General features: G+C 41.1%; 4 protein-coding genes across 5 annotated transcripts in view; 3 read left to right on the forward strand and 1 right to left on the reverse strand.

Annotated features, from left to right (window-relative positions):
- ypel2a (yippee-like 2a) overlaps positions 1–24,904 on the forward strand; it is a 32,741-nt gene extending 7,837 nt beyond the window's left edge. The window contains exons 2-5 of the mRNA XM_036595731.1: positions 8,014–8,252; positions 14,050–14,093; positions 15,047–15,155; positions 23,694–24,904. Of these exons, the coding sequence (XP_036451624.1) occupies positions 8,145–8,252; positions 14,050–14,093; positions 15,047–15,155; positions 23,694–23,783 (351 nt within the window). The 5' untranslated portion in view covers positions 8,014–8,144 and the 3' untranslated portion in view covers positions 23,784–24,904. The remainder of the gene's footprint in view (positions 1–8,013; positions 8,253–14,049; positions 14,094–15,046; positions 15,156–23,693) is intronic.
- Positions 24,905–52,162: 27,258 nt separating this feature from the next.
- On the forward strand, positions 52,163–70,651 carry pom121 (POM121 transmembrane nucleoporin). Of its 2 annotated transcripts, none has more exons than XM_036595323.1 (13): positions 52,163–52,733; positions 54,743–54,952; positions 56,572–56,736; positions 58,402–58,482; positions 58,659–58,833; positions 60,533–60,624; positions 60,751–60,830; positions 62,186–62,307; positions 62,486–62,585; positions 63,880–64,275; positions 65,605–67,014; positions 67,224–67,316; positions 70,109–70,651. In XM_036595323.1, the coding sequence occupies exons 1-13, from the start codon at positions 52,177–52,179 to the stop codon at positions 70,204–70,206; spliced, it is 3,579 nt and encodes a 1,192-aa protein (XP_036451216.1). In that variant the 5' UTR covers positions 52,163–52,176; the 3' UTR covers positions 70,207–70,651. The 2 variants fall into 2 exon arrangements, with proteins under 2 accessions (XP_036451216.1, XP_036451217.1); XM_036595324.1 differs by having other exon boundaries at positions 65,608–67,014.
- A 4,032-nt stretch (positions 70,652–74,683) lies between these two features.
- Positions 74,684–85,730, reverse strand: nsun5 (NOP2/Sun RNA methyltransferase 5). Its single transcript, XM_036595846.1, has 10 exons — positions 85,470–85,730; positions 83,708–83,827; positions 81,334–81,505; positions 80,773–80,881; positions 79,352–79,490; positions 79,129–79,244; positions 78,842–79,020; positions 77,119–77,320; positions 75,027–75,182; positions 74,684–74,917 (listed from the first exon to the last, which is right to left on the reverse strand). The coding sequence occupies exons 1-10, from the start codon at positions 85,560–85,562 to the stop codon at positions 74,761–74,763; spliced, it is 1,443 nt and encodes a 480-aa protein (XP_036451739.1). The 5' UTR covers positions 85,563–85,730; the 3' UTR covers positions 74,684–74,760.
- A 5,510-nt stretch (positions 85,731–91,240) lies between these two features.
- ripk4 (receptor-interacting serine-threonine kinase 4) lies at positions 91,241–112,195 on the forward strand. The gene is given in 9 exon segments (XM_036595183.1): positions 91,241–91,558; positions 100,251–100,296; positions 100,298–100,543; positions 104,146–104,294; positions 104,522–104,571; positions 105,474–105,632; positions 106,779–106,885; positions 107,815–108,058; positions 109,229–112,195. Coding segments are annotated over 9 exon segments (2,430 nt in total). The 5' UTR covers positions 91,241–91,376; the 3' UTR covers positions 110,476–112,195.
- Positions 112,196–121,896: the final 9,701 nt, after the last annotated feature.

Genomic DNA, 121,896 nt, shown 5'->3' on the forward strand with positions numbered 1-121,896 from the left:
AATAGCTTTGTCTGGGCTTTGATCAGATGCCCATGGCTGGTTACTGAAAGCCGGCCTATTTGAAAGGACAGCAGGAAAGAGGCTGTATTAGGTGAGCACTTCGCGGTCTGCATGACATGAATGGATAAGGGGATAGACGAGGTGCAGCAGATGCTCATGGCTGTTCTGTTTGGGTGGACTGTTACCGCATGAGCAGCATTACAGCTTCCTTATCCCCTCATGTCCAAACAAAATTAAGCCACTTACAAAAAGTGGCTTTTTATGCTGAAGCACTTTATTTGAAGACTATTTAACGATTTTGTCATTTTATGCTGAAGGTGTTTCTGTTTGTTTGGATAGATACAGATTTATGGTTGAACTACATTGTCAGGTGTTGGTTGGAGGAACAGTCCAGCGTTTTCCAACATAATCTCCATCTGCCACACCTGTAGCTTATGGTCGATTACCACACAGTAATTTCGACTTGCCTCCCTGTATTTAGTGCAAGAACTGAAAACCCTTTGCCTTAAAACGGCCTTATAATAGAAACCAATGGGCAGGTGCTTCAGCACTTATAAGCATGTTTTGAGTCACTGAATATTACTACTAATATTACTACTACTACTACTAATAATAATAATGATAATAACAACAATAATAATAATAATGATAATAATAATAATAATAAATAATCTTTATTTATGTAGCACTTTTCATTTTAGTTACAAAATCTCAAAGTTGTTCACAAAGAAATCTAAATGAAACAAAAAGATAAAAATGCTATGATCTAAAAAAAAATAACAGCACAATTACAAATCGAGCCACACTGAGCAAAAAATGTTCTTTGATTTTAACAATAGTGGAACCCTGTTTGGTACTATAAAGAACCATTTTTTAAAGGGTTTCTTAAAGAACCATATACAACTGCTTTTATATCGTAGAGAAGATCTATTTGACCATGCGCAGAACCATTAATGCATTCATGGTTCTATATAGGACCCTTTACTAAAGAACCCCACAACAACCATTTTAAGCGTGCACAACAGGCATATGCTAGCCTAAAATTTGGATTATACATACATATTGGATATATATATATATAATGTGCAGCACGGTGGCGCAGTGGGTAGCGCTGTTGCCTCACAGTGAGAATGGCCTGGGTTCGATTCCCGGCGGGGCGGCCAGGGTCCTTTCTGTGTGGAGTTTGCCTGTTCTGCGTGTGTGATTGTATGTGTATGTCTGCCCTGCGATGGACTGGCGACCTGTCCTGCCTTCCGCCCAATGACAGCTGGGATAGGCTCCAGCACCTCACCGCGATATACATATATATATATATCGCTGTTGTTGGAAAAAGACCTTGTATCTCCAAAATGGTAACTTTACAGGAGAAGGACAAAACCTCCTTTACTTTTAATGTAAGTCAGTGGAACCAGACCTTTTTCCAAGTCATTTTGGGTCGTTTCTTTTGGTCCATTCATCATGACATTTACACACAATCTAAAGAGCAACAGGCATTTTCAAATGATGCCATAAACCGAATGTGGCATGCGCCCGTTCCCCAGGCCCTGATGACAGCTGCGAGAGCCTGCAGGAAGACAGGGCCCGAACATCGAGCAGTGACGAAGCCCCGCGAGGATGGTGGGGGGAGAACTGCGAGTGAGTGGTGGAACGAGAGCTTGTTGCTCCGTCTCCTCATCACTGCCCCCACGCTGCAGCTCAATTACCTGGATCAAACATGATGCAGGGTGGAGCGGCCTCGCTGCGGAACAGGGGCCGGGGCCCGGGAGGCGTAACGCGGGACTCACCTCCCGCTTTCGTGCCTCTCTTGGCCGCCATCGTCAACGTCGTTCTCTCTCGCGCGGCTGACGTCCTCCTATATACATATATACAGATGAGATATGTATCAGACTGGGACTAATTTGGAAAGGTAAACATACTAACCAGACAGAGACAGACGTAGTGGGGGTGTTGAGACAGTTATGTCTCTGATCTGCTGATTATATTCCCTACTGCCTTATATCTTGCCCCTCAGCACACCCTCTCTACGGACCCTCAAACTGTTCACCATTCAGTTTCCACCCACAGCAGCCGCCTCATTGTTAGAGTCAAACAAAAGCAAGATGGCCTACATGTAAAAATAAGGAAATGCGATTTGAAAATGAGCCTAATCTTATGAAAGAGTGCAGCTGTATCAATTAGCTGAGCTCTTAAGGAGCAAATGGACACAATGATAGTTAATTATGCTCAAGAGCCCAATTTCAGGCAGCTGCTCGGCCAAATCGAACGACACACGCTGCCGTCTGGAACGTCTCAGTGCCAGCCTCCTCATAAAGCCTCTGTGGTTCTACTCTGAGCCAGGGCCAAATTCACGTCATGAAAAGCAAAGCTGTTTTGCCATAGCAACCGTGTTGACGTGATGTCATGCCGTGCTGTAGTGTTATGAGCTAGTCCTGTCTGTACTGTGCTCTGATTGAATTAATGACGTCAGCAGCGCCGTGTTGATGGTGCTGATAGTGCCGACTCACGTTGGGACACATGAATGTTTTGTTTGTGCAATAATGCTCAAGTTAGAAGGAGATATTTTAGAAACCAGGTCAATCTGTTGGTCTCACGTGACACACTGAGATCTCAGCACAGCGTTCTGGTCTTTTTGACTGACGTGGTTTTGTTGATTTTTAGCTCTGACCAGAACAAAGGCTTCAGCTTTCGTCCACACTCCAGAATGAAACGGTGATATTCAACTGAATTCAGTGCAGCTGTTGTCATTATGTATACATAAATATCTAGTATAAGGAAAAGCTGATATAAAAGCGTCTTCTGGTGACAAACCTTTAGTCATGGTAATGTAGGTTTGAATTTCAACATACATTAATTAGATTTACCTAATTACCCAGAAATGCTCACATGTTTCATGGTATTAGACTAATATAGTTCACCGTTAGAGCCGAATAGAGAGTTGTAAGGAAAATCTTTTGTCATGTCCCGTTTTGCATTTCGCTTCTGTCGCAAGAAAACCTCGTATCTCCATTTTTGACGTATTTCGGTTTTTGACATAATTTGAAAATACCTGTCGCCCTTTAGATTGTGTGTAAATTTTATGGTGAATGGGGACCAAAAGAAACGACCCAAAATGACTTAGAAAAAGTTCTGGTTCCATTGACTTACATTAAAAGTAAAGTATGTTTTTTCCTTCTCCTGTAAAGTTATCATTTTTTGAGGTTTTGTTCCGACAACAGTGACATACTGCTGTTATGGTATGTGTACCAAGCAGCTCCATTCATTAGTCTGTTCTTGAACAGAATCCTTGCAAATTTGCAACGATTACAGTCTCATCCCACCGTGACATATTTTATGGCTAAATATTTTAATTCCTAATGAGCATTTTAGTCAGCGAGCAGTTTACCATGTTTGTGTATCTGGGTCATTCTACAGAAACGTCCACTTTACTATCTGTCCATAGGAGTCACTGGTGTTACTGATCCTCATTGGTGTTACACATAATAAAGGAACCCCAGAGACATTTTTAATGAACAATGCATTTTACTAAATAACTGCTATAGAGCATCAAACCACATGTTGTCAATCATGGAATATCCACTAAAATATGGAATTTAATCCATTTGTGTATTTTTTCACAATTACCTCAGAATAAAGTCGGTCACACCAGTGACTTCAGCTAAAAGCTTCATATGAAATCATGAGCTAAATGAGAAAATCTCTGATAACTGAAAGACACAGTGGACTCACCATGTGCTTTTCTTCATAGATCCTCAGAAAACAGGTAAAAGGAAGTCGAGTGATGTCATCAGTGTGACTTTTATTTCAAAATAAGAGATTTCATGTTACGCAGTAACACCAGTGACACGACTCCTGGGGACAACAACTTTCATTATATATTTTATAATATTTATTTGTTTTCTTTATGTCATTTAAATGTCATGTATAGATTATTGCAGTTAAAATTGCAGAAAAATGGCCTCAGCCTTTAAACGTCACTGTGAGGTCGAGCTCTTCTGTGGTGCTTGGAATTCTATATGATTGATTTAAAAACCAATATTGATAAATTGAGGCTAAAGAAGGTGTAATTGTTAAAATAACTGATTGTTTTATTTTCAAATATAAATAAATTGTAACCCTAACATGTTTTTTGAATATAGTATATCTGTAAATGCTAGGGACACAAAAATGGACGTTTCTGTAGAATGACCCTATTATAACACGTTAATATCACACGAAAAGCTCATCTTTCATTGTCCACGGTGAACTGACTATCTGTTCATTAACTCTCAAAGACACTTCATTATCTGAATTGGTCAGAATGTGCGTCCATACAGCCTCAGTACTCGGTCAGTATGAACATGCAGTTCTGCGTGTGCCTCCTCTGGACTGCTCACCCTGTGCCAAGGCCCACATTACTGGCTGAGCTCCAGCTCCTTCTAGACAAGGCTGTGTTTTATACCGGCCTGCCCCACTGCCCCCATGTCTGTCTCAGCTTACTGTCTGTCTTACTGCCCCCATGTCTGTTAGACCACACTGACTTTATCACGTCTCTATAATAGCGCTCTGCGTCTCTCATTGCCTCTGCGTGTTGTGCACTCGGCCTCAATGCCACCCACTGTCCCTGCTGTACCATTTAGCACAAGACCTGACATTGAGAGTTAGCGCCACATAAACGTTTTCCTTTGTGTGTGAGTTTGTGTTTGTTTATATAAGAGCAGGGTTTCAGGTCCAAAGCGAAAAATGCAATTACTCTGCCTGTGTGTGTCCAGTTCAGCTGTATTGTTATTATGTATTAGTCCTCCTGAAAGACCCTCATAATAGTTGTCTGTATGCTTTTTTCCTTTTGTTTTGGCCTTTATTTTGTATTGAAAAGGATTAGTCTCTGCCCAGGAGTTCAAAACCTCATATTTTTACATATTAGGAACATATCATGTTACAATGGTATGATATGATATGATATTGTCACTGGTTCGATCCCCTGAGCCGACAGTACGTGACTGAGGTGCCCTTGAGCAAGACACCTAACCCCCAACTGCCCCCCCGGGCGCTGTGGATAGGGCTGCCCACCACTCCAGGCAAATGTGCTCACTGCCCCCTAGTGTGTGTGTTCACTAGTGTGTATGTGGTGTTTCACTGCACAGGTGGGTTAAAATGCGGAGGTGAAATCCCCCCATTGTGGGACTAATAAGGGTCACTTAACTCATATAAAAGCGTCTTCTGGTGACAAACCTTTTAGTCATGGTAATGTAAGTTTGAATTGCAACATACATTAATTAGATTTGCCTAATTACCCGGAAATGGTCACGTGTGTTTCATGGTATTAGTCTAACTAGCCTTTTTCATGTCCCATTTTGCATATCGCTGGAAGAAAACCTCGTATCTCCAAAATGGTAACTTTACAGGAAAAGGAAACAACCTGCTTTACTTTTAATGTAAGTCAATGGAACCAGACTTTTTTCCAAGTCATTTTCTCCAGTTTCTTTTGGTCCATTCCTCATGGAATTTACACACATTGTAAAGAGCAACAGGTGTTTTCCGATTATGTCAAAAACTGAAAAACAACAAAAATGGAGATACGAGGTTTTCCCCCGACAGCGTTGATATATTGCTGTTATGGGATGTGTATCCTTTAGTCTATTCTTAAACAGAATCCTTGAACATTCACAACCATTACAGTCTCACTGTAACATATTTTACACTTTCTCATGAATGGGTGAAGCCTCGTCTTAGACTAAAGAGCAGTGCTAGTGGTGGACTGCCTTTTAGCCTAGGCTTAGGCTTAATCTGGGTCAGGAAAACTGGCCCATATTGTTGTGATATGATCTTGGTATCAAAATAATGATAAGCTATTCTGGGTATTGTAGGTACTTAAATTCAATCTGACATCAAAACTGATCTTGTTTACATCGTTGGTTCATGTGCCTGGTCAGGTTAAGCACAAGTTGTCATATATCATTTAAAAGGCAAGATTTCTGGGGGGCAGGGGGGGTGGGAAAATATTAACCAATAATATCATGTTTCACCTCCCGTTCCAACCCTCCGCACCTGTCATCGAACATAAATGGTCAGCTAGCTCAAAGACCCTTCTGATGCTGGGTTTCACTCTGAAACATTCACGGTGCAGAAGGACGCGCTGACCGGCTGCTTGTTTCATGAAAACCAGGTTTCAAAGACGTTCCGAACAGCTGTAGCTGTTCAAAGTTTCACACTATCTTTGGGATATTTCGAGGTTGAATATTGTTGGGAGAATTCAAGTTTGAAACCCAAACCATTGAGCATAATTGGCCTGGTTTAACTGGATGTAAATATGTGAAATGTTGAATAAAAATTTATTGTACAAACCCAATTCCAATAAAGTGGGACAGGAGCACGTTTACCATGGAGTTACATCACTTTTCCTTTTACCAGCATTTATTAATCGTTTGGGGTCTTTACACCAATTGAGGCCAGTCTAGAACCTGCACTGTCTGATTATGCAGCCATGCCGTTAAAACACTAAAAAGATGGCAACTAAAAGGCGACATACGTTGCTTCTTCACCTATGCAAGTTACCACTAATACCCCCCCCCATACCATAACAGTCTGGACAGTCCTTTATTTCTTTGGCCAAAAGAAGCCAACATCCATTATATCCATAAACAATCTGAAAGGCGGACTCATCAGACCACGATTTATGTTTCCACTATGCGTCTATTTCAGATGAGCTCAAGCCCAGAGAAGTCAGCGGTGTTTCTGGATTCCATTGTGCATAGTACGTTCTTAACCTGCGTTTGTGAAGGCAGCGACAAACTGTGTTTATTGACAGTGGTTTGTCAAAGTATTCCCAAGCAGTGATATTCATCGCAGAAGCCAGGTTTCAGTGCCATCTGAGGGATTGAAGGTCACGGGCATCAGTCGTGGTTTTTGGCCTTGCTTTTTACGCACAGAGAATTTGCCAGATTCCCTGAATCTTTTGACGTGCACTGTTGAGGGTGAAATACCTAAAATCCTTGCACATTTGCTGATTTTTCTGCTCAGTGGCGAGCCTCCTAAAGGACTAGGCCTTTCCATGAGTTCAAAACTTCATATTTTTACATATTAGGAACATATCACGTTATGATGATGTGATATGTGTAACCCCTCTGTATCGGTCTGTGACCGCTTCTTCACCAAAGCTTTGGGTTCGGGCATAGTGCCGAGTTTATTAGCTGACAAACACAAGACCAAAACGTTGGGGTCATAAAAAGGCACAAACTTCAGCTCTCAGCCCCGTCTCGCCTTACACAGAACACAGTGACCGTTAAAAGAGTGATCGTCTAGATTAGACACCATAAGAATGTGAAATTAAATCAGTTTGTTTTGATTTGATATGATTTGCTCTGCCGCTGACTGACAAGAACCCGTTTTCTGTTATGTTACTACGGCAACAATAATAGACCGTTACATCCAGAAACAAAGCTTACTAAAACAACAGAAATACATAGAAGGATATTAATAAAGTGGTGGTGGTTTGATATTCATCACAGAAGCCGGGTTTCAGCGCCGTCTGAGGGATTGAAGGTCACGGGCGTTCAGTCGTGGTTTTTGGCCTTGCCTTTTACGCACAGAGATGGTGAGCCTCTTAAAAGATTCGACTGGGCCTTTCCAGGATGCCACTTTTATACCTAAGCATATCTGAGATTACATCACCTCTTTTAAAACGTTTTCTGAACATTTCACAACGTTCCTGGTCCTAAATTGCCTCTGTGACAACTTATTTGGAACGTGTTGCAGGCATCAATTTCAGCATGACTGTAGATTTACACAAACAATGAGGTTTATGATAAATAAAACGTTACATATCTTGTCTTTGTACTGATTTCTTTTTAACACAGGTCACAGTGAATTCACGAATCCCCACTCCGAATAAAGAATACAAAATATTACGTTTGGTCATTAGACGGTGTGTCATTATAACTAACATCTTTTAAGTGTAGTGCTTTCATGCCAGCCCAACCCACCGCCTAAAAGGAAATTTCCACATTAACGGTCTGTCCGTATCTGTGGCCTGCACAGGTGTGCTCCCTCCTCTCTAGAGCTCCACCACGGCCCTCACCTGCGTGCTCCACTGTTTCCCCTGCGAGCCGTCCTGGGCTGACCGGCCCTTCCTCCTGCGCTCCCGTGCTGTCTCTCCTGCCACTGCCACCATGACACGCTCCAAAACCTTCCAGGCCTACCTGCCCAACTGCCATCGCACCTACAGCTGCATCCACTGCAGGGCCCACCTGGCCAACCACGACGAGCTCATCTCCAAGGTCAGCACTGACCATTTAACGTGCCTACATCTGTGAACATGTTTTGCTTGTTTGCTTCTTTAGTTTTGCACCGGAGCTGCATGCTGAAGCGCTACACTGTCTGTAAATCAGGCCTCACAACGGCTAAAATCTATTGTTTTTAGCTATGTGATATATTTTTGTTCTTTTTCATACACAACAATATCATAGAGTGCTGTGCAAAAGTCAGACACCACCCTTCATTTATTTAATTCAGAGCCAAAATGGCCTTTAAGCATGAAGGTTATTCATACTTCAAGAAGTATTTCTGAAGAGATCAGAGATAAGAGATAAGATTAACCACATTAATCACATTAATCACATTAAAAGATAAACACCACGAGACGTGTTTTACTGAAGCGCTGAGTTAAAGAGCTGCGTTTTCAGATGTTTATTAAAAGTGAGCTCTGAGCTTCACTGTCTAATAAAAGGTGAACTGAGCTCCACAGTTTAGAAGCAGAATAACTGAAAGAGTCTCTCCACGTTTTCTGTGTTTTACTGAAGGAGTTCAGAAGGTCAGAATCTGCAGATCTAAGATCATAAACAGACACTCTGTGATGTCAGTGGCGCTTTAAGGTCATTTAGTGCTTTAAAAACTAGTAGCAGAGCTCTAAACTCTATCCTGAGTGATCCAGACAGCCAGTGCAGCTCTTTTAAAGCAGGACTGATTTGATCTCTCTGTGTTGTTTTTTGTTAGGATGCTGCTGCGTTTTGTACGAGTTGTAAAGGATGTATAGTTTTCTTAGGAAGTTCAGTAAGAAGACCATTACAGTGATCAACTCTGCTGGAACAAATGCATCAACAAGTTTCTCTGCGTCGCTCTGAGAGAGTGTTTGAGATTATTTGGATCCTGTGAAGCAGAAAATGCAACCAACTTTTAAACCTCACAGATTTTTAAAAAAAAACTGAAAGCAGATCTCCTGAAAATTGTGGAAGCTGTAATAAAGGCAAAGCGTGGACTAAAAAAGAAATACTAAAAAAGAATTATATTTAGTGGTTGAGCTTAATTTTGAATTGATGTTTTTCTGATGCTGTACGTAACTAGCTTGTACGTAATGGCCTTTTTTATTGGAAATTAAATAAACAAAAGAGTCTCTGAAGAGAGAGTACAGTACAGGGTCAGAAACCACATAAACTAGTCTGTTTGTCTACTAAGTCGACACAGTTTGGGGCAGGGGTGTAACAGGTTAGACATGCAGTTTGCGTCCTGCTAACTGTGGGTAAAAGCTTATAAACGCTTTTATTACTTAGGCTTTGTTCACACAGCAGGTAAAAGTGGCCCAAATCTGATTTTTTCTTCATATGTAACACACATGTGTGTCTGTGTGTCAGTGTGAACAGATAAACACATTGAATCTGACATTTTCAATTCCGATTTGAGACACTTTCATATGTGGTACTGAAATCCGATACGTATCCGATATGAGGCAATCAGTCTGAACAGCCGGATCAGAATTCATGTGATTTTTACGTCAATCCAACTCGAAATTCGTCATAGTTTCACGCTGCTGAGACTCATAAATATTTGGGGTGATGTTTCTGTACAAAAAATTATTAGAGGCTCATCCAAAACCCATTTGAAGAGATTTCTACAGAAATGTCCGAACGCGGCTGCAGGAGAACGAGGCTGCAGCGTCAAAGAACAGTTAAAAGACTTAAAGCAAAGTTTAAAGAATCCGAGGACGCGAACCAAAGAAGTGACCGAGCCCTTTTTACGGCTCAAACACATTTTGGGTGATGAGCCCAGCTGTCAGTCAGTGAAGCTTCATGATGGCTCCTGTGATGCTGGTGAAGATGAAGCTGATCCTCCGGGAGCGACTGGCGTTCGCTGGCGGTCGTGATTGTTTACCTCTGGATGAGCCGTGAAGCAGCGTGACGCTCTGTTCTTTAGTGGGTCAGTTTAGGAGCTGATCTGTTCAGACTGATGTTTCACACAGATCACATTTAAAAGATAATCTGATCAGATTTGGGCCACTTTTACCTGCTGTGTGAACGCAGCCTTAGATACAGATACAAACATCTTGGCCGAAGGTAAAGGGAGAAACCATGCAAATGAATGTTTTTGACAAACTGTTCCATCATTGATAACTTAGGCATGGGAGAATTAACCTGTTTAAAAACTAATGCTGTGTTTATTACTGTGTCTGGTATCAGAGCAGGTCTTATTATCCTGTACTCAACATCACACATGGGCTGTCAGTACAGGTTTTACCATTGCATTGGGCCTTATTTACATGGCCTGCTTGTTCTGTTTAGGTTTATTGCTTCCATGTCCAAAATATTACGTTTCGCAAATCACTTGTAATGTCCTGTGATCTCAGAGCGTGTTGGCGTATGTAGGCTGAGCTGATCCCTCAAAATCATCTGCCTATGTCTGTCTGATGTCGTGTGTGTGAGTGTGTGTGAGTGTGTGTGTGTGTGAGTGTGTGTGTGTGTGTGAGTGTGTGAGTGTGTGTGAGTGTGTGTGTGTGTGTGTGTGTGTGTGTGTGTGTGAGTGTGTGTGTGTGTGTGTGTGTGTGTGTGAGTGTGTGTGTGTGTGTGAGTGTTGGCACGTCTGCTTGTGTCTGCTCATCTGAGCGTGTGGGTGTCGAGCTCAATGTGGGTCAGTATGACACTCTGGTTTTCTCTGACGTTTGTGACACACATGCAGGGATCAGAGGAAGCAGAGTTGTTTGGATTTTTGTGGGTCGCAACAGCAGCAGTAATCAGCCGTCGATGTATGTCAGAGCAGAGTGAGCCACAACACCAGAACCAAACAGGGCTTCGGCTGTCAGTAATCCGGATTTTTTTAGAAAGGGTTTTTTTTTGTTTGTTTTTTTTTGATATGATTCTAAATCAATACTTATAATTTCTTGTGTTACTGCCAAACTTTATCACCTGTCTGTAAAGCACTTTGAGCCGTCACTGGCATGAAAAGTGCCATATAAATAAAAAATATTTTGAAAATTATTATTATTATCCAAATGAGTTCCTGTCAGTGTTTCATTGAATCAAGAAATTCACACAAACAAACATGCAACAAACATACATTGCTTGAAATAATACAGGCCAATCTTACATCAAGGCGTTTTTCATAAATTGCAAGGCAAATATATAATAATAATAATATATAAAGGGTAATATAACGATGTGTTGTCATTATTCTGATAAATTACAGTCATATGCAAATATTGGCTCAAATTACATGTTTTACTGATTTTCTAATTTAAAACAAGTTAACACATCCTACATTTACAGAGACACACTTCTGTACATTTTAATGCACAATTACTGTTTATTTGCCAAATTTAAAGCTACACTGTGTAAGATTTGGGGACCTCTCTGGTGGAAATGTGTAATTGCAAGCAACATGCACAACATACTTCAGACAAAAACTAGCGGATATTTCTGGGGATTGAGAGTGCGTTGAAAAAACATTCAAAGAGAACTCAGTTAAACTTGGTGAAGGAGCGTCTTCTGAGGATGTGAGTGAATTATCTACTATTGTCATCATATCTTCATCATTATAACGTTGATTTTGCTTTGGAGAATTAAACATAGGGCCAGACTGTCTTTTTCAGCCTGTGCATATGTTGTTATTACATAAAGATGCAGATGTTATCACATTTTATATATTATACATATATGTCCAATCTGTTAAACTCAGCAAATAAATAGAAATTGTGCATTAAATTTAGCAGAAAAATGCCAGATTTAGATTTGTTTCCTTATTTTAAACTATTTTCGCTCAATAATCAACAAAAATATGTAAGTTGAACAGGGATATTTAAGCATTTGTACATGACTTTAAATCACCACACACTTTTCTCACTAAGCCTATATCAGGATTCAAACTGGCATTTTACATTCATAAATGAAAAATCAGTGTCCTATTAATAAAACATGAAATAATGAGTGAAATAATGTGCTACAAGTATGAGGTGACTGGCTGTTTAGCACAATGAGTCATGCATAATTATGCTGTGATATTTCTGTGTTCAGAGTGGTTTGCTGTGATTTCAGTGGTTATGGGAACCAGGGCTTTTAATGTCTACAGCACGACTGTAGTCATTTTATGTACTATCCCAGGGGTCGGCAACCCAAATGTTTAGAAGATCCATTTTGTCAAGTTTCAACATAAATGAAAGCACCTTGGGAGCCACAACATTTTATGTCCATTTTATTGAAGTGACGTTTCACCATCTTGGCTGTAAATATGTCTCAGTATGTGCTGAAGTCCTAGTGTAGTGAAGTCCAGACTGACTTTGCTCTGCTTTAAGCTTTAGCTCAGCTATAGCCGCTTTTCTCGCATCTCCAGCAGGAAACTTTTGCTCAAAAGTAGAACAGTAAAATGTCTCTTAATGTTCGACTTTTTACGAGGCTGAAGTCGCTTCTCATTCGCCAGCTTCTCATTTGAATTTTCCCGTTCCACCTTAAATGGAGCCTGAGGCACCAGAATGTATTTAACTATATAGAGAACTGCTGCACCATTTAAGGTGGAACGGGACAATTTGAACGAAAAACTGACTTCAGTTTCGCAACTTTTTAGTGTTCGACAGTTTCTCGTTGCAGATTAAATAGTAAACGTGAATCAGCAGTTCTACATTAACTCCAGCGTTTAAGACCATTTACTGTTAAACTGTGTTGAACGATCAGCAGAGCTTTATTTTACTGTAAAGGAGGATTATTTTATTTTTACCTACAAATCTGATTCAGCTGTGGAGCCACAACAGGACAGTAAAAGAACCGCGTGTTGCCGACCCCTGGACTATCCAAATGATCAGTGAATCTACACACTGCGTTTATTAATTATGTTCATAATGGTAAGAAGGTAATAAATGTGAAAAAATACGGGAACTGCTCTTCTTTAAATTAAAATTATGTCTTGGGCATCAGGTCGTGTATTCGTAACAGCTTTGGGTAGTAAGTTTCTGTGATGTAGCTTTCAGAGCTATTAGACACTTCAGACGTCTGGTTCCTATCAACACCACTGAGAACAATTGTGGTTTCTCCAGAATGGCTTAGAATGACTTTGTTGATAAACAAGGAAACGAAAGATGGACGATACACGAGGCCCAACCAAAAACCTTCATGCACTCCCGGCTGATTAAAGCATCGAAGCCAAGCTTGTCGACTCATAACAGGGGAAAGAGTAAACAAAAGTAAAACGGAAACAACGTGTGTGTTTGTGTGCTTTGCAGGTGTGAAAAGTACAGTTGGATCTGATCTAAACATAATCCAGCCAAAGTTTATCTAGGTCCGTCCATAATTTGTGAGGTTGCAAATGAGATGTGAGGTGACTGCATTCATTGGCCGCTTCGCCACTGACAACTGAAAAGACATTTGAATGTGTGCTTACTGACCCTGAAGCGACTGCAGGTGCTCTAGGATATAATATGCATTTTAAAGAATAGCTCCCGGCTCCCTAACACAGCGTTCAGCTGAGCCCAGCCAATAAAGAGCCACCCCGGGGATCCGTTGATCCGGGCCCATATGGCCAGGCAGCTATTGCGGCCACCATAATCACCGGCTTGCCTTTAGTTCACATCCTCTCTGGGAAACCCCATCTGCCCAAGCCTTCAAAGGAGCCATAAAGACAATGTTTGCTCTTCATTAAGGGGTGTTTGTACACCGTGCACATTTACCACACTGACAAAGCACCGTTTTACTAAACCGGAGTATTATTTTACAACGTATTTGAGCTCATTTGCTTCTGGCTTTGTCATTGACTTTACTGTGAAGCCTGCAGACTAGACAAAAGACAACCGAATCAATGTGTTTTTCTCTTTTACCTTTGCAGTCTTTTCAAGGGAGTCAAGGCAGAGCGTACCTATTCAACTCAGTGTAAGTGTCATGCACTGTGTGATTTTTTGTAATTTGTATGTACACCAATCAGGCACAACATTCTGACCACCTCCTTTCTAAGCTCATTGTCCATTTTATCAGCTCCACTTACTATATAGGTGCACTTTGTAGTTCTACAGTTACAGACTGTAGTCCATCTGTTTCTCTGATACTTTGTTAGCCCCCTTTTACCCTGTTCTTCAGTGGTCAGGACCCCCATGGACCCTCACAGAGCAGGTACTATTTGGGTGGTGGATCTGCTGGAGTTTTTAAACACCTCCGTGTCACTGCTGGACTGAGAATAGTCCACCAACCAAAAATATCCAGTCAACAGCGTCCTGTGGGCAGCGTCCTGTGACCACTGATGAAGGACTAGAGGATGACCAACACAAACTGTGCAGCAGCAGATGAGCTATCATCTCTGACTTTACATCTACAAGGTGGACCGACTAGGTAGGAGTGTCTAATAGAGTGGACAGTGAGTGGACACAGTGTTTAAAAACTCCAGCAGCACTGCTGTGTCTGATCCACTCGTACCAGCACAACACACACTAACACACCACCACCACGTCAGTGTTACCGCAGTGCTGAGAACGATCCACCACCCAAATAGTACCTGCTCTGTGAGGGTCCATGGGGGTCCTGACCACTGAAGAACAGGGTAAAAGGGGGCTAACAAAGTATCAGAGAAACAGATGGACTACAGTCTGTAACTGTAGAACTACAAAGTGCACCTATATAGTAAGTGGAGCTGATAAAATGGACGATGAGCGTAGAAACAAGTGTAAATGCAATTAGAGCATTTGTACCATTTAAACAAAAAGCCGACGCTTGTAATCTAATCACCCTCTTGACGTGATGTATTGTGTTTTGTCTATTTATCTACTCCCTATCATCTACCCCCTTCTCTCTCTCTCTCTCTCTCTCTCTCTCTCTCTCTCTCTCTCTCTCAGGGTAAACGTTGGCTGTGGGCCGGCAGAGGAGAGAGTGCTGCTGACAGGTCTTCATGCTGTGGCTGACATCTACTGTGAAAACTGCAAAACCACATTGGGCTGGAAATATGTAAGTGCCAGATCACACCAGGTCCACACACTCGCATTTAGCTCATCAAAGTATCCACACGTGCCATACACCTCACCTCACGAAGACCAGAAGCACACGCTTCTTTGTCGTCTTGCTTACCGAAGTAGGTCTGCACTGGAGCAGATCTAACGTGAAGCGCAGTGCTTGTGAGGTTTGGTAACAATAAGTGGTGTCAAACACATTAATGAATGCGATTGTGACGTATGAGGCGTAGATGCAGGACGAATGTGCTGAGCTCCTTTTATCATCTCAAAAGTCATTGCTCTTTACCCTTAGCAGGGGTACACGATGAGTGTGTGCAACACACATAACCACAGATATACATACCTAGATGCCGCGTTGGGTCCAGCCAAGCACGTCAACGGCGCCGCCATTTTGGGGAGGTCAACATCGCTGCTGGACTGCATTCAGTACCATTACAGAACGGCAGTTTAAGAAAGATACTGTCCAAAATTACACTATTTCAGGAATATTACACTCAGAAAGTGGGATAGGATTATATAACGGAGGGAACGCAGTGATCCACACTCATGTCTGTGTGATGTGTATTGTCTGTGTGGTGTTTATGTAGATATGGCCGTGTGGTTAATGAAGCACAGAGAACCTGTTGATGTGATTGTTTTTCCGCTGGTTTTATATTAAGCTTATTTCATTTAATAGTCTATTCAAGGAATGTTAATGTTATTAGTATTAGTATTTAGAAGTTATTTATTTACAGTGATGACCTGTCCAGGGTGTATCCTGCCTTCCGCCCAATGACAGCTGGGATAGGCTACAGCACCCCACCGCAACCCAGAAGGATAAGCGGTTTAGATGATGTGTGTGTGTGTGTGTGTGTATTTATAGTGATGGTTAAAGCTTTGTAGCTGGGTAAGTTATAGCCTTCCTTAATCCGTGTAGATATTCATAACAGATTAATGTTAGAACCTTCTTACACAAAGCTGAAGTCAGATTCTTATTCGCCAGCTTCTTGTTTGAATTTTCCCGTTCCACGTTAAATGGTGCAGCTTCAGGCACCAGAAAGTGACAGCTGCACCATTTAAGGTGGAACGGGAAAATTCGAACAAGAAGATGGCGAATAGGAAGCCGACTTCAGCTTCGTCCTTCTTACTGTGTTTTGGGGTTTTATTTTATCTTTATGTGTATTAAGATTAGAAGTGATTCACACACTGATGGATTTGCTGATGTGTCTGATTGTGTTTCTCGCGCTAAACTCGGTTTTTATCGTCAGGTACAGACTGAATACTTTCCTGCTGGTCCGGACGGCTAATTATCACAATCAGTTATTACAGTAATAAAAGCTACTGAGAGCAGATCCGAGCAGCCTGGATTAATCTGTGTCTGAGGATTATAACTAAACAGATTTGGTGAAAATCGGTTGAGTAGTAAGGAAGTTGAGGCTGATTTAATCCTGAGACTCTTCGTCTCTCAATACAAGTGAATTTGTTCACAAGCGGATCTTGACCTCTCCAACATGGCGGACGTGCAGACGTATCGCCTCACATAGAGAACAGCAGATAGCGCGGCATCTCGGTATGGATATGTATGCTCATACCTACCATTCCACCACCTACTAAACACAAGAGGAACTACAACACAGTCAGCCAACACAGGTGAACACAGTCCATTAATTTCAAATGATGATGTAGGAGCAGAGCTGGTCCAGGTTTGAGCAGCATGACTTGGGGCTGACTTGGAGTGGAGCCATAACGAGGCAAACGTGACAGTGATAAATTATTAACACCACTGTTTTTTTTAACGCCTTGGATTGTTCTAGTTTGGTCCTTCGAACCATCCATAGATCCAGCCTGAAGCCCAGCAGCTCATGCAATATTGCTATAGTCCACCGCTGTAGTCCTCTGGTTCTAATACAGTTTAAATGGAAAATTCTGTTGATGGCTCTCTTGATAAAACCAGGTGTTTCCAGCTGATACCGTGCAGTGAATTTGTCTATCAACAAAGAACATCAAGTCTGAAATATCATTTACAAGCGAAATGATGCTGCACAGATGACTGTCATCAGTAATATCAGCAACATCAGTAACATCAGAACCGGAGGACGCCTTCGGCAAATTACGCTGCACAGTGATCACGAAAGAACTACAGTCGTATACAAAGGTTCACCTCTGATTAAATTACGTTTTGTTGATTTTCTAAGTGAAAATAAGTTAACACTCTCAACTTTTACTGTATAAATGCACACTTACTGTTTAGCTGCTGTATTTGCACTTACTAGGAAAAAATAAATAAAAACAAAAATGTGGCCTGTTTGCAGCACATTTTATATTTTGTTTTTTATTTTTTTACCCAATATGTTAAACTCAGCAAGTAAATAGAAATTGTGCAGAAGCAATTGCATATTTAATTTTTTTTACTTAGAAAATCAACATAATGTGTAATTTCATTATGTGTGACTGTATGAACACATCAGCAACCTGCAAACGAACAAAAGCAACAGCAAAGTGAAGAGTCTATATATATAGATATATATATATATACACATGCACAAAACCTTGTATTTCAATTTTTGTCGTTTTTCAGTTTTTGACATCATTTAAAAATGCCTGTTGTGTAAATTTCATGATAATTGGACTAAAAGAAACTTACTTGGAAAAAATGTCTGGTTCCATTGACTTACATTAAAAGTGCAGTGAGTTTTTTCCTTTTCCTATAAAGTTACCATTTTGGAGATACAATGTTTTGTTCTGACAACAGCGACATATAGATTTGACATGTAGATTTATTGGTTGGAAAGTGCGACCACTGTTGCTGTCACTGTATGTCGGTCATGAAAATTGGAAACTGCGTTCACCTCATTTTCATGTTCAGGTTCCAGTTGAATTACTGAATTTTGTCCACTGATATGGCTGTAGCAAAGTGCAAAAAGAAAAAAATCTTTCTTTAGGGTTAAATTCGATCAAATAATATAAATCTGAAAAAAAACTAATATGATTAATCACAATTAACTATTTAACTCGTTTGCGATAATAGGGCTGCTGAATCTGCATCACTGTAGAACACCTCCAGATGTGTAAGTGAATTTTTAACTGGTAAAAGGAAAAATTCTGTTATTGTTTTTACCAAAACTTTGTTGTGCATCTTCAAACAAGCTGCACAGAGAACATTTTAGAGTGTATTTCCATTAGGTTGTGTTATCAGACACGCTGATAAGCTGCGATGCTGAATCCCTTGAATGCTCCTAGCAACCTTTCTCTATCTTTTGTTTGCCTAAACCACAGCAGCATCTTCTCCTTCATGTTGTTTCATCCCGTCAGCTTCTCTCTAACAGTTTGCAGAACCCACATCAGCTACTTATCTCTAAAGAGGGTCGATAGATCTGTTTGAATGATGGCTCACATTAGGGTGGGTAAGTGACTCAGATATGTCATTAATGTGAACGAAGCCTGTCCTGAAATGACTCACATGCACACATCCTGATCAGTAACGTCACGAGAATGAACCACGTGCGTCATGAACAACAAACCAGCAGAACAAACCTTCATCGCCAAGATAATTTGCTCTGAACAGCCCTCAGCTGTTCACTGTTAGAGCGAGATGATGGTGAAAAAGAGTCAGTCGCATTGCTTTCACACCGCTTACGGGCGCGAACTTCAGGCTCAGTGCTGCTGCCAGTGCTGTTCATCTCAAATAGACTTGCTTATGTAGTTGAATGCAAATCAAAACTATTGTAAAGTCCATATGTTTTGCTGTACATGCATTTCTCCCCCAAATGTTGCCAGATATTCTGAATTACAAGGTCATTAAGAAGCCAAAAATAGGAATATTCTTACATGCGAGCTAACTGTGTGTTTACGTAAGCAGACAAGTTTGCCTGTTGTGGGTGTGTTCGAAGCTATTGTTGCATGTGGGCGTGTACACTGTTGAGCTTCAGATGAGCAATTGGAAAAAATATGTGGTATGTATCGCTGTTGTCGGATAAAAAACGTCATATATCCAAAATGGTGACTTTACAGGAGAAGGAAAAAACCTACTTTACTTTTAATGTAAGTCAATGGAACCAGACTTTTTACCAAGTCAGTTTGGGCCGTTTCTTTTGGGTCCATTATTCATGAAATTTACACACAAAGTAAAGGGGAACAGGCATTTTTAAATTATGTCAAAAACTGAAAAACGTCAAAAATGGAGATGCGAGGTTTTCGTCCAATTTGCATCTCTGTTTGTTTAAAATACGAACTCCAGCTATAAGTTTACAAGTTTCTCTTCCATTTTTTGCTCTAAACTATTGGGAAAATGAAAAAACAAAATTTTCATCTGCATTTCCAGGCAGGTTGATGCTAATATCAAAATAATAAATACTAAAAAAAATAATAAATAAAAATAATGCTTCTCACGTAGGTGACAGTAAAAATCGCAGGGCAACATTAAGTTTAACATTAAGTGCTTAGTTACAAAACACACTGATCTAAACACGTAAAAACACAAACTCACACAAAACAAATAAACAACAAATTTACAAAGACACAAAACGTGTAAGTAATCAATAAGTCGACAGATTTTAGTATCCAGTAACGATTTTTTAAATTGTTTTAAAAATAGATCGGTGGTTATTAAAGTACTTAGAACTGGTCTGAGAAATGTGTTTGAACCAGTTGTTTTGATGTCGCTCCACTAGCCACGTTTACATGCAGCATGATAATCCGTTAATAATCCGACTAATAGCTCAATCGGAATAGAATATGTTCATGTAAACACGTCAGTTGGAAGAGACTAGTCTGATTGAGGCCATTTGGAATACAGTTTCTAGCCGACTGATCGAGGTGGGTAATCCTGTAAATAATCCATTAAATAGAAGAATAATATCTGTGTAAACGCCTGTATCTGATTACATTCCCTATCGGAAAGTTTAAGTCCGTTCTGATCATGTTCGTCGTGTCATAGTGAAAGTTTATACCGTTCAACATGGCGGAGCAGAAACTGGTCTGCAGAGGAGACGAAGTTTCTGCTCTGATCTTTAAAAGACGGCGGTGGGACGGACGTCCAGCTTATGTGTCTCAGAACACGACGTCTTCCTCTCGGCCTTCTTTAATAAGGACATCTGAAGGACGTTTTCCTGAGTCTGACATCATTTTTAAGTCATTAAAAACACAAGCGCTGCTCACTGCTGCCCGTCTCACTCTGACTGGACTCACGTGATGCTGGTTGTCATGGGAACGTGTACACTAAGCGGTTCTCTATGCATGCAGGTAATTTTGGATCGGATTACTTGTAGTGAGCATCTAAATAGAGATTTTCATCAGATTGTTGAGTAGAGTGAGAATAAACACCTCAGTCTGAATCTGTAATCGGAATGTATTTAATCAGGTCGGCAAAAATCTTTACATATAAACACAGACACAGTTTATTTGCATGAAGTTTGACTCATTGCTTGTCTTCCTGCGCCGTGTTGCTTAGTTAGTTAATTAAGTGACCCTTATTAGTCCCACAACGGGGAAATTTCGCCTCCGCATTCATGCAGTGAAACACCACATACACACTAGTGAACACACACACTAGGGGGCAGTGAGCACACTTGCCCAGAGCGGTGGGTAGCCTTATCCACGGTGCCTTGGGAGCAGTTGGGGGTTAGGTGTCTTGCTCAAGGGTACTTCAGTCACATACTGTCGGCTCAGGGGATCAAACCAGCGACCTTCCTGTCACAAGGCTGGTTCCCTAACCTCCAGCCCACAACTGCCTCTTGTGGTTTGCTGCTTGTCATTAAATCGTGGCTACAAATCACATACTCCCATTGGAAATGACTGGTGGACTCCTGCTCTGTCACCTGCTAACGTTACTGTACAGTAACTCTGCTGTGCGTTGCACTGTAGAGGTCAATCTCGAGTGGACTTCCTTATGTGGTTTCTGACACTGTATGACTTTCATTTACTCAAACCACTGTTTTTAGCTGTGGAATGTGCTTCTCTTGTTTTGTCTTGTTCTTTTATAGATAGCTAGCAGTAGTAAAGTGGCTACAGTAACTTTGTAGCTCCATTTCTTACTTCGAAATGTGGATGAGAAGACTTTAATCCCCTGTGTTTACACTTAGAGACAGACGTTCTCAGATGGTGAAGTTAGATGCATTTCAAACGACAAGAAGTGAGCAGCCCTTAGCGTCGTGGTGTGGGTGTCAGAATCAGGCCGATCCGCTGCTGTGCTGCCCTGTCCGGCTCTGTAAGCTCAACTGCTGTGAGCCGAGGTCAGACACATAGTGTGGTTCGCTTGTCATCCATGGAGTGGTAAGGATGCCGTTTTTCCCCATTGGTGCCATCTGTGGGGAGATATTAATAGCCTCCCAGAGCCTGATTCTCTGTCATTGTCGCTATGTGAAAGGTGATGACCCGCTGTGGTCAGCTACCGAGAAACAGCACCATGACATTCAGAGATGGCCAGCGTTTAATCATAGCATCAGTCTAACACTGAGAACCATTCATGCGGCTCTATGATATATGATCTCTGACATGCTCATAACATAGTTAACCACTGGTTTGTGTGGTTTGGCTGGGGATCGTGTATTCTAAGAACTATAAGCTGTTAAATTACGAGAAGTGGTCCACTAACATACACCAATCAGGCATAACATTCTGACCGCCTCCTTGTTTCTACCCTCATTGTCCATTTTATCAGCTCCACTTACTATATAGGTGCACTTTGTAGTTCTACAGTTACAGACTGTAGTCCATCTGTTTCTCTGATACTTTGTTAGCCCCCTTTTACCCTGTTCTTCAGTGGTCAGGACCCCCATGGACCCCCACAGAGCAGGTACTATTTCATTCTCAGCACTGCAGTAACACTGACGTGGTGGTGGTGTGTTAGTGTGTGTTGTGCTGGTCTGAGTGGATCAGACACAGCAGTGCTGCTGGAGTTTTTAAACACCTCAGTGTCACTGCTGGACTGAGAATAGTCCACCAAACAAAAATATCCATGGGAAAAACTATTTTTTTTATTCATGCCGTACTGTTTGGCAGTTTTCTTTATGTAATTTTGCTAATATGTTTTATGAAAAATTCACGTAGAAAATTCTCAACATTATTTTGACTCTCATCACCTGTTTCAGTCCACTGTCACTATCAAACAATTCGCCATATCCCCATGATTTTTAAGTGCGTAGCTGTGTGTTTTTCAGTTAATGACATTGACACAAAACAGTTATCACTGAAAAGAGTTCAGTAACACTGAGATCAATAACTGGCTCAGTACGTTGATTTATCAGTCTACTCAGGCTTCAGTGTTAGTAAAGATGCTGTTTCTGAGTTCTTCTTTAGAGTATGTCAATACATGGCGTGCACTTATTTTCATACAATAAATAAACAAGAATTTATGTTATTCTATTACAACCCCGTTTCCAAAAAAGTTGGGACGCTGTGCAGAACGTAAATTAAACTACAATGCAATGATGTACAAATCATTTAAACCATATTTTTAAAGGAAAGCACTACAAAGACAACATAGCAGATGTCGAAATTGAGAAAGTTTTTTGGTTTTGGAAAAATATTTGCCCATTTTGAATTTGATGCCAACAACATATTCCAAAAAAGTTGGGACTGGGGCCTGTTTCACCACTGTGTTTCACCACCTCTTCTTTAACAGCACTCTGTAAGCGTTTGGGAACTGAGGAGACACTGCTGCAGTTTAGAAAGTGAAATGTTTTCCTGTTCTTGTTTGATACAGGATTTCAGCTGCAGTCATGTTACTGACCTGTTGCCAATTAACCACCAGGTGTTTTTTTTAGCATTACTCAACTTTGCCAGCCTTTTGTTGCCCCCGTCCCAACTTTTTTGGAACGTGTCGTTGGCATCAAGTTCAAAATGGGCAAATATTTTTCAATACACAGTAAAATTTCTCAGTTTCAACATTTGCTATGTTGTCTTTGTAGTATTTTCAGTGTAATATAGGGTTTAAATGATTTGCACATCATTTCATTTTGTTTTCATTTACATTTTGCATCCCAACTTTTTTGGAAATGGGGTTGTAGTTCTATTGGTCCATTCATCATGAAATGTTCTCCCAACACTCTCTTTTTTATTTTATTTTTGAGATGTCTTCCTTTGCACTAAATCTTACTTAGTAAATAGTATAAAGTATGTACGGGAAATAGGGATGGATGGACCAGTGGGAGGGGGAGGGATGGGGTGGTAAGGGGGATGTTTTTTTTTGTTTGTTTGTTTGTTTTGATTTCCTGCAGTTCTGTAATGTTGTGATAAAATGCTGCTTGATTAACAGGAAACAAATATTGATCACAAAAAAAAATGAAATGTTCTCCCAACATAAAAGAGAAGCTGGCATGTTCAAATGATGGAAATACATGATGCAGTGACCGCAGCAGCATACTCCTCCGGTGCAGTTTAAAGGTGATTTCTTTGATTGACAAGTACAGGGTGAAGTAGGCTAACAGCTGTCCATTATTTTTGGATCAGCAATGTTGGGTCATGACATAATTCCTCTAGATATTAGCATGACTGAGGATGACTAACTCTCTCTCTCTCTCTCTCTCTCTCTCTCTCTCTCTCTCTCTCTCTTTAGGAACATGCCTTCGAGAGCAGTCAAAAGTACAAGGAGGGCAAGTTCATCATTGAACTGGCACACATGATCAAGGACAACGGCTGGGACTGACGCGCTCCGGCCTGCTGCAGAGAGTCTACTGGAAAGGGACGGCATATGAGTAACTTTCTGCATCTGCCAGTAGCTTTTCCCTGGAAAACCCACCCAACCTGACACACACCTAGACCCTCGAGGGTGTGAGATTTATAGCGTCAGTGCCGTCTCTCTTGTGTACGTGTGAGTGTGTGAGCGCGCGAGTGTGAGCGTGCATGCGGCCGTCAGCGTGGCGTCGAGAGCATCGCTGTAACAGAGCAAGGCAGTTTCCACTCTATACGCGTCTATGTATGTGCATCCATGAGCAAATCCAGTGCAGTCAGATACGTTCATGCTTGCATAAAGACAATGAAACCGAACACTCGGACCAGCCGAGGCTTCGACTGACCCCGTCTTCTGACCCGCTCGCAGGTTTCCCCAATGGCTGGACCCATGGAGAACAGAGGTGAAAACGAAAAATATAAAAATATACTTTAGTGCAGCACCTTACAGCTCGAGTGATTGATGACCATTTTAAAGGCCGGTGCACGTCAGAACTGCTGGCTTGTCCATCAAAGTAATTGTCATGTCTTTTTCTTTTTTTTCTTTTCCCTTATCTTTTATTGTTTGCACATGATTTATTTATACATGTATTTATTGACCGTGGGTTTGATTTGTCGTTTGGTTTGGTTGGGGGGGGGGGGCGTCGACCCTGTGTTTGAACTGTAGCAAACTGCATTGGTTCAGAACCTGACCGCTTTCTGTTGTAGAGGTCTTTGATGAGGATCCTTTGTTTTCTATTCAGAATGTGCTGTGTTTTTTGAATGTGTCTAGCGATTGTTATGTGTTGGTCAGTCGAGTTATACTTTGGGACTGGTTCACTTTCCCTTTTGTGGATCTCTGGTTAGTGCTGGTGAGAGCATCTCTGTTTATGTAGTCACCTCTAAAGGAATACTTCACGGTTTTTCAACCCAGTCTCTGTCTGCTGCATCAGTAGTTTATGGTCGGTTACCATGGACATTATTTTTAGTGAAGGTGTTTAGTAAAAAAGCAGAAAACCCACTGATTCAAAAGACACTTATAATAGAAACCAGTGGGCAGTGGCTGAAACATCCTCCCATTGTCTGCCTTCAGAAGTACGGCGGCGTTTTAGGGCCACTGTTAATAAAAATAAAAATAGTAGACTTTGAGAATAAAGTCGTAATATTTCAAGAAAAAAGTCGTAATATTTGGAGGATAAAGTGGGCTAACTGTAGGGGGGCTAACTGTAGGGGGGCTGCCATAACGCGTTGGGGTCTTGGTTGCTGTACTGGAGCTCCACTCACTCCTGTCTCTCTGTGGATCATTCTGATCATCATTCTCACTGTCTGTGAAACTTCATGCCCTCTTTGAATGGGGGGAGATGGAGCCCCGATAGCCGTGTAGACGACCCTGCCTGAGATTCTCCTTCAACAACACAGACAGACAGTTTCCTCCGAGTCCATCTGGCTCTTTATTCTAGATAAACACAGTTTCCTGCTCAGCCGTTTCAGCCGGTTCTTATACTAATAACAGGCTGGTGCCGATGTGCAGGAGAGACAGGGAGACTGAGTGTTTCTTTATGGGTGAATCGATATGAAAGTAGAACTCCACCAACTCACCGCCCCTCATTTAACACAAGGAGGGGCTGCCTTCACTTTGCAAAGCCTTTAGCCACAATATTGACCTTTCCTGGTATTAATGCCACTTTGTCGTAATTTTACAACTTTTTTCTCGAAATATTATGACTTTATTCTCAAAGTCTGCTATCTTTATTTGTATTAACAGTGGCCCTAAAACGCCGTTGTACATGAGTGATGGGGTTCCAGGTTTTATGTTCTTTTTGAAGTAACTGATCACAGGTAAAAAAAAACACTGGAGTACTCTTTAAATTTGGACAGGTGTCCGTTTCTGTTTAATATGGATTGAGGCTTTTCCACAGCCTGTGATGTCCTGCAGATCAAACCAGTACGACGTACAATGGAATCTCCCACCAAGACATCAGAGAACGTAATTTACACTCAGCTGCGAAAGGTGGCAAATTGGATGAGATAAACAAGCTGAGACTGGAGGCAGAAAACCCCTCAGCACAACCAAAGACTTCTCAACACTACGCTGACCAAACTGTGATTTCTTCGTCCGGCTTCAGTTGCGATGTTGTGCGTAAAGTCCTACATTCAATTATACGGTTATTGTTTCTTTGTGTCAATCAAAGTCGGTTTACTTTCAAGTAGTTGCTTTGAACGTACGCATCGCTCGATTATGTATTAGTGCATTCAGTGTGTATTTATTATTTGGTTATTATTAATTGTTGATTCTTTTAGCACACAATCTCGTTATGTCCGTGAGCTGATCCACTGTGGGGGCTGTTATAATTCCAACTTTTTTACTATTTGAAAATGATTACTTTGGCATCTTTTCTTAAGAAGGAAAGTGTGCAGGAGACTGAATCAGTATGTTTTATTCTGATATCAATAAAGCTCATTTTAAGAACGTGTCGGTGTGTGCATGTTTTCTGTAATTCTTCAAAAAGCATCTGTTAGAAAAAACAGAACAGCACAGCTGAAGGCTTATAATAGCAAAGGTGCTGCAATGAAATCAGATGTTTATATTGTTTTTATTACAACCCCATTTCCAAAAAAGTTGGGACGCTGTGCAGAATATAAATAAAAGTAGAATGCAATGATGTGCAAATCATGTAAACCATATTTTAAAGAAAAATAGTAGAAAGACAACACATCAAATGTTGCAGCTGAGAATTTTTTTTTGTTTTTTGAAAAATATATGCCCATTTTGAATTTGATGCCAACAACATATTCCAAAAAAGTTGGGACGGGGGCCTGTTTACCACTGTGACACATCACTTCTTCTTTTAACACTCTGTAAGCGTTAGTGAACTGAGGAGACACTGCTGTAGTTCTGAAAGTGAAATGTTTTCCTGTTCTTGTTTGATACAGAATTTCAGCTGATCATCAGTTCAGGGGCTCATTTGTCATATTTTTCATTTCATAATGCGCCAAATGTTCTCAGTGGTGACAGGTCTGGACTGCAAGCAGGTCAGTTTAGCACCCAGACTCTTTTAATATGGAGCATTGCTGTTGTAATATATGCAGAATGTGGTTTGACATTGTCTTTTGTTGGACCACAGGACACTTTTCCACTTCCCCTCAGTCCATTTTAAATGAGCTCAGGCCCAGAGAAGGGGACAGCATTTCTGGATCCTGTTTATATGTGATTTCTTCTTTGCGTTTTAGAGTTTTAACTTGCATTTGTGGATGCAGTGATGAACTGTGTTCACAGACAGTGGTTTTCAGAAGTGTTTCTGAGCCCATGCAGTGATTTCCACTACAGAATCATGTCTGTTTTTTATGCAGTGCTGCCTGAGGGCCCAAACATCATGGCCACATTTTTGGCCTTGTCCCTTACATACAGAGATTTCTCCAGATTCTCTGAATCTTTTAATGATATTATGTACCGTAGATGAAGAAAAGCAAAAGAAAGCAAAAAAAAAAATGTATTCTTGAATTGTTGCACTATTTGATGGTGCAGTCTTTCACAGAGTGGTGAACCCCTCCTCATCTTTACTTCTGAAAGACTCCGCCTCTCTCAGATGTTCTTTTATACCCAATCATGTTACTGACCTGTTACCAATCAACCACCAGGTGTTTTTTTTTAGCATTACACACCTTGCCCAGCCTTTTGTTGCCCCTGTCCCAACTTTTTTGGAATGTGTTTTTGGTATCAAATTCAAAATGGGCACAAATTTAAAAAGGAAAAACAATAAAATTTCTTAGTTTCAACATTTGATTTGTTGTCTTTGTACTATTTTCAATTAAATGTAGGCTTTAAATGATTTGCACATCAATGCATTTAGTTTTTATCCACATTTTGCAGAGCGTCCCAACTTTTTTGGAAATAGGTTGTATTTTAGAGTTACAGTACTGTGCAAAAGTCAAAAAACATCCTTCCTTTACTCATTAAGTACAGTAAATTACTAAGAAATGTCAACAACTAAATGTAATATTAAAGTTTTCAGTATTTCATGTGTCCACCCTTCGCCTTTATTACAGCTTCCATTGTTTTCAGGAGACTTGCTTTCAGTTTTTCAAAGAAATCTGCAGGGAAATTTTTCCACACCTTCGAAGTTCAGTCTTAGAAGTTGGTTGCATTTTCTGTTTCTCACAATCCAAGTAATCCCAAACACATTCAGTGATGTTGGGGTCTGGACTCTGGGGTGGTCTGTTCATTGTTCTCCTACTTTATTTGTCAGTAATGGCTTCTTCACAGCTACATCCAGAAACACCTGTTGATTTTTTTTAGATCTGAAGCAGGTGGAGCTGTATCTTCTCCTGTCTGTCAAAGATGAAAGCCTCAAGTATTGTTTATGTGATGGTGACCGTTTTGGTGTCTACCAGGTCTTGCATGGTTGTTAAGAGTCCCATTTTCTCTGGATCTTTTCACCCCTTAAATGGCCAGGACCTGCCGGCAGGCCCAAAGTTTTATTACACACCTCTATAATCTAAGAATAGCTCAGCCAGTTTGCACTGAAGTCCCTGTAGTTACTGAATAATAAGCTTTAGTATGTAATAATCCTGAGATCTCAGGCGGTTAATCATTTTACTTACTGTCATCTTTTTACTGTACTTGCTTTTTTATAGTAATAATAATAATAACAATAATACTTTTTTATTTATACAGCACTTTCATGCCGGTGGCAGCTTAAAGTGCTTTACAGACAGGTGATAAAGCTTAAGAGTAATACAAGAAATTATAAGTATTAATTAAGAATCATAAGAAAATGACATGGATCACGTTAAAAAATAAACACCACAAGATGTAGAGTTTCAATTAAATGCTGAGTTAAAGAGCTGCGTTTTCAGGTGTTTATTAAAAGTGAGCTCTGAGCTTCACTGTCTACTAAACGGTGAACTGAGCTCCACAGTTTAGAAGCAGAATAACTGAAAGAGTCCACATTTTCTGTGTTTTACTGAAGGTGTTTGTAGGTCAGTATCTGCAGAACTAAGATCATAAACAGACAGACACTCTGTGATGTCAGTGGCGCTTTAAAATCTATCCTGAATGATTCAGGCAGCCAGTGCAGCTCTTTAAAGCGGGACTGATCTGATCTCTCCATGTTGTTTTTGTTAGGATGCTGCTGTATTTTGTATGAGTTGTAAAGGATGTATAGTTTTCTGAGGAAGTTCAGTAAGAAGATCATTACAGTGATCAACTCTGCTGTAAAAAATGCATCAACAAGCTTCTCTGCGTCGCTCTGAGAGAGAAAAGGCTCACACCCAGGTTTCATACTTCAGGTTTGTTATATGAAGCTAAAGAACCAAGTTTCTCATAAAGCATTTCTCTCTGAGCTTCTGTACCAACGATCAGTAATTATTTAGTCCAGTTTTAATGCAAGTCAATGATCTTATTCTGATCTTCACAATATCACCTGAACAATTAATGAATTAATGGCCGCTTTGACTGGATATTATATAAATAAGGGGTGGTCTCTGACTTTTGCACTGTACTGTACATCTATTTAAGCCTCTTGTCTATGACTGTATGTCTATGGTAAGCTTGCAGCAAACCAAGAGGGTGTGTTCTAGTTGTGTAACAAAGCACAGCACACATAGTCCTCAGGGCCTTGCTGTATAATAGCAGAGCTGGAGACCTTTTTGTTGGTACGAGGGAGCGTGTCTGTGTTTGTGGAACAAGTGGGGGCAGTGGAACTAGGCAGCACTGTTTACAGAAGCAGATGGTAGGCAGGCTCTCCTAGCCACTATGCCAGAGGCGACCATGTGAATGACTAACATTGCTGTTTTTTCCTGGCGGAGCTGATACCATGGCACTGTTGTCTCATTCACTTTCCAACAGGGAATAGAATCAAGTGCTCAAAGCTGTTTTTGAAGCCTAAAGCTTTACATCTGTCTTTACAGTCTATTGGACGCACAACGTTCATGTAGCAAATACACATTCATCTTCATAACTGTGGTTGTCTATGTTTATAAAGCAGATTAAACAGGATTAGGCCTAGATATGAAATATCATTAAAAATAATATAATAATAAGAGCTACAGAAGCTACAGAATTGATTTGGATGGTTTTCCAAGGCCCAGTCCCATTTCTTCTTTTTACCCCTACCCTTTGTTTTCGAGTGTTGCCCCTTGGAACTGAGTTACAGGGTAGTGGTTCAAATCTTCCCTCTGAAATGGGACCCTCAAATAAAAAGAGCATCACTTTATTAACAGCTCAGCGCTGCTCTGTAGGCGACCCTGCCAGTCTGCAGTGACAGCAGAGGAGGGTAAAGTTCAGCTCCTCACTGCTGGGCTTTAGTTACATTTAGGGACTCATATGCCTTCAAAGAGGGGGGCAATTATTTATTATCACCCACCCCTAATTCTTCAGTGATATGAAGCTGAAGTCAGATATTCACCAGATTCTTGTTCAAATTTTCCTGTTCCACCTTAAATGGTGCAGCAGTCACATTCTGGCACTTCAGGCGTCAGAACTGCTGGACTATTTAAGGTGGAACGGGAAAGTTAGCTAGCTAGCTACCGAGACGTTAGCATACTATTAGTGATTTTTTATGCTTGTTATGAAGAAAACGACCAAAATACACTGAAACGACATTAAACTAAGATAATACAGTGGTTATCGTCATTTTTAAAGGAGAAAATTCTCACATTTGTGGGTTTCTTTGGTCTCTTGTTCTCCATCTCGCCGTTTTTTCTTTTTTTCTCATATCACTCTGTTTGGAGTCTCTGAAAAACCTCCGTTTGGAGGGTCATGTAGCCCCAACACTTCACCCTACCCCTCTATCTCAACAAGAATCGGGACACCTACCCCTAGACATGAACACACAAAACAGAGGGCTAAGGGCTCAGTGGTAGGGGCGAGGGGTGAAATGGGACTGGGCCTAAGTCTGCATTATAGAACGTTGTAATGGTGAATCAGCAGTTGTATATGTAGATAGTCTAATTTACATGTAATCTGTAGAGCTGCTATGAAATGCAAATATTAACCACTGTTAGCTCGATGCTAACATGACATTGAAATCCCCACTACTTGGCCAGCAGAAATGAGCAGTGGAAAAACAAAGTACTTACTAAGCTTTAAACCTTGGTGTATCACAGCGTGCCTATTTAGGACATGCTCATGATTTGACTGAATCTGCCTCTCGGCGTAAGAAAGATTTAAAAATCAAACGCACAGCCTCGTTACGCTGCACTGCAGTCGTTTTTTAGCTCTCCACCACCTCACAGTGACCACATCCCTTACCCCACACCCTGTAGTGAAACAGCCAATGAGAACAGGGGTTATTTGCATACCAAATCACCACCCAGAAAGTGACCTTTTCTTTACGCAGAATCAAATGACAGGATAAAACACATCATACAAAGACTGAATTACGGTGTTATTTGTTTTAAGCTCATCACAGCTGCCTTTCGGGGAGCTCTCTCTCTCTCTCTCTCTCTCTCTCTCTCTCTCTCTCTCTCTCTCTCTCTCTCTCTCTCAGTGGTAGGACAGTTGCCTGGAGCAGCACTCAACCACATGATGTATGCTAAGCTTCTTGCCAGCCAAACCTGCAGTTTCTAAAAATAATACAGACGTCCATCCCAGACAGGGAGAGGGACACCGAGCTTTTCAGTGTAGAAGGGTGGAAATACGATCCATAGGGAAGTAATATAGCTCAATATGTCATTTAGCGAGAAACACTTACACTATTTTCCTTCTTTACACCAAATGGACTAAACCTGTCATAGATAACCGAACGTTATAGGTAACAGTACGTTATCTAAATGTTATCAGAAATCATAAGCAAGTCTATTTTAGATTACTTAAGAACCTAAATGGTCTGAGGCGAGTGCGTGACAAAGTTAGCACAATGCTAATTGCTGAACATAAGCCTCCATTACTTGTTAGTCTTGTAGCTCCATGTGTTGGCTAATCGACTACAACTGGTGTACAGAGGAAACTGTATATTTGATCTCTGATCTCATGTTTTGATGAATACGCTGCTTGGGCCTAAACTAAGTGTGCAGAGCTCAAAGTTGATCTAACTGATCTGGCTGCGTTTACCTACAGATCCCAGCATGTTAAATATGTCTGCACCTTATTCCAAAACCCTACCTCACACTCAGAGATGAGTGCTGTGTCAGCGCTGCACTGTCCTGTCTGTTTACTGTGTCTAATGTCTGGTTTATTTAGCGTATTTATTGCATTGTCTCCAGTTTAATGTTTGCACACGTACATCTGCACGTTCGCACTTTGTCTGTACTGTCTGTTTTATTCCATGTTGGTCCTGGAGGATCGTAATTTCGCTCCGCTGTGTACTTGTACACAGATCAGAATGACAATAAAAGCCTCTTGACTCTTGACTTGACTTTTGAGTTACATTACAAACTGTTTGTGTTGTTTTTGTCAGATTTTACCAGCAATTTCAAATATGTCTGAAACGTTAATATGGCTCTTAATTTCGGTTTTGTAGGTCTGTCCCAATTCAGAATGAGAGCAGCCTAAGGACTTTTGCCTGGTCTTGTAGCTATGACTGGAAATAACTGCCCGGGCCATTACCAAGATAGCCGAAGAGTGGACATACTTTCCTATAAGGACTTTATTTTATCTTCATACAGTAGTAGCACCACATAAAAGTTGTGAATTTTATGCATAAAACTAGGCAAACAAGGTAGCCTGAGTTACCATATTCTTATGATATTTAAGGCTTTATATGTCAGCAAAAACAAACGTTTACACTGTGCCAAAACCTCATAATAAATGGACCAATAGAAATGGTCCAAAATGACTTAGAATAAAATCTTGTTACCTTAACTTGCATTGAAATTTAAGAGTGTTTATTCCTTGTCCTACATTTTTAGGGATATGAGGTTTTGTTCCTGACGGCAAAAATATTTTCAATAATATAAGCTATGCATGTTTTTGACAACCATCCTTTCTATCCCACAGAAATGATCTTGTAAAGTAAGCACCTATGGATTAAACCTGAAGGTCTGTGAGCACACCTTTCATTATGAATACAGAATGATTCCAATAAAGCCTTCAGAATTCTCTTAAACATGATATTTCCCGGCGCTTTCTGCATCCTCATATATACGTTTGCTAGCAGGCAGACTGCAATCACATACTTGGCATTGTTTTTGCTTCTGGATTAGAGGTTCTGTAATCTCTGCATTGGTTTCAGATTATACAGATTCATTCACTCAGCGCTTTCATCCCAATCTGTAGGCTATGCGTGTGTGTGTGTGCGTGTGTGTGTGTGTGTGTGTGTGTGTGTGCGCATGTGCTCCACCCCCCCGCCAACGTGTGTGTGTGTGATTATGAGAAAGAGCAGGATTATTCTGGCTTGTGTACAAACACAGTCTAAATACAGAGTCCCAGAATCTCTGTGTCTCTGTGCCGCAGATGTTGAGTAGCCTGTGTGAAATAGAGAAGAAAAGAAAATGACTGGGAATAGATACACGGTCAAAAGTTTGGGGACACCTTGCTGTTTTTTCAAATTTGAGTTTACTCAGTTACTTTTCAATTAAAAAATTTGGGACAGTTTTCTTAAGATGAAACAGGTATTTATTCATTTTTTTGACATCATGCCTACGCAGGCCTAAAGGTGATGCACTGAATTTACGGTAACGCTTTATTTGGATAGCCCACTGTAGATGCTTTGTAGACGCTAAGTCTGTCTTTAACTAACATTAAACTAAATATCTATTAAATGTGACTTATTACATCTGACCCTAACACTAACTTTAACTTAAACACAAAACCTACACCTGCTCTTAACCCTGGTGGGGTGTTGGTGTGTTTGTTACTCAGTGGTCTGCTGGACCCACCACATTATTGTTTTTAAATCAATACAGACATAACAATTAATGTAAAAATACCAGATGTTTAAAATACCACAAGTGTCCAGCGTAGGGTTCTCCTTTAGCAGCTGTAGCCAGTCAGCAGCCTGTCCATGTTATCCACCCTCACACACACACACACACACACACACACATATACAAACACAGATACACACACACATATACAAACACATACACACAGACACACACACACACTAACAGCAGGCCATGTAGGAGGAGAACAGAGTGAAGGACACAGCACCTCCACACTTTTACTCCCTGCAGGTTCACCCAACACCACATGTGTAATATAAATGTGTGGGGGGTGAACAGAGTGAAGACACTGAAAATGGGTTATTTTATATGTTCTTCACAGAAAATGAGCAAAGGCCAAGAATCTGAGGCTGAAATAATAATAAATCACATCATTTTTTCTCTTGGTAACCATTGAAAATGGGTCCCACAGACCTGAACACCACACAAGGGCTAAAAATAACACTTACCATAATGTTGTTGATAATCAACCATCACCAGAACGTTTGTTAATAATTTTTAGTATCTGTGGATCATTTATAGGGGACTTTCGAAACAAACTGTGACCGAATTTACCTGATTCAAATGTGTACATCATTTCCACGTGAATAATATATACTACTTCAACTCAAATCTTGCCAAAAAGAAATTAATTTAAAGACAAAACTCTGCTAATGTGATATAATTCAACATTTATACTATAATATGTAATAACATTTAGGGGGAATTATGCACGTACTGTCATATGCAAATTGTTTTGTTGGTTTTCTAAGTGAAAATAAGTGAATACATCCTCTACAGAGAGCACACATCTGCACATTTTAATACAAAATTACTGTTCATTACTTGAATTTAACATACTGGGGGCGGAATGAAACATAATATGTGGTCTGTGAAAAAGTTAAGGCACATTTTGTATTTAAATGTTATTTTTTTTTCACTAAAATTTACAGAAAACCATATTTAAGTTTGCTCTCTGTAGAGGATTTCATTTAGAATATCAACAAAACAATGTTAAAAGAATGTTGAAGCGTTTACATACAGCTGTACTCAAATACTCAACAGTGGCAGCTTTTATTAAAAGTGCCTATTGAAACTCTTTTGGCCCAAAGGTGGTTTAAACAGCTGAAAGGTCTGGGTGCTGATGAGTGCTGACATCACAACCAGAGGAAAAAAGTAAGGGGTTTGTCATTATTCCCAAAGTAGCACAGTCACTAATATTATCACTAATATGTACACCGGTCAGGCATAACATTCTGACCACCTCCTTGTTTCTACGCTCATTGTCCATTTTATCAGCTCCACTTACTATATAGGTGCACTTTGTAGTTCTACAGTTACAGACTGTAGTCCATCTGTTTCTCTGCATACTTTGTTTGCCCCCTTTTACCCTGTTCTTCAGTGGTCAGGACCCCCATGGACCCTCACAGAGCAGGTACTATTTGGGTGGTGGATCATTCTCAGCACTGCAGTAACACTGACGTGGTGGTGGTGTGTTAGTGTGTGTTGTGCTGGTCTGAGTGGATCAGACACAGCAGTGCTGCTGGAGTTTTAACATTTATGTAGGGTTATGTGAGTTGTCATGACAAGTTAATGTAGGTGTCATGTAGCCTTATGAACTGTCTACAAAACCTACAGTAAAGTGAAGTCTTATTCATTCATCCATAATCTAACCTGCTCATCCTCCCGGGTTAAGGGCATGCTGGAGCCTATCCCAGCACTCATTGTCCGGAAGGCAGGAAACACCCTAGACAGGTCGCTGATCTATCACAGGGCATCAGACATCACACAAACACCTAGGGGGCAATTTAACATTGGCCTGTGGGAGAACACAGGGAGAACGTGTAAGCTCCACACAGAAAGGACCCTGGTTGCCTGGCCGGGGAACTGAACCCAGGCCCTTCTTGCTGTGAGGTGACAGCGCTACCCACTGCACAATGAATCATTTCAAACCACTCTGAATGACTTTGTTTACATCCCAATGCAGAAATATCTGAAACTCTGTGTAATTCCCTTTAAAAGATGACTCAGTTACGTTAGGAGTCATTCCAACAGTAGCCTGCTACACCAACGGGTCTGTTAGTGTACAAGCTGGACCTGCAGTTGTGCTGTTCCAGTGGGCAGACGACTGTTGTAATCACAGAGGCATGTAGGCAGGATGCAAATGTGAGTTTCTTTTGTTAAAATCCAGGTTATTTGTGTCAAACATAGCTGACATATCTGAACAAAAACAAGAAATAAAAGCAAAGATAAAAAACTAGAAAAGTAGCGGCTGGAAAAACTGAGAAACCAACTCTAGAAACTAAACTGGTGGAACAACAAAGTAAAGTAACTTCTTCAGGAAAGTCATGAAACAATGACACCCATAATGACCGGGGGGTTGAAACACACCGAACAGAACAAGACAGACCTGGGGCTAATGTGTACAGGTGAGGGGCGTAACAAAAGGGTGGAGCAGCAAAACAAAAACAGAAGCACATGGCCAAACACATGAGGGAAGGTAAACAAAGGCAAACACAGACAGAAACAGAGCAAGGATGTTGCAACTGTATTTCGGTGAATTCAAAAGTAGAAACTGTTTCATCTTTTATCTACAGCCGTGTTATAATAAAAGTTTCTTAACTGCATTTCAGTGTAGGTTCATCTGCCACTCTTGAATATTTGAGTATAGCTGTATGGCAAAGTTTGAACAGCCCTGGTCAAATTCCTCTACAAGAACAACCTTAAACAGGGTGGCTTTTTGCACATTTTAGTGCACAATTTCCATTTAATATTTCTATTTATTATTTAATTCAGCAAATAAGCAGTAACTGTGCTTTAAAGTGTGCAGTAGAGGACGTATTTTCACAGGTCATTTGACTGGGGGTCAATTCAGGTATTCAGGTTAAAGGCGTCTGGAGTATCATGTGAGCAGTTTCGTTGCAGCTTTGCATCAAAAATGTCTTAGTAGACTTCATGAGTTCATGAACCTATCAACAAATACAAGCTCACCATCAACCACTGGCCCACTATGGACCACCTGTTTCTCCTCTGTATAGGCACCTAGAGCACCAGAGGGTGCTTAGCATCCTACCTTGTGGTCGGTGGCCCAGTACTTGAGAAAACCTGCTTTTCAATACTCTTAGTGCAGACTAGTAAGAATCCTTTTCCGGTCTTTCCCCATACAAAGAGTCTACCATCAGTCTTTTTTGTCATTTTGTTTAGCATTTTATGACATAACCCAGCTTCATTAAAGCTCACCTACAGACAAAGTGTCCAAATACTTTTGGGGCCACTGTATTTCACCAGTAGAATCAGTATGAACCGACTGACACACCTGTTTTTTGTAGAAGAGACCAAAAAAGGCTAAAAGCTTAACCTTTTTGCCTCTGAGCTCGGCTGGTTGTGCTTTGCCCAGAGCTAATCAGCAGCAGAAAGGTTCCTATCCAAACCTACGCAGTTAAGTCCTCATTTTCTCTCTGTATACGCAGCCGGTCCAAGAGGAATTAGCCACAGGCCCGCCATCATCTGACCAGCCTTATCCAAGCACACTCGCAGCGGGCAGGGAGGGAACTTCAGATGCAGCTCCTCTTTCAGTAACAAAAGCCTTCGTATTTGAGAGTGAAAGCAGATTTTACTGCCTGCACTGAAAATAATGCATTGAATCTACTTACTTCATTCAAGTGCTCACATTATTTCCACATGGATAAAACACATTACATCAACACAAGTATTGCCAAAAGGACATAAAAAGAAAGGCAATACTGTGCTGATGTAATGTAATTAACTCAAGTGGAAATTATATACATACAGGCATTTGCACAAGTTTGGGTGCCCTGGTCAGTTTACGTTTTGTTGATGTTCTGAGTGAAATAAGTTAACACATCATCTACAGAGAGCACACTTCTACACATTTTAATGCACAGTTACCACACTGAGGACAAAAACAAAACCTAAAATGTGGCCTGCGCAAAGGCCATGGCATGGTTTTTTCCCAGTTTGTTCCTGTAGAGCAGAGGTCACTAATAGGCGGACCGTGGTCCGAGTCCGGACCCAGACCTGGACCTATAACCGATAAACTATGGGGAATTATTTAATTTCGAAAGGGTGGTCTTATTTTAATCAGCGTAGCTTTTCTAGCCTTTATGGTGCCGCTTTAGTGGCCCGGGAGACTCACAGACCAATCGCATGCGTTGTAAATATCACATGTGAAGCTACTCAGCCAATCAGATCTGTGCATTACAATGCGCACCGAGACTCAGCAGTGAGAGAAGAAAGTGAGTCAGAGGGAGGTTATTTCACAGGGCGTGATCTAAAAAGAGAAAACTGATGAGAAATATTGTTGAAATATGACTGAACTGTACTTTATTTGATTTGACATTCAGTTGTTGACTGTATAAGATGTTGATATATCTACTAGGCTACTTCAGTAAACAGTATACGGCACTGAATCATGATGTAGTTAGACATTATGATGTTCTGGACGTTTGCTTGAGGATATTTTCTCTAACTGGACCTTATTGAATTTTATTTAAAGACCCCTGCTGTAGAGGATGTGGTAACTTATTTTCTTTTTCTATCCCAATTCCAGAAAAGTTGGGACAATATTTGAAACATTAATATGAATAGAAAGCGGTGATCAGTAAATTCTGTTTGACCTGTATTAACCCCTTAAAATCCCAGGCTTATTACATACTAAGGCTTATTATTCAGTAACCACAGTTCTACCAGAAAGACTCCAGAGACAAACGTGAAGGAAGGAAAATAGTTTAATCTCAATAATGTTTAACAATTCGATAGATAACAATTTTTGTAAGTTAAAGTCTTTGGCGCGGGTCCCGTCATCAGCCCAGGTCTTCAAACATGTAGAGTGTCGCAGATCCTGCCGTATAGGGACAGCAGGGGGCGGAGCCTACCCTCTGGGCAACCGGGCAGGGACCAATTGGTGGTGGCGGGGAGGAAGGATGGAAACGATGAAACGTCAGCATCTGAAAGCAGCAAAGCAGGTGTGTAAGCTGAGTCATTTTAATGACAGGTGGAAGCAGCGATTGGTCAGAGTAATGAGTGACGTAGCATTGGAGTCTCCCTGGCAGAACCTGCTAAAGCTTTCATGGACTTCACTGCAAAATGGCTGAGCTATTCCTACATTATAGAAGTGTGTAATAAAACTTTGGGCCCACCAGTGGACCCTGGCCAGGTGTTAAACTGAAAACAGTACAAAAACACAATATTTAATTATTTACCTCATGAACTTTATTATTTTTGGTAAATAAATGTTTACTACAAATACGATGCCTGCAATGGGAGCATGTTTACCACTATGTTACATCACAGTTTGGGGACTGAGGACACAAACTGATCCAGCTTTTAAAGTGGAATTTGTTTCAGTTATGCCAGTCTTCAGCTGTGCAACCATAAGGGGCCTTTGTTTTTATATTTTGCACTTCATAATGAGCCACACATTATGTGTGTTGTCAACAGGAGACATGCAGGCCAGTCTAGCACCTGCACTCTCTGATTACGCAGCTGTGCTGTTGTAACATGTGCAGAATATTTCTTGTCGTTATCAAGTTGAAATATGAACGTCCCTGAAAAAGATGGCTTTTAAAAGGCAGCGCATGTTCCTCCAAAATATGTATATATTTTTCTGTGTTGATCAGTGGTGGACAGTAATGAAGTAAACGTAATTCATTGCTGTACTTAAGTAGTTTTTTGTGTATCTGTACTTTACTGAAGTTTTTCCATTTTGGGTGACTTTTTACTTTCACTCCACTACATTTCAACAGTCTAATATCTCACTTTTTACTCCACTACATTATGAGAAATCTGTCGTTCCTTTTGGTTTATGTGTGAATAAAAACGTAACATGTCAAAATGAAAGAAGCGCAAAGCAAGAACACCAATCAGGGCACAGCGGACACTTTGTTTTGAGCTTGTTTTGACCTGTTGGTCATACCGACCCAGTGCAGCACACGGGTGAACATCAGTGCAGCAGCGTAAAATTTTGGGAGAGTCTATTCAACATAAATGATGAACTAACCTAACTTTGTGTAAACAGACCACAATATAGAAATATGTACTCATATGCAGTTGTGACTGACGTGTCTTTTTTCTGAATTTATACAAACACTATTTCATTTTATAGTAAATTAGTTTAGGCTAGTTTATGTTTATGAACAGAGACCTACAGATGCAGTTTAGTAATGGAAATTATTAAACTTGTTTAAATTTAAACAAATTTTTATTTAAACTAAGTTGCAAATAATTCTTAAACTGAAACTTTGCTTGTTTGTAAAAAGTGATTTCAGAGCCACTCAGTTCTACCTGATGTTTGCCTTCAGTGTTTTGTGCTTATGATAATTTTAATAGACATCAGCGTCACTAATTAATGACCTTCTATTAAAAGACTGGTTTACCAAGAGAGACACTGGAGTATTTTCACCTAAAATGAGTTAATGAAGCGAGTCTTGTTACAAAAATGATAATAGGACATCAGAGCCATAATTAATCTTTCAGTACTTTTACTTTCTATACTTTTGTACTTTTACTCAAGTGGAGGTCTAAAGGGAGGAACTTATACTTTTACTGGAGTAATATTTTACCTTGGGTGTCTCTACTTTAACTCAAGTACATGGTTTGTGTACTTCGTCCACCACCGATGTTGATGCTTTCACAGATGTGCAAGTTACCAATGCCATGGGCTCTAATACGCCCCCTACCATGACAGTTGCCGGCTTGTAATCTTTATGCTGGTAACAGTTTGGATGGTCTCATAAAGGCCTTTCCTGGATGCTCCTTTTATACACAAACATGGTTACATCACCTCTGTTAGAATGTTTTCGGAACATTTAACATCGCTCCTAGTCTTACGTTGCTCTTGTCCAAGCTTTTTTGGAATGTGCTACAGACTTCAGTTTCAGAATGAGTGTGTACTTATATAAAAAAACAAAGTTGATAAGATAGATCTTGTTATTAGACTGCCTCCATTTAAATACAGGTCAAAGTGGATTTACAAATCACTGCCTTCTGTTTCTATTTGTACTTCACACCCTGCCCCATACTGTTTTTGTAAACAGGGTTTGTAGAAAACCAACAGAACAAGTCATTTGTCTGGAAAGTGTAACAACTGTGTTTAAATCAAGTAAATCACGTAGCATTTCTCCCTACGTGAAGCACTCTTTCCCCCCGAATACAGCACGCCAGTTCAGTTTGGATCTTCTGAGGTCTCTTGAATTTGTATCTGTGAGGGTGAGCCAGGGGTTGAGGCTGGTGGGGTCAGCCTAATCAGGCAGGCCAGACCCACAAGGCTGGGAGAGGGGGGGCTTGTTTGGGGTAATTACTCTATCCTTTCAGCGACAGATGGAGGAAGGGAGATGGGGGGAGGCAGTAATGCATGTAGCATTGGCACAGCTGGCCCGGTAAGGCAGAAAAACAGCCACAAGACTATCCATTAACCGCTTTTCCAAGCTTTCAGTGACTCTGCATGTTGCGTGCAGCAAAACCAGTCAAAAGTGGTTGCGCAATCACTTTGGCTGGGAAGCAACAGAAGTTCCCTCCAAGTGAATTTTAAAGGGGCCACCATTTAGCAAAAGAAGCTTGAGGCAAAACAAGTTGATTAGTTGACTGAATGGAAACATTTTGGGGATATTTTTGACAAATTAAATGTATTTCATTTGGCTTTAAGAACAAGTATCAGTGGTGGTTGAATGAACAGTCCTGGTCTGGCTGTATGTGATTAAATAAGATTTCCACATTGGCAAGTAAAGCGTCTGAAACGTAGATAGTACGTCTAATATTCTTTGTTAGTCGGCTACTGTAAGTATATTTTTTAATCAATCCATTTCATCACATTTTACTTATTTAAAGGGGAATTCTAACATTTTTTTTTACCATTTTTGGTTTCAGTAGCAGAGACAGAGTCACAGTGGTGGTGATAGGAACCAGACGTCCAAAGCATTTAACACCTCTATACATGCATTGTGGCAAGGCATTATATGGCAAAATAAAACCCAAATAGAACTTATTTTTTCAGACCAACTAATAAACTTACCTACTATTTACTATAAAATCATTGAAGACACATGTAGGCTCACTGGTGGTTTTAGATAGTAAATAAAATGGCAAAATTTGCGTTATAGATATTGTGTTCCTACCACCACCACTGTAAAGAACTCTTTCTCTACAGTGAACCATGTGAACCATCTCATATCAAACTACACTGAATGACTCTGATTACATCTTAATCTTTGAATTATGCAGAAATTTGAAAAAATCGATGGAATTCCCCTTTAAATTATTTAATGAAATTTTTTTGTTCTGGCAGATCATTTACTTGTTTTAAAGGGCCCAAATCCTACACTTTCTCTGTATTTTATTATTGCCCCTATTTTTATATGACCATGTTCCAACTCTTGTGTTGAGTGATTTACCACAGAATGATTAAAATAAAAATAAAAAAAATAAAAACATATGAAAAACATAAATTTATAATAATAATAATAAAAATAATAATAATAATAATTCTGTGATGTGATGTACCTAAAAACTGAAAAGACAAGAGCAAACAATGAATTTCAAAAGTCAAAGCTAAAATTCTAAGTGTCGAGAGAGAGAGAGAGAGAGAGAGAGAGAGAGAGAGAGAGAGAGATACAGAGAGAGAGAGAGAGAGAGAGAAAGACAGAGAGAGAGAGAAAGAGAGACAGAGAGAAAGAGAGAGAGAGAGAGAGAGAGAGAGTTTTGGGGGAGAGAGCACCTGCAGGTATCTTACCCATCCAACACAGACTTGGTCAAAGCAGTTATACCTTTATGCAAATAATATGTAAATTAGACAACCTACATACACAATTCCTTATTCATCATTACAAATCAAAACATTTGCTATGCAGAGTCGTATGGGCTTAGAAACAAACTGAACACAGTGTCTCTGGTGATATTCAGTCAACAAAGATAGTGTCCATCATGTGCATTTAACAGACGTCAACAAGTCCCTCTCAGTCTGGCCCAAGGCCTTGAAGGTTCCTGATCGGTCACCTTTAACCCAGTTATATGATGATGTTTCATCCCTCAGTTTCAGCTCCTGAACCACAGACCGCCATCATGTTGGTAGGACAGATTGGAGATGAGCATCAACAAGTCCTTATCTCACTTCACAGCGTCCTTCTCAAAGAACATAACAACAAACCTCACTGAGACACAAAAACGAAATAACGACTGTTCCTAGGTGTAAAAAATACTCTTAATCTAAATAATCTTTATTAAAAAGATTCAAATTTAACTACAGGGAGGTCTACATCCCTTCACCTGCTTATCATTTTGAATTAAAGAACCTATTTTTGTTACTATGCCTTTAAGACTCGTATATGTAAATAACCTCTGCTATGCCTTTTCCAAAAAGCAGTCCAGGTAGAAACACTCCTGAATAACTTCAGCGTGAATGGGCGGGGCTAAACAGCTGCAGGATGAGTCGGTGGAAATGTGCAAATACATTTGACATCACAAAGACAAAGAGTTCAAAATGACCTATTTTGCAGCTTAGTTGTCATGTATGGACGGTATGGACTGAGGGGTGAATGGTAGATTTTGAAATTTTAACAATGTTTTTTACATATAAATTTTTTTGATTTAACAAGTGAGGTGAATTCAGTTTTCCATTATATGAGCCCTTTAGGAAACACTTGAAGGAAGTAAATATATATGTCTAGTGTTAATTTGACCATGATCAGGTAGTCAAATTATATAAGCACAAATGTCTAGAAATAGGGGGAAAAATCTCATCATGCGAAATGTGAAATATGTTGGCTACATTTAAGACGTAGCCAAAATGTAGCCCCCCTCCCTTTCCCTCCCCCTCTCAAAATCCTCATGCAGATTTGCAGAGCATGTCTTTTTTGTGTCTGTGGTGGTAGAGGAAGGGAAGGAGGGAGGGGGGGAGGGAAGGAGGGAGGGAGGGTGGTTTATGGTAAATTGGCCGGTGGCCTGTCCTGATGCAAGATGGGTCCTTAATCTGAGCGTGGCCAGGTTAAAACCATTAGACCGGCAGACGGCCGGCACCATCTGCACACAGCTAATAAGAGCACAGAGCCAGTGAGGAGCACTAAATAGTGCCTTAATGTAGTCTGAGTACAATAGAGAGGCCCTCCTCCCCCCCCCAACACACACACACACACACACACACACACACACACACACGCTCATTAGAAGGGCACTGGGCAAATGGAAATGAGCTTTTGGGGTTTGGATCACACACTTGCCCCTAAACCCATAAGACACCTGTGCCACCATCCCGCTCTCTAATGCTCTTCCTCTAAGTCCCATGTGTCCAACACAAGGCCCGTGGGCCGGATCAGACCCACAACACAATCCTATCCGACCTGAAGTATTCCAATTTAGCCCGTTTCACACTGTGCTGCACTACAGTCTCCAGCATGCACTGCAACGTAAATGGGCTATGGGACAGGCTATGGGACAGCAGTTACACCTCAACACAGTTCTACACCAGTCATATCACCAAACACACCAGCTGCATTGCAGCTGCAGTTCAACCAACATGAACACTTAATGTCAGCTCAGCAGCTCAGAAACTGAGCCCAAGTCTTAATGAACTTGCAGCTAAGAAAGAATGCCAGGCGTTTAGTTCAAGCAAGGTAGGTTTAAAGGACTGAGCTCCTGGGGACGTTTACCTTTTGAACTATTTAAATATTCATGTAATATGTTAAGGTCTACTACAAGTGCTTATATTTTACTGCAGATGTTTTTGTGTATTTTGAATAAACAATGGCCAGTTCAGTTTATAGCACAACATTTCCCCCCTCTGGTCCGCGGATTTGTTGAGATTTTTTAATACGACCCATTTAGTGGTTGAGTTCGACAGCCCTGCTCTGAGTAATCACACAGACGCTCTACTCATTTCCACTTACGCCATCACAACATGCTTAGTGCCCTTCCTTCTTCAGTGCCCAACAGGACTTCACTGCTGAAAGGAATTTCTAGAGATCATCTGTGTTCTGAGCGCTGTGGTTCGAACTGATATTAGATTTAGGGATTTGGCACATAAAAAACCACAACGCTACAAAATGCTAATCTTGGCTCTGAATTCTTTACAGCACTGCCTCAAAATTATTGCACGGTTTCAACACCCAGCCACATTAACAACATTACAGCTCTGCATTGCTTATTCATGGTTTATTGTCTTGACTCATAGCCTTTTAAAAAAGAGGGCTCTGTAGTAAAGATAATGGTTCTATATAGAAGCATGAACACTCAAAGAACCATTTGATGGTTCTCTGCATGATGAAATGGCTCTTCAGATTGATGGAGAATGTGTTGGATATGGTTCCACACAGATCTTTTATTGAAAATGGTTGTATATAGCACCAGAAGTGTTCTTCTCTTGTTACAAGCATGACATCGTAACGATAGTAGAACCCTATTTGCTGCTATATAGAACCCCCTACAGAAAGATTCTATACAGAACCATATAAAACACACTCTTCATCAATCTGAACCATGCAAAGAACAATTTAAACATGCAGGTGGTTCTTTGAGTGTATATGGTTCTATGCAGAACCCATTGTCTTTACTAAAGGATCCTTGACGATATTTTTTAGACTGTAGTGGAGCCTCTTCGCCAAATCTGATGTAAACAACGTCAACAAAAATAGCTTCTAAAACCTCTGGTCATGTCTTTGAACACGTGCTCACACAATACATTCAGCCAATCCGGCAGGAGGCGCTCTGCGCTCAAGCCCACATACTGCAGTACCAGACGCCCTCTAGTGGTTAATACTGCAAGATGTTGGTTTTCATTATTTAATGTCTGATTTGTACAGGTTTTATAAAGGTTGTTATTATATAATCCATTCATTCATAAATAATCCTGCTTATTGGAAAAAACTGAATGAGGATATTCTGATCAACAGAGTTTGTAGTTTTCCGTAAAACAGGATAACATACGGTCAAACTGATGATTGTCCAGCTGAAACGTCTCTTAGCTCTTCTCATATTAGACAGGCTTAAAGTTATCTGGTTAACTGAAAGATCCTGCTTTACTCTGCTACCATGTACATCGATCAGGCATAACATTATGACCACCTCCTTGTTTCTACACTCACTGTCCATTTTATCAGCTCCACTTACTATATAGGTGCACTTTGTAGTTCTACAGTTACAGACTGTAGTCCATCTGTTTCTCTGATACTTTGTTAGCCCCCTTTTACCCTGTTCTTCAGTGGTCAGGACCCCCATGGACCCTCACAGGTCAGTTACAGACTGTAGTCCATCTGTTTCTCCCACAAGTGGATCAGACACAGCAGTGCTGCTGGAGTTTTTAAACACTGTGTCCACTCACTGTCCACTCTATTAGACACTCCTACCTTGTTGGTCCACCTTGTAGATGTAATGTCAGAGACGATAGCTCATCTGCTGCTGCACAGTTTGTGTTGGTCATCCTCTAGTCCTTCATCAGTGGTCACAGTATGCTGCTCAACGAGACGCTGTTGGGTGGATATTTTTGGTTGGTGGACTATTCTCAGTCCGGCAGCGACACTGAGGTGTTTAAAAACTCCAGCAGCACTGCTGTGTCTGATCCACTCAGACCAGCGCAACACACACTAACACACCACCACCACGTCAGTGTTACTGCAGTGCTGAGAATGATCCACCACCCAAAAAGTACCTGCTCTGTGAGGGTCCATGGGGCTCCTGACCACTGAAGAACAGGGTAAAAGGGGGCTAACAAAGTATCAGAGAAACAGATGGACTACAGTCTGTAACTGTAGAACTACAAAGTGCACCTATATAGTAAGTGGAGCTGATAAAATGGACAATGAGCGCAGAAACAAGGAGGTGGTCAGAATGTTATGCCTGATCGGTGTATACAGAGCACAGACTTAAAGGGATGGTATGCTGAAAAATCACATTTACATATTTTTTTCCTTTATCCAATCGAAGTGTCTGAAGTTTCTTTTGTTTTGCACTGGGGCCACAATGTAGTTAAGATGTCTGAAAATCGTCTATTGAAGTCTGTCATTCAAAATCTTTTTTGGTATAATAGACATTTACATTATCCTTGTATCTCTGCGAAAGAAGCAAACTTCATACACCAAACACATCTGAGTGAATTGACTGTGGAGTGAGGTTAATATTGTATACATTCTTTTTGGTGAACCGTGACTTTAATTGTACAACATGTGGCAACGACCCTCTAGATTTTCTTGTGTTTAATTAAAAAGTTTAATAAGTGTTTAATTAACCCCTTAAATGGCCAGGGCCCACACACTTCTAGAACCTATAAACACACTTCTATAACCTAAGAACAGCGGAGCTGCACACTCGAACCAAAGAACCAAAAAGATGCTTCTTTAAGGGTGTTTAGTAAAGAAAATGGTTCCATATAGAACCATGAACACTCAAAGAACCCTTTGCATAATTAAGTGGTTCTTTACATTGTAAAAGTGTTCTTCAGATTGATGGAGAACCTTTTTGAAAAGAGTTCTACATAGCACCAAAAAGGGTTCTTCTATCATTACAAGTTTGACATCGTAACAATAGATGAACCCTTTTGGGTGCTACATAAAACCCTCATCAAAACGGTTCCAAATAGAACCACATACAACACATTCTCCATCAGTCTGAAGAACCATGTAACGATGCAAAGAACCCTTTAATCACGCAAAGGGTTCTTTAAGTGTTCATGGTTCTATATAGAACCATTTTCTTTACTAAAGAACCCTTGAAGAACCAATGAAGATCAATTTTAAGAGTGTAGTTTGCACTGTAGTCTGTGTAGTTACTGAATAATAAGCTGTACTACATAATAAGCCTGGGATTTTAAGGGGTTAAAAGCTTTTCCGAAGGTCTCCTGGTGGCAGTCTGGCATTATTTGTGATCATCTAATACCTGGTTTGGTTGATCAGTACTTCATTATGCTGAATCATATGAGCTGGTTATGGAATTTAAAAGGGAATTCCACATTTTTTTTTCCAAAGTTCTGAATTATTCAGTCCTTGAGATGTAAACAGTCATTCAGAGTGTTTGATATGAAATGGTTCATTGTAGAGAAACTTACTGACTCTGATTTGTTTACAGTGGTGGTGATAGGAACCAGGGGGTCACCATGTTTACAACACAAATACAGCCCTTTTATTTACTGTCCAAACCACCAGTGAACCTACACGTGTCTTCATATATAATGTTGATGATGGTAAATTTGAATAAATAAGTTTTCTTTGGGGACTATTTTGCCTCACAACACCCTGCACGTATCCCTCCGCCATGAATAGAATAAAATAAATGGATTAAAATACATTTTAAGCCACAGTTTTATCACAAAACAAAACTATGTCTCAGACATTAGGCTGCATATATCTAACCATTTAATGTAGTAACTTTCTGTGAGGGAGCTTTTAGAGGTGGACGTCTGGTTCCTATCACCACCACTGTGAACAATTCTGACTCGGTAAGTTTCTCTAGAACGGAGCGTTTCACACCAAACTGCTCTGAACGACTCTGTTTACATCTGAACTGTTTAATTATGTAGAATTTTTGAAAAATCAGTGGAGTTCCCCTTTAAGCGATGGGGCATCGAGGAGGAATCTGGAACCAAAGATATCTTATTTTTTTTGAAAAAATTAATTGATGACTTTTTACTGTAATAATGTTTATTTGCATCTAGTTGTAAACCAAACTAATAAAAGAATGAAGGACAAAATAACACTTGGCTCTTTTCTGATGATTTTAGAAGTTTATGGGGGTCAGTAAATCTGGCTGGGACTGCATACTTTGGGATTTGGGATTTATGGAGGTGGGGTGCAACAGCATATCAGTTCTAACAGTGTTGATTCTTAAAGGCTGTGATTTGACTACCAGTTCAATGTACACTCATTGTCCATGTCCATGAAACTCAGCTTTAGTTTTATTAGAACACCTTACAGAAAATTCTCATTCCCCATTGTTTGACAGGACTTGATAAACGTTTACTGTCAACCTGATATTGATAAGATCACCCTAACATGGCAAAATAAATCTGGTTTATGGTGCTAACAGGTCAATACAGGCCTATACTAACAATGCAGGCCTATAGTAACAAGTCTACTTGAGTAAAAGTAGAAATACTTTTGGTAAATAATATTACGTCCAGCCCTCATAGCATCATGGGAGAAAAGTATTGTCAGTATTTTGAAAATACAGAAATAAACAGCTATTTTTTTAGAAGTGAAGTCCACCACATACAGTTTACTGTATAAAAACTACTTCTAGGGTCTCCTCTAAGCAGCGTTCACAGCCTGTAAACGGTAAACGATGCACGCCGGAGAGAAGAGACGAGAACTTCCATTCAGCTTACTGAATCGATTCTCTTGAACCACCTGTTTCAATGAATCAAACGTCTGATTCACCGATTTGTTGGTTCACATGTGAGGCTGTTATGAAAAGGTCACAACGTGGCATGATTTGATTTTATTAGATTATTATGAGAGATTATTAATAGAATTTTACAGAGTGGGCAAATTACAATACTTCTGTACTTGAGTAAAAGTTGAAATAGTCTCAGTGAAATATTACTTAAGTGAACGCACAATACTGTGGCGTCGGCGTAGAAGGAGACGCAGGAGAGGCCTTTATTTCTGCCACGAGAAGATCTCTTTTACTTACACCAGCAGAAAAGTTACACAGCTGGGAAGCAGGCAGGCCATTTACAGCCATACAGAAGGAGCAGTTAGCACAAAACCCCAACAGCCCAACATAATGACAAAATAACGTGTGCACACACTTTAAACTAAGGAACACGTGCGGCACAACTCTGTACACCACACCCCAAAGCTCCTTCTTTAAACGCCACTGTATGTTTCTACTTGAGTAAATGTAAAGTGCTCTGAGTTGTTGTAGACACTGTAATATTTAGACAAGCAAGTTTAGAGATTTGTGTGACTGCAGAAATGAACAGCTACTCAGCTGATTGTGATCAAACATGCTCAACAAATTGACAAATTTATCCAATAGATCTTTACTGTAGATCTACAATAATTCAAAATTCAAGATTCAAGATATATAATAATTCAAAACTCAAGATTCAAGATATTGTCATTGCACAGAGTACAACGAAACTGGGCAGCAATCCTAACAGTTCATTAACAAATTCAATTAAACTAGGAATACAAAAAATAAGCTAATATAAAATACAAAATGCACAATATTAAAGAAAAGACTATATAATTTTAAATGATAAAAAAGTAAAATAAAAAATAAAACAATTAAATAATTAAAAATAAAATTATAAAAAAGCAAAATAAAGAGTGAATATAAAAGAATGTAGCAGCTGTGGTGTTCCACATGAGGGTATGTGAATGGTAGTGTTTCTACATACAAAGAGTGCAGTTTAATGATAAATATAAAGTGCAAACGAATGTAAACATCTTTTAATATCCCTTGAATATGTTTTGGATAGGTGCAGGTGGACACTCTATTCCTGTGTTGTTAGTACTTTTGACAATTAAGTACTTTCACAAGCAAGTAACTTCGTTTTTTTACTCAGGTAGAAACACTGATCTCACTTTTACTCAAGTAATATTTTTCCAACAGTATTTCTTTTAGTATTTGTACTAAAATATTGTACGTTGTTTGAATTGTATTCCATCTTCAGCCAATAACAAACAAATAAAAAGAAACTAAGCTCTTTCTTCTTTATTTTTTATACATATACTAACAATGTTCACTTGCATGCATCACATTTGTAATCATTTTGACTTCAATACATTTTATTTAAAGTGATATTAAAATATTTGTATTGCATGCATTGTAATACCGGTTTAGCATATTCTTGTTTAAGCTATGACTGTATGCTTAATGTGCTATTTATACATTTGAAAAATGTAGCTACAGTTAATTGGTTTGTACATGTTTATTGTCGCAGTGACTAGCAAAAAGTCAAGTCAAAGTTTATTTATATAGCGCTTCTTACAACAGGTGTTGTCACTAAGCAGCTTTAAAGAAAAATCCGGGTCTGAGCCCCCATGAGCGTCGCCAATGGAGACAGTGGCAGGAAAAACTCTCTAAGAACAAGAGAAAGAAACACTGAGAGGAACCAAGACTCAAAAGGGGAACCCATCCTCCTCTGGACCACACCGGATAGCAAACAGTGTTAGAATAAAATATTAGAATACAAAACTGGGAAAAAAAGGCAGAGCAATGGTTAATTAGATAGTTTGAGTTTATGCAGCAGCAGCAGGAGGGTCAGTTCATGAGGGTGAGGTGCAGATCAGCCAACAGAGACAGAGCTGTGATTAGTCTGGCAGCTCTGGTGGCTCTCATGTGGAGAGAGAGAGAGAGAGAGAGAGAGAGAGAGAGAGAGAGATTGATTAACAGGACAGGTCCGTTTATGGAGAGATATCAGTGAGTTAATAGTGCTACAACTGATATTAGCAAGTTTTGAGTCTAGTTTTAAATGTAGAGTGGCTCAGTTCGGATTTGAAAAGATCAGATTTGTGTCCACACAGCCCTGAAAATATCAGATCTGAGTCACATTAGGGCAAAAAATCTGATTTGTGCCACTTCAGCCTGATAATGTGAACGTAGCCTTTCATATGTGGTCCTAGATCGGATATGTATCCGATTTGTGTCTATGCGACCAAAGTTAAAGTCTGTAAACGGTGGAAAAGCAGCTCATCTCACCTTTTTCTCCTTCGTCTCGCTCTAATAATGAAGCTGAGAGCTGATCAGAGTTAATTATCTTCTCAGCGAAGCTCGTTCTGCTCGTTAGTTTGTGCTGATGATGCATCAGCATTCACGTGACGTTACTGAGTAGGATGTGCGCATGCGGGTCAGTTCAGGACGCCGGTTCGTTCACACTGACAGATTTGAATCACTTACCTGAACTCAGGCAAACTAAAGAGAGAAAGAGAGAAATTGATTAACAGGACAGGTCCATTTATGGAGAGATATTAGTGAGTTAATAGAGCAGCAAGTTTTGAGTCTTGGTTTTAAATGTAGAGGGTGTGTCTGAGTCCCTGAGTCCCGAACAGAGGTCGGGATTTGATTCCACAATTTTGGGGCTACGTAGGAAAAAGCTCGACCACCTGCTGTGGTTTGTCTAATTCTAACTGTCAGCAGGCCGGTATTCTGTGTGGGTTCATATGACTGAACTAATTCACTGAGACACTGTGGGCCATTTAATGACCACAGGATTGGGGATATATGGTCAAATGTATGGTCCTTGTAAGACTCTAGCAGCTGCATTCTGGACCAGTTGGAGCTTCTTTGTTGACGTGTTGGAGCATCCAGCTATAATGGTGTTACAGTAGTCCAGCCTGGAGGTTATAAAGGCACGCACACGTTTCTCGTTACGTAGTTTAGCGAATGAATGCGGTTCTAACGATGTTGAAGACATGCGCATCAAAAGTGAACGAATCATTCCTCTGAACCGGCTCTTTTTAGTGAGTCGGTCGAGCCGATTCATTCGAAAGGACTCGTTCAGAGTAGCGATTCGATCACGAGTCGGACGTCGCTACTGGAGAGCGGAATTATGGGATACTGTCGGTCGGCGGCGCGCTGCCGCCATGTCTCCTGAAGATAAACGGCGGCTAGCTTTCTCCTCCGCCGCGCTGCTGCTGCTCGCGCTCCTCCTCCTCGCGCTGAGTTACATACCGACTTATCTCTATATCCTCTTCTTTTTCGCGGGTTCCTGCTGCGTCGGTTACTACAAAGCGGAGGAGTTCCGGCTCTTCGACAGACTAGGCCTCAACCCCCGCCCTGGCCTGACGGTGCCGCCGGCTCTGCTGCGCTGTTTGCCGGGCGGGAGTCTGCGCGGGGCGCCGGCGGGCGCTCGAAACAAGAACCGCGCCAACAAAAGCGATGCGAGAAATTCTCTAGCGACTCCCGGCGAAAGGCATTTCGGCAGCCCCGCTCAGCGGCGAGAGGCCGCGTTCGGCGACTCGGCGTTTAGCCCGCGGGACTTACTAATGGGGAGCTACCTCGCCAAGGCGGAGAGCCCCTCCGTTTCGGGGAGGCCTGCCGGAGGCTCCGGGGCTCACGGCCACGCCGGGGAGCAGCTCCGAGAGAGACTCGTCCGGCCAAACCACGGAGTCCCCACTCCGAACAGGAGACTCTCTTTCGGGTAACTCAGCTCCTCCTCGCGTCCGGGTCACGCATGGTGCTCATTCGCTCTTCCAGCTTCAGTAATTGGGTCCAACTCGCTTTCCAGAACTTTCTCCCCGGCGCTTTTGGGGAAATTCGGCTGGTGTTAGGGTTGAACTGCTCTGCGGCTCTGGCGGTGTGGTTGTAGCGTTGGTGCTGTGCGTTGCGCGGAGTCTCTCTCTGCTCCTGCTCGGGTTTCCATGTGTTTCCATGTGTTTTTCCCTCCAAGATTTGAAAATGTGGGAGTTCCTTCTGGCGGACAGGGCGCTAACGCTCGCCTCCTCCTCGGCCGCTGACTGCGACGCGTTGGCTCATGCTAAAAAAAACGGAGCTCAAACTTTTTACGTGTTAATCTTGTTTTTGAATAATTACTGTTAATTTTTCTGAAGAGTGATTGTGTCAGAAAGTGTTCCGTTTTTGTTTGACAGTGACAGAACTCGGTCACACTCGGAACGCCTTTGACCTGACGCAGGCTACCTTTGTTGACATGAACTTACTGAAGTCTTAACTGAAGATTTCTAAAACGCCTTTTGTTTGCAACACACAGTCTGTTATTGATCAAGACCTCCATGCGGTCAATTGGCTACGTTCACATTACCAGGTTGAAGTGGCACAGATCTGATTTTTTGCCCTAATGTGACTCAGGTCTGATGTTTTCAGAGCTGTGTGGACACGCAAATCTGATCTCTTCAAATCCGACCTGAGTCACTTTCATATGTGGTCCTATATTGGATACGTATCCGTGGCCATGTGACCTTAATAGCTACATTCGCATTACAAGCCTCATCGCTCAAATCCGATCTTTCTGACACGATGGTTCACACTCGTTCAGGTAAGGGATTCAAATCTGTCATTAATGTGATGAACCGGCGTCCTGAAATGACCCTCATGCGCACATCCTACTCAGTAACGTCACGTGAATGAATCACGAGCATCATCAGCACAAACTAACGAGCAGAACGAGCTTCGCTGAGAAGATAATTAACTCTGATCAGCTCTCAGCTTCATTATTAGAGCGAGACGAAGGAGAAAAAGGTGAGATGAGCTGCTTTTCCATCGTTTACAGGCTTTAACTTCTGTTCGGAGCTGCTGCCATGGTAACGCTGAATGATGGCGCTGAATAAGGTCACATGACCACAAAATGGATACGTATCTGATCTAGGACCACATATGAAAGTGACTCAGGTCGGATTTGAAAAGATCAGATTTGTGTCCACACAGCCCTGAAAACATCAGATCTGAGTCACATTAGGACACAAATTGGATTTGTGCCACTTCAGCCTGGTAATGTGAACGCAGCCAATGAGACACTCGGATCAGAATTCATGTGCTTTTTTTCCGCTGCGCCATCATTCAGCGTTACCATGGCAGCAGCGCCAAATAGAAGTTGAAGCCTGTAAACGGTGGAAAAGCAGCTCATCTCACCTTTTTCTCCTTCGTCTCGCTCTAATAATGAAGCTGAGAGCTGATCAGAGTTAATTATCTTCTCAGCGAAGCTCGTTCTGCTCGTTAGTTTGTGCTGATGATGCATGTGATTTATTCACGTGACGTTACTGAGTAGGATGTCATTTCTGGTCATTTCAGGACGCCGATTCGTTCAAATTAATGATAGATATGAATCGCTTACCTGAACGAGTGTGAACCATCATGTCAGAGAGATCGGATCTGAGCAACGAGGCTTGTAATGTGAACGTAGCTTGTGTTGGTGCAAGCAAAAGTTTTCCAGTCAGGGTACAAATCATGGGCAGGATGCTTTATTTTTATTTTTATTTTTTTTGTTTGTTTTACAGCTCATCCTCACAAATCTCAAAAATAGCAACAGTATGTAGAACAGTTATGTTCGTGAGGCTTTAGGTTCTGCAGTGGTTCTGCTAGGTTCCTAATGTTGGCTAAGTTTGTTGACTTGAGGAACATTACTGAATTCCTAACTGAAGACTTGACATTGAATAAAAGTTGTTAACACTGCATTTTGTCATCTTATGCCAACAGAGACCCAGTAGGTACTATGGGGAGGTTTACCATCACCCCTCAGAGACATTACCCCCTGCAGCAGACGGGGGCATCTTCGGTGGGCGTGCTTCCCCCAGCACAGTGGGACGGGTTCCGTAAGAAGAACATCCTCACTCAGCGCAACACACCTGTGCACAGTCCAGTTACAGTGAAGATCGCTAGACCAGACAACACGACCCGGTCATCATTGTAAGTTACAGTATTATGATGCGTGCTTAGTCTTAACCTGACACCCCAGTCCAGACTGTAATTTCCCACTGTTATAGCATAATAACATGTATTTATTAGGGATGCAGAACATTCGACCACCCAAACATTTAGGCTGAAAATGGTTTTAAAAAACAACAAAACAGTATTTCTGTGTTTTTGTTTAAAAGACGAGAGAGAGGCTGAAATATTGGCGGGTAAAAAAATAAGAGTGCATATGATTTCAGCAAGGTGTGAAAATGAGAACTTGCCCTTCCTTTTCCTCCCAGTCGGTTAGTACACATTCAGTTTGAGCAGCAGCAGATAAACAGTGTAAAACGTAATTCGGGAAGAATAACAATATCGATAAGGAATATTTGACATGATTATAATCACTGTGTATGGTGAGCATCATGAGAAGGCAGAACGCCCAAGAGCTTCTCCATTACAGGTTTAATATCACTTGAAAACATGACATCTCACAGAATACAGCCAACTGTTTTTTCTTGTCAGCTCAGTTTTGTCTTAAGCCTTGGGTTCACTACATGACTTTTAAAGTCTGAACAGATTATAAAGACTGGGCGTTTCACACTGTCAGACTGAAATATATTGGATCCACCCTAAATGATTAGAGATCACATGCTACTAAACTTTTAAGCTGCTGCTGAACTGAACTGAACAGAACTCTCGCAAGAAACAGTAAAGAAGCAGCAGGTAAACATGTTTAAGTGAGAATCAAGGATTTAAAAATGATCAGTTTTGTATTTTTTAGAGTTTTAAATGTACATAAACTTGATTGTGCCTTAAACTCAATTGATTAAAAAGCTTTGCTCCACACGTGAGACTTTTCACCATTTTTCCTTGTTTACTTGTTTTCTTCTTTCTCGCTCTCTGTTTTCATTGGCTGATGCAGGAATCCGTTCAGATTAAACCGTTGGTGAGTTTACACTAGATTTCACTCAGAGTCGGGTCGAAAAAATCAAACGTTTGATAAACTCCAACTGGTCTGTAATGAGATTAGGAGGCTAAAAATCTGAGTCTGCGCCCCTCAAACACGACGCGACTCTCTCCAACTGTCCACTCCGACTGACCCAAAAATCTGCAGACTAGAGCCGACCAGCTCAGATTCAGACTGGCTGAGAATCGGGGCTAAAATCAGGGTAAAAGTCACGAAGTGTAAAATCGGCTTTATTGAAAACCAATTTTATCAGTGATGTGTTTTCTTTATTGTATCTTTTTTTGTGTGTTCAACAGCATAAGTAATATATATATATATATATATATATGTGTGTATATATGTATGTATATGTGTGTGTGTATATATATATATATATATATATATATATATATATATATATATATATATTTTCGTTTTTTTGGCCAGGTGTGATTAGAGTTTCGGTTTCAGCCAGGAATTTTCATTTTGGTGCATCACTAGAAGTTTCTGGATAATAAGCGTCAGGATGTGGATACCTGAATGTAAATTTTAATGGGTTAAATATGATATTTGAATCTTTCCATGAGCTGTGTGCCAAAAGATCATAGTAGTTTGGTGCAGAGGTTTGATGATAACACAATTTTAATTTAGGAATATTTGAGAAGGAACGTGTTTCTGTTTCTAGTTTCGACCAGCTGAACTCCCCTGGAGCGCTCACCTCCCCTGGGTTTGGAGTCCAAGCTGACCCCTGCTCTAGAGAGACTGTGTTGAATGTGCTGAGAGAGAGCCGTAAGCGTGACGCTGATGGTGAAGACAGAGGCCATGGAGCTGGGCAGAAGAGCAAAAGGAGGTATTGAGCTTAATATAGATACCTATCACCATTTTCTCAGAAGTGCAGTACTGCAAATTTTGCATTGTTTTCTATGCAAATGGGTGTATTAATAACTCAGCCGGTCACTGAGTGCGAAAACATAGAGCAGTATTGAATTTGTTTAAAATATTTTATTGGAATTGATCATGGTATTTTGTGTAGATAATTGTTTGCACACAAGCAGTTGGGCTTCAGACTGAAACTACGGATGGTTCTAAGGGTCAGACTAGAAAATTTCTTAAATTGTGGTGTAAATTCATTATGTTATTAGTGGTGGGCAAAGTCTGATGTGTGTTGGAACAGATAAAGTAGTGCCTTGTTTAAACAATACTGTCAAAAATTAAGTTCAGTAGTTTGTATTCAACGTCTCTCATGCTGTGCTGCACCAAATCTAATTAAACAGGACTAATTATGCTCCCTTTGTAATGAAATGTGCGATTGGAAAGTGTTTTAAGTACCCGAGATATCCACAATATTCTCAGAAAAGCATATTTGGATATATTGTTCTCACAAAATTAGATTTTTTTTGTTGTTTGTCTGTTCAGATTTCTTTTCAATTTTTACCCGTCTCCAATTCCACCCGCTAGTTAGGTCTCCCCCAATCACACAAGACGCTATCAACGCTAGGAGGGTGAAGGCTAACACAGGCTTCCTTCGAGACCTGTGAAACCAGCCACCGCTTCTTTTCGAGCTGCCGCTCACGCAACGTCACTGGACAGCCGAACGCGCTCGGAGGAAAGCGCCAACCGCCAGATCTGTTACATCAGCTAACAGTCCCACCCAGAGAGAGCGAGGCCAATTGTGCTCTCTCGGACTCCCGGCTACGGACGGCTGTAGCATCACCAGGGATCGAACTCGCGATCTCCTGATGATAGGGCCAACGCTTAGACGGTTGCGCCACTCAGGTATGAGATCTGTATGAGACATCAGTCTGAACAGATCAGCTCCTAAACTGCTTCACGGCTCATCCTGAGGTAAACAATCATGACTGCCAACGAACGCCAGTCGCTCCCAGAGGATCAGCTTCATCTTCACCAGCATCACAGGAGCAATCATGAAGTTCCATTGGTTTTCCGCTGGGCTTATCACCCAGAATGTGTGTGAGCTCAACGTAAAAATAGGAAATTGTTCTCCTGCGGCCGCGGTCAAGTCATTTTTCTTTTCAAACACAGAGCATTTGCGATAAGTCTCTTCTAATTTTATGGTACAGAAACATCAGCCTTAATGTTTGAGTCTCAGCAGCGTGAAATTCTGATGAATGTCGAATTGGATTTATGTAAAAGTCGCATGAATTCCAATCTGGCTGTTCAGACTGAGTCGCATTGCCGCAGATTGGATACGTATCGGATTTCAGTACCACATATGAAAGCGTCTCAAATCGTAATTGAAAATGTCAGATTCAGTGTGTTTATCTTTTCACACTGACACACAGACACACATCTGTGTCACATATGAAGAAAAACATTGGATTTGGGCCACTTTTACCTGCTGTGTAGACAAAGCCTTAGAGTCCAGTGTTTTTTGTTGATTATAATTTGGGATTAGTATTTTTCTGCTGACTCGTTCTTTTTGTTTTTTGTTCATTATTTTCCTGTAGTTACAAAAGAACAGCTCAATTAGAAATCTCTAACTTCTCCTTTTCAGGCGGCATGACAGCAGTGGAAGTTCCCAGTCAGCGTTTGAGCCGCTGCTAGCAAACGGCGCCCCATCACAGCTTGTGCCAAAGTAGGTTACATTTTACTGTGCGCTCATATTTCCATGTCAGCACTTGCTATTCAATCCCATTGATATTATGAAACCAGGTTTCCAAGCATTGACAAATCAGGGTCATAGATACAGTATCAGAGCATAAAACGTGTAGTAGCAGTCTCAGTCTAAGCTTGTTCCTCTTCACTCACTAGACCTGGAAGTTTAAAGAGGGGGTTGAACGCCTCTGTGTTGGAGGAGTCCACAATGAAGCGATCTCGCGCCTCCTCCATAAGTTCAGTGAGTGGTGCTCCTACTTCCTTTGGCGTGCCAGGATCTGTCCGCAACCCCATTCGCAGCTCCTACAGCTCTTCCCAAGGCTACACACAGGTAATACACCTCCCTCCCCAATTTAATATCTTTTCAGAACTTGGACCATATCAGTGTCTGAAGTGGACTCTAAGACCGCTGAGTCATGGTTTCTTTCGCATATGTGAACATGCCAAGCAAACTCGGACTCTCTAAATGGAACCCACCACGGCAGACACGCAGGGTTTCGCGCAAAATTGTGGCAAATAGAAGAGCAGCAGTTATGTCTGGTGGCTCCTCTCGCCACCTGAAAGGTTAGATTTATCAGAGAACACTGCCCACTTTGCAAACACTGCGTTCACCGTGAGTGCTGTGAAAGGGGTCTGACTTCTAATGGAGTTGTGGTCTGAGATCTCATCGGTGCTAAAAAGGACCAGAAAGAAAGTCGTCGTTATAGTTCACTTACATTGTGAACACAAAAAGAACTGAGGTCATTTGCAGTTGGTTCCCTTTCAGGTTCACTTTAACAGAACTCAGTTTGGTTCTTTTAAAACTAAATATATGTGAAAACACTTTCAGACCCCTCTAAATGGCCCCAAAAACGAACCTACAGTTCACCCCAGTCCGCTTTTGCTTTACTTTACGCTGAAGACCTCGAGGCTCAGCGTACACACAGCCACAGCCTACAGCACTTCAGCAGGTAAAAACAGATCATGTTTCCTTCCAATTGTGCGTGATGCACTTTGGCCAATCATTTCCGTGCAGCCAATAGGAGAGCAGCAGACATGTCTGGTCGTTCCTTTCACCACCTGAAAGGTCAGATTTATCAGAGAACGCTGCCCGCTTTGCAAACACTGCGCACACCGTTTTTTCACAATGCACAAATCAGTCGAACCACAAAACGAACTACTGATGAAGCGAACTGAGACCAGCTCGAGAGGGGGTCTCGGTTCGGTTTATTTTTGGGGCCATTCAGAGGGGTCTGAGTTTATTTGCCGTGTTCACATTTGCACAGAAAACGATGACTCAGCGTCCACTTCAGACACGGAAACGGCCCAGTTTGCTAGTTTAGAGCTACAACAATGGATTGACGAAGTGGTAATACTGGTAGTGCTTATGCTGCATCCAGCACTATATTAGTTAAAAGGTGAAGGTTGTGCGTGATCAAAAACTCAAATATGCACTTTTACATCATTTTAAAAAGCTTCTTGTGAACTGTAACAGCTCAGCTGTCATGGGTAAGCATATTAGAGGAACCCATTACATTCACAGCAGAAACTCAGCATTAACTAAAATACTCAAACCTTAGCAAAGTGTCAAAAGTACTGTGTCCATGTCTGCATTTCAGCTAGTTTTGCTTTAATTTAATAGATAGAAAAATTAACATTTTCAGCTGAAGAATGAGTTACAGATAGAAATCATTTGACTAAAACTGTTCTATGCTAGTAAAGACAATCTTTGAAAATTAAAGGTGAAGCTTTACAGTGTTACACTGTACATAAAACAAGCTATTTGGGCCAAGTAGATGCAGCTATAGAGCTCCAAGTGTACTTTAAACAACAACAGAATAAAATAAAATCAAGCTACCCCCGAACTCGCTGTTGGGGAGATACTAATGTGGACAAATCGCAGTCAGGCAGAAGCCTCAGAACAAAGAACATGGTTATTAGGAGTTCTGCATCAGACAAACTCAAACCACCACATCATTTATTCATATTGTGAATGAGGATGTTATGTCAAGTAAGAGAGCATCAAGTAAATCACCACTTTGTGTCTGCAGAGGAGAGCAGCGTCTAGTTTGAGTTTGTCTCCTCTCACAAGCCCTGGATCATCTCGGTGTCAGACTCCTGAGAGACTGGCTAAAAAGCCCAGGTATGTGCACACATTGGGATGATGGCCCTAAAAATGGCCCATCAATCATGCATATAATTGTATTCTCATGTCTTTCTTTTCTATCTTACTGTTGTACAGATGAATCATTATTTTTGTGTGTTGTAGGGAAGAAGATGCAACGTCTCCAAGTTCTGTTTCTTCCATGAAGTCTGATAAGACAGCCACTGACCTCGCTCCTGGCTCAGGTGAGACTTTTTGTTTTTGTATACTAGCCATATTCACTTCATTTAAGTGAATATGGCTAGTATACGTGTGTTTTCACTCAAAACACTGGTTCTTGCACAGCAGTCCTAATCCAGCTCAAGAAGGGCTCGATAAAAACCTGAGGACCTGAAGCAGGGAGTCATTGAAACTGTGCAAGGCAGTCGTTCTCCAGGACTGGAGTTGAGAACCCATGATTTAGTACTCCTTCATGCTGAACAAGAGGTTTAAAAGAAGGCTGACGAGAACGGTCACTATTTGGATCTCTGATAGCAACGTTATTACATAGTATTTTATTTTGATTCATTTTTATGGGGAAACTACAGGATTCGAAAAGATTCAACTGATTTCACTTGTAAATCATTACAGATCAATGCAGTCAACTGCATAAAGATTACTGTGTAATTGTACAAGGTCTCAATATGAACCTCCTCTAGCTGTACAGACAACATCAACACCATAGTCAAACTCATCCCATACTGGATTGAGCGTGTCGGGTGTCGCTGCACTCACGGCTCTTTCAGTGCGATTTCGGAGATCATCCAGTGTTGTGGAACCAACGACGAACGCTCTGAGCTGTTGGAGCTTCACTGCCCACGAAAATCACACTGCACAGTTATGACGGATTCACTCTTATTGAAGTGGAGAACGCAGAACGCTTTCTGCTCAGGGGTCGCATCTCCTCTCAGACTGAAGGGAGCCATCTTCCACTGACAGTCAGAAACTCTATGACCCCCTCTTTCAATTGAATTGTGATTGGTTCCTCGGCGCCTCACGGTTGTAAAAATATGGCGCTTTGAAATTGGATGAATCTTTTTGAATCACCCTGTATTTATAGCAGGGGTGTCAAACTCCACTAAAAGGGCCCTATTAAAAAATTTTTAGCAAATTCATGGGCCAGCTCTGTTTTTATTTCATTTTTGCTTTTTTTTAACATTTTGCCGTGACCCAAACGAGCCACTGTTTTTTCAAAACTGCAACAGCAAAATAGGCCTTGAATACTTATTCAAAAATAATTCTAAATAAATATGCATTTTTAGGTAGTCTTTTGTTTTTGTGTACCTGCTGGCCTATAGATTGTTGTTGAGGAAGGGGGTCAGAACGCATACTATGCTGCAGTGCATGGTGGGGACTGTAGTGCAGCTCAGGGTGAAACGGGCTAATAGGAATAGAAAATTTAAAAAAGATTTGTGGCCGAATAGGACCGTGTCACAGGCTTCACTTGGCCCATGGTCCTTGTGTTTGACACGTGGGATTTATACTGTATGATGTAGTGTTTGAAAGGTGTGGTATGAGTTTAATGAACAGAAACACAATACACTGTGCTTGTCTTTTTTAGGGAAACGTAGCCCTGTGCCTGAAGCCCCTGTTACATCAGCATCAGACTCTGGAGGAAGCGGTGGCAAACGCAAGCGCAAGATCCAGCTGGTGTCCACACGGAGAGGAGACCAAATCTCTATGGTGAGTGTGGCTCCACGGCTCTTGACGTAGTAGTTTTATGCTTCATTTAAACGTGTCCGTTGTAAGGTGGATAGGTCGTTCACCACCTGTGATTTGGGTTTTTTCCTCTTCAACTCTTCTCAGTGAAACAGAATCTTGCTTCAGTTGAACTGAATTAATAAGAACTTTTTTTTTCTAGCCTCCACCCCCTGAGCTGGGCTACACAATCACTGTGAAGGACCTGGACATGGAGAAGAAAGCTGCTCTCAGCCAAATCCAGAAAGTCCTCGAGGAGCCCGGTGAGTGCTTATATTCTTTAAAGGCTTGATGTACTACAGGGCAGGGGTCGGCAACATGCTCTTCCATTTATTTTAACAGTAAATGGTCTTAAACGCTGGAGTTAATGTGTAACTACTAATTCACTGTATAACCCTGAAGATCAGCGCAGACTGCTCGTCACATAGCAACGCAGACAAGACTCTCGCCTAGCTAGCTAGTCGGTAGTAGCTAAAGAAAAGGCAAAGAGAAAGATTTAAGACTAACATTGATAATTTGATGACGAATGGATTAATATAATCACTCCAGCTGGTTCCCTTACATGTTTAATCTGCAATGAGAAACTGTCAGACACTAATGTCATGAGGCTGAAGTCAGTTTCTCATTCGCCAGCATCTAATTCGATTTTCCTGTTCCACCTTAACCTCTTGTTGACCAGGGTATATTTTGGTTTTTCTGTGTGAATTTACATGACCAAATCGTAAGGCGAATTATTCAGTAACTGCATGAAATAAATGTAAATTTTTATTTTATTCTATTTTTATTTTTTGTAAAAGTTCCCTTCAAATTAACAGAACCTGTGTTTTATGATACACACATTGCTATATGCTTACAATTTACTGCTGAAAGCCAAAAATCTGAGACGCTCTTTGTATTATTTTATAAAAGTAATTTTTACAGAGCAGATCACTGAAGAGACGCCATCTGTTTATAGTTTATAGCCCAGATTTGTGGAAAAATGGGTCGACTTACAGTAGAAAAAAAAATTGAGAGTTCAGCTTCTTTTATTATAAGGGTTTAAAATTACATCACCATCTGTTTGACTGGAAAGAAGAGTTACAGCTCTCATCAGGCACCATTTAAGGTGGAACGGGAAATTTTGAACAAGAAGCTGTCGAGTGAGAAGCGACCTCAGCCTCGTAAAAAGTAGAGACATTGAAAGACATTTTAGAAGGAAACTGTTCTACTTTTGGAAAACTTTCCTGCTGGAGATGTGAGAAAAGCGGCTATAGCTGAACTAATGCTTAAAGCGGAGCAAAGCGGTGTTTTAGTTTATATTATATTTTTAGGTCCATACTAACACATTATTAGTATGCACTGAGACATATTGGACGAAATGGCCCTCCCCCTGCTATGGGGGAAAGAGAAAGGGAAGTAGTAATTTCTGTTAACATGTGTTAAAAACTTTAGAAGCGTTTTTATTATAATCCGCTGTATAATACAGTTGGCATTTGCAGTGATTGATCTTGATTAGTTTTGTCACACTGTAATTGTGCACCCAGATGCTGCTAACTCTCCTTGTATTGTTTTCTCAAGAGCCAGAGAAGCCAACTCCTGCACCTGCTCCTGCTCCTGCTCCTTCTGTAGGCCTTTTCTCACCACTAGCTCCAACCTCCTCAACTGCAGACACCCCTGCTGTGAGCACTCACCCTCTGGTGTCTCTCCCCACCCCTGCTGCCACACCTACACTTCCCTCCACCACAGTTTCTACTCCAGCTCCAACGATCGATCTCACGGTGACTCCAGCAAGCACAGCCAGTGCTGCGTTGACCCTGATTACCACCCCTGCTGCTACCACCACCACCACCAGCAGCACTTCAGCTGCCACTCTCCCAGCTCCAAGTCTGGCTAACCCACTACTGGAGTCCCTTAAGAACATGAAGAACAATTCCCTGCTCAGTGCTCCTTCTCCTCTGGCTGCTATCTCTGCAGGTACACTGGTACAGCTAATCTCAAGAGTGTTGAGCCATACAGATATGGATTAGTTAAGACCAGCGTTTAGTAAGGCCAGTCCTCACGGCCCCAACAGACGGTCCGTATGTTTTTACTTCATCCCTGTGGAGCAAAAATGTAGACAGTCACAGGAGCTCTGAGGACTGTGTTGGGAAACAGTAGCCACATTTACATGCACCCTAATAATCCATTAATAATCTGACTAATAGCTCAATTGGAATAGAATACGTCCATGTAAACACTTCAGTCGGAATAGTCTAGTCCAATTGAGGCCATTCGGAATGCAGTTTCTATCCGACTGATCGAGGTGGGTAATCCTGTAAATAATCTGTTAAATAGAAGAATAATATCCGTGTAAACGCCTGTATCTGATTACATTCCCTATCGGAAAGTTTAAGTCCGTTCTGATCATGTTCGTCACGTCATAGTGAAAGGTTATACCGTTCAACATGGCGGAGCAGAAACTGGTCTGTAGACGAGACGAAGTTTATGCTCTGATCTTTAAAAGACGGCGGTGGGACGGACGTCCAGCTTATGTGTCTCAAAACACGACGTCTTTTTCCTGGCCTTTAATAAGTAAATGTGAGTCTGACGTATTTTTAGAGCAATTTAAAACACAAGCGCGCCAACTGAAAACTCATCTCACTGACTGGACCTCACTTGAGGTTTGCTGTCGTGGTAACGTTTACTCTAATTGGTTCTCCATTTTTGGATCGGATTACTTGTAGTGAGCATGTAAACAGAGATTTTCCATCAGATTGTTAAATAGAGTGAATATAAACACCTCAGTCTTAATCTATAATCAGAATGTATTCAATCGGTTTGGCAAAATCTTTGCATGTAAACAGACACTGTGACTAAAGAGCTGTTTTGGATGTACAGCTGTTTGGTGGAAAACAATAAGGAGGGGGTGTTGTGACGAAATTATAAACTTTGTTGGAGCACAAAATAATTAACCTTATTGACCGACTGACCAATTTTCAAAGCAAGGTTTCCACTCAAGTGCAAGTGAATCTATAGGTGAAGTGGTCCTGGGAGGTCTTATGGGAATAGTTCAGCACTGGTTAGAGGCAATATTTTGGTTATTTTATAGAGTGTACATTGTTAGTGTGATTATTCAATTTTTTTTTATCTGAATTTATCTGGATATCTGGCCCAGCCATGTTTCACTCAATTTCAGTCATATTATCAGCAAGTGGAGCATGTTAAGCATTGATATTCTATTCTTTATCATACATTTTTCATTAAAATGAATGGTCATGCTTCTGTTTCTCATAAGTATTTCTTCCACTCTGTTCATACCTCCAGCAGCACCTGTGGTGGCGCAGATTCCTACCCCGGTTGTCTCCACTGGTCTAAGCACCGGAGCCGTGAAATCAGAGCCTGTTCTTGCTGCTCCACAGCCCACAGTGTCAAACTCTCTCGCCCCAGCTACGCAACCAGCCACCTCCATGCCCTCTGCTTTTGCCCAGATCCTGGCCCAGCCACTGCAGCCATTGCCCAGCACAGTCAGTCTGGGAGGGAGCAGCCTCTTCAGCCTGCAGCCTGTGGCAACCCTTGCGTCTGCTTCACCTACACCTACTGCGTCTATTGCCCTTACAGTGGCTGCTAACAGTGCAGCCAGCCCAGCACCATCCGGGTTCAAGCCTATTTTTGGGGCAGCAACCACAGCGCCAGCATCGGCTACAGACGTCAAACCCACTCAACCCACTTTCAAGCCCATTTTCGGTAGCACTGCAGGGGGTGGTGTTAGTGCATTTGGTCAGCCGGCGAAATCAGCTTCCTCTGCACCAGCAACACAGAGTGCTACATCATTGTTTGGGAGCCTGACCAACACCCAGCCAACAGGTGCCTCTGCCGCCTCATCCACACCCGCCACCCAGGCTCCCAGCCAGTCTCTGTTTGGAAGCTGGAGCGCCACATCTGCTCCAGCCCCTGCTCCAGCTCCAACTTCTGCTCCAGCTCCAACCGTAAACAGCACCTTTCAGTTTGGAGCATCGTCATCTACACCTGCTGCCTCAGGTCTTAGCACTAGTACCACCACCAGTAGCAGCGCCACCGCCACCTTCCAGTTCGGTGCTGTAAAGCCTCCACAGACTGCTGCTCCAGCGGCTCCTCAGAGCACATTCACATTTGGACAGACGCCCGCAGTACAAAACTCTACCACCACCCCTTTCGGAGGGTTTGGCATGGCAAGCAATACCGCCACCACAACAGCGAGCGCTCCTACGACCCAGGCCACCTTCGGTAGCTCTGCGTTCAGCACATCTATGTCCTTCCCCAACGCAGCCACTCAGGCACCTGCTGCAGCAAAGCCTTTCACGTTTGGTGCTAGCACCGGAGGCAGCACAGCCACACCATTCGCATTTGGCGCACCCGCTAGCACAGCAGCACCTGCATTCGGGACTCCTAGTCAGCCTACGTTTGGCAGCACCTCAGCTGGCTTCTCTTTTGGGAACACCACCACCCCATCAGTGGCTCCAGCCTTTGGGGCAACCACACAGACTGCTGCCCCTGTTCCGGCCCCCGCCTTCACCTTTGGAGCGGCTCCAGCCACTCCACAGAACTCTGCCCAGAGTGCTCCTGCCCCAGCAGCATCTGGGGGGTTCAATTTCACCGCATCGCTGTCAGGAGCACAGTTTGGAACACCAGCTCCTCCAGCTCAGACTCCAGGGTTCACGTTCGGCGCAAGCAACACTGATAACAAGCCTGCTTTTGGTGGGTACATAGGTTTTCAAAGAGAAAGCCGTCACCAAATAACTTACCAAAGTCTAACTCAGCCTGTAGGATGTTAGTGAATAGTGTCATTTGTTGCTTGTTTGCAAGGTCAGATTTTTCTAGTGTGTTTTGTGGTTTGAGTCTAAGTTCACTGTCTGCTTCTGACTCTGCTTTGATGTATGGATGAATAACACACTGTGCTTGTACAGGAACATCCACCCCTGCATTCGGCAACACAGGCGGCCCCATCCCATTTGGCAGCCCTGGGACACCTGTTCAAGGATTCAGTGCCTCACCTTTTGGTAAATATTTGGCTTTGATTTATTTATTTATTGATTTGATTGATTGAGAGCTGCCTCTGAGTAATTTGAACATCCAGGACTTCACTTGTTCAGTTGATATGTAGTGTCTGTAGTATCATCTTATCTCAAACCACAAAAACCTAACCTACAAAATGTTTTAACAGCGAAGGCCTTTAAAAGGGACAGTGATGGTTACTATATGGAAAATGTGAAAAATAAATTATAGCTGGTTTAGTTTAGGCAGCCTTGTCACCTCACCTCAGAGAGTAATGCTTTGAAGCTAAAAGACCAAAGATACTTGAGCAAACGTGGAAACTAAATTATTAATGGTAAGGAACATGATCAGAAGGTGAATCACGTCAAATGTACACCGAACATTCTGACCACCTCCTTGTTTCTACGCTCATTGTCCATTTTATCAGCTCCACTTACTATATAGGTGCACTTTGTAGTTCTACAGTTACAGACTGTAGTCCATCTGTTTCTCTGATACTTTGTTACCCTCTTTTTACCCTGTTCTTCAGTGGTCAGGACCCCCATGGACCCTCACAGAGCAGGTACTATTTGGGTGGTGGGTCATTCTCAGCATGACAGTAACACTGACGTGGTGGTGGTGGTGTGTTAGTGTGTGTTGTGCTGGTCTGAGTGGATCAGACACAGCAGTGCTGCTGGAGTTTTAACATTTCTGTAGTGTTATGTGAGTTGTCATGACAAGCTAATGTAGGTGTCATGTAGCCTTATGAACTGTCTACAAAACCTACAGTAAAGTCTTATTCATTCATCCATAATCTAACCTGCTCACCCTCCCGGGTTAAGGGCATGCTGGAGCCTATCCCAGCACTCATTGTGCGGACGGCAGGAAACACCCTAGACAGGTCGCTGATCTATCACAGGGCATCAGACATCACACAAACACCTAGGGGCAATTTAACATTGGCCTGTGGGAGAACACAGGGAGAACGTGTAAGCTCCACACAGAAAGGACCCTGGTTGCCTGGCTGGGGAACTGAACCCAGGCCCTTCTTGCTGTGAGGTGACAGCGCTACCCACTGCACAATGAAACACTGACGTGGTGTGTTAGTGTGTGTTGCGCTGGTCTGAGTGGATCAGACACAGCAGTGCTGCTGGAGTTTTTAAACACCTCAGTGTCACTGCTGGACTGAGAATAGTCCACCAACCAAAAATATCCAGCCAACAGTGTCCTGTGGGCAGCGTCCTGTGACCACTGATGAAGGACTAGAGGATGACCAACACAAACTGTGCAGCAGCAGATGAGCTATCGTCTCTGACTTTACATCCACAAGGTGGACCGGCAAGGTAGGAGTGCCTAATAGAGTGGACAGTGAGTGGACACAGTGTTTAAAAACTCCAGCAGCACTGCTGTGTCTGATCCACTTGTGGGAGAAACAGATGGACTACAGTCTGTAACTGTAGAACTACAAAGTGCACCTATATAGTAAGTGGAGCTGATAAAATGGACAATGAGTGTAGAAACAAGGAGGTGGTCAGAATGTTATGCCTGATTGGTGTATTTACATTAATACTTAGCCGAGTACCACTATTCTCTGATGAGGATGTTTTGAAATCAGGGAGCTCAGAGCCTCAAACCTGTTTGTTTTGGCAGTGGATGAGGAGGAGAACACCAGCGCTGTTGCCACCTCATCCAGGGTGGTCTTCTGCGCATTCAGTTGGCCGTATAGTGTCCAAAGCTTCTGTCCTTTCCTTCACTATTTGTAGCTCGGCTATGACTGAGCTCAGGTCAGCGTGTGTGGCTTTCTGTGATTCTCAAAAAAAAAAAAAAAAGTGAGCTAGCCAAATGAAGTGACTGAGTTTCGGCCTGCCCTGTTAACACATCATTGCCCTTTACTGCAGTTCAAAATATGTCCAGAAACAAACTGTTTGATCATGATTATTTTTTTTAAGGTTGAATTTTGTAAATGCGTATTTGAAGCCTTTAAAATGCTGTTTGGGCCAGCCTTTATTAGTTTTTAGTGAGGAAGGACACAAATGAGGGGGGTTTTATTTACATAAAATAAAATCCAAGCTGTGTGTTTAATCCTGTGCTGATGCCTAGTAGGCTTAACTTGCAGTCTTGCTTTGTTGGACTTGAGACCTGTTCGAGCTGGATTAGTTTTACCAGAGGAGGTTTGGTAGAGTAACTTGTGTGATTTTAACTGGTCGATTCAGATGGGGGGGGGAAAAGCATCTGTCATTTCCTCAAAGTACCCCAAATAGCCCAGATTGAAGCATCACACGGACATTTGATAGCATTATGCGATGGGTGCCACACATCAGAAGAGTAACAACACGTTGTGGGGCTAAATGGCAAATGGAGACATTTCCTTTTCCCTTTCTCCTTGTAATCCGACCATCACCTATGTTTAATTGCAGTAGTCTTGTCCTGAATTTGAGAAATAAGAAATTGGCACAAATCTAGCTCTATTTTTAGCTGTTAGCCTTGTGTTCAGGTCGCAAACAAAGAGGAGGTGCTGTTTTCTATTGACAGTTTTCTGTTATTACATTACTGTGTCAATTAGAACAGGACTACTGTTACTAAAGGAGCTCACAGTTCGACGAATTCTAGAACGTAATTCGCTCCAGAATTATTACATGGCAGATTCATACTGGTTTAATATCACAAATCTTGTTGGTAATCACTCAAATTACAGCACCTTCCTGGTAAAACTAATCCAGCTCGAATTTATTTATTTTCTTGAACTCTCTTTATTCTTTACCCGAGTTTTGAGTTCCATGAGCATGAGAATCATTCCGTGAGCGTGTTTCTTTTCCAGGCACTCCTCCAGCTACTTTCTCAATTGGTGCGGGCTCCAAGCCCAGCGGGACACGGCAGAGGCTGCAGGCGCGCAGGCAGCACGTGAGGAAGAAGTAAGAGTGACCCGAGGCCTCTTCCTCAACCTCTTGTTTATTTGGACAAACGCAACGCCCCTCCTGACTATCCCAGCCGCTGCCGCTACCACCTACGCTGCTGCTAATGAGACTCGATCAGGCTTAACACAGGACACATCTGACCAAACTGTACAGCTCTGTAGTCAGTAGGGCTGGTCAGATGATGAGGTTCGAGGATAACCGGTTACCCTTATCCCTGGTCCAGGGCAGGAGAGATCGGAACACCCAGATCTTCCTGGGTGGAGTCACTATCTGACGAATAAGTAACGTGAGGGGTGTTTGGACAAACAGAGCTAATCGTTGTACTTGACAAAGAAAACTAGGACAATAGACGATTCAAAACTTGGACGTAAACGTGAACATGTGAAGTCCAGGCCAAAAGAAACTCAATCTGGTTTTGACTCACAATTTTGTGTTTTTTCTTTTTTTGTTTGTTTTTTTTTGGTTGGTTTTTCAGGGTTTTTGTGTTAGTTTGGGTTTTTTGTTTTTTAAAAAAAAACTAGCTGCCCGTATAACCTACCTTTTTATGTGATCAGATTCATGTCGCGTTAAATTTAGCGAATCCCTTTTTTAAAAATTCTTGCCATCAACACTTCCAACAGTACAAAATACTTTTAATGCTTTTGATCATTGACTGAATTGCTTGCTTGAGTTGCCCAAGCCGGCTGTGGTAAGACTGTGTTTTCGTAGAAAGATGGAAAGATGTTCTACTTTACATGAGTTGCAAAATAAAGTTATTTGGTTTTTCATTGCTTTTTCTGGCAGATCCCTTTAAACAATAAATAAATAAATAGATAAATAATAGTAATAATAATAAGATTGGAATACCTGCGTTCAGGAGTAGATGATGCTCATGGTCACTTGTCAGACACGTAGAAATGAACGTTTAAACCAAAGCGGATGATTTAGTGCAACAAGCTCTTCTGTGTTTACCACCATTTGTGTGCTATTGGCTATTTGACTACCTCTCCTATTTTAAGCACCTGATTCCATAAAATGTTACTTACCTCTCTGTTAACTGACAGTCTGATCCGTAAAGGTCCTCCGCTTGGAGTTTTTTAGACATTTAGGATATTCCACTATCATTGAGGCAGAGATTAGGCCTAATTCTAAATTGTTTTTTATTTTTGTTTGTTTGATTAAGCTTCAGCGATCATTTCAGTGCTTCGATGTGCTCTCTTACGTTGTTTTGTTTTTTTTCTCTCCCTCTGTTTTCATTCAGAGCCAATACCTCACAGTTCAGCCATGGCTGTAATGAACTAATGGGCTTTCTAAAGGGTTTAGCCTTCTAATACAGATTCCCTAAGGGTCATTCAGATTCAAGCCTAATGCGTGTCCACCTTGCTCTTTTAACAGTTCTCGATGTTGGGCATGGCTTCACCTCCCTCGCACACAACTTCTCCTTTTTGTCATGTTTATTTTGTTTTTCCTTATTCTGTGTGCCTTAGTGCATCTGACTGCAGATTATGTGCTGTGAATGATGTCAGAGGTCTGTTTAAGTAACAGGAGTACTTGAAAGTGAACGCAAATAGGAGACAATTGGCAAGTAATATCGCGCTGTTGGAAGAAAACTTCATATCTCCAAATGGTAACTTTACAGGAGAAGGAAAAAACACACTTTACTTTTAATGTAAGTCAGTGGAACCAGAATGTTTTCCAAGTCATTTTAGGTCATTTCTTTTGGTCCATTCATCATGAAATTTACACACAATGTAAAGGGCAGCAGGTATTTTCAGATTATGTCAAAAACAGAAAAAGATACGAGGTTTTCTTCCGACAGCAGTGATATGTTAACTTCTCTTTGGCGACTTCTCTTTGGCTAGTTACTGATCTCAGGGGTTCGGTCCATTTTAAAGCTGGTCTGTGAATTTCTTTGGAGCTCGGTTCAGCGACGGCAGAACTTTTATAACCATGTGATTGGAAACGACGTATGAAAACGTCAGACTTCAATGCCAAAAGTGCTACAGTGAAAGGAGCGAATGAAAGCGCAGGGAAAGGCGCTTCATTGTAAATGAATGTGATCTAAAATTTATTTCTGAATTAAATTAGAATTATGAGCTGTTTTATTTGAAACCCAGATCTAATTTTAGAAAAGTTTTTTTTTGTTTGTTTGTTTTGTTTTTTTTTGCATGCACATTGTTCAAGACTTAGCTGTGTATGTACGCTATGGCTTGTGCATGTTTGTGATGTTATGTTCTGCCGATGCTACGATGCAGTGAGAACTACTGTCATTCCTTCAGGATGGTCAAAGGCACGGGAGCTGAGTAACTAAGCGTCTTACGATGAATTTGAATTGCTATCAGTCTATTGATTTGACCACCTGAGCCCCTCACGTTTTTGCAGTCTTATCTATGAAACTCTCAGGTGTATTTCCAGCGTTTGTCACTTTTCTTTGTTTTATGTCCATTTAAGTTTTGTCTATTTACAGAGCACAGGAGTCCATAAGTTTCAAGATGCACAAATTTAGGAAGCACAACACCCCCCATATGTTTACCTGGATCAAATCCCATGTTAACTTTATTCTGTACACAACTGTGTTGGCGCCTTAGCCCCTAGTATGGTATTCTTTACGTGAGTCTTAACTGACTAAGTAGTTTGTAAATAAGTTAAAGGTTTCTGTGAGCCCAGGACGATGGGAATAGCTGCGGGGGACCAGGCTGAGCCCTACCAAATAACCTGAACAGATGAGACACGTTGACTGTTGAGAAAATGAGATGTATGTTGAGAGCTGGTTTTCTCAAGCTGTGAGTGTCTGGGAGTTGTATTGTGCTTTTTTTTGTTTTTGTTTTCCCCAAAATGTTGCTGTAAGTGTGTTTATGAGGGCAAGTTTGCGTGCGTGTGTGTGTACACAAAGACCATTTTGGATGAATCCATGGAAGCGAGAGTATGAATGTGTATGAATGACTGGGCAGCGTATTAGAATAAACCCTGTGTCTGCTCAGTGTTCTGGTGGTATGTGCTGGTTTTCAATAAAATTGTGATGAAGTCTTTGCTTGGATTAGAAATATGGAGATTTGATGTTAATTGCTGATCTGGGTACAGTGGTTTATTCCAGTATTGAAAAATTTTTTTATAGTACTGACAATTACTGCAGTACCATAGTATGGAAAATTATTTTTCAGTAGCTGGTCCAGGAGTGCCCAGTCCTGGCCCCGGAGAGTTCAGATTAAACACAGCTGACTCTTAACATTTAAATGCACCTAAAGGCCTTAATTACCTGGGTCAGGTGTGTTTCATTAGGGCTGGTGCTGAACTGCAGGCTCGTAGAATTCCAGGACCAGGATTAGGCAGCCTGGACCTAGTCAGTCTCATCAACATCAGTGAGCCAATACGCATTCTTATTCCAAAATCCAGACTGGTTGTTGGCTTATAAGCTATTATTTTTATTATATATATATATATAATATATAATAATATATATAATATATAACATTTTACAGGAGAAGGTAAAAAACCTACTTTACTTTCAATCTGAGTCAGTGGAACCAGACTTTTTCCAAGTAATTTTGGGCTATTTCATCATGAAATTGACACACAGTGTAAAGGCCAACAGGCATTTCCTAATTATGTCAAAAACTGAGATACGAGGTTTTGTTCCGACAGCAGCGATACATAGTGTGTGTATGATAGATAGTCATGGCACCATATATGACCCTTACCTTTACTAAACCTATAAGGAACCCAATTTATTTTAAAAGTTGCGCTACATAGTCTAGTCTTCAAAATTAAAATTTTAGCTTGTTATGACGCTGCTACATTTTTGGTAATAAGAAATTTTTTTTTAAAAAGGTACATAATTTTGTTTTTGGAAATCTAGAGTGTTCCCATCCTTTTTTTAACTATATAAATGTGTTTATATATTTATTTAGTGTCATGGTATTTATATATTTATATTATATATAAACCCCATGCCTTTACTAAACCTACAAAGAACCCAAATTTTTTTAAAGGTTGTGCTGGATAATCTTCAAAATGATAAAATCCTTGTAATGATGCTGCGATGGAAACATGGCTGATAACTGATTGTTTTTGGAAATCTGAATTATTTACAAGGGATTACATCCCTCACATACATGCATACACATACACCCCTATATATATATATATATATATATATATATAATATATATATATATATATATATATAATATATATATAAACCCTTTTTGTATTTAAAATAGTGTACTGAAATATTCTGAACAATACCCAGCCCTAAGTGTCTGCAGTGCCTATCTTCACAAGATCTGATGTCACTGAAGACTCATTCTCATTCAACATGCCAGATGTAAACAGCTATAAGTTTCCCTGCCCACTTGTGATCAGACCACTTAAGACAGATGTTAATACCAGGTGTAAACAGGGCCTAAGATTCTCTAAGCTACCCTCTTAAAGCATAGTAGCCATAACCTTATTTCAGGAACCCTCTTTAAGCTGGCACCAAGACTGAACACTCACAAAGACATAGTCACACATGGCTTTATGTAACATAAAACACACCATACATTACAAATAGTATGATAAATGGAAAACAGAATTTTTAAGATTCCTGCTTTCTGTGTTTCTTTCGGTTCCTCTTCTTTTTCTTCGTGGTGAAATGTTGAGGTTGTTCCACAGAGATCTCACTGCTGGGTCGCTGCGTTTGCTGCTCCTCACCACCAGTAGGTGCACTTGTGTCCAAATCCATGGCAGATGGCCTGTGAGGAGAAAGGTATAACAATCAGACTCTCGTACGATTTTAGCCACTGAAACATTCAAAATCCATCTGCAGGTCGCTGGTTCGAGACCAAAGTTCAAATGACTTACGCTATATTAAGGCTTTCTCCGCTGCTTGGAGTCGTCTGCCTTTCCAGCATCGCCACAAAGAAGCCATGAGTGAGGGTTTCCGTAGTGCTGGCTCGCAGACACTGGGTCAGCGGGACGTGACCCCGCTCAGGCCACTCAGGAAAGAGATGCACTAATCTGTAGAAGGAGATGTGACATTTTACACACTGCAACTAATTAGTTAAATAATGCGAGTGTAATGGAGAAACTCCATAATACAGAACTGTGCAAAAGTCAGAGACCACCTTTCATTTATTTAATTACCAGTCAAAATCGTCATGAAGTACAAGTCAACCCCTTAAAATCCCAGGCTTATTACATACTAATGCTTATTTTTCAGTTACCACAGGGACATTAATGCAAACTGCTTGAGCTACAGTCTTAAAAAATGATGGTTCTTCAAGAAAATGGTTCTATATAGAACTATAAACACTCAAAGAACCATTTGCATGATTAAATGGGTCTCTGGTGAAATGGCTCATCAGACTGATGGAGAATGTGTTGTATATGGTTCTAGAAAGGCACCAAAAAGGGTTCTTCTTTTGTTACAAGCTTGATATTCTAACAATAGCAGAACGCTCTGTGGTGCTATATAGAACCCTTTTCAGAAACCATCTACAGCACATTCTCCATCAATCTGAAGAGCCATTTCACCATCCAGAGATCCATTTAATCATGCAAATGGTTTTTTGAGTGTTCATATCTTTTTATAGAACCGTTTTCTGTGCTAAAGAACCCTTGAAGACCTAAGCATTTTAAGTGTGTATTCTAGAAGGTTATAATATGTTATAGCAGGGGTGCACAACTCTGGTCCTGGAGGGCTGGTGTCCAGCACAGTTTGGTGATTTGCCTGCTCAAACACACCTGATTACACTGATCTGTTAATTGCCAGGTTCAGTGGGTGAAACCTCCAAACTGTGCTGGACAGTGGACCTCCAGGACCGGAGTTGTGCACCCCTGTGTTATAGAAGTGTGTAATAAAACTTGGGCCCTGGCCATTTAAGGGGTTAATAACATTCAGCATATATTTCTGAGGAGATTAGCTAAAAGATAATCCACTTATATAAAGAAAGGGCAAGTCAAAAGAAATAAAGTGAAAAAAAAAAATGTATTAAAAAGATACAGAGCATGAGGCAAATCCTGGCCCTGGAGTGTTCACATCCAGCACCCCTGACTCTAATAATGAGAAGCCCCTGAAGGCCTTTATCACCTGGATCAAGTGTCAGATTAGGGTTGGGACTTCTCCAGGACCAGGAATGGGCACCCCTTATATAGGGAAAATGGGACTCCTAACAACCATGCAAGGCCTGCTAGATCACCCAAACTGTGTTCACCAGTCGTGGGCTGGAGGTTAGGGAACCAGCCTTATGACCGGAAGGTTGCCGGTTCGATCCCCTGAGCTGACGGTACGTGACTGAAGTGCCCTTGAGCAAAGTACCTAACCCCCAACTGCTCCCCGGGGCGCCGTGGATAGGGCTGCCCACCGCTCCGGGCAAGTGTGCTCACTGCCATGAGTGTATGTGTTCACTAGTGTGCATGTGGTGTTTCACTGCACAGATGGGTTAAAACATCCCTGAGGGACTAATAAGGGTAACTTAACTTAAAACTTTCACCTCTGAGAGAGAGGAGAAAGTCAAGCTGCACTTTTGGTTCAGATCTGAAAACATGTTAAGGATTACTTGAATTGTGAGAAGCAGAAAATGCGACCAAATTCTAAGACAAAACTTTGGAGGTGTGGAAAAAAGGCAGCTCTCCCAAAAACAGTCGAGACTGTAAAAGGCAAAGGGTGAACACAGTAAATACCGAAATAGTTTTTATTATATTTAGTTGTTGAACTTTGTGTGATTTCCTCTAATATATGTTCTCTGTTTTTTTTCCTGATGCTGAAATTTTTACTAAATAGCCATTTGGACCAGATGTTAAATAAATGAAGGGTGGTCTTATAGTTTTGCTCAGTACTGTAAGGTTTATACTACCATTATTCACACAGTAAATGATCCGTAACTAAACAAATCCAGTCTCATGTTCTTATTATAAACAAAAACTTCTAGAGCCACTACTGTTTGATCTTTACCTGAATCCAGGGTTTTTCTCAAGGCAAGCAGACACAACCTCCTCGTTCTCCTGGGAGTGGATGGAGCAGGTGGAGTAGACCACACGCTGGAGCTGAGGGAACTGCAGGGCGTGGTTCAGACAGCGCAGCTGAAATGCAGCCAGCGCCTGCAGACGCTCACCGTCCTGCTCCTCTGAGCCTCCATCAGACAGGCACACCATTCCTTTGGGAATCAAGGGTATCAAATCAATATTTGTGTTAGCTCCCCGCCACGCTGCTGTAGGTTCAAGAACTGGAAAATCTTTGCATGAAATACTGCACAATTAATACATTTCAAGATTTATTCACTGAATTTCATTTTTGCATCACCAGCAACGAGTTGCAAGTAAAAAAAAAAAACGAAGTCATTTTCTCATTTGAATTTTCCCGTTCCACCTTAAATGTCGCTGCAGTTACAGTCTGGCGCCTCAGGCACCATTTAAGGTGGAATGGAAAAGAAACAACTTCAGCCTCGTAAAAAATTGAACGTTTTTGAGACATTTTACAAGAAACGTTTCTACTTTTGAGGAAAAGTTTCCTGCTGGAGATGCGAGAAAAGCGGCTATAGCTGAGCTAAAACTTAAAGCAGAGCAAAGTAAGTCTGTGTTTTAGTTTATATTTTTAGTCTATATTAGCACATCAGCACATACAGAGACAGATTTACAGCCAAGATGGTAAAACGGACATAAAATGTTGTGGCTCCCAAGGTGGTTTGATTTTTGTTGAAAGAATAAAATGTCTCTTCCTAACGTTTGGGTTGCAACTCCCTGCACTAGTACATCACACAACCACTAGGAATCCACCCCACAGCAATAAAGGAATCCTGCTAGCACAGCCACTGATGTAGAGGCTAATTAATATAGACATGATATTCAACCTCCTAGTAGTACAGTTTCTTCTGCATTAGCCAGCTAGAGACGGAACATGTGCGGCGCACACCCCTAAGTATTTTTATCTGTTTACGACAGAGACAGATTTGTTAAGAAGCTACCTGTTAGTTCTCTCTGCTGTGCACCGTAATGCTAGCTTTACCCACCCCACGGCTTCCCTCTTCTACTTATTTCAGATTCAGTTTAGCTTAAATGCATAGAATCAAACATAAATGTTGACATGCTTTGGAGTTTCAGTGTGCTTCAGTATGATTCGCTGCAGTGAAACAAACAAGTTAAAGTGACTGGATATTACCCTACAGCAGCTAGATCAAGCTGTCTTTTACGGCTGGGAAACAGGATCAGAAAAAAATAAATAACATTAAATAAAATGTACGCAAAAGATTAGAACAGTGGATTGCTATAAAATTGCCAACTGTGACTGCAGCAGGTTTCCCAGAGTGTGACTTTCCTCCTGACAAGAATTTGCAGTATTTCCTGCACAGCTTAAGTGTCCTGATGGTTTCATATGAGTTCAATAATGAAAACTGTAAAAATATAACTCTACATGGTTTTCTAAAGGTCTCCATAGCTCAACTTCAGAGTGACTCCGTTAAGATGATACAAAAAACACCTTTTAATATGTAAATCATGTAGGCATGGCTTTGGAAATCGCTTGCAGTCTGACATTTCTCCAGAGTGTTATTAGCATGCAAGTCGCCATGAATCTACACCAGAAAGAGCTCATGGATGCATGTTTGCAGTAATCTACTAAAACAACAGGGGAAGTAGTGAAAATGATCAGCAGTGCTCTCCTGAAGGGCCTGAAGCATCACCTGATCCACTGCATGATGGATCGAGAAGGATGTGCTTCACTTCCTTGTACTCTGGGGCGAGCGGATCAACCTTGAGAAAATCCTGATTGGCCAGCTGGTGACATGTGACCCCAGCACGGAGGAGAAGGGTGCTCATGGTGGACAGGCGCTTTGCATCGAGGTCGAAAGCAAACAGCTTCCTAAATTAATGAGACAAGAAAGTGAAATAATGCATCATATTACAAAGCGCTCATCATATGACAAACCTTATTCTGCCATAATCACAATACTGCACTGCATGGCTGTACCCCTTGTTTTTCATGATGGCTGCCAGGTGGCTGGTTTTGTTCCCAGGAGCTGCACAAGCATCAATGACATGACCTCCAACTGGGGGGTCCAGGAGGTACGCAGGTAGACAGCTGGCCTACAGAAACCAGCATTATACAAAGGCAACACTCACTGTGATTCAAGTTAAATCCTGTTCCTCTCCAAGTCCATATCAGTAAAATATGATATGATAAACCTTTTCACCTTGTCTTGCAAAATAAGGTGGCCTGCCTTATACAGGTAATGATTGTGGAAGTCCATCTTTGCACTGAACACCAGAAGATCTCTGAGGTGCAGGTCACCCACAAACATCTTCCCAGAGAGTTGGCACAGATCCTCGATCCTAAAGGGATACATGAACACAGATCAAAATGAGCTACTAGACTATTTATGTCAATACTATGTTTAAAAGGGCATTTCTGTCTAAAACTGCCATTCAATATGTTATTTGTTATGTTTTACACCACTCCATAGCCCATAATATCCCTCAGGCTCATCAGTTTGACAGAATTCATAATTTTGCATTCTATTTTTACCCATCAATGTTCTCTCACTACAATATCCAGCCTGCCTTACACTAGTACAGGGCTCTTTAACTGCTCTGTTGCAGCTCCACAGCAGAATTAGATGTTTAGGTAAAAATAAAATAATCCTCCTTTGCAGTAAAATAAAGCTCTGCTGATCGTTCAACAAAGTTTTAATAATAAACTCGTAAACCCTGAAGTTTGTGTATTACTGCTAATTTGCCAACCTTTAGTAGCTAACGAAAAGGCAAAGAGAAAGGTTTAAGACGAACATCGATAATTTGGAGATGAACTGACTTATTTGAGTTCATAATCACTCCAGCTGGTTTCCTGACAAGTTTAATCTCCAACAAGAAAATGTCAAACACTAAAAAGTTGCGAAGCTGAAGTCATTTTCTCACCATTTAAGGTGGAACAGAAAAATTCAAACAAAAGGCTGGTGAATGAGAAGCGACTTCAGCCCTGTAAAAAATTTCTACTTTTGTGGAAAGGTTTCCTGCCGGAGATGTGAGAAAAGCAGCTGTAGCTGAGCTAAAGCTTAAAGCAGAGTAAAGTGAGTCTGTGTTTTAGTTTATATTTTTAGTCTATATTAGCACATCAGCACATACAGAGACACATTTACAGCCACGAGGGTAAAATGGACATAAATGTTGTGGCTCCCAAGGTGGTTTGATTTTTGTTGAAAGAACAAAATGTCTCTTCTTAACATTTGGGTTGCGACCCCTGACCTAGTACATCACACCACCACTAGGAATCCACCCCACAGCAATAAAGAAATCCTGCTAGCACAGCCACTGATGTAGAGGCTAATTAATACAGACATGATATTCATGAAGTTTTTCAAAAGTTTCTCCCACCTTCAAGGCATATCATCAAAAGGGGGTTTTCCTAGTCTTTAAACTGGAAATTCTCACTCCAGTGGCTACTGCAGCTCCACTGCTCGAGTAGTTGTTAACAACAGATGTAGTAAAGTTTACACTTTTCATTTTGGCTAGAGAGCCTCTTTACAATGATCTGCTGAGAGCTCCAAGACTACAAACAGTGTGACTTGTTCACAGTTTTGTGATATAGAAATGGAAGGTAAATAAAACCATGACTAACCGTCTTGCTGTCCCTTGATATGAATACCCCTCTCTCTTCAGGTAGTCAATGACATCCTCGACAGTCGTCTTCAGTGTGTTGACACGAACATAACGTGGAATATTGTGGGCTATGGAAGGACAACATGCAGTCACAGTTCAATCTTTATTGAATATCAAGTCGGGACAACAAAACAACACCTAGACAGCACAAAACCACTATTTCTATTCTGAATCCAATCGTCCAATATAAACACCAATGCACTGCTCTTCCTTTATAAACCAGGGAGCTTTAAAATGAGCTTTTACTTATTTGAAGCACTTCCCATAACATGGCATAACATTGTACATTAGATAAATGTTCTAACTGCTCAAACTAGTCCTTTGCTTTACATTAGGTTGTGCTAATTTCAGGCCAAATTTGTTGCAGAATTGGATTGGCTTTGTTTCTTTTCCCCCCTCTCTAAATTCTGAACCAACATATTCTACTAGTATTGGCACAATAACATTACTGGGCACTGGATCTGTGAAAATCTCTTTTCATAATTCACACATGAACACTGCTGAAATCAATATGACAAACCTTTCTTGTTCTGCACACTGGGAGGGAGCAGGTCCTCATTTCGGCTCACTTTCTGCTTGACTTTAATTCGAGCCAAAGCAGCCTGGAGTCTGGAGCGATGCTTCGCCATCATGGCCTTCCATGATCCTCCGCATTTTACTCCTCGACCAAAGAGCAAGTCGTAGACCAAAACCTAATAACGCGAACGAGACATCAGAGACAGCAGGCGTCTGAAAGGGGAATTTCAGTGGTTTTGCAAAAATCCAACATAATTAAATAGTTGTCAACAAAGCAGTAGTCACAGCAGCAGTCATTGGTTTTCACTGATGACAATGACTGGTTTTCGTAGATCTATTTCTCATGTGTTACTCTGATAGGCCTCTGATAGTCATCAGTTATCATGGCTGGTTAATCTCAATACTTCTGTCCAATTACAGGCTGATTTCTTTTTCTCTATATTCAATACTGTATATCAATTGTAAAATCACATTCTCTATTTCTCTATAGCTCTTCTAGTGTTTTTGTTTTGCTATTCACTGTTGACCAGAGGAGGAAGGGTTCGCCTTTTGCTCATTTTTTCCTTGACACTGTCGCCTTGGTTTGCTCACTGGGAGTTGGACCCAGATTTTCTGTAAAGCTGCTTTGTGGCAAAGCACACTGCAAAAAGTGCTATATAAACAAATGTTGACTTAACTTCACGAAGTCATTCAGAGTGGTTTGGTGTGAAATATGCAACTGTAGAGAAACATACTGAGTCATTTGCATTTAATGCCCATGTGTCAAACACAAGGTCCAATCCTATCCGGCCCACGAAAGTATTTTAATTTTCTATTAATATTAGCTCATTTCACAATGCACTGCACTACAGTCTCCAGCATGCACTGCAACATAAAGTGCACTCTGACTCTCCTACCCCAATAGCAATCTATGGGACAGCGGTTACACCTCAATTCTACACAGTTCCACACCAGCCATATCACCAAAAAACTAACTGCAGTTCAACTAATATAAACACAGAACGTCAGCTCAGCAGCTCAGAAACTGAGCCCAGGTCTTACTGAACTTGCAGCGCAGAAAGGATGTCAGGTGTCTAGTTCAACCAAATAGGTAGGTTTAAAAGACCAAACACCTGGGGACATTTAAATTTGGAATATTTCATATTCATGTTATATTTTAAGGTCTGTACATACAGAACACCCACACAGACCCACACAGACCCACAGACATAATACCCACACAGACCCACACAGACACATACATAAGACCCACACAGACCCACAGACATAAGACCCACACAGACCCACAGACATAAGACCCACACAGACCCACACAGACACATACATAAGACCCACACAGACCCACACAGACACATACATAAGACCCACACAGACCCACACACACACATACATAAGACCCACACAGACCCACACACACACATACATAAGACCCACACAGACCCACAGACATAATACCCACACAGACCCACAGACATAAGACCCACACAGACCCATACACACACATACATAACACCCACACGGACGGACGCACACACACACACAAGACCCACACAGACCCACAGACACACATACATAAGACCCACAGACACACAGACATAAGACCCACACACACACAGACATAAGACCCACACAGACCTACACACACACAGACATAACACCCACACGGACCCACACACACACAGACATACATAACAATATGGGACTAACTCACTCCCCACTACTTGAAGTTCCAAATTATAAACACTGTATTTATATATAGTCACTGCATTTCACTGAAACACTTCAGGTGATACGACTGTAGATCTGAATACTTGCCTATATCTTTGCACATTTTACTTCACTTTAACAATGTTAGCTGCTAGAATTACTGTATCAACCAAATACTGTATACTGTATACTGCTGCTCTGGTTGCTACCTCAGTGACTGCTATGCGTTCCTGGAGGATGTTGTTTCGTTTCACTGTGTTCTTGTATACAACTGAAATGACAGTAAAGCCTGACTTGACTACATATAATACACTAATGAATGGACTTCTATTAGTGGTGGACTATTTTTGACTAATTACTATGGTGGTATGCGACTTTGAACACAGCCAAAGTGCCAACCTTAATTTTAGGCCCTTTAGGTTCACCGGTGGTTTTGGATCGTAAATAAAACGTCTACATCCGCAAACCCTGGTTGCTATCAGCACCACTGTAGGTTAAAGACATCTGAGGCGGTAAGTTTCCCAACAAATGAACCATTTTGCATCAAACCACTCTGACGGACTCTCTTTATATCTCAATAAATTATGTATAAGTTTTGAAAAATCAGAGGAATTCCCCGGAGAAATCTGCACTTCGTTAAAGAATGAGGCAAACACAGCGCTGTTAGCCACCTTTGCTAAATTTAGTCGGAGTTTGGTCTCCTTCAGAAGCCTGGTGCTCTCGATGATCTCCTGAAGCACTGATGAATACTTCTGAGTCTCACACACGAGGGCAAAAAGCTGTTTGATGTTCTGGAAAAGAACAAACATTAGTAAAGAAATTCGCCGAAAATGACAGAAACAAGACAACTAACTAGGTCACCTTACAACAGGTTAGCTCCGCTAGCTAGCTAACTTCATTAGCTAACTTCATTAGCCACATGTTTACATTCCAAAGCTAAAATGATGATATTTCAGTTTTTTATAAATATGTGGCATTTCAATTAGTATTTACATGTTTCAGGAATGCTAAAATATGAAAATATGAACATTTATGATGGTTTTAGAAACAAAGCTTCTACTTTTTTTGGTCACACTTAAATTTTCCCGTTCCACCTTAAATTGGGCAGCAGATGCAAAACTGCTGCACCATTTAATGTGAAACGGGACAAATTCAAGATAGATAGACAGACAGACAGATAGATAGATAGATAGATAGATAGATAGATAGATAGATAGACAGACAGACAGATAGACAGATAGATAGATAGATAGATAGATAGATAGACAGATAGATAGACAGACAGACAGATAGATAGATAGACAGATATATAGATAGACAGATATATAGATAGACAGACAGACAGATATATAGATAGACAGATAGATAGATAGATAGATAGATAGATAGATAGACAGATAGATAGATAGACAGACAGATAGACAGATAGATAGATAGATAGATAGACAGATAGATAGACAGACAGACAGATAGACAGATAGATAGACAGATATATAGATAGACAGACAGACAGATATATAGATAGACATATAGATAGATAGATAGATAGACAGACAGATAGACAGACAGACAGATAGACAGATAGATAGATAGATAGACAGATAGATAGACAGACAGACAGATAGATAGATAGACAGATATATAGATAGACAGACAGATATATAGATAGACAGATAGATAGATAGATAGATAGATAGACAGATAGATAGACAGATAGATAGATAGACAGACAGATAGATAGATAGACAGATAGACAGACCAATAGACAGACAGATAGACAGACAGACAGACAGACAGACAGACAGACAGACAGACAGATAGATAGATAGATAGACAGATAGACAGACAGTCAGACAGACAGATAGACAGATAATCCCGAAGGGAAATTGCAGTGTTTCAGTAGCAACACATATAATTGCCCATAAACTTACTTATACACTTCAGAAGATATAAATAAATTTAGACATAGGTTAAAGTAAAGTAAGTATATCTGTCTGTATATGTACACGGCGTATGAGACAGATTTGTTGTATTTACATGACAGCAGGCACTGAGTGGTGTGAGGTAAAGGCACATATTACAGACATAGGTTAACTAAAGTAGGAGATGCAGCAGTATTACAGTGTACAGTGCGCAGTGAGAGTCGTTACAGCAGCAGCTGTGATACACTGCACAGTGAGTATCAACAGAGAGGAGCTGCAGTGATGTTCAGCTCAGTTAGTGCGGGATAGTTAATGTGGACCCATCGCTGCCACTGTGTAACTGGGTAAAATGAACACATTAACCAGATCCATGCCCCCCAGTGAAAGAGAGCAAACCCACTCAGCTCTCTGTGAGGAACCGTTACCAAGAGCACGTGAGCTCCTCGTTTCTGCTGAGGGCTTTATTACAGTAACAGTGGAAGCTCCTAAGTTCTGCGCAGAAGCCGATTACCTGGAATTTACTGTCGTAAACCAGAGTTTTCACTGCTCCCTTCTTCTGCTCCACTTTATCCAGGATCTCTGCAGCCTTCATGTACAGCGCCATTGTCTTCTTGCCGCGGCTTTATGCCTCTGTGAGTAAAACTGTGCTTAATATGTATCCAGAACCTCATTAGATGTGTGTTTTCGTATCTAGAACTCTTGTTTTCGGTGACATGAGAGAGCCATGCTTTCCTGGTTGCTTTTCGGCAGCTGCAAATCGCCAGCACGACACTTTACGGCAAGTTACTGCTGATGATCATCCTCTAGGGGGCGACACACTCACTCTCTCACTCACTCTCTCTCTCTCTCACTCACTCTCACTCTCTCACTCACTCACTCTCACTCTCTCACACACTCACTTACTCACTCACTCTCTCACTCACTCACTTACTCACTCACTCACTCTCTCACTCACTCACTCTCTCACACACTCATTCACTCACTCTCTCACACACTCACTCTTTCACTCACTCTCACACACTCACTTACTCACTCACTCACTCTCACTCACTCACTCTCTCACACACTCACCCACTCTCTCACACACTCACTCACTCTCTCACTCACTCTCACTTACTCACTCACTCTCTCACTCACTCACTCTCTCACTCTCTCACACTCTCACTCACTCTCTCACACACTCACTCACTCACTCTCTCACTCACTCACTCTCTCACACACTCACTCACTCTCTCACTCACTCTCACTCACTCTCTCACTCACTGTCTCACTCATTCTCCCTCTGTCGGGTCCAGCCACGCACGTCAACGGCGCCGCCATTTTGGGGCGGTCAGCATCGCTGCTGGACTGCATTCAGTACCATTACAGAGCGGCAGTTTAAGAAAAATACTGTCCAAAATTACACTATTTCAAGAATATTACACTCAGAAAGTGGGATAGGATTATATAACGGAGGGGACGCAGTGATCCACACTCATGTCTGTGTGGTGTTTGTGTAGATATGGCCGTGTGGTTAATGAGGCACAGAGAACCTGTTGATGTGATTGTTTTTCCTCTGGTTTTATATTAAGCTTATTTCATTTAATAGTCTTTTCAGGATCTAAACTTTATGTAGAAAATGGTTAAAGCTTTGTAGGTAAGTTATATCATTCCTTAATCCGTGTAGATATTCATAATAGATTAACGTTAGAACCTTCTTACACGAAACTGAAGCTATCTTATTTGCCAGCTTCTTGTTCGAATTTTCAGCTTCAGGCAAGTGACTGCTGCACCATTTAAGGTGGAACGGGAAAACTCGAACAAGAAGCTGGTAAATAATAAGACAACTTTAGCTTCGTCCTCTTACTGTGTTTCGGGTGGGTGACTTAATTTTTATGTGTATTAAGATCAGAAGTGATTAACACACTGATGATTTGCTGATGTGTCTGATTGTGTTTCTCACGCTAAACTCGGTTTTTAACGTCAGGTACAGACTGAATACTTTCCTGCTGGTTTGGACGGCTAATTATTAATGTTGTGGCTGATTTAATCCTGGGACTCATCGTCTCTCAACACCAGTAAATTTGTTCACAAGCGGATCTTGACCGCTCCAACATGGCGGACGCGCAGACGTATCGTCTCAGATAGAGAATAACAGACAATTAATGTTAACATTTACTTTTACCTCGTTCATCAAAAGGAAATAATTTGGCTCTTTTTCAGCAAAACCTGCAATTATTTTTTTGTGGGGACTGGCCGTTTCATTGTTTGGTCCCCACAAAGTGGTAAATACATGCCTTGATATACACACAGCCGGATTACTTGAAGGGGCACTTTGACCAAAATGAAAAAAATAATCATTATCGTGCTGTAAAAATGCCTTTTCGCCCCTACAGTGGTGCTGCAGTCATCTCCAGAGTGAGATTTTCTGGTTTAAAGACTAGGAAACCCCCTTCTGATGATGTGTATTGGAAGTGAGGGGAACTTTTAAAACCTACTACTGCTTTAGGCTGGATTTTTGAGGTGGCTGTTGAAATTTTATTTTATTTCATTTTTCTTCTCTAGCTGGTGAGTGCATAAACAAGCCTGAACACCAGTGTTACTGTTAGGAAAGCAAATGTGTTATTGCACATAGCAGTCTCAGATCATTATACTGTAAAAATGGATTACTTGAAAGACAGAAATGATGCGTGAGATGAGGAGGACAACAAGCTAAAAGCTAAAATTAGCAAGGTAGCCACCTGCATATCTAGATCTCTTTCTGTTTGACTTATTTTCTCAGATTGAAAGGGTAAAAAAGTCATCCATTCAAGTCATCCAATCGATTTGGTTTGAAAAAGGTGATTGTATTTGTTATCTTATAGCTCACTAGCCAGGTTAGAGTTGGTTGACACCACCCAGTGGTATTCAAGATGTATTTGTGTAGTGCATGCTGGGTATTGTAGTGAGAGAAAACTGATGAACCACAACATAAAAACGTTATGTATTCTGTGAATTCTGTCAAAGCTATGAGGGTGGAGGATAAAATTCTACAGCTACAGAATACAGCAAAACACGACAAATAACATATGAAATGGTCGTTTAGGGTCAGAATGCCACCCTTAACTGCAAGTAGACACTTTTAGGTGTGAAGAACATCAGAATTAAACTCAAAAGTATTTTCTTTTTTTCTGGCTTTGGTCATCGGTTTAATGAACGAGCTACAAGGCAAGAACAAAACTAGACATGTTTCTGTTGTTTGGTAACTTCTGGCGCTGATTCTCACAGGAGAGAGCCGAGCCAACATGGACCATAGATACTTGTACTGTTTGAGTGTCTGACCGTTTGCATCTTGGACTTTCTTCCCATCATTTGCACATCAAAACGAGCCTGGCAGCTCCTGATTTATGCCTGTGTTTGACAGTGAATGTTTTAAACAATTCACACTTTAGGTATAAACTAGCACTTCAGACAGACTTGCAAATGGCCAGATCCACGCCCTCAGGTGGTGTATTCATGTACCTGTGCTGAGTGATCTTGCACTGGCCAGTTGTGCAAGATCACTCAGCTCAGGGGTCAGTTCAGCTTTTGTATGCTTTTTAGCGTAATGGCTCAGTAGTTAATAACAGTGGAGTAACTCGGATCTTATGGGCCGCCTATATAAAAATGATCTTAGATGAATAAAAACAGGGTAATACTTTATGTTGAGGGTCACCTGTAGATGCTTAATACATGCTTTCATCTCTAACAGACATTCCAACCAAATGTCTATTAAATGCAACTGAGCCTTAAGTTGAATGTGTTAGATGGACCTGCATCTCATTTATTTATCTACCTCAGACTAACTGCCCATACGGAAATGTGTACAACAGTACATATCATAGTTTTATTTAATAACTTATTACTGTACAACTGTACATTGGAGTGCAATAGTAGCATATATATATATATATATTATGTATTTAAATTCTACAAGGGGGCTACGCACCTAAGACTTTCACTCACTTTTCACCTGTGTAAATGTGATGTGATGATAAACGTGATTTGATTTCATTTTTGGTTCACATATAGAAGTTAGCATAGAGTCATGCATGTAAAATGGCATGAACAGTGATAAAAAGGAATCCAGTATAGACGTTAAGGGGCTCAGTCGCAATAGGCCACCGTGTTCACCTGTAGACCCATGTAATTTTTTTTTCACAATTTTAGAGATATATGGCCGTATAAGGCTGGGATACAGCAAATCTAGTCTAGTCTAGTTTCCTCATTAACTCTAGCCAGTTCTGTCCGTTCAGATTTGTAGTTGTTGTGTATGAAGGCCTCCGTGAATGTAAGAGTTACTGTCTCAGTAGTTTGGCACCTATGTATGCACATCAGCTAATATGTGCTGCCGATTGACGTCATTTACCTTAACTCACTTAAGTCACTTATCTGAAGCGTTATCAGCTCTCTTTGAGCACCTGTTATGTTCTGAGCTGTAGTTCAGCTACACATTATCCAGACTACCATTAGGCTGACTAAATGAAATTCTAACTTGTTTTGGACCGTTAGTTTGACACTCCTTAGCCTCCTTTGTTAATGTTCTTATATTTATTATCATCTTAACACAATCACTTGTTCACAAGAACTATTTACATCTGTTTTTCAGGTAGACTTTTAACAGTAATTGTAGTTATATCCAGAAATGGTTCAACCCAACACTGAAAATAATACAAAAAAATAACCTTAGTAATTAGACTTATGTATATTTCTGTGCACTTTGAAAAGCAGAAGTAAAAATTATACTGTAAACAAAATAACCCTTTCTTTCGAACCTTATATGAAGACTTTGGTCAAAAGAGCTTTTTTACCAACTCAGCAGTATTGCTCGCCTTCGCCCCCGGCTCTCCATGAAAGACACTGAGTCTCTGGTCCATGCTTTCAGATCATCCCGCCTAGACGACTGCAGCTCCCTTCTCATTGGTGTTCCTTACAAAACTATCCATCCTCTTCAGTATTTACAAAACTCAGCAGCTGGAATCCTCTGTCAGTTACACTGATTGCCTGTCCTGCTTCATTTCCAGTTTAACTTACAAATGACTATATGATCTAGCAAAAGCTCCTGAACCCTCACTGCCCAGTCCTCTGATTTAGGTCATCTAGTTGTCCCAAAATTTAGACTGGCCATGGTCAGAGGCAGACCTTTCAGCATCATGGCCCCCAAACTATGGAACTCATCACCACAATCTCTCCGTGACAGTACCTCACTTTCCTCCTTTAAAGCTCAGCTTAAAACCAGCCTCTTTTCTCAGCACTTTCTCTCTTCTCCTTCCTGATAAAAGTTATTTTTTGCCTATGTAAAGCAATTATAATTATAGAATTATTTAATTTTAATAAAAGTGCAATGGCCGTTGTCTGCACAGATATATTTCTGCACGTTTGGTGTTATTAGCTGTTACATATTACAAATGCATAAGAGCTATTCGTTCATCTAATTTATCATCTACAGTAGACTGTCCCCAGTCTTTGAGGTCTTTCTTGTCAGTTTTGGCTTTGAACCCTAAACTTGAATTATTTCTATTGAGAATGATGCGTTCCTCTTGGTTCCTTGGTTCTTCTCCGTGTTTCTTCCTCATGCTCTTTGACAGTTATTCCTCTTGAGTCTTGGTTCTAATCAGTGTCTGTTCCTTGTGCTCTTTTCCTTACACTGTCACCTCTTCAGCTTGCTCATCGGGTGCTTGGACCCCCATATCTGTGGGACAGTGATTGTTGTTAAAAGAATTATGAAAATAAATTGAATTGTCTCCACTTAGTTGTCCATGTTTTTAAAGTAGATCAGTCAGCCTGAGTCAGTTCTTCAACACATCACTGGAGAACCGAGTTACCTCACGCCACACATAATGGGCAGGGGCTGATGTAAACTCAGTCATGAATAGGTTAGTGTGTCTCTGAGATGAATCCACACATTCCAAGCTGGGGTCATTTAGCCCGGATCACATAGCAAGACATTGTTGGGTAATGTTAGCAAACATTCCCTGGCTGGCCCCTCAGGGACGTAGAGGTACTTGCACCAGTGTAATGATCGCCGGTTGTAAAGGTGTTGGGTTATAAGGTACATTCCGTTAAGCTTGGATGACATTTTATAACTCATATTGTGTTATACTTTGTTGTTTCTAGCAGAAATCGAAGAGCTGCGCTCCAGGCATCGGATAACCGTTTGCAGGCAAAGGGCCATGGTGAACAGAGGCAGTGCCAGAATTACTGCTCTCCCAACCACTGTTGCTTCACTCCATCTGGCAGGCCCAGGAAGTGATGTCACATGCCTAAGCCCCACCCTCCCTTCACCTGAACAGAGGGAAGGGCCAGACACCAGCCTGTCTGAACAGAAAGGAGAAAACAAGGAAGGACTCAGGTGTGCGACTTTCTTTTTCTGTTCTTATGTGAATCGGTCAACAGGACACTTTATCTGACAGCCTTAAAGATGGATGTTCAAGAGAACTCCCCAGGGGTCATGGGGTCACTGAAAACGTTTGACTCGTCCGAGTTCGGGAGCTGGGAGAAGATAGGCTCCGGCGGATTTGGACAAGTGTACAAAGTACGGCATGTGCAGTGGAAAACATGGCTGGCCATTAAGTGTCCTCCCAGCCTTCACGTCGATGAGAAGTGAGTGGCACTCCTTTTGTGTCCTTTATAAACGTGTTTTTGGTGACTTTTACTGTGGTTTGGATCTCCTCAGTTAGTGTGTGTGGGAGGGAGAGAGGGAGAGAGAGAGAGAGAGAGAGAGAGAGAAAGAAAAGAGGGAGGAGGGAGGTTTGGCGTGTGTGTAATAACCTCAGTTTTCTGAAGGGCGAGTGGAGTTTGTTTTACTGATATGGAGGCTATAACCAGGCTAGGCTAGCTGTTTGATTCTCAAGGAAGTGAACTGTTTTGTAATAGCAACACACACATATATACTCACACATCTGTTTGTCTTATCAAACAAAAAATGATGAGTTCATGTTTCAGAGGTTGGTGTTTACTTGTTCCAGTCAACTCAGAGTGACTCCTGAATCACTTTGGCTTCCAGATTGATTCAGACAAGTATAAACACACACACACATACACATACACATACACACACACATACATACATACCTACGTACCTATGTGTATGTGTGTGTGCTATATATTTAATTGCTCAGAAACCCACAAATTTTAAAATAAATACAACGTAAATTGACACACACAGTATTGATTTTGTATGTCAGTGTGCTTTTTTTAACCATTTACAAGCCTCTCTTTTTGGAGAAGCCCAATATAATGTGTAGTTATCCTCTAATACCTTATTTGGCTCAATCGAAGATTAATTCAATTAAATCAGGTGTGCCGGTGATGCTATTTAATACATTTATGCAATGGCTGGGAGCATCGAGGTGACGTCCATGTTGTATGTAGTTTTTGCTGGCTGAGGTCAATGATTTTAAACAGTTTGCTGATATATATATATATCCAAATTAGTAAATTTATAGTACACTTATACTATACATGTGATGTGCAATAATATCAGATTCATGTTGGTATCATTAGATATTTAATGACAAATTTATTGTATTCTGGAAGACAAGATATTTAGGTGATGCTACGCTATGATGCTAAAATTTTAATATTTTAATAATTTCAATCGTATAGAAATAAATGCTGCATTTGTCTGTAATGTTAATCCAGGACCCAGGAACGTTTAGTTCCAATTTGTATATATATATATATATATGCACTGAATGGACCAAAAGAAATTACTACACACACACACTATGAGAACTTATTTTATTATAGGTATTTTCATAATCAAATTTATAGGAGAAAGACTTGATGACTTAATGTTGATGTCACCTTCCCAGCCCCCTTTTGTGAGTGTAATTCCTGGAGGCATTTATATGCATCCCCACTACACACACACACTCAAGCTTCCACATGCACACTGAGGCTACTCCCAGTGAACATACACTCCATGCTCTTTCCTCTTTATGGCCATTAAAGCATCTCTGTTGGCTCTATTGAGAGGGCATTTCAGGGCTGGTGCTTTTTTAACCTTAGCGATCTTCTGTATCCCTTACACTGCACTTTGGAATGCATGCAGATTGTGTAGTCACCCATACTACATAGTATGGTCATTGAGCCAAGGTCAGTTTAGCAGGCAGATTGGAGGGATGGTCCATTTTTCTTCACTTTTTTAATTTCAGTATTTAACCAAAAAAGTCACTTCAGTGAGATGCTGTTCTGTCGTGTTTTACTTTAGGAGAACGCTGCCAATGCTGTCATGCCGGTATAAAATTTTAATGTGTGTAGAATCTGTGTGTTTTCATGTGTTCAGAAATGCCTGGACGCCTGTGTGAGAACTCTGAACTCAGCCTTATTCGTCCAGGTCTTATTCATGAATGTCTGCGTGGGCAGCTGGTTGTGTTTAGTCCGTGTCTGCAGCTGTTCGTCACTGCTTATTCAGGCTGATAGCAGAGTACGTTTTAACATTGGAGGTTTAAAATGTATTTAGGCTGGATGTTTTATTTTACTGTAGTCAAATCTTCTGTTTTCATCGCTCTCTGAGTCTCCTTTCATTCTCTCTCGCTTTACACACATAATAATTTTCAGTGTTATACAGTGATTCACCATCATCCATCATTATTAGAGGAATAAAAGCGTTTTTTATTGTGTTAAACTGTAATAAAAACCCCATTTATGTGTAACACTATAATATGTTTTGGAATGAAACTCGTCGCTCATTACTTGGGGAGCAAATCTGTGATCACACAAAACTCATTTTGATTCTGTAGGTAATGATTCACTTTAGAGAATGATTCACTTTAGGTAATGATTCAGCATGAAATTACAAATTTCACCATGATTTGATTTGATAATATTGCAAATCGGTACAAATCGGAATTATTTATAAAAATACACTGAACACTTTAATGGTATTGTGCTTTTTTTTATTTGTTTGATGGAAAATTTTGCATTTTGAAACATTTTTGTAGCTACAAAATGAGCACATGGTCATAATATATGGAATGTTATTAAATATTATTAACATTAATTAATTATATATAATTATGTATATAATTATATATATTATAATTGATTATAATTAATTATTAATTAGTTTAGTAAACAAACACAAGAGTATCAAAACTAGACTATTAATTAATAATATTAGGCAAACAAATAAAAGTAAGAATAACAATAAAAGTAAATAGATAAAATTATAGCTAAATGACTACAATAATAAACAACGATAACAAATCAAGCTGCCCGATTTAAACAATCAATTAAAATGATAAAGAAAAATAATGAAATCAAACAAAACAAAAATGAACAAAGAACTTAAATAACACAACTAAATAACGGGGTCCTTTATTTCTTTAGCACTGCTGGTCCTATTTGGACACATACAGTGTGATGCACAAATACTGTTTATTTGCTGAATTTAACATATTGTAAAAAACATAAGATTAAGATAAACATGACCTATGCAAATGTTATGGCACATTTCACATTTTACGTTTTATTTCCTTTAAACAAATATAACTATATATAAACTAAATATAAATTGTGCATAAATATAAATTAAAATAAATGACCTTCTCGTTAAAGGCTGTGTTTTAACTTATTTTAGCTTATAAAATCAACAAAACATTTAATATTACCAGAGGTGTTAGACTTTTTATATGACCGTATGTGTTGTGGAATCAGTTTATATCAGTAGTTTCATGACCAAAAAGCAGGAACAGTACAGAAGGTCATCACTTATCATTTATCAGTTTCACTATAGCACGTTAATGTCTAGTTCTCAGAGAAAGCGTAACATTGGTGTAGAGCAGGGGTGTCCAGACTTTTTCCAAAGAGGGCCACATCGTACTGTGTCAAAATAGAGGGCCGGCATTTTATTCACAAAAATGTTCAATATATCAGTGTAGAACGGGAGCTTCCTGTGTGCCACTGTGTTTCCTATCACTGCATAAAAGATACAGGAGGCTTCTTTTGTCATTGGATTGGTCAGAGCAGTTTGGACCAGTAAGCACTCATGACAGATAAATCATTTAAAAGGAGCAATAAAATTGTTCTGATGTGTTAAGTATATGAGAGTTGACTTGAATAAATATAATGAATTAATAAATAATCAATTTAATAAATAAAAGTAATTGTTAGAAAACCTAAACAAAAACCTATACATTCTTTAGTTTTGTTAGATTATGTTCTTTACGTATCAAGTAAACGCAGCAACCGTATTCAGAAATCACTTTGTTTACTCCCGAGCGAGTCCAAAATGAATGGGTTGATATGGAGCATTTGAGCAAAGTCATAGTTTATAAATGCTAAAACATTTTTAATGTAAAAGAATGAAATCATTTCCTGAACACAGAACAGCATAAAACATTTTAACACTGCTGTAATATTTAAGAGCTTTTAAACTCGAGTTATAGGAGTTTAAAACGGAGCCTCATGTACGTTCATGACGTCAGTGAGCGCGAACAGCCAATGAGCTGCTCCGCTCGCCGGCCAATCAGCACTCAGTAGCAGTAATGTTAACGTCCTGATGCTCAAAACCTGTTTGCTGTAGAAAAAAGGGAACATACAGGTCAGTTTTTAGTGAAATCCATCCTTCTACTTTCTAAAATTAAAGGAAAGTTCTGGTTCAGTGATTAGAAACTATTTTAACTTTTCGTTTTTAGCCGTTTAGCTCCATTTAGTCCCATTCACTGAGGACTCGCTCGTGGGCGCCCTCTGCTGCTTAGTGGTCCTGTTTTTGATATAACGGGGGAAATAGGAAGAGGCCAGGCTCCTCATAAACCAGCTCTGCTTTAGCTAACTTCGTTACCACAGTGTGGCACATCACACTGTAATTTAACTGCTGCCACCATCAGGTGAAAGAAAAAACTGCAGCGTACTGGCTGGCGGGTCACTCATAACACACTTTTAAACAGAAGCCAGGGGCCAATTAAAATCTGTCCGCAAGCCACATTTGGCCCTGGGGCCGGACTTTGGACATCCCTGGTGTAGAGGCCACATGCATATGCAAAGCATAAGCTGTCCTCATCGCTACTGTCCACATACCACGGAGTAATTGTGGATAATGGTGATAACTGTCAGACAGACGTTTGTGTCACAACTGGAGTCAAGTGGTCTGCTTTTTTTTACCTGCAGCCACATAAACAGACAGGGTTAAACATCTTATCAACCCTATTCTGACTAAGTGTTTCAGCAGAATGGCGCAAGTATTAAAGAGCTTCATTGTCTGTGAGAGATACAAATCAGGAAGGTGACGTGTTTGTCATTAGATGAGCCGAGGATATGCTGGGGTGGTGACGTCATAAGCTATAAGCAGCACAAAGACGTGTACATGAATTAACATGAATTTAACAAGGGTTAAAAAGTTAAAGATCAGTGCTTGGCGTCCACGAAGAGGAACGCCAGCCCCGCTGGCCTGTTGCTGGCCGGTCAGGGCATCGGTGCATGACATCTGCACGCTGCTCTAATTGGCCCTCTCCCTGTAAACAAGCCATAAACTCAAAAGCAGGCTTTGTCCTCCGTGGCTCTACCTGCCTTGGGTTTGTGGAGACAATGTGGCGAGTCGAGGAACCGGTTGCACCGGACCAGGTTTTTTTTTTTTCTCTCTCCCTCTTTTTAACAGGAGCTTTTGTCTGATTCTAAGGGATTGAAGAGGGAGATTAAACAAGTGGAGAACACCTCTGTCCACCTCTCTTCCTCCCTTTTCTTATTCACCCTCTCCTCCTCCCTGCTTTTTTCCTCTTCCCCACCCCCTGTTTGTCAGCCCCCGAAAGATTCATGCATCTATGTCACTAAAAAAAGGTCAGATTTCCTTTTTAAGACTTAAGTAGGGCTTTTTAAGGGTTTATTGTGGGAAGGAAGAATAAAGGCCTACATTAGATGTATTAGAATAGCTCTGTGAAAGGGGTCTATAACATTACTAATGAGGAAACAACAAGTTTGTGCTGGTCATTATAGCAGCGTTTCTGACTTTATAAACAGCTTCCTGCGTCTTTCACTGTCAATTCTACTCAGTTCTGTCACATACGTTTACATATACACTCATAAACATAAATAAAACACTTCAAATATGTATTATCACTGTTGGAACAACCTTGTTTCCCCAAAAAACTGTCTTTTACAGGAGAAGGAAAAAACAGTCTTAACTTTTAACGTCTATTAATGTCATAAAATTTTATTGCTCTTCATTTTGAACCATTTCTATTGGTCTGCTCGTCATGAAATTTTCCCACAATGTATAGGACCGCAGTTGTTTATGTATTTATTCACATTTATTATTTACTGCCCATTAATAAATAGTATCAGCGGAACTGCAAAGTTAGCCAAAAAAGCTAATTTTCATCTTTTGTCCCTGGCCAGATGTTACAAATGATTACTAATTAAAAAATAATGTAGTTCATACGCACATATATTGTGTCATCACTGTCATATGAAAATTGGCAAAGCAACAACTTGTGTGCACATTTTGTGATGAATGGTCCAATGGAAATGGTCAAAAATGACTTGCAATAAAAAGACACAAATGTACATTAAAGTTAAAAGTGTTTTTTGTCCTCTTGTAAAGTCACAGTTTCAGAGACGCAACGTTTTAATAATATCAATAACAATATGTGACACAAATAATACAGACAGGTACATAAAACCAGAGCTGGGCAGAACGTGATGACTGAATACTGAAAACACGGATCTAAATGTATTAAGTGATGTATTTTGTTGCAGTACATAAAAGTATCATTTCAAATGCATTTAGAATAAATCTTGAAGAGGCAGAAGAAAATTTTATTAAAATTCACATTCTTCCTCACTGTTGCTAGTTGCAGTTTTCATGAAAAATTTGCATATCATTTAAATGAAGCACAGCACACACATCGCCACAACCAGATAACTAAATCTTGGAAATTTGATAAAGAAAGTAACCGTGGCATTGTCAGTTGATGACATGCATGTAGTGCCATTAAATGCACGCGTGAGTCCAGTGCAGCACTGATGGTAAGCGTATCATGTGTGAACATGTCCACGACTGCAGCGATTCAGTTCGATCATCCCTCAAAAGCGCTGAGTAACACTGAGGTAAATGCCTGGCTCATCACACTGATTTATCAGTCCACTCAGTCTTTTGCAAAAACTTAAGTGTTTGTACAGAAGCAGTTTGTCGAGTTACTCTTCAGGGTCTGACGGGTGTGTTTGCTACATGTAGAGCTGATTTTAAAGTAGATAATAAACAATAATTGATGCTGTTTTTTTTAAAAGATTGCATTTTTTTTCACCTAAAAAATTAATAGGTAACTGTATTCTGAATACTGCCTTTTTAAAATGTAATGGGGACTGAATACAGATGCTTAATTTCTGTATTCCCACTATGCCTTCCTTACATATACACACATCATTATACGTGCAGAAATTATGGCACATATAAACTGAACATAACGGAACAAAACCTCGCATTTATTTAAAACTGGTAACTTTACAGGAGAAGGAAAAAACATACTTTAATTTTAATGTAAGTCAATGGAACCAGACCTCTTCACAAGTCGTTTTGGGCCGTTTCTTTTGGTCCATTCATCATGCAATGTACACATAATGTGAAGGACAACAGGCATTTTCAGATTATGTCAGAAACTGAGAAATGACAAAAATGGAGATACGAGGTTTTCTTCCACCAGCAGCGATAAGTAAAGCTGATTATGGTTAGACTCATAGTGGTGTGTACATGCCTCAAGATTTCCATCTGGACAGGAAGCTGCATACTCTAAATTTACTTGTTCTTAGTGCACGTCGTATGTCTGTCCCGTATCTGCATGTGATTATCAAGACATGGCTGCAACAGGATGTAAATATGGTCTGTTTACTAGAAAACAGCAGACATTTACTAGACATATGGGAAAGAATGTCTGACCTTTTTGAAGGTCACTTTAGTTTTCGTATGTAATTCACGATGATATCAGTGTGGAATTCAGTGCAGCAAAGACCAGCCGACTTCACGTTAAGCCAGCTTCTGTTTGAGGCGTCTCCCTTCAGCTCCCTTTGGGAAGTTTGTCCCCATTTAAGGGCTCGGTCATTAACCGAACGCTGATAATGGCCATCATGCAAAGTGCTGTGCAGGCTGAGAACAAGATACCGGCACACACTGCTCCATTTAGAGCTGTGTTTGAGCCCTGCTCCGGAATGCCATTGAAACCAGTATTACAAACTCAGCCATGACGAGCATGCTGTAGGCCGTCGTTTGCATTACTACCTCATAACTTTATCAGAACAATGCAGTTGTTTACTGATTTACCAACATTAGGCCAGGCACATCTGCCATTCAAATCATTTTGTCCTTTCCATGCGTGCTTTTTTAAGATCGGCCATTCGGAGCCTTTCCACTGTTGACTTTCCTTTCTCTGAAGTTGCTGTAATCATGGTTTAATTCAAAACAGAGTGACGTAAGGCACTAAATGAGATGCGGCTATAGACTATTTGAGTCGAGCTCATTGAATATCGTGGTTATCTATAGTGTACTTATTTACATTTGCAGTTCTGAATACTGTCAGTGAATACTGACTTTGGTGAATAGTTTGGTGAATTTCATTTGAATAGTTTTGCTTCATTTTGTCAGGAGTGCAATCAATATTTGATCATTTTGATCAGTTGGTACAGGATGCAACAGTACAGGTAGTTAAGACCCGAATTTATCTTAATGCTTTCCAAAATCACCTGCATTTCAAACGTACCTGTATAGTTTGTTGTTTGTAGTTGTAGGATACCTGTGTTTGTAAGACCCCTGGATTCATTTATAAGATACCTCTGAAGATACCTGTGAGTAGTTCTGGGTATCACAATTCTTTTATGGTACCGACAGAGTTACTATAGTACTACAGAGTACCAGAAAATTGCAAGTAATTCAGTTACAAATTTCAGTACCTTAGTATTCGGTCTTATTTGTCTGTGAACCAACAGGCCTGCCTGTTCCAAAATCTCGACTGGTGATTGGTTGTATGAATTACTTTCTGTATGCATGTCATCAAGATCACTGTGGTCAGTAAATACACCCACCTCCATCATTGCACACTCATTTCTGGTGCAAGCCCCCCCCACAGGATCAATCGGCGTTGAAGTCAAGATATTGGCATAAAAAACTATGACCGATACCCAGCACTTCCTCTAAGATACAGTTTATAGCTTGGGAATGACCTTTTTAGCTTACAGGATATATTTAGTAGTTTATAAGGTATTGTGTAGGTTAATCTGTATACCTAAGAATACCCACGTTCATGTGCATTAATTGACGAAGCATTTAATTAGTGTTTGTTTTTCTTCTTTGTCCGGTTCTCAGGGAACGTGCCGAGCTCCTCGAGGAGGCCAACAAGATGGAGGCAGCGAAAGTTCCGCTATATTCTCCCCGTGTACGGCATCTGCAGCGATCCGCAGGGCCTGGTGATGGAGTACATGGAGACGGGCTCTCTTGAGGCGCTATTGGCCGCTGAGCCGCTGCCCTGGGAACTGCGCTTCCGCATCATCCACGAAACAGCAGTGGGCATGAACTTCCTGCATTGCATGAACCCACCACTCCTGCATCTGGACCTGAAACCCGCCAACATCCTGCTGGATGCTCACTACCATGTCAAAGTGAGTTTAACTTATTAGTACCATCAAAGCCCAGATGGACCCAAGACTACGTTCACATTACCAGGCTGAAGTGGCACAGATCCGATTTTTTACCCTAATGTTACTCAGATCTGATGTTTTGAGAGCTGTGTGGACTCAAATCTGATCTTTTCAAATCCGACCTGAGCCACTTTCATATGTTGTCCTAGATCAGATACGTATCCGATTTGTAGTCATGTGACCTTAATGTGACGCTCAGATCGGACTTCATGTGCTTTTTTCCCACTGTGCTGCGCCATCATTCAGCGTTACCATGGCAGCAGCGCCGAACAGAAGTTAAAGTCTGTAAACGGTGGAAAAGCAGCTCATCTCACCTTTTTCTCCTTCGTCTCGCTCTAATAATGAAGCTGAGAGCTGATCAGAGTTAATGATCTTCTCAGCGAAGCTCGTTCTGCTCGTTAGTTTGTGCTGATGATGCTCGTGATTCATTCACGTGACGTTACTGAGTAGGATGTCATTTCTGGTCATTTCAGGACGTCGATTCGTTCACATTAATGTCAGATTTGAATCACTTACCTAAACGAGTGTGAACCATCGTGTCAGAGAGATCGGATTTGAGCAAAAAATCAGATTTGATCAATGAGGCTTGTAATGTGAACATAGCGAAAGTGGCTCAGGTTGGATTTGAAAAGATCAGATTTGTGTGTCCACACAGCTCTGAAAACATCAGATCTGAGTCACATTAGGGCAAAACATCAGATTTGTGCCACTTCAGCCTGATAATGTGATCATAGCCTAAATGTATCTGACAGGAGCTCAGTGAAACCGATGTTCTGGCTGTGTTCAAGATCAAATGGTCTCCAGCCTCAAACTACCCACCACTTATAACTGCGAGTCCTTCTGAAAGACAGCGCGTTCATGTCTGTACCTGGTTCCAATAAATCAGCGTTGTGATTGATGGGAGTCACCCATTTATATGAACCAGCATGTTGCTTTTTGGTTGCACAGTGCCGAATAGGGATCTTTAGAACAACGTCATAAAACAGCCACTTTAGGGACCCCAAGACTCTTTCCATAGATGGTTCTTTAAGGAACCATTTTGCTAAATGAGATATGTAAGCCTGAAGAACCTTTTTAGTCTATAAAATTAAACCTTTTTCCAGGCTAAGAACTATGCAGCACCTTCTTTAAGAGTGTATAGAACCTTTACATTTTGTGGTTCTTTTAAAGGTTGCTCACACTTACACATCTGAAGAGGTTCTTTAAAGATTAGTTTGTTCCAAAGCTTAGAGAAAATAAAAAGCTCATGCTGGTCATAGTCGTGTAATTTTTGTTGATGGTTAACTGTCATATAATTAATTGTGATTAGTAATTTAATTGGCTTTTTTTGTTATGAAAACTGCAAGCCTGAAGTTTTCGTAAGAAAGAGTCGATCATTAAAGCAGGCCTACCTGCTGTTTCACTGCTTGATCCTTGACCTGATGATGTTCACGTTAAAGCATTTGTACAAAAAAAAAAAAATCAAGATGAGCAAGTATCATTAATTCAGGCTGCTTTATTTGTCTGTCAAGATAGTATGCAAGATGTTTTCTGTGATAACCTGCTAGTTGCCTCCAAAACCTCAAATTTGCATGATCATTCCTTCTTGGAAATGTGTAGTACTTCCCAAGCCACAAGGAGCACGAACGGCTGCATTTTTTTTCGTGGCCCTTACCTTCCTTTTCCATGAAGTTCCCTCAGGGCAGAAATGCTTTCCCAGCCTTTATCCCGTCCGTGCCCGTTCTCCCTATGGATGAGTAAGTGCGGGATGGGAGGATGGGTGGGAAAGCATTCCCCTGGATTCAGAAGACTGGATGTAAATACGTGGCGCGGACTGGTCTCAACAGGCCGGCGCTAAGCAGCCTTAATGCATGGCAGGCACACACCTGCACACGTCCACACGCACTCAGACGCAGGGCCTTCCCACTTCACGGGGGCGGCCTGAGGGCACGGCAGCACACAACCCGCCCTCCTAGAAACAGTGGCGTGCCCTAAATCTGGTACACAAAATAGCACCACTCATTTCAGTGCAGTTGCATTGGAGGATTAATGAGGCTCTGATGTTTGGGTGGAGGTGAAGCTTAGGGGCAGGGGGGAAGGGAGAGGTTCAAATTTGTTTTGGTCACGAAGGCAGGCCGGTTAAGTTAAGGTCACCACACAGGGAGTCTTGAACTTGTGCCCTTGTGTTGACTCTTTCTCCTTTTGGATCTCAGTATTTTGTACACTGTAAAGTCATGCGTGCAGTTATAGACTATGCAAGTCAAGCTCAGTGGATTCTGTGGTTATCTAAAGGTTCCTAAGGGATTTTTGGCTTCAGCATACATTTCTAGAATAGAGAACTGTTTTTTTCTCTGCATAATTAAATGGTTAAGAGGCAAACAAAGGCAATCAGAGTGGTTTGATGTGAAACGCTCAATTCTAAAGAGACTTACTGAGTCAGAACTGTTCACAGAGGATGTGTTAGGAACCAAACATCTGAAGGGTTTAATCACAGGAAGTTGCAAACGTAATATATATAAATATATAAATAATAATATTATTATTCCACAAGATGCCTGAGACATTGATTTATGACAGTTTTGCACTAAACTTTTGTCTCAAACATCATTTTTAAAATCCATTCATGTTGGAGAGGTACTTGCAGGGCGTGAGGCAAAAACAGTACCCAAAGAAAACTTTTTTTATTCAGATTTATCACCATTTTACCATCATCAACATTACATATAATGACTAATGACATGGTTGTTCTGGATAGCAGATATCCAGGTACATACGTAAAACGAGTTGTAGACCTTGCAAACCCTGGTTCCCATTACTTCTGCTGAAATCTGAGACAGTACATTTCTCTACACTGTTAGAAATAAAGGTTCTCTGCAGGTACATTTTTCATTCATTAAGGTACAAACAGTGTAAATGTTCCCTCAAAGCTCCAACAGTGGTTTTAAGGTCTGATTGTGAGCCTTAAATAAGTTTGTCCAGGTGAAAAGTTCGTATTTGTACCTTTTCATAACCGAATGTTTTAAACAGAACAGTAAAATAAAAGCCTGGAGACGAGACGGGGTGTGTGGAGTCAGTACAGCTTAGAACATATCATTTCAGTGGATTATGGTTCAGTTATATTCCCTGACTAAAGGTACTGAGATGGACCCTTGTGGGTCCCACCCCAGTGACAAGAGGAAGACTGACCCAGTGACGGTCCAGGACCTTTATTTCTGAGAGCGTACAGATGCACCATTTCATATCAAACCACTTAATTAAATGCAGAGCTTTTGAAAAACCTGTGGGTTCTTCACTGAACCAAAGTGGTGCTTTTATCGTTCCAAATAACCTTCTGACACCTTAATTTTTTAAGACTGTAGTCTGTTAATGTTTGCAGTGCTTACGTTTTCAGATTAAAATAATTTTATCCAAAATAACACCGCTCATTTCAATAAGGATTAATGGGCGGAGATAAAGAATAGGGGAAGGGAGAGGCCACAAATACACCTTGCAGCTGTTACCCAATTATGTTAAATGTATGGTGTAAGGTCACTGCAGAGAAAACCCTGAACTGACTTCCTTGTGTTGGCTGTTCCTCCATGTAGATCTCAGACTTTGGCCTGGCCAGGTGGAACGGCTTTGCTCGGAACGATGACATCAGTCGAGATGGGTTCTGCGGTACTATCGCCTACCTCCCTCCTGAGAGGATCATCGAGAAGGACCGCGTGTCTGACACCAAGCACGACGTGTACAGGTCAGCTGTTATTGCTTGGTCATATTAACCATGCCACACTGTGTACAGTGTCGCAGTATGTTTGAATATCAATCCTGGGTCACAACAACACGATTCCTCTACGATCGCATGCTGATTGAGTTCCTATGTCACTTCTAATCATGCCAATTTGAAGTAAGATCAATGTGCCAGTCTGTGTTCTTAGACTTGTGACATTAACCTTTGGCCTACCTGTTTTCTTCACGTAGCTTTTCGATCGTTATCTGGGGAATTCTCACACAGAAGAAGCCCTATCAAGGTAAGATTCCATGCAGTGATCGAATGTCTCTGGCATCAGACTCATTTCCTTGTGTTCTGTGTGCTGATAATTAGCACAACTCTTATCATTACGCAGCGATTACGATTTAGATGTTCGTCACATTTTAACTGCCTTTTTAATTCTAAAGCTGTTGCACTCCAAGGACACTTAAATCCTAATATCAGCCTATTATACATATGAATAGCAAGTGTCTCGCTGTTGAAGAGCTTGGTTGTTTCATCCAGGGATTCCGAGGCAGGTAATCTGAGGCAGACTAGTGGGTGGCAGTCTTTATTCCCTCAGATTTATCAGATATCACACTAATGGCTTAGGCACTTTGCTAGAACAGAATAGAAAAGCTCTTTATGGACAAGAACATGAACTGAACTGTACTTTTTGACCCTGGTGACTGGAGTCAATGAAACAGTGGTCAGACTGTCTGTTCTCAGAAAATCAGATCTACCAACAGTAAATGTTGAAATAGCTGTAGTCTCAAACAGCAGTCTGTGTTTGTTCTGTGTCACTGGTTGGCACATGAGACGTTTGTGAGAACAAAAGTCTCCCGGAAAGAGAGTAATCATGTTTTCCAGTGTTGATGCCGGGACTTAGAAACATAAAGAGCATCTTTAAATGTTCAGAAATCTTCGTTTCCATGGCTCAATTCAGAACAGCTAATCTTCCATTGTTCATTTTTTCCTTGGCTAGTCTAGTCGCATGTATGAACTTCCCCACGTGGACCAACTCTGCATGAAATGCATGTCATCTGTCTTGTAAACTGAAACCCTCAAAACAAGCAACTTTGTTCCGTTTGCTACCACTTCAGTGATGCGGCCGTGTTTCAGAGCAAGTCACAGCAGCGACCTGAAAGCTTTCTCCCTTGTTTACTCTGCTTTGGCTCATAGGGGAGAACAATATTCTGCACATCATGGTGAAGGTGGTGAAGGGGGTGCGTCCGGAGCTGAGCGCCGTGCCCCGCAGTCGACCTCAGGCGTGCTCCGGGTTCATGGCCCTCATGCAGAAATGTTGGAGTGCATCTCCAGATGCCAGACCCAGCTTTCAGGGTAAATATCACACGTCACACTGTCTTTTTCATAGAGAATGAGTCTGCAATGCAGCACAGATTCAGAAACTTCAGCCGTCTCGGACATCTCAGACGTTTTCCAAAGGAAGAGTCTAGCCAAATATGAAATTTACACAAATTTATCCCAAATGCAGTCAGAACATGTTTGGTGTGTGACGTTTGTTTTTTTTTTAGATGCAAAGGAGGCTTAAAGCTCACTCACACTTGTTTAGCAGGCTGTAAAATCTTCACAAGGATGCGCTATAAGCGCTCAGGGTGGTGCTTCGCATCAGCGATGCTGTTTAGTTTTGCACAAAAGTTATGAGGCTAATGTAGCTAACAAGCGAACCTCTGGGGAAGGTGTTTGCACTTTTAAGAGGAGAGGTGGCGATTGACGGAATAACTGTCCAACCTCTCTCCAACACCCCCAAACTTTCTCCCCCACCCCGCTCGCACTTTTACATTGCACATATGTCATGTCTGTCCCACTTTGCCTTTAAGGGGAGAGTTGTTTTGCTATCAATGATCTGTGGAAAAACTGTCCAGTGTCTCCCCAAACGCCCCAACTCGCACATTCACATTGTCACCCTGCCGAAACTCCCTGTCATTCCTAGTAAAAATCTCTATTGGACCCAATATGACAATAAATGTTCATATGATTTTTTTCAAGAATATTTTTGGTTGCTCTGTTAGTGCTTTTACCTACACTCTCAGAAAGGTAGTAAACTGTCACTGTACACAGTCCCCCTCTTGTCACTGGGGTGGGACCCTCTTTAGTCAGGCAACATAACTGAACCATAATCCACTGAAATGATATGTTCTAAGCTGTACTGACTCCACACACCCCGTCTCGTCTCCAGGCTTTTATTTTATTGATCTGTTTTAAAACATTTGGTTATGAAAAGGTACAAATACAAACTTTTCACCTGGAATTTAGACCTTATTTAAGGTTCACAATCAGACCTTAAACCACTTTTGTACCTTTGAGGGAACGTTTACATTGTTTGTACCTTGATGAAGAAATGGTCCTGCACAGAACCCTTATTTCTAACAGTGTATGGACTTGTCTCCTGAAAACCCTTGACTTTATTTGATGTTTTAGTTTTCATTTCTTTGAATATTTAACACCTCTCTTTGTTTCCTGCAGAAATTACATCTGAGGCTGAGGAGTTATGCTCCAAGCCCCACGATGAGTCCAGAGTGTCAGTGTCTGAGCTAGACTGCTCCCCCTGCCCAGCTCCACCACCAGAACAGGTAACAAAGACATACCTGACCACAACACAGTCCAGTGTCTATTAGAAGCTTTAGACGTTAAAAGTTATAAGTCCTTCTCATATTCTGAACCATCCGTTTTGCCCATTTTTGTCCTGATAGTTCCTAATCTCACCTTTCATTCTGCCTTCTCTTTCATCATTCTCATATTTCTGCCCTTTGCACATTCCTTTCTTCCTTAACTCTCTGACCTCCTGAACATAAGGCGCTGCCATTGTGCAGCATGTAAACCTAACAAACTTTGCGAGTATTTAGGCATGACTGACTGTCACAATGGAGCCTGGCCATTGGGCAACCGTGTGGCATTTGTTGTTGTGCTCTTGAAGCACGTACTGCAAATGCTGAGTCCAGGTGACGACATCCCTGGGGTTAGAGAATGCAACTAGGCAGGATTGTTCACCCAGCATGTAAAATGACATTTCCTCTATGAGCAAAATGCGAGTCAAATAGCTGGGTAATGTAATTTTAAAACTTTATAATAAAAGAAGCTGAACTCTCTTTTTTTCTGCTGAAAGTCGACTCATTTTTCCACAAATCTGAGCTATAAACTATAAACAGATGGCGTCTCTTCAGTGATCTGCTCTGTAAAAAAAAAAGACCACCTAAGATTTTTGGCTTAAGCAGTAAATTGTAAGCATATAGCAATATGTGTATGATCTGTTAATTTGAGGGGAGCTTTTACAAATTACAATTACATTTATTTCATGCAGTTACTGAATAATTCGCCTCAGAATTTGGGCGTGTAAATTCAGATGGAAAAACCGAAATATACCCATGAGCACCTAAGGTTAAAGGGTCAAGCTGCATTTGAACTGTGAAAATGCCTATAAGCACAGTTTTGTTTTATTTTGACACCAAAACAATAGACACCAAAACAGTGTTTAATGTCAGTTTGTCTTTTTTCCCCATAGACTAAGGAGCAGAAGCCAGTGAGGCCAAAGTCAGCCATGTTGCCTGAGAAGGACTACAGCCTCTCTGAGCTGCTGAGTCAGATTGACTCTGGAATCTCCCGCAGCTTTGACCGCGTCAAAGAAGACTGCCTGGAGAGTAAGGACAACACCAGCAAGAGACTGTCAGGAATTTCCTCTGTGGACTCAGCCTTCTCCTCCCAGGGCTCCATTACGCTCTCCTTTGAGAGGGAAAACTCAGGCAACGGTAGGAGAACACTAGTTTCAAATTAATATATGAAACAAGTTAAAGGTGCACTGTGTAGTTTTTTTGTTGAAAATGAAACAAGTAGTATTACTGAGTCAGACATGGGGTCAGATTTTGCAGGGGTTTTCCAGGCTGTGTCACACATCCTCACGTATGAACATCACATACACAAACTCAGAAAGAAGATCCAGCTTGAAGTTGCTCAAATGCAAAATGAACATTGTACTGATGAAGATACAACGAGAATAAGTATGTAGTATCATAAATATACACCGATCAGGCATAACATTATGACCACCTCCTTATTTCTACGCTCTTTGTCCATTTTATCATTACAGACTGTAGTCCATCTGTTTCTTTACTATTCTCAGTCCAGCAGTGACACTGAGGTGTTTAAAAACTCCAGTAGCACTGCTGTGTCTGATCTACTCAGACCAGCGCAACACACACTAACACACCACGACCACGTCAGTGTTACTGCAGTGCTGAGAATGATCCACCACCCAAATAGTACCTGCTCTGTGAGGGTCCATGGGGGTCCTGACCACTGAAGAACAGGGTAAAAGGGGGCTAACAAAGTATCAGAGAAACAGATGGACTACAGTCTGTAACTGTAGAACTACAAAGTGCACCTATATAGTAAGTGGAGCTGATAAAATGGACAATGAGCGTAGAAACAAGGAGGTGGTCAGAATGTTATGCCTGATCGGTGTATATAGTACAATAATATAAGATAAAAAATAGATAATTTACGTAGATCTTCAAAAAAAACGTTGTTCACCAAGCTCTTTTTGAAAACTCTTTCAACACACTCACAAATCACCAGATTCTTCCGCTCAAGGAAGGGGATGATGTTACAAAGTCTTCTTCCGCACGTTGCATGCAAAATTACACATTTCCACCAGAAAATCTCCAAATCCACCAATGTAACATAGTACAGCTTTTAAATTATAGTTCATAGTAACAATTTAGGACAAGGGGTCATTTGAAAAGTGACTTCTCTAATCACATAAAACCTCTCATAAGGTTTATTTATAGATCCTGATTTGTTTTTCATTTACCTTTACCTATTTAATGTTCATGTACACATCTTAATTTTGTTGAGTTCATTGCCTTTATGTAGTTTTTGGCCCCTAATTCTGTATGTCTTGCTGTGTTTGTGTTGCTTAGAGTCAAGTGAACTGCAGAAAAAGAAGCTATGTGACGCCATCCGCACCGAAGACATTGCCAAACTGATGAAGATCCTCCAGCCACAGGATGTAGACCTTCTTCTAGAAGGTGGCAGCAGTCTACTCCACTATGCTGTGAGCCTGGCCAACGAGGAAGCGGTCAAGTTCTTGTTGCTGAACAACTGCAGTGCGAACCTGCCCGACTCCCGTGGGGCCACGCCCCTACACCTTGCCGTAGAGAAGCGGCTGAAGAGTGTGGCTGAGATCCTGCTGAGTCGCAAGAGCACCAACGTAAATGCCAAGGATGAGGACCAGTACACACCGCTACACTTTGCGGCTCAGAACGGTGACGAGGCGCTCACCCGGCTACTCCTCGACCGTGGCGCAACCATGAATGAGGCGGATGCTCAGGGCCGCACCCCCACACATGTGGCCTGCCACCATGGTCGGGAGAACGTGGTGCGTGTGCTGCTGAGCCGTGGTGCTGATGCACACGCCAAGGGTAAGGATGAGTGGACGGCGCTGCACCTGGCCGCATGGCAAGGTCACCTGGGCATCGTGAAGCTGCTGGTCAAGCAGGCTGGCGTAGATGTGGATGGGCAGACGTCAGACGGGCGAGCTCCACTGCACCTGGCCTCGCAGAGGGGACAGTACAGGGTGGCCCGCGTTCTGGTGGAGCTGGGGGCTGACGTGCGGCTGACATCTGCTGGCCTGAACACGCCGCTCCACGTCGCTGCTGAAACTGGCCACACCAGCACATCTCGGCTATTCCTCAAACACGGCGCTGACCTCCAGAGCCGCACAGCCCAGGGTTTCACGCCCCTGCACCTGGCTGCCCGGAACGGTCACCTGGCGACCGTCAGGATGTTGCTAGAGGAGGGCGCCGACCCGCATGACACCGACCACATCATGCGCACACCCTGCCACCTGGCGGCAGAGGGCGGGCACTGCCAGGTCATGGAGGAGCTGTTGCGGAGGTGGCCGGAGGCGGCGGCCACGCAGGATGAGAGCGGATTCACGCCGCTCCACCTGGCCGTACGTGGTGGATACACAGACGCCATCTGCCTGCTGCTGAGCCACGGCGCTGACAGCGCCCCACCGACCCCCAGAGGCTCTGTGTCCGAGCCAACCACAGAGATGCCTGGAACACTCCGCAGGAAAGTGGTCATTCTAAAACTCGCCGAGCAGGAGGACAACAAGCCAGCACAGGACTCCACAGAATCACTGTCCACGGCTGCGCACTGCTGAGAAAAGCTGGGACAGTGATCTGACTGTATAGTGACTCTCTCATATTCTGGTTTCCCCCTTGAAACATCTCGTCGCTGCCGTAAGAACACCTTGTCGCCAAAACTTTTACATTCCCGGAGAAGAAAAAGAACTATCTTAAAGGAATACTTGTTTTTCAGTCGAATTTCTCTGCCGCATCTGTCGCACCTGCACATTGGCTTCTATTATAAGGTTGTTTTTCTGTTCAAGTACAGGGAAATTACTGTTTATGGTGATCATTCATACGATACAGCTACAGCAGATAGAGATAAGGCTTTAAAACACTGGAGTGCTCCTTTAACATCTTTAAAAAGCAACTTTAAACCATTTTTATTGGCCCTTTTCATGAAATGTTAACAGGATGTAAAGGGCAACTAGCATTTTCAAATGGTAAAAATAGTAAGAAAAAGTACTGCAAGGCTTTCTTGTGTCGGTGACGTCATGCTGATCCTAGACGATGAACTACATACACGGGCGAAAAGAGGGATTTCACTGTCCATTTCTGGTTTGTATATATATAATGTAATTATACGGTTGTGGACATCACAATATAGTTACCTCTCATGTTATTATTGGGCTTTGGGCTCTTAAAGACTTCCAACAGCAATGAATGGTAAAAGGACCATGTATATAAAAATCTGTAAATAGATACCTCAGAAAATATGCTTATTATTGCTTTGACCTCCTCAGCATATACATTATTTGCTCTTGTTTTTTTTATATGATATATGATTTTATATGTTTGTCCAATGAATATTACCATGTAACATTAACATTCCTTGACTGCCAGATCAGACAAGTGATTCATGTAGCCTCCAGGCAAACTTCCTCCATTTTAAAGAAACGTCTCTGTGCTCAGCACTAAAATTCCTGGTTGTCAGAACAGCAAGGCCTTATTTAATGTTCAGGTCAGTCTATCAGCACCTGCAGCATTAGCCCATAACTGATATGCTGGCAGTATTTCAAGGCTATTCCAAATCCAGGAGGTTAATTATACCATTAAAATGAGCTTCGATGCATTATGACAGACAGGAGCGTGTTTAGAACCACTTGGCTCAGACCATGGGAACGGGGCCTGGGGGGAATCACAGGTTGTGTTTGGGGAAGGAGCGGGGGCAGGGGAGGTGGGTGGTGACTGTACACCGTGAATACCCTCATGTCGAGGCCGTTGGCCAATTCCTGAGACCACCTTATCTTTTCATCGCTCTCTGTAAAACCACAGAGCCGTGCCTTACTGACGCCGCGTGAAGCAGAGCTTTCACAACCCCTCAATTTGAGATGCTTCAAGTGGAACTGCCAGCTTCTTAATTACTAGGTATTTACATCCTCTGTTTGCGGAGAACCACTGAATTGACTGGTGAGCTCTGTGTGATGAGAGGCTTAGTGTGTGTGTGTGTGTAAAGAGTGTGTGTGTGTGAGTGTGTGAGTTTAAGTGAGAGTGTGTTTGAGAGGTTGGTGCACTACTGCATATATTTTTTTCTAGCACTGCTTCAGTCGCTGCCATGTGATCCAGCTCAGTCCTCGGTAGCATTAAGTGCATAGTAGTCCTTTGTCTGACTTTCCTGCAGCATTGCTTTAACATTCATTTGCAATTAGGTCATCTTGTTTTTTTGTATGATGAATTCTTTCCATTTACCTAGAGTGTTTGCACAGTTTCACTTTTGTATTTGATGGAAAATTAAAGTACATCATGTGCCTTAAATGAATGGTTGTACTTCATATTTTTCTTTCATAATTTAAGCACCACAGATAACATTGGAACAATTGAAGCTCACTGTTTCATTCACAGTGTCACTGATGCAAAGCACGACTCTTCTGTGGCACCAAAAGCTATTTGAGTCCTAATAGTGCCAATGTTGTCCGGACCAATTTTAGAGGACAGCGCAGAATCAGATGGGGAGGCTAATTAGCATTATTTAATTTATTATTTAAACTACTTTGTAGGTAAAACAACAAAGGCTTTTCATCCAGCTTTTCTTCTGAAATCAAGAATATTAGTAGGGGGTTTGTCCCTGTTTACTAAAGTAACAGCCTCCACTTTTCAAGGAAGACTAGATATTGGAGCATTTGCTGTGAGGATTTGATTGCCTTCAGCCACAATACCATTAGTGAGGTCAGGTACTGATGTTGGATGATTAGTTTGCATCACAAGCTCCACTCCAAAGGTATTAGATGGAGCTCCATCACTCCAGAGAACACGGTTCCCCTGCTCCACAGCCCAGTGCTGGGGAGCTTTATATGCCTCTAGCGGACGCTTGGTTTTGGGCATGATGACTTTGGGCTGATATGTAGCTGCTCTAGAGCATCTCATTCAATTGGTCAGTGCTTTTCTGTGGAGATTATACAAGCTGTGTGTGCACAACTGAAAACCTTTGTCAGCAATGCACCTTAAAGTAGCTGAATTCACTAATTAGTAGGGGGTGTCTGGATCCTTTTGGACAGATAGTGTAGTTTAATTTGACCACAGTATGTACCTGATTTTATAGGTGTCTGTAACAATACACTGGCAGTACTATGCAAAGGTTTAATGCACTTATAAAGAGGTTATATTTCAAAAAAAGCGATTTAATTGAGCAGGAAACATTTGTTTGCTCAGAAATACACGAATATCAAATTGAATACAAATCTATTCATATGTCAGTGTGCATTTAATAATTTCCAAGCATGTTTTGGGAACCCACTATTATTAGTATGTATCATATAAATCATAGTTTGGCTGTTCTAGGCTTCATTAAATTATATCAGGTGCATTCATACGTGTGTCAGCTGAATAAAACCACTTTCATCTGATTTCTAAAAAAACCTTTAGGCCTGTCCTTCATAGCATTGACTCAACCGGCTAAGAATGAAGTGTATAGTGACAGACTGTATATAGACCAGAGATTTTATTTGATATCAGTGCCATGAAATCTAATCTGATGAAACATAATAATGATGTCTGGTAGTGTAAGAGTAGACCAGCTCTGTTACATTGTCCAAGTCTCGTCATGCACCACATTATCAGATCCAGTGTTGACAGCCTCCCCAAATATCTGAAACTCAGACAGTTGATCTGCATTGTAGAAGAAATACATGGTGGGGGCTGCCTCTGCTGCAAAAAAAGGGCCTTCGTAGCACTCAGGCACCTCCAGGTGGCGCTCTCTACAGGTCTGCAGATCCAAACGATCTAAAAAGTGATCTTCCGCGACAGTGATGTAACCGCTGTGTGACCCAACATCTGCAGTGGCTTCTCCAAACTCTGGTTTTACTTGAGTCTGAGAAATCTCTGCTATTTTAGCCTCAGGCCCACACTGGAAGAACCTCATGGCTTCCTCTAGGGATGTGGCCTCAGGCAGGCTTTGATCCTGTAAACCTGATCCGTCCCTGAGGCCCTGCAGTCTGGGGTCAGTGAGGTGGAAAAGGGCAGGAACCTGAGGCTCGTTGGAAAGAACATACATAGGGTAAGCAGCAGCAGGAGATGCTTGCATGTCATGGCAACTCAGAACGTCTTGGTGAGGTGTGGGCAGCATAGATAGATGGCCATGGTCACCAGCCAGGGGGCTGATCATATGTGGTTGCACTTCTACAAAGGAGGGAACCATTGGGACTCCATATATTTGCTGGACTGCAGCCCAGTCTGGCTGTGGATAATGAAAGCCAGCCTGATATCCCACGTCCTGACAGTCATTGTAAGGGTGGCCAATCTGGTAAACCATTCCCTGAGCATTGTGGCACCACTGTGAAGCCTGGCTATCATGAGGCAGTGGCAACCAGCAGGGCACACTTTGGAAAGATTCGGTGGAGCACATCTGGTTAATTATCTGGCCAGCATCAGGTTCCACCATAACTGTGTCGTGAAGCTGATCAACAGTGTAGTGCCACCCTTCTGGGAACTGCTGTTCCATGTATGAGCGCTGAGTCACAGCTGTCTCTGTTGAGGAATTCGTTGCTCATATACCAACAGAAGGTAGAACGGTTGAAACCCAGCACTGGCCATGAAGGGAAAGTCATCAAAATACAGTTTTAGTGTAAATCAATCTCTCTGATGCAACATTCCTAGACACAATAAATCAGCTGATAGGGTGAACCGATGTTGCCTGTACACTTACCTGCTCAGCCGAGATGAGGGGTGTCAATACTGCCTGCTAATAACACATCCACTCAAAAAATGACTTTAGTTTGCTAAGAAAGAAAGAGAAATGGGGCCTTTTTCCAATGATAAAGTTGTTTGTTTTGTTTTAAACCAATCATCTGCAAACATTCCGTTTCTGTGCACTTTCTATTGAAGTCATGCTCTGCTGGAGAAACAGAATTCCGTATGCCAGGATTCTGACCTGTCTGTATGGAGATCTGTTCTGGAATAAGCCTACAGGTCAATTTACGGTTCACATAAGCAGCACTGTCTACTACAGGAAGCACAAAATCAAGGGTGGAAAAAGTACAGAGATATTATACTCATGTAATCAGTACTGTATCAATAATTTACTCAAGCATAAAGAGAAATATGGAGCCAAAAATATACCTAAGCGACAGCAAAAGAGTATCTACTTTTAAACGTACTACAAATTGAAGGTAAATCGTTGTTTAGGATGGTGCAACATATTGCAAAGCATGAGACACAATACAGAAGACTATGTATATAAGATTGTAGTAGTAGCAGTAACACTGGACAATTCTGTATATAAGGTGTGTGCTATAATGTTAAAAAAAAACTACAAATCACACACACACACACACACACACACACACACACACACACACACACACAAACACACACACACATACATTATCTATGCTGCTTATCTTCCTGGGTTGGGGGAGGGGGGGGTACAGGTGCAACAAAAAACAATAAAAACTAAAAAATATGCAATGTATATCTCAATCGTCAACAGAAAAAGGAAAGAATCTCAAAAACTTATGTAAGTAAAAGTACAAGCATTCAGTTTTTGTAATACTCGAGTACAAAGTAAAAAGTTCCCAATATAAATCCTTTTTCACATTTCCATTTGCAGAAAATGATGGTTTAGACAACAAAGGCAAACATAGCCTAATAAATAACTGATGCAATCTGGGTGAATCAATGTGGTTAACCTTCTTTGTGTCTAACCTGGTGATCCAGGCCCATTCTTTCCACTTCCTTCCTCCATGCTGTTCACACACCCTGCACTTCTTCAAGTGTGTACGTGTGCTCATCTCTGACTCACTCACTACTGACTGACACAGACACAGACCCGGTTGCCTGTCTGTTTGAAGTGATGCATGCGGCCTCAGGGTCATCTCTAAAACTCACTGGAATTACCACATCTGTGATTCCTATCGTTCTAGAAGAAGCGTCTTGGGGGAGGGACATTGTGCTTCTGAGCTACACAGGCAATGTTCAGTGGTAGGAGGTTTGTTTAGAGGAAGGTGAGGTATTTGTAATGAACATACATATCGTCACTTTCCCAAAGAAAACAAAAAAAACTCCAACTTTACAAGTGAAAGAAAAAACATTCATCATACAATTTTCACACAATGCAAAGAGTAGCTTTTATTTTAGTCCATTCATCTTGAAATTTATATATGAATGAATATATATATATATATATATTATATATATATATATATATATATATATATATTATAGGATGATCATTTTCTTTAAAGCATGTGTATTACTTTTCTCCTTTGCCCAGTCCAGTACGCTATATACACACAGATAGATTGATAGATAACATGCTGTTTTTTGCAACTTCCATATCTGGAGTAAGGAATGGGGAAAGGAGAAAGGTAATACCTTTTAAATACCATTTACATATCACTGTTGTTGGAATAAAACCTCGTATCTCCATTTTTGACGTTTTTGACGGAATTTGAAAATACCTGTTGCCTGTAACATTGTGTATAAATTTCAAGATGAATGGACTAAAATAAAAGACCCAAAATTACTTGGAAAAAAGTCTGGATCCATTGACTTACATTAAAAGTAAAGTAGGTTTTTTCCTTCTCCTGTAAAGTTTTTGGAGATACTAGGTTTTCTTCTGTCAACGGCGATAGATATTCACCTACAGTTTAGCGCCGCCCATTCATGATGAAGTTATAAGGAGCGTTTCAGCCTGGACTTTAATTTTGAATGAGGCCCACTATGGGGAAGCCGGTAAGAAAAGAGATCATTTACATATTTCAGTCTTTGAGGCACAGCAACACAAATATCATGTTTAATATTAAGGTGCAGGATGGAAAATGGACATTTAAAAATGTACGAATGGTACATGAAACTACATAAATGTTATCAGTGGACCTCAGGGGAAAAATACAATACAAACATAGACCAGGGCTGCCCGAAGGTGGCCCAAGAGGAGGTTCCATTTAACTCACTAGGAATGTACTCTGACCCTACCCCCTCACCTGATGACAGAACAAACATATTTTTGCAGTATATACCGTCATTTTTATATATATATATATATATATATATATAATTTGGCAGGTGCAAATAATATTTTATGTTTTATCGTTTCCGATAAGTTAACCACCTTTATTACATACAAAGTCTTATTATTCAGTAACTACACGGGACTTCAATGCAAACTGGCTGCGCTATTCTTAGATTATAGAGGTGTGTAATAAAACTTTGGGCCCATTGATGGGCGCTGACCATTTAAGGGGTTTACATTAGCAAATAAATCATAATTGTGCACAAAAATTTGCAGAAATATCCCACTTTTAAGTTCCCTGTAGAGGATGTAGTAACTTATTTACAGGCAGAAAAGCAACAAAACTTTTTTTTTTGTTTTGCATACGACTGTAAAACTTACTAAACTCTCATTTTTTAGAGCAACTAAGAAGCATTGTAGTAGATGTAGTATAATGTTAAAAAATGCATTTAAAAAAAAACTTAGTTAGGTATAGTTTTGTCTTTTTGGCACAAACGTTGCACTTTGGCCCCTCAAGACAAAAAAGTTTTGGCACCCTTGATATGGAATATGGGTCCTCTAACTCAATACCCAAAAATGAATTGTGCCCTGTTATCTGACAGATTAAGCAAAGAAACAAACAGTCAAATATACTATCAAACACGTATAATATCAGCACTGACAGATTTATCTCAACATTTTTAAATATACAAACACAAGGCAAAGAAAAGTTCCTGGCCAATTTACATCCGTCATGTAAGAAAACACGGGGCAGCACGTGACCTCAAACAATGTTGCAGTGTTCGTAAGAGTGTGCCACCGGCACTGACATATCAGTTGTGCCAGACAAAGACAACGCAAAGACTTGGAGTATCTTCATCTTTTCTTCAAAACTGGCAGAACACGTCTAGCAACCTAAGAGATGGTGTCTCAAATCACAGGAACAGGCCAAGACATGTGAGGACACACACACACATCACTTAGCAGTGGATGAGTGGGCGCTGAAGGAGAGATGGTGAGTGGCAGTGATTTATGAACAGTTATGAAGAAGAACACAAACACATGAATGTGTTCTGCTGATCTCATGGAAAGTTACTCATTGACAGACTCTACAAACAGTTGGATGTGGCTACGCTGCCCTTGCTACCTATTTCCTACTTCTGCTCCACTGAAGGGTTGTTGGAGGCTCCTTCACCATAAATCATTCAGTCATTACCGTCCATCCTGCCAGACTCCAGTAAACTCGTATGGTCACTTCCCTGAGCATAAATTAAACTTCGACTCTGACTAAATTTGAATGTTGGCGGTGATTCACTCTTAGTTTAGGACAAAGTCTGATCTGGGCATGACAAATCAACCAGTCTATAAAACATATCCTTCTCAAAAGCACCTGAGTTTTTTTGTGTATTTGCCACTTAGTGCTCCTCGCCGCTCTCAGTACACAGCTGATTTTACTAGTGTGAGAGTTCCTGGCAGCAGGCTGTAACTGTAAGGTTGTGGGTGCGATAGACTGCCAAGCTCCACTCACAGGTGTTTCCTCAAAGCGAAGGACTTGTCAAGAGAAGCAGCTGACATGATCAGACTTGAGGCACATTCCTTTCATCTTGATGAATGAGTCAGCTGCTGCTAAACCTCTCCGTGGCGCCATCCTGTGGACAGTCACTGCAGTGACTGCGGCTTTCAAGCGATTGATTGGTATTAACAGACCCACACCATTACACCACCTCCACCAGCCTGGACTGTTGACACCAGACTGGTTGGGTCCATGGATTCATGCTGCTGGCAGCAAATTCTGACCTTACCATCTGTGAGCCTCACAAGATTCATCAGACCAGGCTACATTTTTCCAGTCCTCAACTGTCCAGGTTTGGTGAGCCCTGTGCCCTCTGCAGCCTCAGCTGGCTGACAGAAGTGGAACCCGATGTGGTCTTCTGCTGTTGTAGCCCCTCCACCTCGAGTTGTACAGAGTGGTTACCTGAGTTACTTTAGCTTTTCTTCAAAATATTTTCCCTTTCCTGATGGATAGTGTAAACATCACCTGAAGCTGCTGGTACATGTCTGTGTGACTTTATGCACTGCACTGTCTAATTAGGGAATGGCATGAATGAGTAGGTGCACAGGTGTTCCTAATAAAGTGCTCAGTGAGTGTATTTATAGTACTGTGCAAAATGTTTTAGGCACGTGAGAAAATTAAGTTTAAAAAGCTATTTATGTGGGCAGTATATCACTGTATACCTTGTATCTCCAAAATGGTAACTTTACAGGAGAAGGAAAAAAACTACTTTACTTTTAATGTAAGTCAATGGAACCAGACTTTTTTCCAAGTCATTTTGGGCCGTTTCTTTTGGTCCATTCTTCAAGATATTTACACACAATGTAAAGAACAACAGGCATTTTTAAATTATGTCAATAACTAAAAAACGACAAAAATGTAGCGATGTGTTTATTTGAAAAACAGTACAAACAATAAAATTAGAATAAATACAAATAAGATTAAATTGATAAAGTGATTTTAAGCATGTAAATGTGTTTGTTTAACTATTTGGATGGATGGGTGGGTGGGATGAGTTGGTGGGATGGATAGATGGGTGGGTGGATGGATGGATGGATGGATGGATGGATGGATGGATGGATAGATAGATAGATAGATAGATAGATAGATAGATAGATAGATAGATAGATAGATAGATAGATAGGAAGACAGACAGACAGATAGACAGATTGATAGATCTTTATTGATGCTGAAGGGAAATTGCAGTGTTTCAGTAGCAACACATATAACTGCACATAATCTTACATATACTATACTATGCAGAAAATAAAAAATAGAAATAAAACTAGACATAAGTTAAAGTATAAGAGAAATAAAATAAAAGTATCTCTATTTGCATATTTACATGGCATATAAGACAGATTTGTTGTATTTACATGAGAGCAGGCACTGAGTGGAGGCAACTGAAAATGTCAAAGCAGCACATAATCAGAGGGATATTGTTGTGGGGTTGCAGTGCGTAAATGCGTAAATCACTCATTATAAAGATAAATGCACATTTCAAAGTTTAGTGGTGAAAATCCACAGGCACTGATCTACAGAGATGTGGAAAAAAATAATATGGTCAGATGACTGATCCCTCACTGTATTCTCCAAAATAGGACAAGTGCATGTGTGGCATATGCCAAGGGAAGTGTACAGGCCTGAATAGCTGACCCCTGCAGTGAGGGAGGTCCGGTGGTTCTGTTATGCTGTGTGGGGTGTTTTGCTGACATGGTTTGGGTTCAGTTGTCCCCTTAGAGGGAAGGGCACTGTAAATCAATACAGAGTTATTCTGACTTATAACCTTTTTCCTATGATGAAAAATTTCTATTGTGACTGAAAAAGCAGCACAGTCTCTTCCACAATGACAATGGCCACCCATAATGCCCACCCATTGACTGGACACAAGGGGTCACTGAATGGTTTGATGTAAATCATACCATTAGCGTAGGAACCGGGTGGGATGCCAATACTGAAAACAGAATCTGTCCCACCCAAACAACATTATTTTGAAAGCAAGACCCCAAGGGTCAGCAACTCGCCTTCCCATTTCATGCTATGTTGTGTGTTGGTGGTGCTGGGCCTTCTTTTAGCCTTTGTTGAGGTGCCTGTTCAAAAATAAAGAGCTTTTGCCTAAAAAAATCGCGCTATGTTTGAATATCGTTGTATCACCAACTTCACAGGCCTCACCTTTCACCTCCTTGTTAGCACCTGGTTGTTAGCGAGGTTAGCTTTCACTAGCTTTGAACTTATGGTCGGTAACAAAGCACAACGAATAGCAACGACAGCTAATTATAGCTATGAAGCCACCTTGAGTATAACTTCTTGTTACAGTACTAGTAGAGCTTGGGTTAGCTAACTGTGCTCAAGTGATCCAAAAACACTCTGAAATGTCAGGTAATGTTAGCCTCTGGCTCCGTCCCAAACTGCGTAGTGCCACACTAAGTAGTATGTAAAAGAATAATACACACCGTTAGAAGTGCTAGTAGTAGTTTAAGTATGTTAAGCTCCAGAGTGTGCTGTTCGGGCCGCAGCCTCACTGTCTAACATTAACATCAGTCTTGTCTCAGTCTTGAAACTCCCATTTCTTCTTTTGACCCCTACCCCTTGTTATCGAGTGTCATCCTAATCCTAGGGTAGTGGTTGAAATCTTCCCTCTGAAATGGGACCCTCAAATAAAAAGAGCATCACTTCATTAACAGCTACCAGCGCTGCTCTGTAGGCGACCCTGCCAGTCTGCAGTGACAGCAGAGGAGGGTAAAGTTCAGCTCCTCACTGCTGAGCTTTAGTTACATTTAGGGCATCATATGATCTTCAAAGAGGGGGGCAATTATTTATTATCACCACCCCTAATTCTTCAGTGATATGAAGCTGAAGTCAGATATTCACCAGATTCTTGTTCGAATTTTCCTGTTCCACCTTAAATAGAGCAGCAGTTACATTCTGGCGCTTCAGGCATCAGAACTGCTGGACTATTTAAGGTGGAATGGGAAAGTCAGCTATAGCTAGCTACCAAGACATTAGCATGCTATTAGTGATTTTTTATGCTTGTTATGAAGAAAACGACCAAAATACACTGAAACGACATTAAACTAAGACAGTGGTCTCTTGTTCAGCCATCTTGCTGGTTTTTCTTTTCTTCTCATAACTCTCTGTTTGGAGTCTCTGAAAAACCTCCGTTTGGAGGGTCATGTAGCTCTAACACTTGACCCTACCCCTCTATCTCAACAAGAATCGGGACACCCTACCCCTTGACATGAACGCGCAAAACAGAGGGCTAAGGGGTAAGTGGAAGGGACGAGGGGTGAAATGGGACTGGGCCTTAAATTTTCTCAGCGTTAACCTTAACGTAGATTGCTTTGCCATCTCATTTCAGCAAAATGGCACCAAAACAGGAGATAAATAAAACCATCACAGGACACAACGTTACTGGGGAGATCTGTTAGTTTTTCGTGGTTAGGTGGAGTAATGCCAGCTTACCTCAGGACATCTGTA

The sequence above is a fragment of the Colossoma macropomum genome, unplaced genomic scaffold (genome assembly GCF_904425465.1).
Source record: "Colossoma macropomum unplaced genomic scaffold, Colossoma_macropomum, whole genome shotgun sequence".
NCBI classification, from domain to species: Eukaryota; Metazoa; Chordata; class Actinopteri; order Characiformes; family Serrasalmidae; genus Colossoma; species Colossoma macropomum.

What these genes read in the sequence shown, in the direction of transcription:
- nsun5 (XM_036595846.1), bottom strand. Translation starts at nt 85,562, where the DNA reads ATGGCGCTGTACATGAAGGCTGCAGAGATCCTGGATAAAGTGGAGCAG. An exon ending in TATCAAGGGACAGCAAGACG is followed by an intron (nt 79,491 to 80,772) that starts GTTAGTCATGGT and finishes GTATCCCTTTAG; the next exon opens with GATCGAGGATCTGTGCCAAC. An exon ending in GAGAAAAACCCTGGATTCAG is followed by an intron (nt 75,183 to 77,118) that starts GTAAAGATCAAA and finishes CTCCTTCTACAG; the next exon opens with ATTAGTGCATCTCTTTCCTG.
- pom121 (XM_036595323.1), top strand. Translation starts at nt 52,177, where the DNA reads ATGTCTCCTGAAGATAAACGGCGGCTAGCTTTCTCCTCCGCCGCGCTG. An exon ending in CCATCACAGCTTGTGCCAAA is followed by an intron (nt 58,483 to 58,658) that starts GTAGGTTACATT and finishes TTCACTCACTAG; the next exon opens with ACCTGGAAGTTTAAAGAGGG. An exon ending in AGACTGGCTAAAAAGCCCAG is followed by an intron (nt 60,625 to 60,750) that starts GTATGTGCACAC and finishes TGTGTGTTGTAG; the next exon opens with GGAAGAAGATGCAACGTCTC.